The sequence below is a fragment of the Lonchura striata genome, chromosome 2 (genome assembly GCF_050655825.1).
Source record: "Lonchura striata isolate lonStrDom1 chromosome 2, ASM5065582v1, whole genome shotgun sequence".
NCBI classification, from domain to species: Eukaryota; Metazoa; Chordata; class Aves; order Passeriformes; family Estrildidae; genus Lonchura; species Lonchura striata.
In genome coordinates, this window is record NC_140704.1 from 8,714,983 (window position 1) to 8,836,878 (window position 121,896).

General features: G+C 38.0%; 1 protein-coding gene across 5 annotated transcripts; it reads right to left on the bottom strand.

Moving 5' to 3' along the window:
• Nucleotides 1-51,741: 51,741 nt before the first annotated feature.
• Nucleotides 51,742-121,243, bottom strand: LMBR1 (limb development membrane protein 1). 5 transcript variants are annotated; one of them, XM_021526554.3, is made up of 17 exons: nt 120,937-121,243; nt 105,871-105,943; nt 103,646-103,685; nt 101,686-101,825; nt 96,656-96,759; nt 79,106-79,232; nt 78,837-78,905; nt 76,396-76,460; nt 73,881-73,953; nt 68,423-68,503; nt 67,554-67,630; nt 67,241-67,318; nt 66,704-66,777; nt 66,391-66,481; nt 64,874-64,940; nt 60,489-60,650; nt 51,742-58,512 (listed from the first exon to the last, which is right to left on the bottom strand). In XM_021526554.3, exons 1-17 carry the CDS (start codon nt 120,997-120,999, stop codon nt 58,430-58,432), a joined length of 1,467 nt encoding a protein of 488 aa, XP_021382229.1. In that variant the 5' UTR covers nt 121,000-121,243; the 3' UTR covers nt 51,742-58,429. The 5 variants fall into 5 exon arrangements, with proteins under 5 accessions (XP_021382229.1, XP_021382230.1, XP_085419712.1 ...); XM_021526555.3 differs by lacking the exon at nt 101,686-101,825 and having other exon boundaries at nt 120,937-121,004; XM_085563586.1 differs by lacking the exons at nt 79,106-79,232; nt 101,686-101,825 and having other exon boundaries at nt 120,937-121,199.
• Between the last annotated feature and the right edge of the window lie 653 nt (nt 121,244-121,896).

Sequence of the window (121,896 nt, forward strand, 5' to 3'; positions counted from 1 at the left end):
TGCTTGATATTACACATTCAAAAGACCTGTAAAAATCATTTTGATTTCCTCTTTTTAAAAGAACAAAATTAAGGTACTGGTTGTACCTTTCATTCAGTAGTCCTGGGAGAACAGTGAAGACAGCAATGGCATTCTTCAAGTTAATATCTGCTTTCAAGTGAAAGGTGATGAAATAGCCTTAAAAATTGTTAAGCTCACTTCTCACTTCATTTTACTCAGACATCAAACTTTGCTTGAAAATTTTGAAAGTTAAATAGAATACCTATTAGGAACACAAAGGTCTCTGCTATCCATCAATCTGATAGATTTGCAGGTCAGATGAGTGAATTACTTAATGGCTAATTAATAGTCCATAAACTACAGGTCTTGACCTTGGGGTCACCATGACAGAACTCCACACTATACCATATTATTAATTAAAACCATCAAATTATGTATTTAGTAATCAATTATTTAACATTATTAAGATCTCTAAAATGTATTGACATGATTTTTTATTTATTTACATGTCATTGGGCAGCAATACATTCTGACAGGCACACCACAAGCATTCCTAGTAAGCTTTGAACAGAGTTACTAGAACAGGATGTATAATTTTCCTTTATAGGTGCCTATTGTTTGTCTCCTTTTGGTTTTGTTTGGGGCAATACTTTATAAGTGAGAATCTCCTCCAGAACTTTGCAAAAAAATTTAATTTAGAAATCTTTATTAAGTCATAAGCATGTCATAGGAAAAAAGTTAATATCCTGCCTGCTTCTTTCATAAATTTCTGACTCTTAAAATCCTCATATTAAAACCAGTGACACTATGTACATCACTTTGCCTTTGCAGTGTCCTGGACCATATATTTAAGCTTATACCCAGGTGATCAACTATGCACATCCAGATATATACACACAAACCTAACCATTGCTATGTTCCAGTTACAATCATTCCTAAAGCACAGATGATTCCTGTTTTCCTGTGGCACACAGATAATGACACAGGAGAGAAAATAAACAAACTAACCACTATCCCAAGAAGTGCAAAATGACAATCAAGTTTCAGCAAGGTCAGATTTTCAAAACTGTCACCTTGTAGGACAGAGGACAGTCACTTCACTAGTACCAGCTGGAAACAGAAAGAAAGGATGAGCTGAGGTGCTCCATGAACACATAAAAAACCTAGGATGAGGAGGAATTGTATCCAAAGCCCTGGAAACTCAAGAGACTGCTTAGTGATTAGTGCTCATCCTGCACCTTAGTGATTAGTGCTCATCCTGTCTCATAAGATAAACTCTTTGATTTCATTGCTGCTGCTCACTAGAAGCACATTCATGTGTCCAGATGCACTTGATTTGAATTGCCCTCAGAGGTACCTGTTCCTCTTCCCTAACATGGAAACTGAATTTCTTAACTTCTGGTGTGCTAAATCACACCTAAATCAGATGCCTTAAATAAACAGCACGGGTTACGTCCCTCCATGGACAATAAATTATCCAGACAAATGTATCACTGTAAATTATTTCAATATGATAGATACATCTAATTGAGGGTGTATAGTTCCTAATTAATTAACTGGCATATTCATCTGCAATTAGCAAATAAGCTCTCTCAAATCTTGGCATGGGTACTGTAAATTGTATAAGGCATGGATGCATAATTACAATTGAGCATGTTATTTTTCATGATAGTTTCTTCAGGAAAATATATTCACTCTAACCTATATTCACCAATTGCTCTAACTCACCCAATACATTTTTTCAAAACAAGTATAGTGTTTAGAAGGCAATGGAAGGATTATTAAGGTTATATTAAAGACATACTTTGCTGGGACATCACTTTTATTAATAAGGTTAGCTGTTAGGTTTTAACTAGCTTTGGTCCAGAGTGGTACAAATCATTTTGTACCACCTACAACTGAAGATATAGTGCTCACGTCAGGACAAAAGGTGCTCCAAAAAGTGTTAAGCCAAGGGAAGTTTGCTTGGGAAATGGGACCATCTTCTTCCATGATGAGTGAAATATTTTGCAGTGCATACTCGTGTGACATAGAAGCTCATGTCCATATCAGTAGACACTGACAGAGTTTGCCTTGGGTCTCCTAACAGCTGACTTGCAAAAAAAAAAAAAAAATAAAAATAAATAAAATAAAAACTGCTAAAAACTGCTTGGCTTTTCTATTAATGGGCACAGAGCTGGCTAAACTGCCTCTGAAGCAGAATTCTGAAGTCAAGCCTGCTATTTTTTGAAATATGCATTCTCAGAAGAACTTTCCTATGCAGCCACCGTTTAAGCAAGGAACCATGTAAAGTTTTAGTGCCCAAACACAATGTCATCAATTCCACTCTGAGCTTCAATTATTGCTGTTTATCTCCATGACTGTGGGAGCCCACAACACACCACTTTGTCAAAATCACACTCGAGTACCATGCAACCAGTGGCACTAAAAAGACACCCAGTGCCATTAACATGCCATGCTGGATGTATGACCTGCAGAGCAAGCACTGCATCCAGAGCAAGAACCATTGCCTATGGAAACCACATTCCTTCCTGGCATCTCCAGGGCACAGGACTCACAGCATTTATAGTGAATATCTTAATGTATTATTATTATATTAAACATCTCAGGAACTTTCACTTACCTTTCAGAATTAAAGATTAATCAATTCCACGACTGTGGACATCTAAACAAAATGTATTGATCGCATTCATTTTTAAAAGCAAGACACTCTGTTGTATTTCAATATGTCATATTTTAAGGCGACCTTATTGATCACATTTTGAGAACTCTTGATATTCCATTGGAATTTAAGATACAGAGTAAGCGTAAGATTTTCATTATGATGATGTGCCCACGGAAACCACACTCTTTTGTATTGACATGCTTTTGTTTGCTTTGGGATCCACCCACTTCTCTTACTGTAAGCAGAGTCTCAACCTGAGAACCATTATCCATTTTAGTGTTTCTGCTGTTTTCCCTGGGACCACTCCTACATGCAAGGAGACAATCCTAAAAACTGGCAGTAGACTTGTATGAATTTCACATCTCACACAGTCTTATATTACAAGCCTGCAGAAACCAGGTGCATTTCTGGGAGACATTTTACCAAATTCAGTTACAACCTTTCACCTTTATAGCAGTTAAGTTTCTCAGAGCAAGACCAGAACCTTTATCTTCCTCTTTGCTACTTAATGTTGATCTAGCTGGTTAATAGAGGATAAATTCCATGGAGTGCCAACAGCTTATATATTCCAGATATGACAGTGAGGGTCTCATAGCACAGAAAGGTTAAGCAAGAAGGTGCACTGATCACATCTACATGATCAAACCAGCAGCCTGGAGGCATCAAGCAATGAATCAACAATCATTGGTTCAATTTTCAGAATGCACAGCTCTAAATGCTCAGCCTTGGAATGTTTATAAAGTAGCAAACAGAAAGCGAGTGTGTTCACAAGCACCAGACATATTCCTACATGGCTCCATTTTTTTGGGTGTGTATTTCTGGGTGCATGCACTGAAGTGGAGCCATAGTCCTACTGGTGTCCACAGAAGCCCAAATAATACATACACACAGAGAAAACATGCTGGAAATGTGCTACTCATATTCCCACATGAAACATGTTCACTGAAACAGGAATTCACTGGACAAGAAGTAATTAATAATTTCTGGATGCCACTCAGAACTGCTTCACAAAAGGATCCCAAAGAAGATGGCACATACCTTAAAACTGCCTATCTGTGCATGCAGTCCATGTGTTATTCTTCAGCATTGCCACTGGAGCCTCTTCCATAAGTAATAAATATGTTATGTAAATAAAAACACAAATAAATTCTAGTGCTCCAGGCAAAAAAGAGCTCATATTATAATATCGTAAATTCTGAAGACTGTAATTGCTACAGCCAATAGCTTTTCAAAACAGAACTGTGCTGATAAATATGTGTGATAAGGCTGAGTAAGGCTTACTTAGTTTCAGAGTGGAGTAAATCAGTTGATTTAAGTCAATGTAATTATAGAAGGCAAGCAATAAGTGAAGTCCTCAAAAAGTCATCAGCTTTCTCCCAACACTTCTTTTAATTCTGAGAAAGAAAAATGTAAATGAAACCTGTACAAGAGACAAAAAAACAATTTACTCTGTGAGTTAGAATCAAAGACTCATGGAATATACTGAGTTGGAAGAGACCCCTCAGGATCATTGAGTCCAACTCCTGGGTGTGTGCAGGACACCCCAAGAATCTCAAAACATACTAAACACCAACCTTTCTTTAAGCATCTTTACTCTATCTAATTTTAATACATCAATACTTTCCTTTTGCAAGAAATCACAGTCAGTGATTTCATATTTATAAAATACAGAGAAGAATAGAAATTATGGGCTTTACACTAGATCACTTCCTGAAATGTGGTGGTTTGAAAGACTAATTTAACATATCCACTACAAACACACACATTTTGTAAAACAAAACAAAAAACAGCCCTGTCTGCCTAGCTATAAGAGTTCCTCAAAATGCATTCTGGTCCAAAATAGAGTTGAAGCAAAATCAGGTGTTTTTTTCCAAAATCCAAAATCCCAGAGTGCTGACATTATGGTTCAATTTGTTTCTGTTTTAATGAAAGATGCAAATTGATTGAATCAATTTTTAAAAACAAAATTTAAAGTTCAGACTAACATCCATTTTTCTCAAACAATTTTGCTTGTTCTAAACACCAGTATTTCTTTTCCTGTATCTGTGTTCCACCAGTAGCAGCTGTTTGGTGCAATAAATGACCTTTATAAATCTTTAGGAGAGGTAGAACTGATAAAAAACAGTGACATTTCTCAGGTTGCATCCTGAAGCTTTTAATTTGATTTTCCTCTCAGACAATTTCCTCCACTATAATTACCTCTCTCAGTCTCTTAGGTGACCTCTTCTGCCATACCCTGAAAATTGTCTCCCTACATTCTACAGATCCTGTATTTTCTAAATTCTGATCCTAAAATGTCTATATTTTTATGATATCAATAATTCTCAAGATCACTTCATAGTGTACCTGGCAGGTGAACTCACTCTGGTGAAGTCCATTTAGCTCACAGAAAATATGACCCAACATGAATAATATAATATTTATTTTCCTTATTACTTATTTGATAACATCAGCCTTTTTATTGATGAAATCCCCACTATTTTCCCTTGAAGAGCCCTCATACCCAGACCCTGAAGTTTCTCCACTTTCTGCATCTCTATTTGTGTCCTCTGTTGTCATCCTCATTGCTATGACTCAATTTCCTATTTTCCATAGCACATTCTCACCCTCCCTTCCAGCTCAGCTGCACTTCAGACTCAGCTCTATACAGCCTCTCTTTTTCAGTGTATCTCCTCCAAGCTCCCACATCCATGTTTCTTCTTCCTTTCAAAGCTTTCTTTCAAAGTCACATTTCTACTTTCATCTCCTCCTACACTCCTTAGCTCTGGCAAATCCATCCCCTTCACCACCTTTCATGTATATTCCTTACCTTGCGCCACCCAATTTGTTTGGAACAAACTCAATTATTTATCAAATTCTCTCGCTCTCCTTCTTCATCTGTGGAATAAAAACTTCACCTTTACTAGACATATAAACCACTCAGATTGGCATGAGTGCCATTCATGGACATCACATCTTATATCATGCAATTGATGTTTGGGAAAGTATCCATGGCCGATGTGGCCTTAAAGAAGGTAAATCACAAAGTCCTGTTTCAAGAAATCTTGATTTTCATAATAAAGCCATATCTAAGAAGTAATCAATTACCTCTGAGCATATGAATGGAGTCCCTCATAATCCCTGCAACATTTGCTTACACAGATAATTCTTATCAGATAACCCTTATCAGAGCTAAGCATTGTACCAAGTCATATTTTTAAAAATGGACATCTAATTCTCCGCAGAAATTTACTACTGGGGATCCAAAAAAATGTTTTTGATATGCCAAACTCATTGAACACACAATACTTGCTAGATTTCTTTAGCTTTCTGCAAGCATCCTGCCATGTGGTAATACCAAAGGTTGTCCTAAGGGTTTGACACTGGTTCAGAACTCAGGGCTTTGATTGCCATCCAGATTAAAAGCATTTTGTAAGTATGCCAAATTAATAAAAAAGCCTCCTTGATACATTTCACCTACCCTTGCATTACCTGTCCATACCCATCTACACCAGAAGAACAATGTAATTTCAATGCTGAAATTCCAGAGAAAGTTCAAAAGATCTTTCACTCCACTTAAGAAGACTTATCTCTAGTACATGAACTCCATTAAATCAGTGTAAGAAACAACTCCTCTGCTGTAACCTAAGCCTGTCTATGCAGGTAGTGTTTTGTTTTCTACAAATCCTAATTGTAATCTTTGATTGTAGGTTCAATCTCTCTGCAAAATATGGGTCCAAATTGGCTTTTCCTACTGTTATGCTTTAACATTTCATGATTACTTAGCTCAGACTAAACTGTGGATTTTGCACAAGAGAACTTATACATTTTTAATTAAATCAAGAATGTATTCTAGAAGGTAAGTACTTGAATTACAATCTTTGTCTCTTAAGACACATCCCAGTATTTATTCTAAGAAAAGAAAACAAGTATATGAAAATGTAAATACATCAAAATATATTAAAGTGCTCTAACTACAAAAGGAAACAAAGGAGACTGCAAGTTAAGGAATAATAGGGTAACACCACTCAATCCTAAAACATATCTGCAGAGGAAATAAGTCTAAAGCCAATGTGGTTTATTGGTTTATTTTAAAGGGGGGAAGGAGGAGGGGAATGAAACAGATGTCAAAGGGACAGAAAATTCCACACCATAAAATCAGTCAAGATAAAAAGGTTAGCTGAATCTGGATGTGCCATGAAAAATCTAAAATATCTTTAGTTTGTGAGTGGATTAAATATCTAGATCACTAATGTAGACTGACATTAGCAAAACTGTAAACCCCATAATTCTACAATGGTCTCATCCATGAAACTCCACAGAATTAATTGAAACAACAGTAAGGCATTGCCAGAATTACAGCAAATCTCCTCCAAAACCAAAAGTTCTGATCTTATAGATCATCATCTGTATCTCAAACACATTCTTGAAATATCATAGGTAGACATCATCATGCCATCCAGTCAAATTCTTTCTCCTTTTCCAGGTGTAGTTTACAAATGGAATTACCTGAGTTGTGGCCCCATAATTTCCACAGAAAATCTTATCTAGAATCAAGCAGCTTCCTTCTATTCAGCAAAAATCCTCTGTAAAATATATAGCCAAAGATAATGCTAGCAACCTTGAGTGTTGGTAGTCTGGTATAACCCTTAGTCCATATAATGGAGAAACAGTGGCATGTTATCAGGATACTGCTCACAATTGTAGATACAAATCTACTTCAACTTCCAGCTTATTCCAAACACTCATTACCATACAAAATTGCAAATGTTATGTAGCTCCATGTGCACAGCAGATAATCTAATAATATTGTTAATGTGTTGATATTAATAATATTGGCGTATGGTCAGAAACACCTGGTGGAAAAAAATCTCATGCTTTCCTTCTGATGGCAGCAGATAAAAGTCTACATTGGAACAGGGAGTATGACAACTTGAATGGAATGCTGATCTCCTTTTGTAGAGTGCCAAACTTATCTACCATCACCTCCAGAATTTCACTAAATATCAGCCAGTCCCACTTCTAAGAGCACCTCTACCTCTTCTTGGAGAATTTGCTCTGGTTATGTTGCAGTCAACAGAAATCTATTAATTCTACTGTCATAAGCATAGCTTTTTCTAAGTCTCAGTAAATCAATATAATATTCAACTAATTTTGTTCATTCAGTAGGCTGTAGAGCCACTCTATATTTTATTGACTTTTAGAAAAATGCACTGGTACCAAAGATCTGAAATAGGCTTATATCTTAAATAATTACTGTTACAAATGACATATAATGACATCTCAAGAAGATGACACTTAGATTGAAGATGTCACTGTTTACTCGTCAATTTAAAATGTGGGAGAACACTGGTTATTGAAGAAAAAGTTGCAGAAGACAAGGGGACAATACAGACTCCAGACAGTGATAAACATGTTTGTGTTGTATAGAATCATCTGTTGGCTGCTCCTAAATTGTCCTCTACATCATGGTTTAGTAGGCAGCAGCAACAATTTCTTTCATAACTCACAAACTACACTTCATATAGTTTTAATACCTTCATTTGAAACGAGTTCATAAAAAATCCCTTAAACACATATCAAAGCTAATGATGGAGGAGCACAATAAATCAGCATTATGTGCTCAACTTTCACCAGCCCTACAAACCAGAGATTAGCACAGCTGAGCTTAACTTTGCCAAATTCTCCTCTGTTGACTGTCAGGGCTTGACTCAGCTGCCCAGACACAAGGATCTAATGCCACTGAAGATCCTTCAGGGATGCTGCAGCATCAGATGTGACACAGCAGAGGCACCTGAAGGACAGCCAGGACATCCTAAGGTATCCCAAAAGGCACCAGATATCTATGGCTGGGCAAATGAATGCCCCCGTGTGATTTTAGCAGTATGATGACTAGAAGAAAGCTCTTGGGACACAGTGTGAGCTGGCACAATCTACATTACACTCTTTTGTAGACTGAGCACAACCCATTCTTATTTCCTCACTGTTTCTAATGGGAGGTGGCTCCAGAACTTCACCTGCTCTGATACAAATATTGTTCATGCTGCCAGCCTTACTCACAGAAAGTTAAGCCCATTTTTAATGCAAACATCTTCCAGTTTTACCTGTGTTTTTCCTCCCTTGCTGAGTGTACAAAGACACTTACACCACAGTGTTTGTTAGGCTAAACAACCCTAGGCTTTAACAGTGCTTTTTGGGATGACATTTATAGTCTATATCATTACTGGAAACACTGGGTCTGAGACTTTCTATTTGCCTTTTCTGCAGTCACTTGGGTGAATCACAGCCATCCTATTGTTAGCTACCAGACTCCAGACTTCCTACCCTCTTTGTCATTTTGTGTGGATGAGCTTCCAGATTACAGCAATTTCTTTTTGTTAACTCCTTTCATATAATGATGTTTTAATCATTTTTTTCCTCTTATCTTATATCTTTCATATATCTTATATCTTATATCTCATATCTCATATCTCATATCTTATATCATCTTATATCTGGTATCTTCTATACCCAACTAAGATACTTATATCACAACCCAGTATATCCTTTCTTTTATTAGACATGAGCTTTCACCTTCACTCTTAATCACTTTAAGTTCTCCATTCTTTAGCATAACTGAGGAAATTCATTATTAGTTCAGAATTTACATCCTGGGCCAAAAAGGAAACAGCATTTCTTGCCGCTAAGAGGATATGAGAAAGAGAAAAGCAGGGAAAAGCATATGAAAAAGCTGATTATCTTCAGACAGACAACCTAATCCTTGTATGTAGAGAAAGATACTGGGTACTGCATGTTGATTGAGCAGAAAAGAATGTCCAAAGCAATGATAAGACTCAAAATTTACTGTGGCCTTGTGTGTACTACTGCTGAGATGGTGTGTACAAGGCAGTTCCAGACTCTTCTCAGTGGTATCCAAGAAAACAAGGAATACAAGCAAGAAATTACATTTATACATAAGAAAAAGCTTTTACCTTATAGGGATGACTGAACACTGTAATAGGTTGCCCAGAGAGGGTGTCGAGTCTCCATCCTTGGATGTATTCAAAATTCAACTTGACATGGTCCTGACCCTGCTTGGAGCAGGAGGGGCTGGACTAGATCAATTCCAGAGGTTCCTTCCAACCTCAATTTTTCTCTGATCCTCTATTATTGGGAAAGTAAATTGAAAGCTACACAGGACTAAATTTTTGGCCAAATTTTGCTACACAATAGAAATCTCATGGCCAGAGTTTCTTTAACTAGTGAAATCCTTACTTCTCAAAAGTCTGCATCTTTCACTTCCCCACTCTGCAAAACCTGTCTTTGGAAGGATCAAACCCATCTTGTTCTCTAAGTGCCCGTTTATTCATATGGCACAAACTCTGAAATGCGGATCTCAGAGACTGTGGCATGTAAGTGCAGCACGGACACATACACCTCACTCCTGAGCTGGGATTAGCCCTCACTGTCAGCTTGGAGGTGACCCTTCCTCAGGGAATCCTCAGTTTCCAGAGCTGCCTACTCCTGCCCTGCAGAACCCATCCAGTATCATCACTCTGAGCAGTGTTTGATCAAAGTCACTTTTCCTGCACAGGAAGCATTTAATTTCTTTCCTTTCCACATGGCCCAGTGCAAAACCCACTGGAGAAGAGTCCAGATAAATCAAATGGCCACTTAAGTCTCACTCATTGCAATCAAGAGTCACACCTATAGGAAAGCACAAATTTGGCATTCACCCCGCCTAGTTTCACATGAGATTTCAGTCCAAGATGGGTCTGTAGGCTCCATCTGTGGCTAATGGGGCAGAGCAGGACTTCACAGGAGGATCCAGTTCTCTATTACAGGAGGCACAAGTCACCACCTGAAGAAGCTTCACCTTCCCCCTTCACTCCATCACATCGAAACAAGAATTTCAGGCAGCCAGTCAGGTGTGCTGGACCCCATGGCATTCCCTCCACACCACCCTTGTCCACTTCCACATTCACATAGCCACTACTCCATCTCCTCAGTCAATGCAAGTCCATGGAATTCGCTTCCACTATGTCTCCCGACTTAGTAAATCAAACCCATTGTAAGGCACAAAAGCAGAGGCTTTTTTAAATCCAAATAAATTACGTTCAATGTTTCAGGATTGCCTCCCAATCTGCTGGTGTATATAATGCATTTAAATGAAACGTATGCATATGAATGGTGATTGCTCCTTATTGAAACACACATCTCTAAACACCCTGTAATCTTGTTTCTTACCAGTGTCTCCCAGAAATTATTCCAGCATAAAAGGCTTTCTTCTACATCCTCACACCAGCTTTAAAGCCATAAAACACAAACTGTTATTCAAGCTTTTATACTGTCATTGTATTTATTATTTATTCCCTTTCCTTACACACACATTTATAAGTGTTTTGCAAATATATAAACGAAATTCTCGTTACTGGAATTTGGACAAAGACTAGGAAAACAAGCAATATATGAAAGACAGAAAAGAAAGTCTCTAATATTCTTGTCAAAAATTGGTAAATATTTAGAGACCTCATCTGATGCTTATTGCCTAGAATAGGAGACTTTTTCTTTCTGCAGTAATTTTTTTGCAGCCTGAATTACTTTCCCATCAGTCAGTCCCCCAGAACCATCTGATCTCTAAAATGAGCAAAGTAAATGAGTTCTCTTTTCTCTGCCTGTGTGTTATATGTTCAGAATCCGTGTCCTGAATGACTCAAAGAGGCATTTAAATCTGGACACATTGTCCCAAAAAATATATAAAAAGGCTTCCCAAGAAGATTTCTAGCATACCTGGGGATATATTTTTACTCATTCTCAACTACTGTCAATTTGCATTTCTTGCAATTTGCCTACTAAGAAGTAAATTTCACAATGAAAATGACTTTAAAAACCTAAACTTCATTTCCCAGATGACCGAGGTACTTCAGATTCAAATCACACTGAAAACCTCCTACCTGCCTAAATCCCTTCTGAAAACTGATTGCTTCATAGCTCTTTCCCAAAGAAACCTACACTCTCCCTGTTAATTTACAGATCTGACTATTTATTTTCTTTCAAGTAACAAGATGACATTTTTACCAGAAAGCAGAGATTTCATCACTAGGAAAATAAAATCATTTTCTAGAATGACAACATTTAAAATACACCAGTTGCAGTATGATTCGTGCATGAACGGGTGATGAAAGAAATGCATTTTTCCCTGCCAAAACTAACAGCTGTATTATTAAAAATATTGATAGGATGCTGCAAAAATCCAGTCAGATTACTATTGTGAAAAAGTACCTCATCTGCTGCTTCTTTTTAATACAGTAGCAAATATACTGCCTGGTTTGGCTTCATGCCAAGATTAATTTTAAATTGGACCTCATGAAATATTTATGAGGTCCAATTTAATGGGATTGCTTTCTCTGGCATTAAGCCTGTGTGGATAGCATCTTAAACACTGATGTTTTTAACAGAACCTCAAGACACCCAAACAAAAAAATCCTTGGGTATTAATAGGCTTATTAATAAATTGTTTAAGGCTGTGACAGTCTATGTTAGAAGTATTTTGACAGGCCCTTTGTAGTGAATCCTTACCTGCTTTTCTCTGAGCCTTCACTTTGCACCCTGTCAAACAAATGCTGCTTAGCATTTAGCTAAATGGTAAATCATCATTAGTTAGAAACAAGCTGAAGTAAGCCTGGGTAAAGAGCTAATCACCCTTAGGTAGGCTTCCTGGGGAACTGACAATGCTCAGAAAGCTACAGACACCACTCAGCTCCTCTGTGGCTTTCTTGACTCACTGAGACACCATTTACCTTTGGTTTCTAATTACATTTAATAGTTCAATAAAAACACTATATTGAGACACACATACTTACAAAAACCCTCAGTGTTTCGTACAAAGAAAACATGCTGAATAATTGATAAATCATTTTCCTTTCCTTTTTCAATTAAGAGCATGGGCCCAATCTCTAGAGCAAATTATTTCAACTGCATTTGAACCCATTTCTAAAGAGCTGCTTCACTGCTTCTCCTCAATGTTCACAGCAGACCTTCAGCAATCCAAGACCACGAATGGAGTGTAGTGGTAAAGCCAATACAGACCACAGCCAAATTTGTCCTCAGCCTGCTACTACTGGACAGCACCAGGGACGTGTGACCCCTGTTAAATGTGAAAACAATCCTGCTGAAACCAAATGAGCCCCTAAGTCTATGGATCAGCTCTGCAAGCTGCAACATGGGTCCTTGAGTACAGAACCAAGTGGGTAACAGAGCACAGAACCTCTCTCTTTCCTACAGAGAGCTTTGGGAGCCCTGACCAAACAGGAGCTTGTCTGGAGTGGAGGGGGGTTGTGTTCTGCACCACAAAACACAAAATCTATTCCTGTGTTTCCCAGGTCGACCCCTTTAGAAGGGCCACAGACAGCTCACATATCTTGGGAAAAAACAACTAACATGAGAGTCAGAAAAAAAGATTGTCCATCTGACCTGCTTGGTTTAACAAACCTTTCCAAAAAAAAAAAATAAAGGCTGCCCTCCAGGAAGGTAGAAAGTATCAGGTAAGAAGGAGTGAGTAGCATACAACTGGAAAATTAAAGACTGGGGGGAGAAATCACGTCAAAGTTTGTGTTTAGATAACTAGAGGTCAGTAGCTAAAATATATTCCTTTCCATAGGGTGCCCTCTGATTCTAGAACAATAATTTACAGTCACAGAGTGGGACAAGATATTGTAATACATGCCTCAGTTCCTTTGTACTGGAGCTAGATTTATCCCCATTTAAATCCCATATCCATACCACCAATACTGCTCTCAAGGAGCAGAAATTTGGCTTCACAGTTTGCCTTCCCAGGACCCAACATGCTCAAGAGTGAGAGCCCTTTAACAGAAATAAAGCTGTGCTACCAGGAGTTTGGAACTAAATATAAAAAGATAATGATCTAAATAATGAAACTACAAGGGAGTTTTAGGAAGGCAGATTGCAATTAGCCAACTGGAATTTAGCCAGGACACCACAGCTAACACCTCTGTGACCTTCAATCAACACTGTTTTAATATGCATGAAGTTGAGTTTATTTATCATTAATAAACTGAATGAAAATCCAATTGGAGCAAATACTCGGTTGATTTTCATCATTACAGAGCTGCTGGGATGATGAAATTCTTGGGGGGAATATTGGTGAATAGTCAGTTTTAAATGCATTCTGTCCCCTCTCCAATACTTCTGATGCTTGACAGCTGTTGGATGTGCACAGAAAATATTTTCACACTCATATCTGGGGTGTATAAGCAAAATACTTCTGCCTTCCTGGCAGAAACCCAACCTCCCAAATTCCCACTGAAGTCAGTGGGATGGATGAAGAATCTGTAGAAGGATACCTTGAATTCTCTTGCACAGAGACAACCTTAGAACTTGGTTTATTTTCTGCACCTTCCCACTTTATTAAGGCATAAAAGTGCCAGGTCAGAACAGCACAAAACCTTCTCATTTTGTTGTTCCTACACAGATCACCACCCCCAGCATTAAGGAAAAGCTAATCACAGAAAAGCCACGATTCACAGGCAGACCTTTCAAATGAAGGAATCCCACCTCACACAAAGCAGCTCTATGGAATAAAAACTTTGAACCAACTACCCCTGTTTAGAAGTGTTGATAGCAAGATTAATTATACTTCTGTTGAGAGGCAGAAGCTGCCACAATGATGTGTCACCAGCACTTACCGAGCAAGGATGTATTCATCACAAGTGACAAGACTGCAAAGAAGTGAAATTCTTCTTTAATATGTGTCTGTATGCTAATGCAGTTTGAAAACAAAGTTCTCAAAAGCTGGATGAGAAGAAAAAAGAGAAGAAAAAAAGAAAAGGAAGAAGAAAAAATGCTTTAGTCAAAGTAAATGACAGGAAGAAGTAAAGCAATTTAATTTTTTTACTCATTTTACAGACCTTTTGAGGTTTAATCTGCACAGCCATTAGGGATTTAAAGAGGACTGATGTTTAACTTGTTTGCCCATTTAACTTAAGACAAATCCATCTGACAACAACAAAGCACTTTCTTTGTCTTCACCACCACTTAATTTAAAGGGGACATGTTTACTAACAGCTTAATCTGTTTAATACAAATAGTCTTTTACATTCTTTAATCTTGTCCAAAAAAATAAGAAAAAAACAAAAACAAACCTTCAGAAACTATTTGGTCCCTTCCAAAGCCCAAAGCTGAACATTGTGGAACATGATGGCAATAAAATATCTTAGCTGTACATACACACTGAACAATTTAAATCTTCTTTATAAAAGCAGGAAAAATACATTATTTTAAAAGTGTCTGTTAAACACTATATGCTTTTTTTGTGAAAGATGCTGTTGATCTGCAGGAATTGTATGGCAAATGCACATATTTATTTCACAGCACTGCATGCACAAAACTTTAGTTAGCATTCATGAGGATTAATGTCAAAGAGCATAATCACCACAACATCTCTCAATGTCACACTATTTCTAAAAACTACTCAGGAGAGTTCAATGGCCTTTTTTTCAATGCACATATAGGCTTGAACTGCATATGGAATGCCTCTTTTTCTAGCATATTCTCTTCCATCACCACTGGTGTCACTTGGTTGTTTAATGCTAATAAAGATGGAAAATATCTTATTCTGTAGAAGTGTTAACCACCTGCTGGTCAGGTTTATTCTTTTCTGATTGAATTTTCTCATCTTTGCTGTTGATGTTAATCACAATCCTGTGGAAAAAGAAAAAAAAAGAGTAATGAGAATCTACAGATTCCAATAGTCTCAATTCTGGAACTGTCTGCTGTACCACCTCAAATAAACAATTCAGCCCCAAGCCAGCATAACATGTGGGCATATATTTAAGAAAAATCACTTATCATAGAGATGCACTTTATTGTCTCATTGCATTGAAACTTTGCCTTTCTTCTGCATTTCAATTTCTCCATCTGCAAAATGCACTAAGAGCAATTCCAGCAAAAAGGTATTGCAAATACAAAGTAATATTCTTGTCACTTTGCCTGAGAATTTTGTTCAGGTAGTGTCAAACTATCCTGTACAGTGCCAAAGATTAAATTTTGTACTTTGCATTTAAAATTATTAGTCCACAGGGTTCAGAGCCTTGCAGAAGCTCTTTGCATTTCAAAAATTCTGGCAGCATCCATCTTTCCTCTTCTATAAATATGAAAGAGAAAATATATATTTGTAAAATGCATTCAGTGCTTAGCATTTTTTTAAAAGGGCAGTATCAAAATTGTGTACTGTTTTACTTTTCAGTGTTGCTTCAGGAATTAGTTATTAAAATAAAGCCTTTTATCTTTAGATTCAAAAAGGAATGTCTATTCTTCTATCAAAATACTCATAGTGACTACAGTCATGAGTAAATGCAGCCATACAAAAGCTAAGTGATCATTAGTCCTGGTTAAACAAGGAGCTCATGCAAGAAATGGGAACAAGCCAATCGTAGGCATTTATATAGGCCTTTTCACACAAAGGTTTAAAACATTTTAAAAAGAAAACAACAACAACAACAAAAAAAGCAGCACTTGACTCCTGAATCTGTCTTCTGCTGTGTCTACTACACATCAATCTTCTCCAGAAAATGTTGGGTTTAAAATTTGCTTTGTTACACATATTTTCACTCTGCTTCTGTATCAGGTATGCTGAGTAAACTGCAATTTTATTCTATTTTATAATTTTATGCATGCATTTGAAATCAGACAAATAATTGAGTTTCACTGCAGAAGCTTCTATAAAACCCAATTACACCCCAACCTACAAAAAGAATCTTTGATAGCAAAAATAAAAACCATATGACGATATTTGTATTTTCACATTAATGGCAAAATAAAGAGCTGCTAGAAGGCAGTCTTTATCAGCCTAACAATTGTGCTATATTTTAAAAATACCATGGCCACAAAATAAGTTAGATTTTCAGAGGTTTATCTGAAAATTTCCCCTTAAATTATTATTTAAGATTTTATGTTTTTTTGGAAGAAGGCTGTCTTTTTATTTCATGTTTTTATAGCACTGTATCTTACCTGTCAAAATCTTAGAAATAATGAAAAAAAAGTCCTGACAATATTTTAATTAATATTGTGCTCATTGATTGATGGGCACCTCTAGCTTGGTCTCAGAAGTCTTACAATTTTAATCAGAGACACAGCAGCTTTAAAAAACAAACCAAAACCTGCTGCCTCAAGGTATTTGTGAGAGCAGAACTGAGGGATCCACTTGGCTATAGGTGTAAAATGTGCATCCCAGCTTTGCTGACCTCTTTTGAAACCCTCACTGGGCTGTTTTTGAAAACATGAAGATACTAACTGAGAGGTTGTCTTTCTCTTTAGCTGCAGAAGTATACACAGGGGGTAATTAAATTGCAATTAACTTCTAACCACCTTGTCTCTCAACAAAGTGATTCTCTCCTGTGGGAAAGGAGAAAGTAAATGGGATTTGGAGGTGTGGTGTGCTTCCCTCCCTGCCTTCCCAGAGCTGAAGAATGCCTGCTCCAGCTGGAAAAATATAAACAGCTCTGGTGGATCACAAGAGTTTGGGCATCTTGCTGGGTTACTTGATGCCAGATATCTGATAATGCAGACACTCACTAATCCCCCACGTACATGGCATTATTGGAGTAAGACAGAGTATGAATGGTGTGCTGGTGAAGACAGGGACTTTAATTAACTTTACTTTGTGAGGATTTACAGTTTTAGACTCTGCAAGTGGTGCCTTTCTGCCTTTCTTCACACTTTCACACATATAAACAGTAAGAAAAACCTTGGATGTCCTTCTTTTTCAGAGGAAGGCCAAAAAAATTCCTTGGATGCAAACTCAGTTAAGGAAAAAAAAACATAATAAAATAAAGAAAAAATGAGATTAAACACAGAGAATCCTACAGTATACAACTATCCCAAAGGCACAGGAGCAACCAGGCATTTTCAAACATGACCTCTCCCAAAGCCAGAGAAGTGCTGCATGTCACACTGAGAAATGGGGCATGTTTTATTGAGTTTTAATTAAGAATAATTACTTCAGCTGTGCAGGCAAAAGAACATACCAGAAGCATGTGCAGGTGAAATAAAACACCTTTTTGCTACAAATTTTTAGTGCAAGAATCTTCTATGCCTGCATTCTCACTGTAATGTCTCACCATTACCCAAAATCAGGTTTCTGCATGGCAAGAATAAGGATGGAATAATGGATAATAAGGAATAAGGAATAATGTCACCATAAGGAAAATCCCTCTTCTAGCCAGGGTACCCAAATCTGTGATGCATTTTGCTTTGTGATCCTTCAGTTTCATTTGAAATTATACAACCTGCAAGACAACCAGTAAATCCATTGTGGGAATGAAAAATTCTGCTTCTTTGAGAACACCCTGTCTTCTTCAGCTGTTACAGCACTTGGAAATTTTACGGACGTAATTTTCATTGCCTTTAGACTTCATATTATTTCTTTATTTAGCATTAAGAGTGAATATAGACAATTTATGGAGCAAAGACTCTCAATTTCTCTCTAATCTGTCCATATAAGAAAAATTAACCAACCCAACCCTGTGACATGTGAAAAGGATTAGGCATTTGGTGGGATTGTCTGGGATGGAATTTGAAAATTTCCACTTTCAGTGCATACCTCCTTGTGTCTAAATCCATTGCACATTCAAAATATCCTTACAAAATGTGTCTCACATATTCTTCTTATTTTTAAGGAGCTTTTCATTATTTTCAAAACCTTGTCAGTGTAGTCAGAAATTATCAGTATCAAGAGTTAGTGTAAAGATTATTCATTTATTCATGCCCTTTGCATCAAGAACCAGGTATCCCCTATGAGGCAAATGCTGTATGCTTAATTTACAGCAGCTGGTTTGAGCACCACAGTAGAACCAGGCAATTTGAGAACAAAGTTTCTTCACTAAAAAACAATGGAAAATCAAAAATGCAGCTTGTTATTAAAGCAAATGAAAGACAAATTACTTAAGACTATTTCTTGTACACTTATGTTTTTGCTAAAGGGGTCTGTCAGGACATAGGAGAGTGTTTGCAAGTGCATTGAACAATGATAAAAATGGATGACAAAATAAACTTTGAATGCATCAGGGCTCACAGTCAGAGATTCACCATGAGCCTGGTGTGCAAGCCCAAAACAGTCACAAGGAAACTGAGGCCTTTCAGCTCCTGATTCTGTCTCTAAGGGAATGGCTGGTTGAAGATGTGTGCAGGAGAATATTTTAGTTAATTGTGCTCGCTGTAACTATCTATTGATACCAGAGAGAATTCCACTTTCCCATGCCTATTGAAGAATGTGATGCCAAGGCATCCAGAATAAGGTATGGAATCCTTTTACAATTTTATAAGTAATTAAACATTGATTTATGGTAAGTTTTGTTCAATTGCAGTAAGAGCTGAGAAGGTATTGCAGAAAAGGTAAATTATTCATGTGAGTTCCTGGTTTTATTATAAAAATGCAGAAGAGGATCTGTAGAATCTAGACTGCAGAATCTTATTTCATTATCTCATGATCTTTTATTCATGTGATGAGCTAATCTTATTTTGATGCAACTCTCTAAATCTGGCACAGGAAAAAAATCCATTCAACTGTTTTGGTTGCCATTTGAACCCTTCCTACTCTGTTTCATAGCTCAATTTCTCCAGCCAGCCTTCACCTCTCATGATGCACCAGCTTGGCTCCATCTTACCTCACCCAGGACAATTCATGGCTCAAGGAAGATTAACTGGAGAGTTTTTCTCATGGAGCAAACTGGGAGGAAGAAATGCAAATATCACTAAAGCCTGCATAAGCATCTATTTGCTTTTAAAAATCCTGGTTCCTTGTAGCCGAGGAGAGAATTTTAATAGGTTATATTAGAGACAAAATATGAGTGTTTGATAAAATGCTAAAGTGGTATGCAAACACCTATAATCCAAAAGGCATTTCTTTTATCAAATGTGTACAGGACAACAATTGTCAGCAGATAACATTAGTATCTAATTAGTAGCTAATATTTAATTAATGTCGGATTAAGTCAGGTCGTGTCACTCAAAGTTTAGGGTCAAATAATGTTATAAACTATCAGAGGTGATGAAGAGAGAGACACAGATCAAAAGACAAAAATAGTAAGATGTGAGGTACAAGAAGAATGCTGAAAAGAGGCACTGATATTAGGAATATGAAAATACACCACTGGCCTGATTCTCATTTGTATTATGGAGTCTTTATGCCTCTCTATTTGCTTAATGTGGCTTTGAATGAAAGAAAATTAAAAATCCATAACCCCACTGGACTTACTAGCACAACTTCATCTGCTTATTGCTGACAAGAATTTAAATCTTATTCTTCAATAAAATTATGTTTTCAACACTAGAACTGGTTAAATACAGAAAAAGGAAATAAAAAGGTAGTATTCATATTCCAAAATCTATTAAAAATAACTAGATTTCTAATTTTTTATTCTTCATTCATGCGTATTTACCTAAACTCATTTTCAGTTGCATGAATAGAGAATATTTCAAAGAATCATTCTTGATGTGAACACCCTTGGATGTGCATCAACAATTCAATGTAGTCTATTCAGAGAGCAAAACCATCATCAGGTAACCAATCCCATAGTACCAATATACACTATAAATACAACTTGTTGGACAAGTTCAGGTCAGGTTTTAGTTTGAGCTGTTTCAAACTGGAGTGATTTCAAATTTCTCGCAGAGAATTGCACTGGTTCTGTCATAGGTGTGTTTCAAAACAGCTTTTAGAAACCTAAACCCAAGTGAAAGAACAACCCTGTCACTTAATTGGAACTATCAGGTGCAGACAAACCAGACTCATATCTTGCAGCAATAAATCTGAATACCAGATGTGTTAATATCTAAGTCAGGGAGCAGAAATTCCTTACACACACTACCCTAACCAAACCTCTCTCAGAAAGGAGGGAAATGGAAAACTGCTTTCATCCCAGCTTCCTCATACGAATCTCACTGTCAACAGACTATCAACTGCTAATGAAAGGTTCCTTCAGACTGCCTTGTACTTCACTCTGAATCAAAGTATCATGACTGCTTTCACCTGCTCCTGCCAGGATAATCATCTGAAAGTTGATCAAACATATCTGAGCCCGTACAAGAGCAATAAGGATGGAGACGGAGGCTGTCAGGTAGGAAGGTGTCTTCACGGGCTGTTTGCTCAGCACTTGTCACCTCTGGATCACAGAACCTCTGGGTGCACCTTTCTTTTTTATTATGACAACATTGCAGTCCAGCAGCTTTCTTTTCTGAAAGCTTGATGAAAATACGTGATGATTTTTTGAAATATGAGAAGAAGCTGCCTATCTTTGGAAAGATGTTTTCTTTGATGCTGGTGTAAAAATGCATGGAATGCATCTAAATTCAATTAAGGAATATTTGTAGTATCACTTAACCTCTTGCAAATGCTTCCTGGCCAATTGTAAAGAGAGTTGACATTTTCTTTGAACAGAAGAAAAAAGGATCAGGGAGATACATATTAAAACTTACTTCTTGTGGGAATATGGTCTGGGAAGTTTCTTCCCAGAACAGAAAAGTTTTAGGGCTGCCAATAAAATGTAATATTATGTAACATCATGTCATTGCTTAAAGGTTGGATATAGAAAATATTCATTACCAAAAAAAAAATAGACATAATATTGGGATTTTGTGGTTTTGGTGGTTTTGTTTTGTTTGGTTTGGTTTTTTGTTTGTTTGGGTTTTTTTTGTATTTCATTAAGGAATTTAACTACTGTACATGAAACACTGTGCCCTAGTTCTTCCACTGCACAGATTTTTACCACTTCCTAATGACAACATAAAAAAGTATTTTCTCGCCCATGAAGTCTTAGATTTAGATAGTCAAGGAAAATTGATATGATATTCAGAAGTGGTTTCCAGATCATTCAATTCATTTAAGAGTTTCATTACAGCACATAAACAGAGAAATAGTGGTAAAGATCTGATAAAGAGCAGACTGTGTTAGTAGGACATACCTGTAACATCCCCAAGTCTGAAGGAATACTGAGCTTTTCTTCTAAAGTGGCCATTCCAATCTAAAATCACAAGATGCTGTCAAGTATCTTACTTGATATGCTGTTACTATCTTACTATCCAAGGATTTTACATGCCTCAAGTTATTAACAAAAAACCCAGCTCCTCTACTCCTGACTATTCATACCAACATCTCTAGGAAACACTCTGGTGATCATTCTTCAGCTCCTAAGGTCTCATGGTCCAGATTCTTACAGCCCAAACTCCATCTGAAGTTGAACTGCAACTCTTTGGGCTTTCAAGGAATCTCAAGCAGCAGAAAGCATTAAATAAGTGGAGATTAGATTGTGTCAATCAAGGTTCTCCATGTCCAGATCCATACTATGTCTCTCCAGGGCTTTTTTAACATAAAGCCTTGGAGGAAGAGGGAAGGGATAGTGCAGTGCAGCACACAGCATTTTCCTCCCCAACTCCTTCAGCCGAGACTGACACCCCAGGTAAGTAATTCCCAGCAGGTCTACAAACATAAATAAAAACTAACAGAAACTTAATTGGTTTGGGGTTTTAGATAAAGTAAGAACAAGGAAAAGTGACCATAAAACCACTCCATACTTCTGAATATCAAATCTCAGCTGTGTTCTTTCACTTACGTGGATGATACCACCATGACATCAACAAGATCTTTAAAGAATGATAGTGGGCAAATAAAAATGGAAAATAAGAAAATTCTTTGACTGCTCCAAAAACACTTCTAAGCAGTAGGATAAGGCTGAAGGTGACAGATGAGGGATTAAGCAGCCACCTGATAACATCAGCATTATGAAATTCTGTTCACAAAGAGATGTCAGCAGTCCTTGATCACCATTCAAGAATAGTGATGGAATTGCTAACGTACCATGGAAAATCTTCTCCACCACACTTCTGCACACTAGAGAAACGTGGTCAGTAACCAAAATGAATGAAGTTTATGCTGGCAAACAAATGGAGTTTGCTGCTCAAAATAATGTGTATTGCCACAATATCTACACACAGTCGCTGCCATGCACAAAGCCATCCACAACCTGGCCTGAATGAAGTTTGCTTGGATGCTCTTCGTGACAAATACCCAAGTATTTGCCAGACTTCCTGGAAGAGATTTACAGCCCATACTCCCAGGACAATATCATTAGTACTGGCCATTATCTACTTTTTGCACAAAGCTGTTGACCAAAGGCTATTGTACCATGAGATAAATTACTTCCTGGAATTCCCTGGATAAAGGCACTGAGAGATAATGCAGTATAGAATGAGCTCAGGTGGTCTTTAGACCAGGACTAAGCTTCCATAAGCAGGAGAAACTGGAATTTCCTAGATTGTTTACTAAATGGGTTATATTTTAGTAGCTCCGAATCAGTCTGCCTTTAGCATCAAAGAAACAGCAGATCAGTGAAATTTGGAATTTTAAGTCCTGGTTCTTATGTAAGGCTTTATTGCAAATAAGGAACTTGCATATGTCTCCTGGTTCCTCCTGACTGAACATGGCAAGGTAACTAATGAACACACTAAACCACATGAAAAAACACAAGCTTTTCCAATTTGTTTTCTTCAAAATATTTTTCCAATATGTTTTGTTTCATTTGCTAAGTGTTTCTTCATAAAGATTTATCAGAAGGGGAACGCTCACTTTTGCACTGTTGCAATTCACCTTGTAGGTGCTCTGCCCTCTGAATACCCAAAGCTTTTCATTTTCTTGTGCTAAGTGACTCAGACTGGGAAGATTTGCCCTCCTTCAGGTTTTGGATCATCATCAACAAAATATTCTAGGTCACTTTGGTGATTAAGCCTGAATCTAAATGCATTGATACCAGATAAATAAATACTTCACAGGTATACTTTAGATATTGTACCCTGCCCTGGAAAAAGGATATTACATTGCATTTACTAGGTAATGAAGGACCAAAGACTCCTCTGCTTTCTCTTTTCTTCTTTCATTCTTCAGGTTCCTTCTCCCATGTAAGTCTTTCCTTCTGTAATGCCTCCTTTTTCATCCCTCTTGGAAAGAATGCTCAAATGCTTTCAATACAAGAAAACCATATAAAATAATGAAAATCCTTGAAAATAGGAGATCTTCTTTAGGTGGTCTGAAGAAGAGAAAAAATCAGTGGGATGCAATCAGAAATAATTGAGACTCAGAATGGGAAAAAAGTGTGGATTTGATAAGCATCTATACTAAACATACTTGCATGTAATTTGCCTGAGATTTAAAGTCTTTTGGTAGCTTAATCTAAAAGTTAAACATCCCAGGAACTGGGAAGAGCTGTTGATTGAACAGGGAGGATATCAAAGAAAGAAGGTCCTTGCATATGGAGAAGTGTAGGCAAAATGAAGTGATTGGCAGGTCACCACAAGAACCAATTCAAGGACAGTTTCACTCAAACTGGATGTAACATAAAATAAGAGTAACATAAAAACTGGATGTAACATAAAACACAGCATGGCAGAAGAGCTTAGCAGGAATTAAATAAAGAAAAGATGGAGCCATATTAAGTTTGGCACCAATAATTTTATAAGTGATCTGAACAAACTAGGAAAGCATTTAATTTCCTTATTGTAACCAGCATAAAAGCAGTTTAAAGATACTTTTGCAACAGTAAAAACTAATAAAACAAAACACATTATGTGCTGGAAAACTTGTCAAGAAAGCTCCTGATGAAGAAGTACAGTTTCATCTGTTTAGTCTCTCCTGGCTGCTTAGGTCTCAGTGGTCAGCAGCACTGTCTTTAAGAGAGTCAGAGCAGTAGAAAAAACACATACACATCTTAATATTTACATGCAAAGAAAAATCTCCAGCTACGGTTAACCTTCTCAGTGGGCATAAGAAAAACTTTTCCTGAATCTGTTTTGTTCTAGTACAGACCACTACTTAAAATACACTTTCAGTGATAGAATCAACAAATCAACAGCAAGTCAAACATTTTCCTCTAGCACAAGGTTTAGGAGTATTATATCACCTTTCTTAAATAGCCACCTAAAAACAAGAATTTTTCATTTTTTTTTACTGAAGAGATATGCCAGTGTAAAAATATCCTTAACAATAAAATCCTTATTCCTTAGCAGTTAGAGAGCAAGACCACCTTCTAGAGATCAGTAAGGAAGAATGACATTAATTTGATCTACAAGAAAATTCTACCACTAAGAGCTAACTGTGCTAAGAGCACAACTGTGAATATGAGCAATAAGCAAAATTTCCAGGTAAACACATTTAGGAGTGAAGCACATTGGTTAGTTACAGTGTCAAACAAGAACAAAATAAAAATAGGCAGTCTTCAGTTTAGAATTCAACATTTGTTTCTATTATTACAACCATTTTCAGGGAACTCATCATCTTCCACCTGTTCTAGCAATAGCCTCAAACAATACAGGCATTGCATTTGGATTTCAAAGCACTATTAAAAAAAAAAAAAAAACAAACATAAAAATGCTTTTGATGATGCCAGAGGAAACAGTGTTTATCTGTGCAAGGACTACAGTTAATCAAAATAGGTGTTTCTAAGGTGGTTAAGAGGCCCTGCAAAAGCAATGAACAGAACTTTCTCACCAGCAGAAGACTGTGGTTTATGGCAGAGGAGATACTATCTACAGTGAGCAGTGCTCTTAAACAAGGCTGTCTCAGACTTCGCACTAAAATATCATCTTTACAGGAGTTCACATCTTCCCCAAACTATAATGATTTGGGCTGAGAGACTTGAAAATTGCTAAGGTTGAAATTTTTGGGAAATGTTGACCTAGAAGTATTCTGCTTTTTCTCAGGGCTGGGAGGATACATACATTTCTTTCCCTATTCCCTCCCGCTCCCACCTTTTACATTTTAAGTAAAAAATACCTTTTACAGCTGCTTGGTGGAGATGCTACTGCTCCCTCCATGAGTCAGATCAGGATTTGGAAACACGGCACAGCAGTTGCCATAGCATCAATATTCTGTTGTTCTTGTGAAAATGTCCACAAATTCAGCCAAGTGATGAATTTCTGCACATCTGCCCACACAGACTGAGTGGAAAATTTGACTGTAGAGAAAATAAGAAGCACAGCTGGACCCACTGAAACCTGGTGGGGCAGAGGGTGTGTGTACCTCGTCCTCCTGAATCACAGGACCATCCCTTGCAGGGCTTGGTGAGCTTTTCTGTCTGTGTGCACCCACCAGGCCCACTAGCAATGAAAGCTGCCCATTTTGTCCTTCTTGTGCCTCTTATCCCTCTGTCTGCTACACCCCTCTCCTTGGTCATGGTTAGAAAGGAATACTGCAAATTATCCCAGTAGAATGAGAATCAGGCAGGAAAGTTTAAGCATGATTGGATAAAGTTCAATTACAAAGTTCAGAGTGGAAACTGGGGCACATAATGCAGAACAACAAATGGCAGCAGATTGTCCAGAACACCCAAGGATTTTGTCTTTGCCAGTGTCTCAAGCAATTAACGTGTGCAGATTTACAATCACCTTCCCAACAAATTTGAAGCCTCCCTTCCTTCCACAGGATGGCATTATGAAAAATAAGGCTGGAAAAAACCCAGCACTATGGAATCCCTCCATAACTTTGCTCCAGCACCTCAGTAGTTTTAGACCTTTAGATGTTCATCTGCATTAAGCCATTTCATTCCATGTCCCAGCAGGCTGGGAACCCACCAAAGAAATGAGAATGCCATCTTTAGCACCCTCTCTCACTTACAGCAGGAGTTGAAAAATGGGCAGTGCATGAGGAAAATTAAAAATTAGGTCATAAAATTAAAGAGTATAATCCTCAAGTATTGCAGCCATGTCAGTTTTGGCCACAACTTCTACAATGATGAAAAGATCACCCCAAACTTTGCACTGTTGAGCTCTGACTGTCTGGCCCTAACTTTCTGAAAATCCAGATTGCCTGAAATCACAGGTCTGATTTAGGAAAGATCTGAGAATGCAGAACTGCAGAAGTTGGCCAGACCTGCTTTCCCTACAAGAAGCGTATTCTGAAAGTTAAGAGGTTTAAGTCATCTTGAATTCATAAAATTGATCACTTCTACCTTGCATTTAATATTTTTTTTCTGTCCTTGTGCATTAAATAGCAAAAAAATGTTTGAACAGTGGTTAACCAAAGGATTAATAAGCTACCCTTTTATGGCAGCACTATATAGAAAGATACTTGAGGAAGTTGATAATCATGCATTCAATTCTGGACAGAATGGTGTGCAGCAAATAACTCAGTGGCATACACTGAGCAATTCAGATAAAAAGAAACATTTCATAAAGCTCCTATTCAGACATATTGTATATGTTAAAGACACAGATATAGAAAAAAGTAGCTATGCAATCATGTAATTTAATATCTCTGTCAGGATGATGGTGAAGGATTGAAAAAATAACCAGAATGAAGATTGTCTAAGTATTTTCTGTTTTTTCTATACTTGACTTTACAACCTTAACATTCTTGTAATAAAGTGTATGATATACTGACTTACCAAAAAACATTTTCCCACTTCTGGGCACTTCCATAACAGAGAACTGTAAGCATTGGTTTTTTATATTGAAGTCCTACTAACATTTATAAAAATCAGGAACTTTAAAAAGTCACAGAAATACGAACTATATTCAAAAATATTAGTTTATTATACATTTCTAGTAATTTGAATATTGAACCTGCCTTTCAAAAACACATGCAAATGCTATCATTTATCAAGCAAAGGTGTAAGACCATGTTCAGTGACCCATTTAGGAGGGTATGGGGGTAGAGGCCAGGAATCTGAAAATATCCACTTTAAAATGCCTCCCTTTTTTAACTTGGATCAATTAGGGAAATGGTTTGCCCTTAAACTATGGCTCTCCCACACACCATTTAAATACACACTTGACTCCCATTGAAATGGTCAGTTCAACTTAAATTAGATTGAACTGTGCATAAACAAAAGGCTACTGGAGAGCACAAAACTCCCATAGCACCCTCTGCTGATAAAGAGGGAATGGGATTAACATTCATAGAGAGCAATTCCACAGAACAGGCAAAGTAACAGAGGGAAGTGAAAATGGGTTTTCATTGCAGTTCAGAATTTAAGCTGCTGCTTTATAAAGGGACCCTTTCAAGACATTACACTCAAAGGTCCAATCCTGCAGTCCTTACTCTGGCAAAATTCCAGCTGAAGTCAATGGGAATATTGCCTGTGTAAGGACTATTCAAAATTAGTCAAACTGTCTGAATATCATTCAATCAGCTCTAGTCACTGCATTGAGAATAAAGGCCGTAATTTTAGCAGTTTTTGTCACTTTAAATTCTTCAACAAATACTTGCATTATTCTCTGTAAATCATCTTGCCAAGCAGTATTTGTCAAATAATTGGACAATTTTTTTCCATCAACCATTGAATAAATTATGAATAACAAGCACTGATTTAACCATGTGACTCCCATCAGTCAATTCTTAAGTTTCCTGTGAAGGGCTTAACTGGAGGTTTTATTGGTGGCTTAAACATTAGAGAAAATCTCATTCAACAAGAACTACTCAGCAACCTTTCCATCAGTACTGAACAACACTAAACCTGAATGGCAATTTACCTTTTTAATTATATGGACTACCATAAAAGTTAGCATATTTTTGACAGAATGTCTGATTTTACTCATTCTTCCAAATCCAAAGTATAATTTCAGAAAAAAATATACAAAGCTCTACTTAGGACAGATGATGTATGTAAAGAGATTTAATAATATTTGTCAAGTTAACAGATATACTTGGAATAAATATTTATTTCTCTCATGCACATAAGCGTCACACAGACACAATAGCTACATCACATTAGGAACAGCATTTGTGTCTCCTATTCAACAAATATTATGCTGGTTCTTTCACCTCTGAGATGAATTCTAATTAAAAATATGAGTGTTATTAGGAAATTTTTCTCTCTGTTAATAAAAAATTAAACTAGAAAATACACACATATTTAAACAGGCATTTAAAATAAAAAAAAAAAGGGAGAAAAATTAATTTTAAATGAGAAATACTGGGGCATCAACATGCACAAATAGCCCAGTGACCAGTATCTAAAATATTGATTCCTGGTTTAGAAGAAGAAACAGTCCCTTTAAAGATCTATTATTGTGCAATACAGCGTTAGGAAAAAACCTTGGGTTTATCTGAACTTGGATGGAACTGAAGTTACTATGACATGGAACAAATAATTTTGGATATTAATGATGTCACCTGGAATTTTTCTTCAGTAACACCTACCCAGATTATAGAAGGTGTTCCTGTCCCAGGCAGTGGCTTGCCCTACAGAAGCAGCAGGGATTCCCTCTCTCTCTCCCCATGTGGATGTAACCATTTGCACGGGTTTTTTTGCCTCATTAACTCTCATTAACTTTGTGTTTCCCTCTCATTAATTCACCTTTTATTTCAGGTAGTATCAGGAAGTGCAATTAGCTGCATCAAGCGCATCTTTACTGCACAAATTATTTAGCTGGTAACTGTGTTTATAATTAAGTGGTTTAACATCACTTTATTACATATTTTCAGTTGCTCACAACCTTGCCAAACTTGAGTTGTTTTCCATGCCAGGTTTCTGTCTCGGGAAGAAACTTTGCTGGAAAATTTCTGTGAAAACTTTCTATGTGAGTGGAAAAAATATTTTGTGTACTTTGACACTTAGTCCTTTCTCAGAGATTGCTGGTGTGGCAATTGCAGAAAAAGAGATAAAACTGGGGCATGTCCTTCTACATGTGCTCAAGGGAGTCTTGTTGGAGTTGGCAGATTTAAAGCCTCTGTTTTTGGCTAATATGTTCCATCTTCCCAGAGCTCTGAGAATGGAATCACTTCAACCATATTTTACCCCAAAAAGTTGACCAGGCTCTATTCCTGTCCTGGTAGTCTACACAGAGTGTTTTTTGCGTAGGAAAACACAGGCACCTAGGTCAGAAAAGCTTTTACACAGCCTGAGATCTGTGGATCCACAGCTTGGTGGTACAACCTGGGCACTTCATGCACATCACCAAGCCTGCCTTGAGCTCAGTGTGGGCCACCCACCAAGCACCAACTTGGCTTTCCAGAAAGATTTTCTAGCTCCTTCTCTATCTGTGTGACACAGAGTTGGAGACAGAAGGCAAGTCCCACACCTTGAAGGTAATTTGAACAGATGCAGAGGAGCAGAAATGCCCTGACAGCTATATGGATTTGTGAACTGCCTACTGCACTCTCAGTGCTCCCCTTTTTGGCTCTGTGGTGCCCATGTGGAATAGTTAAAAATCCCTCCCTTGATGCCAGAACTGGAACTGGGAAAAGGTAGGAGAAAGGACTAGACTGGAGCAGACAGAAACCTGCATCCTACAGCAAAAATTAGAAAGCAACTTTGCATTGACTGTAAAAACTGATCCTAACCAGCACTCAAAAAAACCCACACCTCTAAATGCACACCCTTTGCACAGCCTTGCTTTCACAATTATGTCAGTCTTTTGCTCTAGGTTTCTGCTATAATCACCCTGGTTTTCATATTAAAAATATATTGGGGTAGGTTCTCTGCTGCTGTAAATTGGCAACGTGCCCTGATTCTCGTGGAACTGTGCCAATTTTCATCAGCTGCAAATCTGGACCATTCTTGCTAATTTACTCGTAAAGAAGCTCCCCACATGCCTCTAATCATTTCCATTTTCCCCCTTGACCCTTCCTGTGTTTGAGGTTGGGTTTTTATCCTAGAACCATGGTGAGAAAATGCTTTATTTTGTTTCATCAGCAAATTGGGATGTCATTAGTCACCACTTCTAGCCTCTCCTCCAAAATCAGATTCACAATAGGGTGCAGCACAGAAAGGTCTGTGACACCTCCACAGTTTGGGATGGTGCAGGAATGGACACACTGAGAGCAGCTCAGGGAGTTAGACTTGCTGTGTCAGAAAAAGAGGTGGCACATGGTCTGTCCCTGTGCAGTTTGAACACATCTACAATGATCCTTGGATATCCCACTGATGTATTTCTCTAAGGAAATTTTTTGTTTTCTATCATCAACCTCGTTTTCCCCTCCTCTGCTTTATTTTTCTCACTTTAACAATTAAGTTTTTATTTTCATGCTGAACTGTGCTACTAGCTTCTCTAGAAAAACTTTGTCTAGTATTTTTTGTGGAACTCATGTCTTTTTGATAAAACTATATATGTACTTGTTAATCTTTGAAATATACTATAAGGCTGGAGCAGCAAGATATACTGTTGTAACAATCAGGGTTATTTTTCCTTAGAATTATACTCCATCCAGGCCCTTTGCAAATTTGGGTCTTTTATCTTTAATGACTTTATCAATTAAGTTTCCTGACACCAAAAAAGTTCACCATTGTAATTCCTGGAAGCATTCTCAGAACCACTTATCCCAACAGGGTTTTGTATAAAGCTGGCTACCTCCAGTTTTCCTCTATTGTATCACATTTTCCTAATTAATTACCTAAGTTTTAATAGGAATTCAGTTAGCAATTCTTTAGCTCCTTCAGATTCCTTGGACAAATGCCACAAGTTCTGACTTTCACTGTCATTTAATTCCATGGGTTGTTGCAAACCCTGTATATACATCACTGCTTTTGGCAACACTTGCTCTTTGTAAATAGCAAATTCTAAGGCAAGTGGTTCCTTATGATCTGCTCTGCTGAAGTTCTAAGCCACCAAAACATTTTGATTCTGCATAAGCTCTTTGTTTTTGCAGTTTGTTCCCTCTATGCCTTGGTGACTCCTCATGTATTTTCAGCACGTTATCACTATAAACATTCTTCAAATTTCCTCTAAAGTATTTGAAGTTTACTACACTTGTATTACAAGCAAATGGCTCTGAAATAATAATAAACCCCCATTTTTTAACAATACACACCAATCTTGTTATCTTTACTCATATTCGCCTTAAAACCCTGTCAGAGACGAAAACAGTCTTTGCTTTGTGCTCTTTACTGTCACTCATAACCTATTCAAGGTAGGATTTAGCCCATATATTTTCTCCTGGTCCTATGAACTCTTCAATTTTCTTGTCTAAGAAAACGCCATGGGATTTATAGAACAACCTCCCACTTCCACATCCCAATCTCTTTCCTACACAGTATAGAAAAATGAATTATTGTACCTCATTGATTTTTTTAACTTAGCACCATATTTCACAAGTGATAAATTATGCCTACATTATCCTGATGCCAGACATTAAGCCCTACTCAGAGTTTCCTTTAAACTCCTTATATTAGTATTTGCAAGTTGCATTATTTTACTGAAATGTTCCTCTTTAGATGTGATTTTCCCCCTTGCTGCACCACAGATGCAGTTGTTTATCCTGTCTTCTGTTCTTGGGTGTGTTTTGCAAAGACAAGGTCTGAGCAGCCTTTTAGAAATGGAACATTTTAATCTGCAAATGCAATAAGAAAAAAAGCAAAATCACAGGAAAATATCCTTTCGTGTAAAGATTGTTTTTGCTGCATACACTTTTGCTCTATGAGGAAATATGTAACACTAAGCAAGAATAAGAAATATCTTTTGTTTTGTATAAGCTGATGAAACAAAGAACAGAATACTGTATTTTTCAAGTATCTTAATTTTTTTAAGTTGAAAACTCATCTAACGCACAGGGTACAAAAAACCAGGAAAATATTCTAGGCCTAAGCAAATGTCTCAAGAGTGGTCTGACAAACCCAATCTATTCAGATTAACAACAGAAATTGAGGGATGACTTGATGACATCGTTAATGTATCTTTTCAAGGAGAAAATAATACCAGTTAATAAAGAGCTCTTCAGCCTAGATGAGAGAGGCATAAAAAGAGCAAATGGTGAGAAGCTGATGCCAGACAAATTCAAATGAGATATAATAAAGAGTAACAGCCAGGATGATTAATCACTTGAACAAACAACCTTCTCCACATTATGAAATTTTTAGACAAAAACTGGATGGCTTTCTGAAATAAATGATTTAAACAAATGGTTTAAGTTCTAACAACTGCATAAAATTCCTTGCACAATCTTAGAAGGCCAAAATAGGTGATCAAACAGTGCCTCAAACTTGAAAGTTTTAATATGTGGCAGCTTCCAGAACCACATAGCCATTCTTAACTACTGCTGCTTTCTTACAATTTTCTTTTTTTATTTTTTTTAATTGCTTCGTTTGTGAAACAGTTTTCTAGCCCTTAGTCTTATTACACAAAAGGTTAATTTCCCTTCAGACATATCAGGTAAAAAGCAGGTGAAAGTTATATTTAAGAAACCACTCCTGTTTCAAATAGCATTTAACATAAAGAGAGAGAGGGGGAAGAGGGAGGAAAAGACACAAACACCAGCTCTGGAAGTATTAAAAGCATGCTCTGAAAACCTCTGTGATGACAGTTTGAAGAAAGCAGCTTTTATGTGCTACTGAGCCCATCTCCACAATGTCTTTTAAATGCAACTGTTTACCTAGAAAATATCAGCAAGGGCCAGAATCTGGACTAGATGAGGCACCTTTTGATTGCAGACACTGAACTGAATCCTTAACTAATAAATTGTTCCACACCTTTGTCTGAAACAAGAAAAGAAAAGGTCTTCATTTTCTCACAAGAATGCACAAGCCCCCTCAAAAGCAGTATGGTTTTCTACATCTAAGTCTCAGTATTTGTTGACTTAAAGAGTTTGTATGAATGACAATGCACATCACGGGTTTGTTACTTCTGTCATCTGTGCTACTGAGTGTACCTTGGCTCAGATCAAAGTTGAAAGCTTCTTAAAAGATACACAAACCACAATGTGACAAATAGCATGCTTTGTTTGACACAGCAAACAAGAAATTACTTTCATCAATCCAGGGAAAGAATCCTGTGTTTTCAGTGCTAATTCTGAAGGGTGCAGTGATGGAACCAGAGCTTTACTTCATCCCCAAGGAATGAGGACCTCTCCAAAAACAAACAGAAAGGAAGAAACAATCTCAGTGCATTAAATGCTGACAATGGTATGAATTTGAGGCTTGCACTCTACGGGATGCATTTGCAGAAAATTCACCCTTTACACAATTAAACAGATATCCCACAAAGTGAAAAATGTCTCCACTAAGCAAATATTAATCTGACTGGAAATTACAGATTAGAACATTCTCAGCACTTCATAAACAGATCTAAAACTAAACATTCCTATGTCTACCACATTACACAGCCTCCTACCACACATGTTTAATGCAGAGGCATCAGAAATATTGCAAACAAGGTGTTTTGGTTTTTTAATAGCAACATTACCTAAGCAACTGCCAATGCATTCTTATAAAACATTTTCAAAAATATAAAGCACATTAGATCTATAAATCCTTACTAAATGTGCACTATTGGAGTAAAAAATATTTTTCACTAAGACATATGCTCAATAAAAATCAATTGTCATACGTGAAATCATGTTTTGTATGGAATCTAATTTGATCCAATAATGTATATATACAAATTTACCCTTAAATTATGCTTTTTCTCCCTGAGGAGGAAGTAATATTTACTTAACAGAACATATTTTTAATTCAGCTACAAACAAGTGACAACCTTTTCACTGGCTTGTAAGGGGTTTAAATGAGACCTAATAACATCTCTACTACCCTTACAAACTAAAATTGCTCAGCTTTCCTACTGAGTTGGAAGCACATGCCTGAAAGTTAACAGAAATTCACAGAAAATGCAAACAGTAAGAAAATAACACAACAATGACAAATACATAGTATGCCCATGTACAAACAAATATTTAATATATGTGAACAAAGAGCAATTGAGGTAAAACATTTTCAAACGCCTGAGAAGAAAGGGCAGGCAGTGTATTTTTGTAATTAAGGATGTCTGACTCAGTTCTCTTAAAACAACTTTTAACAGGGCAACTACAAAGGCCTGTGACATGGTGTTCCTTGCTGAGTCAAAGGCAGGGCTCACATGTGCAGATTTGCCAAAACCTGCCCTCCTCAGCCAGCAGAAGTATTTCAAGCTGGAATTCCTCTTTAATGCATTCACATTGTTTATGACAGCAGGGCACTTGGTTCTCAGAAGAAATACTGGCTTGTAGGCTTCCAGTAGCATAAATGTCCTGATTTCCAGTGGGAGGAAAAAATCTGTGTGTTTACAGGGGCAAAGGTTTATCCATCCTACTCAATGTCTACACCCTGGAGCCTGGTTGGGAGGCAGGGCCACAGCCCAGCAACCCTGGGACCATTCCTGGGACCATCCAACCTAACAAAACCCTTTAAGGGATAAGCTCAGGGCAGGCAGAGCCCTCACCATGCTCACTGCTCTCCACACAAGCTTTATTTATTATGTCAATACCCACTTTTATAACCCATCCTTGTACAAACCACCATTCAGCTTGAACCAACCTGCACAATAGTACTGCTTTCCTTCCACTTATATTTTTATCATGCTTTTTAAACACTACTAAGTGTAAAAACACATTACAGGCAGCAAGTTTCATGATGTAAAGGCACGATATCAGTGAAGCCCATTACATCTGCTGTACTAAAAAGTTTCCTTCAAACCTTTGCCCCAGCATTGCTGTTTCTGTACCAGATTTATTCAGCCCACACAATTTAATAGCTCTTCCTGAAAAGTTACTCTCCTGCCATTGATAACAGCAGGCCACCTGCCTCTGCTAATTAGCAGTACTATGCCCAGTTGCAGCTCTACAAGAAGAAAATAGATTGGCTCTTTGGCTGATGCATTTTGTTCTAGAAGTCCAGAAGCTGGTGAATCTGTGTCTTACTCCTCCAAAAAGATTTTAAAATGTACTGCAATGTATAGGTCCTCAACTGAGTGCAGTTAAACCTGTGGATAAAAATCCTCATTTTTCCTAAGTCTTCTTAAAACTGATTCTGTGAAAGTCAGTCATTCGAGACGGATCTGAGATTTTAGCACTATTTAAACATACAACTAACATTTAAAAATTATACACATGGATAAAACCAGGTATCATTAGTCACTTATTAGTCACCTTCAAAACAGGCAGTGTGTTCATTATGTTAATGTACTTGGAGTGTTTAAAGCAACCTTTTGCATTTGAAGTACAGGCTCTTGGTAAAAGGTGGCACTTAATAAGAAATGGCAATTACTAAGGCATCTTACTCTCCAGAAGACTGCAGCATGGATTTTAATTTCTTCCTGGCCATGTATCAGCTAAGGCTAACATAGGCATTTTAGTTTAGAAGCAGTAGGAAGTACAGTAAAAGTGAAAACCAAAATGAGAGAGGACACTAATCTTCTCTGAGTTTCAATTAAGGCCCAGCACCTCTGGATTAAAGGCTTATTTTAATGAAAAGCCTTAATTAAGCATACATGTGTATAGGATCACCTTAATGAGGTATGACAGAAATGAGAGAGATTGCAAGCATTATTTGAAAAGAAGCTTATTAGCAACTTTAGGAAAGTCAGTCATGGATTCTAAAAATAATGGCATGCAACACTGAAAAGACACAAAAATGTTGAATCATGTTCAAGCATAAAACTGAAATAGGCACGAGAGGTAATTTTCAGAATCCTTATATTCATAATGATACATGTTAGTGATTTTTCTACACATCAGTAGATAGGGTTTCAAAAATATTCTGGCATTTATCCTTTTAGACAGCACAAAATTGAGTTTTCTACTTTATTTTCTAATTAAAATTTATTACTGAAAATCTTTAAAAGTTTATCTTGTAAAATATCCCTTCATCATATTTGGTGTCAGGATAACAGGCAAGTTCACTTTAAAAACCACTATTTTATCTTTTTATTCCTGCCTTCGGAAACAATCAGTGATTTAATGTCATTTTAAAGATAGCCACTTCAGCTGCTTTTTACATCTTCCCCTACCGTAGAGAGAGGTATTCTCATTTGCAGATTTGACTTTAAAGTAATTACTTGTAATTACAGAGAAGTGCATCCAGTGGATTAATCACTCCATTTATATGCTGCTCAAAGGATTACTCTCAGGACAGCCTAACTGCTTTTGCTCAGAAAATGTCACTTCCACAGGAAAACAAATCTCTCAAGTCAGCAGCAGCTGAGAAGGACCCTGACAAGTATTTAAACCCAAAAAATCAAAGAAATTGCACACCTGGATCTGAGGCACCATCTGTGCCTGTCCTCCTTGTGGAAAATAAAGGGCCACCAAGTGAGAATAACCAGGAAAATGGCCAGAGGAAGCCTACACTCCTACTAGAAGGACTTCTGCACAATTCTGCATCTGAAAGAAACACATCAGTGCAAATCAAAGACACAGGCAGTGCTCCTGGCTCAGGAACCCACATTTTAAAACGTGGGAAGGACCTGAAGGAGCTGATGCTGTACTAAACACATCCTTACCATGTCCCTGAGCCATTTCCTTGCTTGTCTTGCACAAAAGTAGGACACTAAGGGGCAAAGATCTTTGTTTGATCCATATGGATACCGTTCTGTCCTCTTTACAAAGATTTCTTTTTTTTTTTTTAGTGGTGACTCCATTATAGAGTTGCCAAAGACACAAGTCACCCAAAAAGGCAGTGAGGAAGAAGCTGGTGAAGGCTCTGGAGCACAAATCCTGTGAGGAGCAGCTGAGGATGGAGAGCCTGGAGAAGAGGAGGCTCAGGGGGGACCTTACTGCCCTCTACAAGTACCTGAAAGGAGGTGGTAGCCAGGTGAGGGTCAGTCCCCTCTTCCAGGTAACAAGCAGTATGGATGAGATAAAATGGCCTCAAGTGGGGTCAAGGGAGGTTTAGATTGGAAATTAGGAGGGATGTCTTTACTGAAAGGGTTGTCTAGCACTGAACAGGCTGCCCAGGGAAGTGGTGGAATCACCATCCCTGGAAGTGTTTTAAAAAATGTGTAGATGTGGCAGTTAGAGCCACAGTTTAGTGGTGGATTGGCAGTGCTGGGTTAATGGCTGGACTTTTCAAGTCATTTCAAACCCAAATGATTCTATAATTCTATGATAATCACAGGGCCTGCCTCCCATCTTACTACCTGCCAGGTTAAAAATGCACATTAAAAATTGAAAAACACAGCAAAAAAAAAACTCTTCAAATCCAAATGCACATGGAGGGACACAACTAATGCTCTCTAACCTCCACATTACCACACAGACATAGAGCAAAAGGGGAAAACAATGTCTAGAGACAGCGGGATACAGAAAGTGGTAGGGAAAACCAGAAAGGAATTATTCCCTATGGACAGTGACTGGCATCAAGCCAGGAGAGGCTCTGTTCCATGCTCTGAGAAGAAAGGAGCAACACTTCCCACTGCCCCCCTTCCCTCGGAGCCTGTGTGGGATTGTGGGGCTGGGGCTGTGCAGGGGAAAAGGGACAAGAGGTTAAAAAGCATCCTCATGGCTGGAAAAGACCTGTATGACCAATGAGTCCAACCATCAACCCATTAACCACTGCTGGGTCCACCACAAAACCATGTCCCCAAGTGCCACATCTACAGCTCCTCTGCAGCACAGACACAGCCCCTCTGGTCATCCCATCTTGAGCTGTGAGTGGAGAAGCTCGGGGTTGCCTCAGCTGGGAAAGGAATAACCACACACTGAAACATCCAGATCTGGGGTTCCAGTCTAGGAGGGACATGGAGCTGGAGGAGTGAGTCCAGAGGATGACAGAGATGATCAGAAGGTTGGAGCACCTCTGGAGACAGGCTAAGAGCTGGAACTGTTCAGCCTAGAGAAGGTAGACCTTAGAGCAGCTTCAAGGACCTTAAGGGACAGCAGGAGAGGGAGAAGAGTGATAGGACAAGGAGGAATCGTTTTAAACTGAAAAAGGGTAGATTTAGTTTAGATATTAGGGAGAAATTCTTCACTGAGAGGTTGGTGAGACCCTGGCACAGGTTGCTCAGAAAAGCTGTGGATGCCCCATCCCTGGAAGGGTTCAAGGACAGGTTGGAATGGGCTCTGAGCAACCTGGGATAGTGGAAAGTGTCCCCAGCCAAGGCAGGAGAGGTTGAACAAGGTGGTCTCTAAGGCCCCTTCCAAACTCAACCTTGCTGTGAGTGTGAGTCAGAGCAGCCCTGGGAGCAGTGGCTGCTGCTGCTCACAGCTAAGGGGTCTCACTTCATCCACTTCATCCCCTGCTGCTCCACTCTGGTTCCCAGTCACGTCCCCCTGCTGTACCAGTGGGGATGCTGGGATCCAGCAGAGCAGCTCCAGCATCACCCCTGCTCTGTGCATCACGGGCTTGCAGAACAGCTCTGTGGGGTTTATTGCTGCAGACTCATCTTTTCATCAGTTCAGCCTGAAATTTGTGCCTCCTGCTATTTGTTCTGAATCCATTCCCTGTACACTGCAGGCAGCCCACTGAGGGTGAAATGAGGCTGACAGGAGAGAAACAGACTCGGTGATTTATGGATCCAAAGTTAACTTCTGCGCCTGGAACAGATGTTAAGCTCTTTCCCATGGGATCCTGAGGAGAAAACAACAGAAACTGTAGGTTTCTTATCTGCTATTGATGAGGCTGCTACTCCTGAGAAATATTATTGAAGTCTTTTAAAATATCTTATTGTAATGGAGCACTGTTCTTGTCAAATCAGCTAAAGATTATCAATGGAACATCATTACTCTACAGGGTCCTAATTCACATCTCCTAAAATAAAGCACAAGCATGGGGAGGAATGGAGGAACAGGTAGATAAGCCCATTCCCTGTATAAAAATAATACATTCTTGTTTATATTCAGTGCTCTGGAAGGCAAAATTAGCCTTTGGGATTGTTTTTAATTATATGAAATTAAAATGTGTTTGGGCATGCCAAACTTTTATCGTTCATAATGAGTTTATTGAATATAATAATTATGAGCTCAGTAATTAAAACCTTAAAATTACTGTTATTTTATTTAATATAAATGATAAATCAAAGATTTCATTTTACTTTTTATAAGTTAAAACTAGGATGTGTCAGAAACATCAATCTTGAAATTTCATATTACAGTAATTGCATGTTAGGCTTCAACTACTGGAGTTGTATGTGTATAAAAGCATTTAACAATTCAAAAATATTGCCTAAGTGCAGAGTTTCATTTAATTTACTATAAGGTGTACGGTTTTAAATAATTTATAACAATAATTATTCAAGATTGGTTGGGGATTTTTTGCTTTTTAGGGCTGCTCCTCCAAACAAGAGACAAGAGCAGTTTCTGCAGTGGCTCTACAGGATCACATCATACACAGTCATCAGCTGCAGGATCTTTTAACATATTCTTCTGGGTCAAGGATGAGGAATACCAAGAACTTTTACAAATCCCATGAATAAAAGAAACAGTCAGAGTAATAGTAGATACTGGACTAAGAAAAAAGAGCACAAAAGCAAGGAAGATGCAGAAAACAAAGATCTTCTTGACCCCAGTGCTCCACAGCTGACTTAGGTAAACCATTCTGATTTGTAATTTTTGTTTTTATTTAAAATAAACTAAGATGGGAGCTAAGCTTTCTGTTCAGAAGATGATTTAATGCAAACAGGATGGTATCTTGTTTAAAATTTATCAAAATTCAGCAGTTTAAGTCATTAGGTAAAAAATGGGATTGCCATCAGTGGCTTAAATATGTCTTTTCATATCTGAAATCCATTTAAAACATTACTCTTGTGACAATGAATATAAAAAGGTTAAACTAGTGCATCTTGATGAAGACATATTCTTTATTAGAAGCAAGAAGTAATTTTAATATTTATTGAATGTCATAACTTTCTTTACATTTTATTTTTAAGAACACATCAGTGTTTTTCTTACTATATTTAGTTGAGGAAAGGTTCTATCATTAAGCTTTTTTTTAAAGTCTATTTGAAATGGTCTGGTTTATTCCTTATTATCTAAAAAGACATTTAATAATGCTGCATGAAATGTATTCTTTGTTAATATATACCCAGCTTTGCTCAAAGTTAAAAAGGTTTGTTTTTACAATGGTCCTGGGGCTAAACCAGGAAAGAATTAACACCTGTAGCTAAATACCTTTTTCAAATTTAGAAGCAAACATGCAGCAAGATAAAAGTCACAGATGTGAGGGCTTGGAATGATGCCTGGTGAGAAAACTCACTTTTAAATAGTGTTATAATAATACAGTTGTGGAGCAGCGACAGGAAAAATTGCTTAGAAAAACAAAGCCAGGGAGCATCTTAACAGACTAGGAGATCAAATGTGCTTCTTGCCTCTCTGTATTTCCCTTTTTTAAAGATTTCAACACTATTTTTGCCATGAACATCTTGTGTCCATCTTTTCTGTTGCTTTGGTTAGGCACTACTTAAAGAACCTGGCTCCAGAATTTTCAGTTTTGAGTGTAACAAATGTTCATCATCATTAATAACAGTTTTATTTACTCTTTTCCATGCAAATGCCCCTTGGCCTCCCTGAAGATCAGGCTGGCTTTGTCACAGGGACTGTGACAGGAGTCCCAGCTCCAGGGGGAACCCACTAAACCAGGGATGCTCCATCCAAGCACATCTGCCTTTGGAACCAGCTGAAGATTCAGAGGGAAACTCCAGACAGTGCCCAGCAAGGGAGTGTAACCAGTGACAGGACAAAGGTGATTAGATGAGGTGATTAGCACTACATTTACATAGTTATAGTTCTAAAGATGGCAGGGTTTTTTCATTCTGAAGAGAGGATAGCAGGGGGAAAAAACAGAAAAGAGGTACTGGGGCTAAAATGAACATCAATAATGAGCGATTATGGAAGCTAAAGGCTGAGGTGAAAAAATGCAGCCCAGGTGTGAGCATGTTTTCTGCTGTTATTAGAAAGACTAAGTATTTTCTCTTTAAATCACAGCACTGACTGAATTTTCCCACACAAATATTTGTGAAAGGGATTCAAAAGACTGTGCTGAAATACGTTTTGAAATTTCAATTGTTCCTGGGTTTTACTTTGTAGTATTTTCACCAATATTCTCATATTATTTCAAAATGCATCTGTCAAATTTTCTCTTCCTTAAAAAGGATTGTGTGGTTTAAACATTAAAACTGCAAAACAACTTTGAAAATGTAATTTAATGAGACATTTTCTTCTTGATTTTATGGGTAATCAAACAAAGTTTCACAGGTCTGTGCCATTCATTTTTTTCAATAGGAGTTTGATTCCTAAAATCCAGCAGTAACAGTTTAAAGGTTAATGTATGTAAACACTTAGATAAGGTTTATTTTAGGATAAATAATTTGGTTGTAAATGGATGTGTCAGTAAATGGGTTGGGATTTTAAAACTGATGCATAAGGATGAAAATTCTTGGATGTCCTGAGCTGTGATAAATGTAGGTTTCCATTGCTTGTATTTTTTCAAAGTGCTGCTTTGCAAATATCTCCACAGAGCCTTTTGCTTTGACCACACATCCCTCCTTGTGTGTCCTGCCTCCAGTTTTCCCTTAGAAACTCTGCTGTATAAAAGTTTTCCTTCAAAACACCTGTACAGCCTGTCTCTCACAAGTGTCCCATCTGGTTTGTATTATTTAGAAATTCAGCTTTGCTGCCAATCTCTTCTTGTTTGGCAGTCTGAATAATCCATTTGTGAAGGCTTTAAATAAGAATTTTCTCTTACCTCGGGGGTATACAGAAGGCTTTCCATAAAGCCATCTCATTTTCTTCCTTAAAACAGTCTCTGACCACAGTGCTTGGAAAGAAATCAAGATCAGGCATTTTTTATGTTGTGATAGTGTTTTTCATGCTGTCACTGCTTTGCTTTCTTGTTCACTCCCCCTGTACCCAGATTTTCTCATCACAGAGGCCATCACTCAACAGACTGGGCTACCAAAATGGGACAACAAAAGTGACAAGGTGGGGTCTAGGTGAACCAAACCACATGCAGGGAAATCACTCCCCACATTGTTCCAAAAGCATAAACTGACCCAGCTGAAACCTCAAAGCTGTCGCTCTAAAACATGGATTCAAACTGATTTATGTTTGAAGGATGTCATGACCTCACAAGGAAGTGGGTTAGGCAGATAGTTCAACTAAAGGGAAGACAGGATCCTGATAGATCCTTTAGTACCTCTCAAAAGTTCTTTTAAAAGATCAAAGGCAGTTTGTGCAAATTTTAGATGATTAACGATACACATCTGTAGATGGATGAGCTCAGAAGGAGAATTTTAGCCTCAAAAATTAACAAATCCTGCCCTAGAATAATGAGATACTTGAGCAAGGGGATCACCAAAACCCCATGACTTGCTAGGAGTCCTTTTTTCTTCATGAGAAATGGGTTTGGATGCACAAGCTGCCTGATGGGGGTTTTGAAAGCTTACACAGAACAAATATGTGCTGCATAGTACTGTCATATTTATAAAAATATTCTGGTATGAATGAAAAAGTTTACCCTTTCCTTCCCATCTAGAACTGAGCTCTCACCTAGGTGTCATCAGCTTGCATTGTAATTATTGTAATTATTGTAATCATCGTATGTCACTCTTCCTTTCTTGTTTTATCAAGCACCATTAAGGCCTCACCATGGACTCAATTTCCTGGCTTGTTACACAGACCTTGGACATTTCTCCATGGATTCTGTTCAGTCAACACAAGCAACTTCTTCTGGTCTTCCAAGATGACAAATATCTGTGTTCTGCTAGCACGTGGTTTTTACTGCTGAGGTACTGACACTGGACTTTATCTGGCACTTGTGGGGGCAGGCAAGAACACTAAATATTTTCACTGATTCCTTCTTTAAGAAAGCAGAGATTTCACATGTACATGCAGCAAGGCACCTCATTCAGTGCTGGAGACAGACAAGCTCAGCTGTAACAGTGACAGTATCACCAGCCTCCTGTGACCATCTCTTTGTCTGTTCATGCTCTTTATTCCTTTTCTTATGAATGGCCTTGTTAAACTTCAGAATTTTGCAGCAGCAGCCACAGTTCTTTATTATACTACTTGATTATTTTTTAGGAGTGTATAAATGCAATGCTGAGGAAAACTTCACAATTATGAGATTTTATTTATACTGATTATTTGAAATTATGTTGTTGTCACACTCCTTAGTTGATCCCATTTTAAAGGCTCTGCAAATTATCAAAATAAATTCAAATTACTCAGCAAATAAAAATGTACATTTAAAAAATCTGTTATAAATCCTGTATGTAAAAGAGGTTCTGATAATTACTGAATAGCTAATCTATTAATGGTTTAGGTTGGAAGGGACCTTAAAAATCATGCAGGTCCAACTCCCTGAAATGGACAAGGACATCTTCCACTACCCCACGTTGCCCACAAACACATCCAGTCTGTGCTTGAACACTTCCAGGGGTGGGGCAGCCACAGCATCTCTGGGCAACCTGTGCCAGGGCCTCAGCACCCTCCCAGGGAAGGATTTCTTCCCAATATCTAACCCAAACCCTCTTAGAGGTTGAAGCCATTCCCCCTTTGTCCTATCTATCCATGCCCTTGTCAAAAGCCCCCCTCCAGCTCTCTTGCAGCCCCTTTAGCTACTTAATAGTAAGAAATACTTTGCCTGATGGTGCTTTGTCTGATAACAGATTTATATGAAGTATCTGTATAAACTATTTCTAAGCAAATGCATTATTAATGAATTTCATATGAAGAAAATCCATTGTCTGTAAAGGCCAATGGGGTTTATTCAGTGATTTGTTGTTATTGTTGCTCAGAAATCAGGAGTAGTTGAGCACCCTTCCTTGTCATTTCCTGCTGAAGAATGGGTAAAAAGAAAGAGATCCACACAGCAGGGAAAATCCATACACTGTTGTCCAATATTCAGGAAGGAATTTGTAATTCAACACAGAGGACAAATACAACTGAACAATTGCGTGGACTCACCATTGTATTTACTTATTTCCTGAGGTACTACTGAAAGTCATCAGCTGGAGGAAGAAATGAAGGAAAGATTCTACTTTTAGACACCATTTAGCATTTAATAAGTGGACCAACTCAGTGGCCAACTCTGATACTATTTTGAACATGACATGGTAGAGGAAGATTGGTAATATTTATGCACTTCTGACATTATGACAGTAGAGAAGCCTTTTTACCTGTTCTTGCAAAGCAGGTATAGGCTATTTTCTGCTTCAAATAAACTCCTGTTAGATATTATTCTGGCCTTCATTCATCAGGTAAACATTTGCTGTTTGTACAAATCAAGATATTGTCTTCTCAAAAGCTTTGTTAATATCAGATGAGTACAACAGTTATTCCTATTTGGAGAACAAAGTAGGTGTACACCCAGTGCCAGACAGTCACTTCCTCAGGTTATTTGATGCAGTGCCTGCATTTTTTTTACCTTGATGGCCTGCTCAGTGCCCATGTGTAGCATGGGCATAAATACATCCTGCTTTATTGCATTCTTTAATCTATCATCTTGAAACCATTAAGCAAAAGAGACAAGTGACTGATGGAACGGAGAGCTGCTTCAGAGAGGTGACAATGGTAATTAGAAGAATTATTTCAATTGCTTTAAAAGTTTCTTTCCATGGTGCATTTTAGGGTAGTTTTTCTACCTGTTCCCCTTTTAAATTTTTTTAGAAGACACTTCACAGCCAGGTCTGTGTTATGAATCCAAGTCTTTGAATAACTTCAGATACAGGGCTGTTGCTTCTTTTAACATCAACATTAGCTGGAGGTGAACAACTGTCCACAGACAGGTGGGAGAGGTCTGGAAAGATCTGCAGAAAGCCTGAAACTTCACAAGAGGGAGCAAAAAACAGCACTCATTAAAAAGGTTACTTTATATTTGGCACAAAAAGGCAAATGCCTCTGGAATGCTTTCTGTCCTGGGGGTTTCCTTAGCTTTCCTCCCTCTGTCCCTGCAAGCTTGCCCTCCAGCTGGCTGCTGGCCATTAATCCTCTTGTGTTGGCCAGCTCAAGGGCGCTCGCTGCTAGTTCTGGGCTTCACTCCTTCCCCACTTTCCCCTTCCTCTAAGAGCCAACTGCTATTTTTGTCCAACTCTGTATCCTTTGTAAGGATGGAGAGCATCAGCATTTGGTGGGAATCTAGGTCAGATAAAGGTGAAGTTTTCTTGTAGCCTGTCAAGTTACTCTTTTGTTGTATGCCAGAAACGCTGCATTTGATGTGCACCACCTCTTGAAATGTAATGTCTCTGTTGGGAGAGGGGGGAAAAATTAATCAGATTTCATTTTAAATGTTTGGTTTATAATTTTTCCCTTCAGCCAGTAGCAGTTGCCATTTCTTGCTTTCTGCCACCCCATGTGTTGTGAAACAAAATTCACAATTTAATAAAATAATTTTATTTTCACTCAAAAGATCATAGTAATCACAGAAGGAAACTGATGACCTTTCAGAATTTTTCTTGTCAGCATTTTTTATCCTTTTCAGCTGTTAAAATGCTTTAAAGTCAGGTTTGGTTCTGGGGTTGTTTTCTTTCCTTTGAAAAAACAGGTGCTGCATTCATGCTCCCATGTAGTCCATTAAGGGAGTACATTTTTATATAACTATTCAAGAACATACATGAGTCTTTTAATTAAACCACCTAAGTGAATATCTTAATGAATTAAATGTAATCATCTTGAAAAGTAATTTTGATTCCAGATTTTTATGGTAAGAAATATAATTTGAAGCTATTTTATGATAAAGCACTTTATTCTTTTTTACAACCTTTTTTAAAAGCATGTGGGAAAACATAGTTTGCAACTGAGCTATACAGGAGTATACTAACCTGGAATAATTTAATCCATGAAATTTCATGTGAATTTGTGGAGACTTACAGAATTCTCTTAACACTTTAATTTTAAAAATATGCATGTTATAGAGTGTTCATGGATTGATTAATTAACTGGTTTTACATTCCGTAATCTAGCCTGTTTTATCTGTACCAATGAAATTAAATGTATTGTCAGCAATTGTATTTATAATTATTTTTTCAGTCATGCCTAAAAAACCTTTGAAAAATTTACAGGTAGAAAATTGTCCTATGTGTAAAAAAGAGCAGTATCAGACCAGAGTAAGACATGATGGGGCATGCTTAGTAAAATTGAATTAATTAGGTAAGCCTTACTTCTGCTACAGGTGTGTCACCAGACAATATTTATTTGTTAATAATATTCCAAATTCATTACACTTTTAGTAAGAAAATAGACAGAATTCATGCACTAGAAAAGTTAAAGTTCAAAAAGAATGTATTAAATCACTGTTTCATATAAATAACTAAATTATAAAAATTTGCATTTCCCCTTTTTGAGCAGAATTGTCTTAGAGGATTTAAGCTTCCTGGAGGGGATATATTGTTAGAAAAGAGCCTAAAGACTTAAGGGAAGCAGTGCCTCCTAAGGATAGAAAATTAAGAAAGCAACTATTTGATAAAACATTTTGCTGTATTTGCTTCCTTGGTCTTTCTCCTTAGGGCGATTCAGCTTCCTTAAACCAGAACTCCTGATGATCAGCTCCCTCCCTTTTCACTTATTCCTTCTCATTCACACTAAACAGGCAGCACTGGAGCCACTCAGTTGTTTTGTCAGTCAGTTCATTCCATCCTCTTTAGAACCAATGCAAAATCCTTCCCTGTAGTAGAGAAAAAGAATTTGAAGGTGACTGAAGAATGCTGATATTACACTCAAAAGTGCTCAAGCCCTTAAGTTTGGAATAAATTAACCTGTCAGTGGATTGTGCCTGTTCTCAAGGAACATCACTGGAACAGACAACACTTGGATTTTCCTGCTGTTTGTAAATCTGGAGAAGCAGATATAAGCTTCTTTCCCAAGAAACTTGCCAGGTTCCCATGGGCCACCATGCAAAGCCATGGTACAAGGTCTCAGCAAAGCAGGTTGGAGAAGGCTCCTAAAGCTGCAGCTGAATGTTGTTGGTCAAAATTTCTCTCACTGAACTTCAGATGGTTACAGCAGCAACCCTCCAAGCTACCTGCCCCGGGCCAGCTTTAGGGACCTTGCCTTTGGTACCTGGCTGTCCACATTTCAAAAGCCACAGGAAGATCTTCACCCAACAGTGTCCACAAAGATGCCTCAGCAGTAGGAACTCGTTCTGACATGTAACACTTCAGTATTTTACAGGGAACAAAATGGGCACTGCTTTTCCACCTTCTATTAAGAATAAATTTATAAAGTCTCCTCATAATGATTAGTCAGGTTAGAATAAATTCAGTGCAAACCGTGATTAAAGGACCTGCACTTGTTTTTCTTAGTGGATTTCAAGTGGGAACTGTAGATGAGTTTTCCTGCTGTTCACCCTTACACTTTAAAGTGTTGGTTAATTAAAACATTAAAGAAAGTTTTCACAAGGAGCTATCCATTTCCAGACACTAAAAAGCTCTTCTAAAATAGAATTTGTTTCTCAAAATTGAACTGTGCTTTTAAAATGTCACTCCCTAAACATTAGCATAATCAAATGGCATCACAATAGCCAAAAAACCCCACAATTATTTTTTTAATAACCCTGCTGCCTCTGGAAGGATCAGAAAGGTTAAATGTCAAGTTTCATATGCTTAAATAAATATCACAAAATAAAAAACAAGGTCTGAAATATTAGGACTAGGAAGGACACATAGTGCTTGTTTCAGGGTGCTACAGTAGCCCTTATTACACCTGGCATTAAAATTTTTAATAATCTAGATCAAAGGAGATAAGAAAGGTCACTGAAACCAAAGTAGGCTACTTTTTAGCACTCCTATACACAGAGAGCAGGGTGTTGCTTCAGCATGTTAGGTAGTGAATTTCTTTGATCCTACCTATAAATGTCACTCTGTATGTCATTTAATTGTGGTATAGCCTTTTATTGGTGCAATTAAATCTTTTCTAATGCATTACATTATCTCCAGCTCTGCTAAAAATCTTGCCATTGTTTAGGAATCGAGGTAAGTCACTGTGAAATGATGCAGTTGACTTTAGTTTCTTCCTTCCCCCCTCCACATGATTTCTCCCAACGATTTTAATTTAAATCTCACCAAACAGTATAATGGTCCTGGAATTTGTTTGGTCGTTTGACTTCCTTTATCACACAGAGATGGTAAACATTCTGTTGCTAACCTGAAGTGGCTCCAAGCAGCAAAACTAGGAGGATATTAAACCAGTAAAAGCTTATCAACAGATTCATTGATATGCTGTAAATTCCAGCCTTTTCATTTTACTTTTGAGGGTTGCCATAAGTCAACACATTAGTAAGCAATTTGCTGACATTGGATCACTTAAAAAGGCTTCCCCATGGACAAAGTTCACCTCGGTGCTTTGTTTCATGGTTTCATTTTATCATAGTCCTGTGCTGCTGTACAGATGACTGATGCAGCTTTGCATAGTGATGGGGGATTGCACAGTCACTTTATGCCACTCTGTCCAAGATTTAGGAAGTCTGAGACATAAAATGTACAGGGTATGGTGTTTTCAGAAATAAATTCACTTGCTGTTTCAGTTATTCCAGGATTGAAAAAAAAATTATTCAGTATTACACATTAAAATTTCATTTTTACATGCTAGAATGTGACAATAACAAATTATTCAAAATGCTGATTTCCTTTCTGTTCACATTGATAGGTCACTTTGATTTACCAGTTAGCAAAAATTCTGGGTTAAATGTCAGTTACATTTGGATTTTTTTCCCAACCTTAGACTTTATTTACTGATTGATGGATATGAGTTGTGTCAGATCATACTACAGAAAATCCAGGAGCAGCTCAAAGAAGATAGTATCTTAGCAGCAGAGAAACTTCACAGATCCCTGTCTCATGCAGGAAAAGTTTTCCTCTTTTGTTTTTTACAGTTCCAGCTCAAAGATGCACACTTGCTTACAACACCAGGTCAGGTCTGGTCAAGTCTGATACCACTATAAATAAAGACCAAGCATAACTCAGGGCCAGAGGTGTTTTCAAACAGACCAACCTTTACTTGATGGTGAACAGAATCTCCAAATTGTGTAAGAGTTGGGTGTAAGCTCACTTTGTTCTTCCTGAAGCCAGATTTTAATACAAAATCAGCAAAAGCAGTTAAAATTGCAATGCAGAGATTCAGTTCTAGAACCCAGCTGACAACAGTCAGGTACAACTGACCAGGATTGTTATTGATTAAAAACATAATCACATTAAAATATTAAAGATATAAGCAGCATTTCACGAGTCCTTCAGAGAGCACATGGTGTCACCAGTTGGGATTGTTTGGAGACCACAAAGTGTAAATATTGGAGGAGGCCTGTGATGGGACTGTTGTTTGTTTGTTTTTTGTTTTACACATACCACTGAAGGTCAGTGTGAATGTCTGTGTGGGAGAGACAGGGATGTTTCTTTCCTGACACTGAGAGAGGGGAAGCACCAGGTTCCCCACCTGCTCTTTGCTACACAGAATTCTCTCACAGAGTACAGGCTGCTGCTTTTCCCATCACTTTGGGATTTAAATACATCCACAATACAAAGGCTCTCAGGGAACTTTTATGTTACATTGTTAAATCAGCATTTACCAACAAGGAAACGAATCCAATTTCTACTGACAAACGGGTACATCCTTTCACTATCCTGTTGTGTTAGGGATCATTTGGGAACACAGTAAGTCGTAATAGTTCTCAGCAGTGAATCAGAACACAGAATAAGAAGAATATGAGATATATTAGCAGAAAATTTAGAAATTCAAAGTTTATATGAATTCTTAGTGAGTTTTCCACATTCTTTCTGAGGGATTTTAGTGAGATTTGGGGTCTTGATTTCTTTGGGTCTAAAAAAGTTAATTTTAAATACTCTGATATAGTTATGAAGGGTCACTTTCATAGCTGGAAGGGAGCAGATTTGCTGGTAGAGAAAAGCCACCAAAAGAAAAAAAAAACTGAAATAAAACAATAAGAAAGTGTTCAGGTGCCATGAGGCTGTCTGACCTCGAGCCCAACCATTCTCCCACTTCACCTCCCACTTCCCAACCTACACTCCCTGGAAAAAATGCATCCTTTTCCTATCAGGTTTTCTCTCACAGGAAATGCATGGAGAGAAAGGCTCACATTGCCAGGTCATGATACAGATGTCAAAATGTCCTTTAAAACTGCTGCACACATTTATGACCAGACACACACACAAGTCTAAGACTTGTGTGAGTCCCTGCAGAGCTTTCAGATACAGGGGAACATTAGGAAGAAGTGGCCACAGTGAGCTGGAATTGCACTCAAGATGATTAAATTCAAGAAAAGCAATCCTTTTAGGTATTTCTGTTGTTGAGCCCCTGTGAGAGCATCTTCAGCTATTAAGATGAGTTTGCCCAGACCTATATGCAAGATGCAGAAACATACTCAAGGCAGTAAAAAGGCATAAAAATCTATGCTGAGGACAACACCTGAGATTCCTCCCACTCAGTCAAAAAATCCAAATCAACCAAGCCCAAAAAATACAAAGAAAGAAGTACTGAAGATGTGATGCATTACCAGATCTCAAGCTTGGAGGATTCTGTATCCACTTGAACTCTGCATTTCCAAAAATATATAAGCATCACCACAGACAGCACAAAGGATGATAAGAGGTATCCATAAAACTGCTGAGTGAATTGGGAGTTGCTTCTCATATAGAAAATAAAGGGAAATGTAACCTTTCAGGTGGAAAATAAAGGTAAATGTAACCAACCTTTCAGGTGTGGAAAAAGCTGCTGCAAGCAGAAAGACTTGTTTTACAATGGATGTTTGAGAACAAAATTAAACCTTGAAGCGTGGCAAGGGGCCCTTCACATTTGACAGTTATGAAATCTTGGACAATTGGAATATACTGCCTAGAGACAGCACAGCAATCCCATCACAGATAGCCCCTGCCAGGCTGCTTAAATACCAGCAATATCACAGCTATGTTTGATCCTGTGCAGCTGGATGCATCAAACATCTCCAGGTCCCTTCTACCACGTGATCCTTGAACTTTGAAAACAGCCTAAACTCTCCTGTGAAATGGAATTTAAACTCTGAAGCTGTGTAAGTTACAGACAGTTTAGGAAGCATACTGGTCAGGGGTTTAACATGGAAAAATTGCCCTTCAGTCAAACTATTAAGTGATTGCAAATTACTTACAAATTACATAATGAGCATACTTTGCTATAAACAATCCCCACTGGCCTAAAGCAGAGGGTTCCAGTTAATTGCACACCTGTCTTAAAACACAGGGCTCTGATGCCTCAGTGTAGAAGAATCTCCATCACATTCCCTACCTCAGCTATTTTAGAAATGCAACCATTTGAGAATCTCAAAAGCAGGTTAAACTGGGAGAAGGAAGAGAAGAGAGGAACACAACTATTCATACCAATTACAGATAGGACAATTTAGAATGACACAGATTCTTATTTTTTCATTGCTAATAACAAAAAAAAAAAGGCACAAAACTCTGTTATAAATCACACTTTACCTTTATTGAAAACACAGTAAAAAAAAATTTTCCTACAAAACATTCAGTGTAACATTTCAAACAAAGGAAAAAAACATGACCACTACTTTCCACAAAACAAAACAAAATCAGCCAAGCTAAGGCAGCAGATATTTTCTTTTTTTTTTAAACACAATAAAATACCCACAACAGAGACCATTATAAATCATAATTCTGGATGACCTAAAATGAACCAGAAAGGGTTTGATGGGAAGAAGGTATCTACACCCAAAAACTGTTGGGATTAAAGTAACACTCAAAGCACAATTTTTCAGCTGTGTTATAACTTGGTCAGATACATCCACGTGAAAGAAAAGTCAGCTGCTCAAGACTATGGAGTTTACAAAACCTAAAGCACAAGTCAGACCAAGAGGGGACCACCAGTTCCATTCAGCACCTCCCAGCCTCACACAGTTTGGAGATTGTGCGTAATTTATAATTTTTTTTTTTTTGTAAACTGTGATATTAACCAGTAACACTGCAGTGAAAAACCTGAATATGCACAGTGAAGGTACCTGCTGCCATCATCACTGCCCAGCCAGCAGCACCAACAGCCATGGAAAGGCCAGCTCAGATTGGGTTTTTATGGTCATGCCACCTAGGCACACAAGAAGCCAATTCCATGCGACAGGGATCAGGGTGCCAGCAGCACCCTGAGAACACCCTCAGTCTCCTCACTGGGAATTTTAAAGACAAAATTTAGTGGAGACAAGAGCAACATGTGATTTCTATTTAGGTAGTGTGGGGTTGGGTCCCAAATCCCACAGGAAAGAAAATACATCCTTTTTTGTGTACACATGTTCTATACACACATACCAAGATTTCAAATCCCATTACCTAAATGTCTTCTTTTCCTATCCACTTCTCTTTAAGGGAACAAAAATCACATCAAATAAGGCAAAAATACTTCAAAACATACCTTTAAGAAAGTAAAAGTGACTGAATTTTGTTATATAAAGCCAAGGAGGAGAAAGTACTCACAGAGATTGTGTGACTCCTACGAATTTTGGTCCAAACTGGAAAAAACTCATCATTTAGGGGGAAACAGGAAATCACACATCAGCTAATTCTCTTCTTAAGCATTTAAACACACCCACTGAATCTACTGCACAGGTATCACTATCATGCCACTTCTCTGAATGTTCATTTCACAAGGAGAGAAGGCCCAAAATATGCTCATACATGTGAAATACAAAAATCTGGAGAACAGGTGAAGAGCCTCACCTCAGCACCTCACACCCCCTGAACCTGCTGAGAGCTGATAGTGTGTCCACCTCTCTCTGAGGGAGGTCTCTCTGTACATCCCACAGCAGATGTGCTGCACAGCAGGTCCACAGCAGGAGCCACCCTGCAGTCCCAGCACCCCAGTGGCCAAACCAGCTCGTTCCCCTCACTGAGAAGTGGGGCTGTGCCCTCATACCACTGGAAGCTAAAAGCACAAATATATGCAATGACTAAACCCTCTCACTCATGATTCAAACTGACCTGAACTCTTGGTAATTTGTTAGAGGACCCTCTAGTGACAAGATTGCTTAAATGGAATCTAGTGGTAAAAAACAAATTAATAAATGTGAACATTTTTGTAGTGGAAGTACAGTTCTAACTAGGGAATACCTCTCTACAGGCTATGTGGGAAAAGAAATACATTAAAATCAAAGCAGGTGCCCCAGTACTCCAATAGCTGGTATCTATGGAAGCAGGGAATAGAGGAGGAATGCAAAATAAAGCCCTGTTCAGGAAAAGAGCTTCATCCAGTGATGCCGACTATAAAACTTAATGTAATGGGGGTAGGGAGAAAAGCAACAGCAGCACTTGGGGTTAGTGATCAACAAACATCTAGAAGCAGCATTCCAAAATGCTCAAGTAGGTACACATCAACATTCAGATACCTAAAAGCCTTTAAGAATTAGCATTTCCTAATTTCTATTTGATATAAGGCCTTCATAAATAGTTTCTAAATAGCTTGGAATTCAGTATGTCAAGACTATCAGCATTTACAGGGTATTTCTCACACTACCTCTGTGACTGCTTGGAGTCACCTTCTGTATTTGTTAAAACCTATAATACTATGTACATTAAAAACATTCATGAGCACTAAATGAAGCTGAAAAGTTACTGATAAATATGGTAGTTAACACAAAACTAGCAAGCATCCTAAGGTTTCTGTTGTCAAGACAGAGATACCTTCAGAAGTTCACAGGCTTCTCTAAAAGTCTAAGATACTGTTTCACTGTGAATCCCAAAAAATATTTTAAGAAGTGATGATTCTTTTTCAGTGTCAGTGAATTACTGGCTTATTTAGAGAACATACAATTGACATCTGTATACTAATAATACACACTTCTCTTTGAAAGAAGAGTTCTAGGTGCTTTAATTGTGAAATATTTCAAAAGCCTTCCATTAAAGTTGCTGTCTGGTATGTTTTTTTACAGTATATAAATCAAATCTATGTGGATTCTTCTCCTATTTCATGTTTTGTCTGTCTCAAGGGGGCATAGTAGAAAAGGGGGTAGAAGCTGTATCACTGTGTGGCTGGTGGCTGTGGCTTTCGTTTGCTCTCGCTGAATGGTATAAATTCAAAGGTTACATTTTTGTAAAGTTCAAATCTGACAATCTGACTGAAATAACGTGCCAGCTTATTAATAGCAAATTCAGTGTTCATGGGTTGGGGAGGGAAGTCAGTGTAAGCAACATTGTCTCAACTCAGCACTAAAATGACAACAAAAATCCTAATACTAGGAGGTAGGGAATCTTATTTCATTAAAGCAATTAAAACTTCACAGTTCACATCAACACTTCTTTAAACTAAACTAAACACATTTCTTTTCAAATAGGTTATTTATGTGGCCTTAATGTCCTGTCTCTGTTTAGATTATTTCACCCTGATTTTAAAAATTGCTATTTTCAAGATCAGAGAATATGTTAAACAGGACTTAGGTGTTTTCCTGCATTTGTTATTTCAAAATTTGAGATGCCAGTCCACTAAGGGTAAGGCTCAGTTGCTGTACATACACCACCACCCCACTTCTGGGAGAGGAAGAAGAGATGGGAAATCGCCTAGAGCATGCTACAAGAACTCAAGGACATCCACATGCAGAAAGAGGCCAACTGTTTTCTGTTTCTACTTTATTCCTTCCTAATTTAGCCTGCAAATTCTTTAAGAAAAGGGCAATCTTGTCTTCACTGCACAGCACTGAACACATGTGAGCACCTCAAGTAGCATCTGCTGCTGCACAACCTCAGGGGTGAGTGGCAGAGACATGGTGGGATGGACAGGGGCTGCAGCCCCTTGGCACCCATCACTCCTGGTGACACAGGGGACAATGTGCCACTCCTGGTGACATGTGTCCCCAGGATCTGCTCTCATGTCCCTCTGCCAAGCACCTGCTGCAGGAGCTCCTTCCTGCCTGCATAGGCAGCCCAGCCCTCCCTCCATTGGTGCTCCAGGTGGTACTTGGGAACCGGACAAGGAAAACAACTTGTCAAATTTTTAATTTCTATGACACTAAAACAGCCAACAGGGTCAAATGTATCAGAGGAACAGGGCCAAAGATAAACAGCACATACAGACAGTAAACAAAGCTCCCTATGAATGCAAAACTGTTACTTGTACAGTAACCAATACTACTGTTTTTTAGCTTAAAGTGATAAGCATGTGTGGTTTATGCTTAGAAACCCCACAAATATTAAAGTTCTGCAATTGCATTTAATATTGTGCTACCAACACAGAAAGAAATGCCAAAAAACAGCTAACTTAAAACACTCAGTTTACATCTATTTTTTGGTCTTGTGTGGTATCTAGTTGAAGATGGAAGCATTGATGTGCTTTTTGCCTCATAAGAAGTGAGGCAGATGTTAATGTTACTAAGATCAGCTGTATATACCTTGAAGGTATAAACCACCTGACTCTACATGAGTCAAAATACTAGGAATGTATTGTCAATATCCATTAATGAATTACCAGTTGCTTGTACTTAAGTGACCATATGATTCTGTGAAAAGTATACAGTGACCTGTATCTTGCATGCAGTGACAAAGCTTTGTATAAGCACGTTATTTTCAAGGTCAAAGGCATATTTTAATGCAGACAGTGTCACAATGTCAGCAGATGATTTTAAAACAAAACACTGTCAGTAGTTGCACAGGGTAGTTCTGAATTTCTCCTCCATCTTGGAAACCACACAGCACCTCAACCATCCTAAAGAGTCCAGTGTAAAGTCTTCTCTAACATAGCCTTAACCCACACATCTGCCTGTAGAATCCAGCAGAAGGGGTGGGGATAGTCAAGGGCCTAACATTTGTTTGGAGAAGGAATTTTAAAGTCTTGCCTGAAATTTGGGTGCTTCTTGGCAGGAACTGCCCCTGCTCAGTTGAAGTAACTGCCCAGCTCACTTGCAGAAGCCACACACACCTTATAATCCACCTTTTCCTGTGTTCTGGGGTCACTGATGCCATGACAAACATCTCTCCAAAGGCACGAAGAGCAAGACCTGATGGTTCATACTCCTAGGTTTATTCCTAATATTATTTTCCTCAGAGTGTATTAACTGTCTTAGCACTGTAGAAGAAGTACCTCTATAAAGCTAACTGGCCTCACACAACACAGTTCACCAGCCCCATTAAGACATGAGGACAATTTTGGTCATACAACAGCTTGCATGAAAAAGTAGAACATAATTCACCACGTTTTAACTATGATGCTAGTAAATAAAGTTACAAGCTCTGAGAACACCTGACTGATGCCCCTAATAATTTATCTCTCAACACTGTAAATATAAACTCATTTTAGAACAACTTTTAATTATAGCTTTCTGTTGGTTGCAGAACTTTGACTCAGATAAAGATTTCTCACTAAAGTGTCAGCACTAAACAAGAGAAAAGATGCTTGTAAATCTTAGTGAAATCAAGTAATTTTACTTTTTCTTCCAAGACTTGATACAACACATCAATAGTCATTTGAAAAACTTTGAATTTATACTAATTACACGCACCAAAAAAAAGTAATTCTCTAACATCATATTTACTACAGAAATATTTACACTATGCCCCAGTTCAAGTCAAAAAAGGCAGCTGCAAAAAAGATAAATCCTCATATGTACTGGAGCTTGATTTTTGAAGCACTTTAGGGGAAAAAAACAAGCAGACATTCACACAGCAATGAAGTCTATGGCCCAGAGCAGTCATCTCACAAGAACAGCCAAAGAGTTTCTGACACAAGGTTTACCTTATTTAGGAACCACACTGGAAACCAAGTTGTCACCAATTAATATAAGAACTCAAACTACAGACAGGCAGACTTGTTGTACAGAAATGGGATATGAACAAGAAAATTTTCTGGCTCCCCATATGAAGGGGCACTCACTGAAGGTGTCCCCATTCCAGTCTGTTGTGGCTGTGCAGGACAAAAGTGCAACCAGATTTTGAATACTTACTTGGTATTTTCATTACTATAAACTGCTTAAAGGATTCCTAAGGCTGCAAGGAAATGCTACAAGAAAGGACATTATCACCCACTGATGCCATCTTGAATCTAAGGCCTCTGAGCAGTTAAACTGTAACACTTCAGAAATTCAAACTACCAAGACTGAACACACGTGTTTTACTTACCAAACCACCTACTGTCATCTCTATAACCTTAGCATTTAATTTACGATATCTACACATATATGCCTATATACATGTTCATGTGTACATTAAAAATCAGGCTAGTGACAGATAACTGGGTTATGCCACCGAACAGAAATCCTGGTAACTGAAGTATAAATTCAGAGTAATTTACTTCAAATTAAAGATGGTAGAAAACTGCAACTGCAGCCTCCTAGGCCTGTGCTCCTTGCATTAATTCCAGGAACTGCTTACACACAGTAGTTCATCAAGAATTTCATAGGGGGTACTGGGTAGGGGAAGGGACCTCCAGGGCACAACAGCTCACAGAAGTGTGAGAACTGTGACAGTGGGTCTACACAGCTTTTTACAAAGCATACTAGGCTCAGATTTAACACTGAAGTTAATCTTCATCTTGGACTTCCGTAAGACATCATTTGACCACCAGTAAAGCAAGCTGGCATTTGGAGCTAGGGACAGAGGGCTGAAAACACTGGCCTTCTGAGAAAGCACTGTGACACAGACTACTGCATCCAGCACTGGGATCTCTCCTGTCCTTTTTAACTCACTCTCAGTAGAGCTGTTTATCTCCTGTCACGGGTACGTACTCCAGCTACTTTACATTTTCATATTGGCCTTCAAGTGTATGTTTTCTTCTTTTTTTCTTTTCTTAAATCAAGTCCCAAAGCTATTCTTTATAGCTGTGTTTGTATAACACAGGAGGTACTGTGCATTCAAATGGTAGCAAGTCTAAAAATAAAGATGTGAGACTTTCAACAAATAAAAAGGAATGTTTTTTTCTCTTCAGCTTCCAGTCTTCAAGGCACCTCCTGCATTAACTTCCTGGGAAATAAACAAGCAGACCAAAAGTTCACTGGAAAGAGAAGAATCTGACACATCTAACTTCCTCAGAAGCACACAGCATCAAAACAAGACAAGGCTCGACCCAAACTAACAACTAAAAGCAATATAAAAATGCTGATGAGATGACAGGAATGCCATGAGGTTGATGTTTTCAGTTCTGCTGATTGCAGGTGATTGTAATCACAGTGTTTTCTGATGGCCATTTGCAGAAGGCTTTGTCTCCGAGTCTCTTGGATTGTTTGATAGATGAAGTTTATCTAATCCTGCAAAACATTACAGAATAAGGAAAAACTTAGACTCCCCTTGTTTCATACACACAGGTATTCAAAGAATACAGAGAACCCAAATCCTACTTTGTGACTGCAGACTTCACATTTGCTGAAGACCAGAACTGTTGTTCTACCCCCTGTAAGAATTGCTTCTGGGAAATTCCCCCAGTATTGTTTAAGTGAGAAAAATCCATTAAAGAAGACAGAGAACCCTAACTTTCCACTGCTTAAATCACAGACTCAGGTGAGTCTGTGCCTACAAAGACCTAAATAATGGCCTAAAAATATTAATTTAGTTTCTTTTAAACTATAACATCTTTTCATAAATCACCCACTTCTGATCTTAATGTCATTGGTTATGACCAGATCACTTCTCTAAACTACTTATATGTCTAATTACATTTTTAGGACTACACTATTACTGATTTATCTGTTTCCAGCCATTTGTTCTTATTGTGCAATTCTCTATGGTGAGTGCTAATTCAAGTCTCACTTCCTGCCCCAGGCAAGCAGTTAAATTACTCTTTTTGGGGGGTGGGGGAGGGAGATGAGGAAAGATGGCAAATTTAGCCATATTTTATTCAAAAGAGGCATGATGTCAGTCCTTCCTTGCTTGCTATAGTTTCTCTCTGAAGTCTCCTATCAAGTCTCTAAAGTTAAAGATCAAACCTGGAAAGAGTTTCTTATTCATTTTGTGTAGACTACACTGAAGTGCCATGATGTACAAAGTTAAATTTCTTGCACTGTTGGAATTGGAATTCCAAAATTGACAGCACTACTAAAAAAAACAAAATTTCCTTAATACTGCCTTTTTTGTAGTCCTAATAAGTGAATTTTTTGGTCACAGGCAAATTTTGGTTCTTATTCTTGGAATTCTGTGGGACAGTTTTTAACAGATACTGTTTGTGATGTGCAGCACTGAAAACAAACCCAGTTTGTGCCAGGAACCTGCACATTTCAGGGTTTGTGACTCCCTGCTTGTGTCAAATCCAGTGACCATTACCCTAATATGCCTGCATTTTTATGTTTCTTAATTTGCCTTCAACATCCGTAATTTTTTATTAAACACCTTATTTCTAATTATTTTACAACTATTTTAAGCTATTCTGCCAGCACCCTGGGAAGTGCTTGGATTTTGTTTCAGCATCACAACTTCAAAAGCAATGAAAACTAACATGAGTAACTTCTTGATGATGCAAACTCAGTTACAAAGAAACACTGAAGCTTCACCATTAATTCTCTCAATTTAAGGAAATACTACTCTAGGGATCTAAAGAGAGGAGCTTTGTTAGTTGGTAAAGATAAATGCAGCAACAACAATTAAAAAATAAACATTTTATCCTCAGTATTAAATGTGTTTTAATCCTTTCTGCTATGGTCAAGATATATAAATGCAAGATTTGATCAGGTTTTTTTTATTATATCAGGTACAGGCTTTACTCAGCCAGTTATTAAGGTTCTGAACATTGTGTTCAATGATTTTGAGAACAGATGTTCAAAAAAAAGTATGACAACAAAGTTGAGATCCCTGCTAACTCCCTATAAATATAGGGAACCTATAGTCCCTATATATATGACTATAGTCCTATAGACCTATAGTCTCCATTTAAATATAGGGAACTAATAACTTGCTTTAAAGGAGAAGGAAGACAATCCATACACAAGCTGAAGTTTTAATGTGGAATAATTGCTCATAGCAATGAGAATGTTTCTGTGCTCTCCAAAGGCTGAAAATCCAACTGGAGACCATTAAGTACCACAGGCATGTCACTGAAATCAACTTTGTACCTTAGCTCTAGACTCTTCAAAAAAACAACATGTTATTCATCTGCACACCTTAACTTAGATAAATTTCCACCAAAAAAAAAGTATTCTGTGAGCTGTGACAGAACTTTACCAGTAGCACATCAAGGTGTCAGTGGTGGAGACAGGGAGTGCTCAAGCACACAGAGAATTTTCAGGGCTGTTACCTAATGCCTTCAGGAGCTCTTCCCGCACAGCAGAAGTGAACTTTCTGACCAGACACAACGTTGTCATGATGGCAAAGAGCAAGTTGTAAGATAACACAATATAGAAGTTTCCCAGCCAGTTGAACCTTCCAAAGTCTCCAAGGAGATCAAATCTGGTGATTCCTGTTAAATTGAATGCAAGATTTAGATCAAAATACTCATAACATTTTTTTAGGAAATGCAAAAATTTCCTTCTATTACATTTATGTTTGGATGCAAAATTCTTATACACCACACACCAGAAGACACATGGTTAAACACACAAGACAATGTCTGTTGGTCACTATAAAAGTGTAAGACACCTTTATCAAAATGTTTTTTAAATTTCATAGTAAAATGCTTGAATAATGGGAGTTGAAATGAATTGTCTATTCTAGGTAAGAACTCTTCTTATAACATTAGTAAATGTAACTAGGAAAAAGTCTGCTTTAGTATGAAAATTGGTTGAAACCTCAGTTTCTATAAAATCCTTAATCATTTCAGAAAAGAAGGAAATGTACCTTGAGCTTTTTTTAAAAAAAATACAGGTAGCAAACAACTTTTCTATGAGAGCTGCAACATTTTATGGTAAACACTAAGCCTTTAAAGTGTTCTTCCAGAGCACTGCTTTTGAAACCAAAGTTTAAAGACATCTTTCCAACTGCAGTTTTTCTCCTGGATACACCCACCACTACAGCCATGGAGCATTTGTACAGAAGGAAAGAGGCTGAAAGATGGTGCTGACAGGTTTTTTTCACAGTGCACCTCCAACCCTGACACTTGGGCTTTGTGCTGATCAAAGGTCTGTAAATCAGTAATTAAGTGAACAACATTTTTCTGAAACATGGAAACATCTACAAGGTGTAGGGCCTGTGGCAGAAGGCAGAAGAGGAAGAGCCACAGGTTGTTCCTTGGTCAGGTGTCATGGAATACTGCACTGAACACACAGCGGAACATTGATATGACAGCCACATGATCAGTGTCTAGGGTTCAAAAGCTGTTGTATTCCCAAAAAACCTTTGGCATAGGTGATGTCAGAGGGAAGTGTGCCCTTACAACAGTGCAAAAGCAGGAAGCTGACCCTTTCTCAGAACTAAAAAGGCAGCAGCAAATGAGTCAATCACAAAGCAGCTCTGGCTCTGAAACTCCTGAAAGCTCCTGATTTTCTATCATCTTATTTTGGAAGTGTTTTGGTGCTTTTAAAAACCGACTTCAAAAGTGATAATAAATGAAGAGACACAGTTCAGGATCAGCTGTACTTCTTCCAAGGGTAAACCTGACACTTAAGAATCTCACTGTATCTGCATACCCGAGACTTGCATGCCAGTTATCACAATGTTAAAAAATATACACATTACTTATACTCAGCATCACTCATTTAAATTAAAACATGAAAATTGAATTTGATATCTAAGGAAAAAATACTGAAATGAAAAGAAGAAGTTTCAAAGGATGAAACAAAACAAGCACTGATCAAAACAGCAAAAGAGGCAGGGAGAAATATTATAAAAAGCCCAGAAGATCTTAGCACAGAAAGAAAAAAAAAACTGAATTAACTGGTAAAGAGATGAAGGACAACAAACACAGAGCTGCTTTCCCACTTGAAGGCAAACAGTGTCCTTATAATTCCCAAAGCAGCAGTGTTTTAGCCAGATTATGAAGCCACTTGAAAATTAAGAAAGTTAGGTTTGAATATACAGGCTCCTAAAACTTTAAAGGAAAAGGAACAAAACAGGCAGAGCACTGGAATTCTCTGGAAAAGGAATAACATTCCTTGACACGTAGAGGTCCAGAAGAACAATGAGCCATGGAGCAGTGTTACAAAGGCAAAGAGAAATGAACTCTGACACTTCTGTTAGAGTAGGTGGGAAAATTATTGTCCATAAATTACAGTCAATTTCTTCTTACAAATAGAAAAAGTCATTCACTGCTCATCAGAAAAGTGACACAGAAACAGTCTGTAAACTCATGGGAGAAAAAGGTTAAAAAGGTTTTGATGTCCTTCTTACAGAAGCAGTATCTACTGAGCCCACAAAGAAAAAAACCAAGACTTTTAATAAGTCTTCAGTAACTGAACAAAAACTTGCATATCTAGTGGCACAAATATATACACAAAAGCTGATGGAATTTTACCAAATAAACTATTAAACAAAAAACAAATAGTAGGTTTTAGTACACACAAATAAATTTTAAATCCCCATTTACTTGCACATAATATATGTATATAAGTGTAGAATTCTAGGAAAACTTCCATATACTAGAAAGTTCAATTTTCTCTGGAATTCTTTGCTTTTGTATTCTTGACTTTAAGTGCCTTGTTCCTAATTTGTTTCTCTGCAATTAGCAATATGGTGCTGGTGGGAAATATTTCTGAAGGGCTACTAAAAGGCTGAAAAGTTCTGGGAAAATAGGAGTTAACTTATTTAAGTAAAGTAACTTATTTTAGTTTAAAACTTTCCTGGAGTTCTAGAAGAATGACAGATTAGACATATCCACCACCTATATATCTAATTAGAATGCTATGAAACATGTAAGAAACTATTTCCATTTTTAAATGTTGAAAAAGGTCAGTGCATGTATTAGATAACTTTTGCTTTTTCACCTTTCCCATAAGGATAAAGTCTAGTTTTTTTCTGTATAGTCTAGAATCTCACTTTTTTTAATAAAGTGAAAAGACTATGAATCTGCTTAACATATTTGTTTCTTTTCATCTATTCAGTGCCACAGGGCAGTGGCATGTAGTGCAACACACATTGATATTTCTGCAAAAGCACCACATGACTCACTGTACTCTAATACACTCTATTAATCCTGTTTGGACAGCTGTGACTGTGCATTTGTTAGCTGTGTGTTAATTGTTCCATCTTTTTTCTTCTTTTATTTATCTCTATGGCAAACTATTCAGGAATTTCACTTGTTAGTCTGGTTTTTAAGTGAGTTTTACCATTAATCTGTTTCCTATGAGACAACAATGGACTCAGCGTGTACACTTTCTGCCACTGAATCTGGTTATTATCAACTGGTAATCTCATGGATCATTAACAATTAATTTTATTTTCTTTTAAACAAGTCTTGAATGCAGGAACTTAGTGGACACAAACTTATGTCACAATTCTATTCTAAAACTGTGATTTTTCTATGCAACATGTGACTCCACATGCTAGAACCATTTCATTTCTTAGACTTTTATCATACTGGTTATATTTTAAAACTGCACTGCTTTAAGTACTTGAATTACTCTTTTGTATTTTTGTGGAGTTTTACTATATATTTTTTTGAAGTTCTAGAATGCTTATTTTAAGATTCAACACTCCAAAATGCACTACAGAGGGTTTTTTATTTGCTATAGAAATTATTTATGATTTATTTATTAAACCATCCCTTCTGTAGATACACATAGCATGAGAATATACACTACAACAATGGAAAACCATGAACTACTCTTGATTCCAGAGTATTCTCCCTGAAAGGAAAACCAGCTAGAGAATTACTGAGCACACACTGCTGGTCTGTGGGCCTGAGCTCAAACTTCTAAGCTTGTACTTAAGACTTGTACAGCCTGAGGTGAAGATTTTTGTTTTGTTCTATTTAATGTTCCCAATGAAATTCACATTAGTTACAAGGATTCTGCACTACCTAAAACATGTAATAGCCTTGCAATTTAACTTCAAGAATTCAAGCTGAAGATTACCTAATTAAAGTGAAGATACAACATGTCTTTCCAACTGGTTAAAACAGCTTAACTACTTCAAATGCTACTGCCAATCCTCAGCAATAAAATCAGGAGTTCTTCAGTTCTGCTATGGTAGACTCAAATTGTTAAATTTGAAAACTGAAGTTAACAAAAAATACAAGCATATTATTGTAGGGTAAATGAAAGTAGTCTGGTAAAAAACTTGATAAATGAAGAGTCATTGTTTTTAAAAAGCCATTTGCATTCAGTGCTACCTCAAATTTCAAACACCAAATCCCAAATTTATTTCTTTACAGGAACTAAGCTCTAATTTCAGAGTGAACATGAAACTATTTCAGACTGCTCTGGACAATCAGTTTTCCTATCTTTTCATCTCACAATCTCCTGTTTGAAGTCTCAAATCTGACCTTCTTAAAATAATATATTCTTCGAAAAATACTTAGCATCTTTTTATTTTCAGAAAGTATGTTCTGCAGTTCATGTACATAGATGTATGTTCAACAGTCCATGTTTGTGTAGAAATGAAGGCCACAGATACATGCTCTTTCATCTGAAAGTGATGGCAAATTCCATACTATGGAAATTACAGCTACAGGCTCTTCTTTTTTCTTGTATTTTTTTTTTTTATTTAATTAAACATTCTTTATTATGATGTTACTTCCATTTCACTTACCCAGTGTCCTTGACATCACTGGCAAAGCAGAGCTCAGCACCAAGATTGAGACACAGTTTCCAATTATCTGTTTGAAAATGACAAACAGCATTTAAATGACAAATGAGATTGCTGAAGGGAACACAAAGAAAAACAGCGGTCAAGATGAAAAAGAATAGTTCTTAAAAGGCACATTCTTCAAATTGAACCTAAAGCAATTTACAGTAACATATTGTTAGTCTTGCTGACTTCTCTAGTTATTCCTCTCCACATAGTGTTACACAAGACAAAGATGATCCAAGAAATAAATCAAATATGTGTTCACATGCTTTTATAATCAAAGTGTTAATGTATGCTCAGATTCAAAATTATTCAAAACAACCATGTTGCAGAGCATCAACTGTTTACTTACTTCCTGTGAATGTTTTATAAAAGAACAATTCCATGGGCTTAGAATGGATGACTGATACATCAGCTTAAGCCTTGGATGTAACTGCTTGCAGGATTAGCACTATTTAAAAAATTACAACAAAGAGCTTCCTTTCAATTCAATGCCTGTTGTCTACTTTAAATAATATGAAAAAATTCACAGCTGTTAGATTTTAGTCTTGTTCTTGTAAAGCCTTTAAAAAGAGTAATTGAAACTTTCTTTGACAAGGGATCATTTTCTTCAGGTCTAGTTCTATCAGAAGCCAAAAGGGAAAAAAAAAAGTAAACTTGAAAGTAGATAGACATTTGCATATTCACTATTTATTTCCACACTATTCCTGGTGCTCTGTAAACAATCAATAGGAAATATTATGAACATTCCAACTCTCTACTACTTATTATTTTAATCATTCTGTGTGCATACGCACTTTCTCACTTCCAACAATTTATAACGAAAGTATCTTAATCCATTACTTAAAAAAGAAAAATGAAACATATTGAAAAAAATAATTAAATTCAACATCTGTTCCTTGGTTACTGATCATTGCTCCATGTCAGCTGTGAGAATACTTTGCCAAAAACCTAGGCATGACCCTCCCAATTAGGTAACATCATTGGTTATTCTAAAGCCACTGCTAAATTGTAGAAAGTCAAATTAGCTTCAGATTGCAAAATATTGCTGAATAGCTGTCCTCAGTCTTAGTTTCATTATTCAAATTTGAATTACTTTGTCTGTATTACTTCTAGCTACCACTTTGTTCAGATCCCAAACAAGCTCCCTGAAGTACAGTTAACACAATCAAAGTTACTCATTAGCAATAAGTTCTCTTTGAAGGAAGTTCTTTCACTTGCTTTTCTATAGCCAGTTAACAAGCTCTGCCATTCCTGGCTTTTTACAAGTGAATGGATGCTATCCAAACTAAACAGAGCACATCCTTTTTCCCACTCATTCAGCATTTTGACAATCTTCCAGTTTGTGTTTACCCAGCTTACAAACAAATACTGATCACTGCAAATGAGCCATTCAGGGCAATTACTAAGAGAGTCAGTTTGTCTTGGGTGGCAAGAAAGACAGGAGGGGACCATCCCCATTCCAGATTGTACCTTACCTTTGTCATAGTTGTGTCATCCTTCCTGGGAGTGAAATTCTCAAAAAAACGAAGACTGTAGAAGCCGACGACAGAAGATACCATAAGATAGCTGTGAGAATCAAGGAAAAAAGGAACCTCCAAGGAATGCAAGTTTCACTCAAGTTCTCAGTAGTCTCCTAAAAGTCTTAAGAACTAAAGAAACAAAAACAAGTGTTTGAGAAGGACTGACCCATCTTTCTTCTTTCCAGGCTAGTGTCTTAGTGTATTAGCAGTGTCCCAGAAAACTAGACAGAATACTTGTTAACAGACAGAATTCTTTCAGAAAGGATACAAAATCAAAATTATTTCAAGTGCTGCTCCCACAAAGCCAAAGGTGGATAAGGAGGCATTTCCTATTCCAGGTCCCTACAAGGAAAAAAGATACTTTGCATAATTAAATAAGATACATGCAACAGTTCATAAAGTTAACTTCTACCAAGAGCAAAACATGTCACATTTTATATGCAATATAGCCTTTTCTCAACTCAGTGTGTCAGGGGCATTCTGATGTCTCACCCTCTGCAATGGCACCAGCAGCTTTCAAACTCAGTGAAATGCATTGCAAAGACAGAACTGCAAACTCCAGATTATTGATCTGCTTTAGTGTGTCACTGTATCTACATAAAGCTTCTGCACTATTTTAGTAAGAACTCGCTACAGCATGACATGTAATAAATGTTTGTGTGGGCAGGAATGAAACCTAGAAGCAAAGTCAAGTTTAAGGCTCATCAGTTTCCACACTATTAAAGCAAAAGCTCTCACTTGCACTTCTGCAAGGCCTCCAAAGCTTTACTAAAATTACAAAAATTGTAAGAGAAGATTACTTTACCCCTGATCCCTTTGGCATTGCAGTCTCGTCAACCAACAGGTAAAGAATGTTGAAAGCGACTAAAAGAACTGAAAAGGACTACAAAAAAGTAGAAACAGTCTTGTTATTGAAAAGTATACCACATTTTTAAAATCTACACATTTATCCTCACCAGACTCCATAATGTCAAGTTTCTGTTAAACAGACAAGAATAGAATATCAAGATTGTTGCTTAAACAATCTTCACTCAAAAAATTTAAAACTATTCCCTCAAATAACCAAAGAACTCTTAATACTTTCTGCTGGGGGAAAAAAAAAAAAGGAAAATTCTTACTGTCTCAGTCAGGAGCAATATCATGACAGCTGGATAAACTAAATTCCTTTCCCAAGCAGAAGCTTTTTTCCTCCGTTCTGTTCAGAAGAGAAAAAACATAAGCCTAATACTATAGATCACCTTAGAATAAAACAAGGGAGAATCATTCAGCTATCCATAAGCTCACTATAAATATAAGTAATAACAGTATCTTGATGTGGAACAAATGCCAATTAGTTCATAAGAACTAATATGAAGATATGAACTAATAAGAAGATATGAAACCTCTATAGAGAAAGGCTGGGGAGACAGAGACAAGCAGATTTTTCCAAGAGGCATGTTTCCTCTTAACATTTTTCTTCCCCTAGTACACAGCAGTTCCACAAAGTTTAAAATCTGCTGAATTTACAAATACACTGTTTACATGTGTATTTTAGCATGACCTAAACAGACAAAACAGAATTTCAGATATTTAAACAGTATTTTCCTCTTGTAAGGCAGGAAAGACAGAACTAACTTCACTGGACATCATTCACATGTGCAAGAAAAGAAAACACTGTTTGAATTTTACAGAAATAATTCAAACAGAAAAAGGAAAGTAATGTCCTAGATTAGCCCAAATATTCATAAGCATATTAAACATGAAAAGCTCCATGCAAAGAAGTGTTACAATTTCTCTAAAATAATGTTAAAAATAAGATCCAAATCAGACTCTTTACTTAATTTTTTTTGTCAGAGGGGTGCAATGATTTAATGTAATGTATTTGCAAATGCACAAATTTAGTTCAGAACAAACTGGAATTAATCAACCAACTGCTCCAAACTAAACACAGCACCTTAAGGTCATTTAGTAAACTACAATATACATGTAACACTAGAAAATTCATTACCTAGATTTGTTTTCTTGCTTCTCACTTTTTCAAGCTCACGTTCCAACTCTACTGTCTGATATTCCACTGAGGAAGATAAACCTTTTAAAACAAAAGACATGATTTTGTTTTGGATGAGACTGCAAGGCACACAGTGACAATTTGGATTTAGGAAGCATCACTTTAAGTACTTGTGACTTTAAACTGCAGGTGTTTCTTTGAGACTCTTCAAATACTTTTCAAAAACAGCAGTTTACCCAAAGGAGTTCAGCACAGAGGTTTCAGCACCATCTCCTGTGATTCCAGCCTCTTTGCTGATGCTGAAGTTGCACACAAGTCCAATGACCAGCCATAGTGTGACAGGATGTCTCAAATGCCTCATTCTTAAATCCCTATATGATTCTTATACCAAGATGTAAACAACCCCCAGATGCCCTTCGGGAGCATTATTACTTAGCAAAACTGGACCTTTTCCTTTTGAAGTGGCCAGAGCTCTAGATTCAGCTTCTGCCCCTCCCTCCCTTTCCTCAGCAAGCTCAGTTTCCACATTGCTGACCTGCTTGCTGTTGGATCTTCTGCTCATACCTGTTTGCCTGCTCCATCCCACAATCAGATATTCCCACAACCACCTGTGAGACCAACTTCTTCCACTTCCCAGTTTACAACATACATGTGACACTGCTGTGCAACTCCTCACATTTTCTCCTGTACATCAGCTTAGCCCTGACAACCATAATATTAATTCCTTTCTTACTACTAATTTTCTGCCTAAATGACGCTAATCAACTTTTTACCCTATCCTTATGCAGGCTTGAGGAAACCCAACCCATTTTTCTCTCCATCCTTTTTCTCTTCCATTCTCTTCCAACCACTCCTCCTTCCCAGTGCAAGCACTCTGGGGTTTCCCTCCTTGATGTCAGGTCCTCTACAAACTCTGCAGAGTGTTCAGGCAGTGACACAGCTCTGCAATGCTGTCCAGACATCTGTTGTTTCAGTTCCCATACATTATTTCTGCTTTAGCTTTTACTCTCTGCAATTGCGACCTGGAAATATTCAGCCTGGGATGAGTTAGAAGTAACAGGGATGAAAGTTAAACTTACTTTCTCACCTGAAAATAAGTTAAGGGCTCATATTACCCCTGTTTATTCCAGGCCAATTTCACTCTGCAATAACACACCATGGCAGTGACAGTTCTAAGTCTTAAACCCAAAGTCCTCTCGTTTTGCTGATTTACATTCACACCTTTCACCTGCTGGCCATTCCCTACCCTCAGCCCCACCTTTGGCCATGGGCTAACCTGTCAGAGCACCATGCTCCATGGACTTTTTTAAACAGTCTCTAATATGAGATTAATATTCTTGTCCAGGCTTTTATCTCATATCTTGATCACTTGCCTACAAAATCTAAACAGCACTCAGGCTGCTGGCACAGCAACACTACTTTGTCTCATTCTTTCCTTTTTTTCTGTTGTCTCCTCATCTATCCAGCAACCTCAATACAAGAAAAAAGGTGATTCTTTTTATTGCAGACTATTAAATACTGATTTGTTCAATGCAGTCAAATCATCAATGAAACATCCAACTGTTTAAAATTTTAAATGTTTAATCAAATTAAATGAACATTTCTTTCACACACATTTTTGCATATAACATGTAATTTCTGTGCTTTGTCTAAACATTTATCTTGGACATCCGTGACATAATGAGTGTGGGATAATATTTACAGGCCTTCAAATACATAAATATCTCTAATCCCAGGACTCTCCAGTAAGACCTACAGACACTGTTCCATTACAATATCTTACCACTTGAAGTGCCTGAAATACAACTGTCAGTTTTATTTCTCTGTATTTTTTTAAAAATTAATCATAATACACAAGTTTCCAGAAAAAGTTTTTTAAAAACCCAAGCTAATTATAAATAAAAGCTTTTTTGATGATGCATTTCCTCCCAGTAAAGACTAAAACATCTGTTTTATGGAATGACTAATTACTGTTAGGTGGGAAAAAGGATAGCAATAGAGCTTAATGGGAAAAACAAGAAGGAAAACTCAAGTCAGTATCTGGTATCTTCTTCTTCTTTTCTGTAACTGATTTAGGAGTCTCTGAGGAAAAGCTCAGTTCAATATATATGTTTTTTTCTCCCCTCAACATAAAAATCCAGAGCTCAAAACACTGATTTCATGGGAGTCTATCCAACAAATCAGCATCATCACAGAAGGTCCCTAAGACACAGGTCAGCAGAAATTCTGAATCATATCTAAGTGCTGTTGTAGTTCCTCCTTAAAAATAGTTGCAAACAACAGGTTGCTATACAAAAGGATACTTTATGAGAGAGGCAAGGTTTCAGATCAGTCAAAAGAGTATTTGGAAAGGATGCAGCTAAATTCTTAAAAGCTCTCTTACATTAGCTTTATTTCAAACACGCACAAAGTTCAATGTCAGCGCTGTCTAGCCAATAAATCAAATTGGTAGACGAGACTTGTTTGGACTAGCAATGAAAAGTTAGAAGGGATTCTCCAAGAAAGCCACAAAGCAGCTCATTTAAGGTCAATTTAACGGTATTATTCTGTTTTTCTTCCAGCCCCGACATAAGATTTCAGTACCTCAAAGGAAATTGTAAGAGTATCTATTTGCATTCCCCCAAGGTGATTGGCAGTTCACCACCAATTAGTTCAAAATTACACTGTTACTAGTGTGCAATAAAAACAACACCTTTCATCTTTCTTACATAGGTAAGGATACCTTCAGAGCCAATAACTTTGATCAAGTAAGTATTTTTGATCCTACCCCACCCGTCTCTTTGGATTCAGGAAAACTAATAGCTGAAGGCAACTTTTTTCTTTTAATATAAAAAAGTCCCAGCTTTATTTTTCAACTGTAGGAGTGATGTGGGTACTGAAATATAATACACTGGAAACAAACATTTTCCCAAAGCCCAGTATCTCTTCAACAGATAAAAATACTAGGGTAGATAACACAATCAAACTTTCCCCTCCCTCCTCCTCTGATTTTCAGTTAGACACTGCAGACACCTGAGGAGGAAGAAAATTAGTTCCCACAAAGAAGATCTACAGTTTCACAGATGGATTTATTTTAAAATATTAAAAGCTTTACAATCATCAGGTATCACTTAAGCCTCTGCTCTGGTCTTCTTCATTTTAATCAAAATTCAACTCTTTATTATACATATAAATAAAGTATATATTTCAGAGCACTTTACTGGAAACCTGCCCAGCAGGGTTACTTAAGCACTATGGATTTCCACCACCAACATGGTGGGAGAGTTGCAACAGCCATGGCAGAGAAAGCGTGTAGGTGAATATATCCACAGTGATATAGCAATAAAGTGACAATCTGCGTGCTAAAACACAGATTATGGCCTCTAACATCACAGCACAATACTTACTGATGTAATTAGCAACACCCCATTTATATATACTTTTTTAAATGCAACATGGTAAACACAACCCTTCATAGTTCTGGCAATAACAATGTCAATGCTTATGGCATAATTTATATGCATTAGAAAGACTTCTGGAAGAGAAGATGAAGGTTTCCATGCTTGCCATAGTGAAAACTGTGCTTAAATTTACTAAAATAACTACTAGAAAAATCCTGCAAAGTATCTTCTTGCACATATAACATCTTGCCCCAACTACATGCTATAGGCAAGTTTAGATTTTATTTACTTTTCAGCTCATGTCTATTACTTTTCCCTGTACACCAACCGAGGGGTTTTCAAGCATTCCTTTTGGGGGTGTCAATGCCATTCCCTCAGCACTGGAAACAGAGGGAGTCCAGTTCCTCTCCTGTCTCAGGACACTTAAGCCCCATGTCTTTCACTGCTCAAGAGCAGGCTGGTGAGTGCTCCATGGAATATGGGTGGGCTGCAGTACCACCTTTCACTGAATACCAAGCTATGTGATGAAAGCAAATCCATTCTCTTGGACGGTGTTAGGGGAGCTCCCAGAAAATGTCCTAAATCCATACCCAGTTAGTAGGCACCTACAAACAGCCTAGTTCCACTCCACAAGTGATATTAAACTGCAATACAAGCAACTGTTGAGAGACTTCTGCAAGAAAAAGGGCAGCCAAGCATCAACTAAATCATCACATTCCCCAGCTGAACACTTCCAATAGATTCTTGAATAACTACTGGGTCATTGCTCTGTGTTGTACACAAGCAGAATCACCATGACAACATAAAATATTCAGCAACAAATATTTTACAGTTCCCAGCTAACATCAAACACACAGAATGATTATCATTACCCCACCACAGCTTCAAAGACACTCACTGCCTGCACCTTTTTGTATGCCTGTGTGTAAATGCACATACATGTGTCACTATAAACATCTGAAAAGGTGAATGTTACTTTTAAACTGAAGCAATGGCTGATTTCACCACAAAGTCACTACTCCTCCACAATTTTTAAGCACTGGAATAAAGATGACCACCAAGATCTCTGCTATCAAAGGTACTTCCCCTGACCAAGCAACTTCAAAAAGGAGACTCAATGAGACCTCAGAGAAGGAAAGCTTAAGATATATGACAGAAGACTGAAAAGCAGGAGAGAAAAAAGAGAAAATTTTAAAAATTAAGGCTAAAGTAAATCATCATACACTGTTGTGCTGTCTTACATGAAAATTCCTTGGTTTTCAAAACTGCAGTAATTGCATAAATTATGGATGGATGGGTTATCCATGCAGTTATAAAAGCAAGTCAGAAGATTTGTACAACATGATTTCCAGGTTTACAGAACCAATACATTTTCCATAACTGGTGCCTGCCTGTTGCAACACTCATTTCTATTCTAAGCCAAAGCTTCATACTGGACTTCATGTTTTTTAAAACACTTCATAACAGAAACACCTTCTCAAGAAATCCAAGATTTTAAGACTAAATACAGCAAGTCAAAAACCATTCTTGTAATTATTTTTCATTCCTTATTAATAGAATGTTTTTATTTATTAAATTCACCAAATGACTCCTAGAATATAAAGGAGTGCTCTGATTTTTAATGGATTACTACCTAAGATTTTAAATAACAATCAACTGAAACAAAAAATCCTCCAAATTAAGAACAAAACTTCATATTGCAGGAAGTCAAGCCTCTTGCTAATTTAAGTTCATTGTCCTTCAAACAAGGCTGAAATAGAGTAATTTACCAAGCTATTTTGCAGCAAGGGTGGTGGGTCTGGACAACTACTCAATTGCTCTCTCAGGCTCAGAACATTCCCAAATTAGAGAGTTGATGAACAATTCAAAAATAAAACCAAAGCAAACCACACATACACAAGAGCCAATCTTGGAAAATCTGGTGAGGAAATGTACACTTGTAACATTTGTTACAGGCTAAGATGTTGAAATTTTCTGGTTTGGGAGAAGAGGCTACCAACAGTGAGACTCCTGACCAGAACCACTCTACTCTAAATATTGTATCTGAAGCAGTACAATTACAGGTATAGCATACATACCATTAAGCTTCCTCTGAATTGCTTCTTCCTCTAAAGTGATGATATACATCTGCTCATCTAGGTCTTCCAGGATCTGTATTTAGAACCAGAAACATGAACTGAGTATCAGACACTTGTCTTCCTGACTGAACTTACATAATTAGATTGACTTTGCTCCTCCAACCTGTACTTTAAATATACAGTCCAGAACTTTACAATAGTGACACAAATAAGAACTTCACAGATTATTCCATCCTGTTACACAATGGTATCTTTACTGTAAGCAAAGTTACTTTAAAGTTTTTATTTCAAGTTAAGGCTTTTATGTTCAGTTTCAATCTAAAAAGACAGAACAGTATGTCTGACCCACATTCAAATTTTATCAACCTTCACACCAAATTTAAACAAAAATAACTAAAGATTTTTAAAAATTGTATTAAAAAGCAACTTTCCACATGAGCCAGTTATTTCATGAGAATATAAATTGCTATTGGAAGCTAAAACCAAATAAATGAAGTTGATCTACCTCAGCTACCAGGTGCTTTGAGACTAAATATAAAAATAGTAGCAATTTTCTTTGTATTTTCATGGTTGAACTGAATAATGAAAACAAGATCTAAGTGCACCCAAATATTAGTAAATACAAACCAAGACATGTGACACCAAAGTCACTAGAGCACTTGTACATGGTATAAACTTCACCATCTCCTCACAGTATTCAGAACATGAACCAAAGAGTATCTGTGTGTAAAAAGCTCTTAAAGATGACAACTACCCACATTTCACCCATCTGTGTGTACCCCAGGTATCCTTTTTGTTATCCAGACTTTGTTTGCTCTTGTGTTCTTTGCTACTGAACTCGGAATATGCCCACAATTTTCAGGCACTGGTAAAACACAGCAGGAAATACTGGTAATAAATAATATTAGTAGCATTGACATAAATTGAAAAATCAGAGGAAGTCTGTATTATCATAAGAAAATCTCTGTAAAGTAACATGTGGCGTTCTAACTTTTTTTTTTGGTCAGGGTTGGGATTAAATGTGTGACACCATATTTGTTTGGATTCAGATGTTAGTTCTTATCTATATAACAATCTCACAAACTTGGAGTTCTACAGTACTTCGCTTTAACAAACTAAAAATGGAGTTGTATCTCTCTCTGTAAGGTTTTTATGGCTAAATTGTCTAATTAAGAAATGAGACTTAAATTATTTTTACTTTCAATAACTACTCGTGGCCCGCAATAGGGATTTTTTTTATCTAATTACACAGTACTACTTATACTTACGAAGAAGGACTAGCTTCTGTCTTAAAACTTTAATTTTGTTTTATATATATTATTATATTTTAAAAGTTTAAACTCTAAGTTTTTTAGTATGTGATATTACACACTTTTATTCAAACTACACACTCAATATTAGTTTTATCATTCAATTTTGGAAGCTTTCTCTATGGTCTGAGGTCAAATGTAATGTTCTCTTGCAGTTCAGTGCCTGTCAGCACAGAAAGTCTAAAATTCTCAGTAACCAGAGTTCCAACAGAAACAGGCTTTTGTGCCTGAAATGTGAAATAAGTACATAAATATTGGTTATAGAAACTCTGATGAACTGAAGAGTTCTGTAGACATGTAAGCATTTTAGAAGAAAGTACCCAAATACCATTCCACCTTCTCACAGACAGCCCAGAAGGACAGCGCCGGGCAGCCCAGGGGGACAGCAGCGGGCAGCCCAGGGGGACAGCAGCAGGCAGCCCAGGGGGACAGCAGCGGGCAGCCCAGGAGGACAGCGCCGGGCAGCCCAGGGGGACAGTGCCAGGCAGCCCAGGGGGACAGCAGCGGGCAGCCCAGGAGGACAGCGCCGGGCAGCCCAGGGGGACAGCGCCGGGCAGCCCAGGGGGACAGTGCCAGGCAGCCCAGGAGGACAGCGCCGGGCAGCCCAGGGGGACAGCGCCGGGCAGCCCAGGGGGACAGCGCCGGGCAGCCCAGGAGGACAGCGCCCGGCAGCCCAGGGGGACAGCGCCCGGCAGCCCAGGGGGACAGCGCCCGGCAGCCCAGGGGGACAACAGCAGGCAGCCCAGGGGAACGGTGCCAGGCAGCCCAGGGGGATGGTGCCAGGCAGCCCAGGAGGACAGTGCCAGGCAGCCCAGGGGGACAGTGCCGGGCAGCCCAGGGGGACAGCAGCGGGCAGCCCAGGGGGACAGCAGCGGGCAGCCCAGGGGGACAGTGCCGGGCAGCCCAGGGGGACAGCGCCGGGCAGCCCAGGACAGTGCCGGGCAGCCCAGGGGGACAACAGCGGGCAGCCCAGGGGGACAACAGCGGGCAGCCCAGGGGGACAGTGCCGGGCAGCCCAGGGGGACAGTGCCAGGCAGCCCAGGAGGACAGCGCCGGGCAGCCCAGGGGGACAGCGCCGGGCAGCCCAGGGGGACGGTGCCAGGCAGCCCAGGGGGACAGCGCCGGGCAGCCCAGGGGGACGGTGCCAGGCAGCCCAGGGGGATGGTGCCAGGCAGCCCAGGAGGACGGTGCCAGGCAGCACTTACTGTTGGCTTCACCAGCAGCTGACCCATTACTGTAAACATCCGTGAGAGCCCCACTGGTGTGCACACTGCAGAGGAAGGAAGAGCATGCAAAACAGTCATTAGCAAGTCAAAGACTAGGTGTTATTTGGATGCTAAGTGTGCTATTCCACATATAACCAGTTTTTGGTTTTGAAATGAACTGCAAGAGTTTAAAGCTCCAACATGAACATTTAAGCACATTGCAATCACACGAATTTTGAACAAGACAAGCATCTCTCCCCTCCCAAGACCTTAACTGTGATTTTTTTTTTTTTTATCAACAAGGACCACCATATGATCAGAGATCTTGAACTTCCTCAACTAATTAATTATTTATTCAAAGCATATGGCACCAGAGGCTCTGTCTTCACTAGTAAACTCAGCAGTGCCAGGATGCATTCCTGGGCTTTAAGACTGGATTGCCTACACCAGTAAATTGTTAGAACTATTCCTGGCATGATTTGCCCTGGACCAGTTAACACTTTCCCAAATAATTCTCAGTGTAGTTCTGGAGTTGAGGCAGTCCAGGGACCATTTTCATGAGCCTAAGCTGCACAGACACCTGCCAACTGCAATATCCTGTATGGAGTGACACTGGTTGGCCACAGCACTGGAGAACATCTTGGGTACATTTCATCTTTTAGCACAGGTGTAGCTGCAAGGCCAAGAGATCCTGAAGCTGCTTTGGTCTCAAAGTTATCCTTCGACTTCCATTGACAGTAGGCTCAGCTACCAGACTTTAGGTTACTTTCTATGAAATAACAACAGGCCCTTTCTGATCCTAGCCTGTGATGGTTTTCAGGGATGATGCATGCACACTTCTTTGGAGAAATACTCAACCATGATAATAGAAAATTACTAGTAGAAAACAACAGTTTAGGGAAAACTGCCTTCAAATACTGAAATGTGTCAGAGATGAAAGAATTTATAACAATATGGATGATATGGACATCTATAGTTTCCATCATAATGAAACATTGTTACCAAAAAAAAACCAAGACAAGATTTTATTGTGAGGATTGCATTTCTTTTTATTATCTAGTGCTTCACTGTAGCTACTGCACATTAGAATAAAAATACAAGAGTATTCAAAAATCTAACTTAAGTTAGTCTGCCTTTACTGCAGAAGAATCCTGCAGGAAAAGGAGAAAAGACAAACAAAGGGATGCTCCAAATCACCACTGCAATAGGCTTTACTCAAACACTGCTTTAGCAATTAAACCAGCTGAAGCTCTAAAGCTCTATCCCAGCAGCCCCACTGCTGTATACTGCCCTTTCAGCTACATAGATCCAACAGCTTGGAGGGCCTTCAGCTCAGTGATTTGTTCAAGTTACACATTTCCAAAACCTGGCATTTAGTCACAATAATTTCAGTGAACAGGTTTGCAACAGCCTCAGAACAGAGGCTGAGTTTTAAGCTCTGCTGAAGCAAACTGCAGGGCAGATTTTAAGTTTTGCAAACCAACTTCCCATTAAAATGTTAGGCCCCTCTGTGAATGCCACTCTGGAACAGCCTGCACAAGATGTTGAGAAGCCCATTGTTTAATCCTCCCACCTTCCTCCAAAATGGATTTAAGAACCTGCACATACAGAGAACCTAAGGAGACTCCCCAAGGTCTCTTTCACAGATCTGTTTAAAGGATATCACTAATTATCATTTCCTACCCTTTCTCCACAGTGACAGCCCCATGTAAGCTTTGAACCTGTCAAGCTTGGAGAATAGATGAAACCATAGTGATCTAGAAAGGGAGACCTTCTGTCACCCTCAGAAAGTTTCTAGAAATTACTCAAGGAGGGGGCTGAGACTATTAAGTGGGATTTTGAGCCTTCCATCATGTTTCTTATTTCCCTAAACAAGGATGACTGAACTCTGGCTAGAAGCACTCATTGTTGGGTTTTTACTGCATTTGTTTCAGATGCAATTGTGTAACTGACCTGCAGACTGACCAGAGACCAGCTGTGTGATTATGAAAGCTGGCTGCACTGTCTTCCAACTCCTGCCTATAGAGCAACATTTTCAATTACGAAAGGAAGAACGGTAGTTTACTGAATATAGGACAAAATGTTCCGAAATAATTTTCTCACCATACTACCAGCCTCCTGCAGATATTTCATTTAAGAATTGTGCTTTTCTTTGCAGAATGGAGTCCCTATTTTTCAACTGCCTGCTTTAACAAGTTATTAGTCAAAATTGGGTGAGTTGTGAAGCTTCTCAAAAATTGAAAATCTAAGGTACAATTTATTTAAACTTCAGAAGCCAAATCTAACAAATTCACATCTAAATTTAATCAGAAAAAGAAAATCTCACTCAACTTTCACAATCAAAAAGTTTCCTTTAACCATAAAAAAAATTGAATACGATACAAAAAATAAACCCCACCATAATATAATTCATCTTTTGGAATAATGAGGAAAATACTTACACAGCAGTAACAAGCATCCCATCAGTGATATACAGGAATATAAATACGGGAGGTAGAATTCCCAGAGGTCTGTAAAGAAAACATTGAGTACAGCTTTAGCTAATTACCAAGAGGCTACGTATATAACATAATTTAACATCAAAATGGTGCTGACTAAATTCACAACCTGTGGAATACTCACATAGCATGTACTAGAAATATATTTAACTGGAAACCTGCATTTCTGTATTTACAATGGAACCGGGTGAAGGTTCTTTTTTATTCCATACCATATAAAGACTCCATACTGGCAGCATCATTGTCTATGAGTGCTGAAGCCACCCATACAATTCCAAGGATAAGCAATGCAAGAAGAATGAGCATTACAAGGGTTTCCAAAATCCGTGCTCTGATGCCCTATGGGCAGAAGAGGGGAGAGAAAGGGGAAAAAACACAGCCAAGAAGTTTGAATCAGGTATTTTCAAACGTTTTTAAAATTACAAGTAAATAGCAGATTCTTCTTCCTAAATACATACTCGCATTTTATCATGTAGACAAAAGCATAACATGTAATGCACATTTAAAAGGTAGTGCATAAAAAAAGGAAGTACTTATGGCTTTATAGTGCCCAGATTGCATTTTTCCCCTTAATCCATAGAAAAACGCTTTAAATTGCATATGCCTTACAGTTCTCATTAATCTCATTACTCCATAAAGTACTCTTTATACCATATGATTTTGTTCAAGCATTTTTAAAAGATGGATTACTTTTCTAATACTTTCAGCAAAGAAAGTGGATTAGCAAATTTTTATCTATGATTCCAATCAAGGGAATGGAAAGCCAATTATGGCAAATAGCCAAATGGCCCGGCAAGCATTAAACCCTGCGCAGGTACAATGCAGCAATTCCCTGCAAATCGCTGGGCAGCCGCAGTCTGCGGAGCCCTCCAGCGCTCGGCTGCCGAACTGCGGCTCCCGGCCCCGCACGGCCACGGAGCGCCGGGCTGCTCCAGAGGAACAGCCCCGACAGCTGATTCACAAATATATATATATACATATATATACATATATATATATACACACACGCGCATATACACCAAGTAACCCACAAAAAAAAATCAGATTTACTTTTTACTGATATCAATCATTTAACTCATTTGGAGTAATAAGAGTGATTGGGATGCTTTCTTCCAAGCATATCAGGTCATTAAGGAACCATTAGATTGATATTTAAATAATAATTTTACTTTTTTTTTTTATTTGTTTGCCAGTATACCTCTCCACAAGCAAATCCAACTTGTCTTTCAGAAAGGTTCACCCCAGATTGGGGATATTTAATGGCAAAGACTACTTGATAGTTAAAAGCAGAAAATTTGTTTTACTTTATTATTTTCTCTATTTTTATCACATCTTCCCTTGCTGCTTAACTAGGGGTTTACTTAAGGGTAATCTTTATATGACATTTACCCTGAAAATTATGCTCTCTACATAATCATGGCATCCAACCATGAAAGAGGACCCCAGGCATCCTAACCATGAGCACTCATCTCTTGTAGCACACCAGTTCCTCCACTCCAGCAGTCCTCTGCAGAACTGGAAGATTACCACTGACAACTCACTCCATTCTGCTCAGGGCAGAAATTTTTTTATACTGCACAGCACATACAGATTACAATTCACACATTTAAATACAGTGAAATCTTAATACTTTAAAGAACTTTGGTGAAGTGATAAATAGAAATTTTCTGTCACAGACACTAATGAATACTTGGTAATGGTCCAGGATAAAAAAGAAATTAAGACACTTAAAGCACATAGGTAAATACTTAATCTCAATTAGGCACCCATAATACTGTGCCCTATGAAAACATTAATGTTCCAGGCACATTAGTTTATACTTACATACATTAGAGTACCTGCCAAATAGCTGCTATTTGAAAGGAATGAAAGGTACAGAATTTTCCGCTCTGTGCACATGACAAAAACCTCTGGAGAATCTGGAATGATTGAGGTTGGCAAAGACCTCCAGAGGTCAACTGGTCCACCCCCTGCTCAAGCAGAGACACCTAAAGCTGGTTGCCCAGGAAACTTTTGAGTACCACCAAACCTGGAGACTCGAAAACCTCTATAGACAACCTCTGGCTTCATTTTCAGTAAGACAAGCTGCCCACTGGAGTACTTCTACTTTAAGGCAGTCAAATTTTCATTTGACATCTACTTTTCATTGGCCAAAAATGCTGGGATCCTGATTAAGTTGGAGGAGTTAAAAAGAAAAGTCACAAAATACACAAAATGTAATTAAGCTCAAAATTATGAAATTAAGTGGACAATGGAAATGCATATTAAGGTGGTGGTCTTTCACACACTCACTGCTGTACACTATGAACACTGCTACAACTTTAGGTTACATTTCTGTGCATGAGGGGGAAAGGGTAGGAAAGAAATAAGGGAAGTAAGAAGACCTGGAAAAATATATTCCTTTTAAAAAATCTTGTCTAACAGAAAGACTACTATTAGAAAGACTATTTGCCACTCTAAAATTAGAAAATTTGAATCTGTAACCAGGATACATTTTCATCAACTGAAATAGATAAACTAATATAAAGCATGGCTGGTGGTTCTTCAAATATCTTTTTTTTCTCTGATATCTCCCTGAAGATATCAGAGGGGAAAAAAAAAAAAAAAAGCAAAAAGCAGCATGACATGAACAGAGAGAAGGGCATAGAAAGCACCCTCACTTTTGTATACACTAGGGTTATTCCTACTCTCCAGAGACATGCAGAGAAGAGGGAAGGCTGTGTACACCAAGAGGGAGAAAGAGATGAACTGGACCATGAAGAGTAAAATTATAAAACTAATTCATGCTTAAAAGAAAGGCAAAAGTGTCAAAAAGAATTTGATCTTTGGTCTTCAATTCATACCTAAACTTCTCTGCATGTCAGTAAAGGAAAGGGACACGTTCCTGAAATAGACTCAGGATCAGTGTTTAGGAAGCATGAACAGCTGCCACTTTGAAGGAACGCAGTACTTCTCTTTCTCAACAGCAATTTTGATTTTAGTAGCTCTCCTCTTTAAAGTCTTTTTCCATGAAGGTATCTAGAATAAAGCACCAACTGTCATTGCACTACAAGCCCATAACAACATCTCTGGTAACTGCTGAGCAGGAAAACAAAGCACACCTAACACCTTACAAATTCTTCCAGCTGAGTTTCAGATGATCCATAAAGCAAAAGCCACTTCTGAAAGTCAATGCCCTGCATGGTTCCCTACTGTCCCTAAGCAGAAGCCTGACACCTTACAGACTGACTGACACATTAAAGGAGTCTCTTATGAAAAATGAAAAAAATATCATAAACAAAAAATTTTGGAAGCTAATTACTATAATCCAATAGAAATTGTAATTTAACTGTTTATCAAGAGAATTGGAGAAAACAATTGACAGATTATACCCTCAAACCCCTCAATTTTTTTTTTTTTACACTTCAAAGTTTCACAGTTTATGAGTCCACAGCTCACTTACACTTTCACTCACAGCGTATTTTCAAAATCCACCTAGTTCTTTAACATGACCACTTAACCAAGCAAAGTATTTTATTAAAGGAAAGATATTTAACACATCAATCCCAGCAGACTGCAACTTGCCAGGAGCTCAGTAATATCTGTCATCTTCTCTCTGCACTAATGGGGGGAGTGGGAAAAAAAAGAGCATTTGAAGCTCTCAAGGCCTGCCTACAAATAAAAGCTGTCCTACAAACATATTCTAAGGATCTTGTGGTTTGTACAGCCTTAGCAATATCTGACTCTCAGACTTCTAATTCTTTAAAATTCAATTGTCAACATAATCAGAAATTTTTATAGCTTAATCCTGAGCTACTTATGCTGCCTGGAGCACCAGGCCTAAGGGTTCATGTTTCCAGAAAAGCCTAATTTTAGCAGGAAAGGTTTTAATTATTTTTTAAGTGTTCAGACAAATTTTTAAGTGCTACTCTGTATCATCAAAATCTTACTGTGTTTCTTTTCTATTATGATTAACACAGATAAATCATCCCAAATGACAAATAGCCAAAAGATATTAAAAAACAGCACATGGCCAAAAAAGGTAATTCTTCATCTGAAAAACCCAATGAAGTACAAATGGCAACAACAGTCCTGAAGGAATAACAGATGTCATACAAGCAACTCAGCATAATTACCAAGGAAACCACCTCTCCCCTGCAGTACATTTGTGTTGAGGGATGACTATTATGCCACTTACAACAAATTAAGACTTTTCCTGCTATAATGTGTCAACACATAACACCTAGAGACTGTTTTTACTTAGAAGATAACATGTGTGGTGATAGGTCCTTACAGCTTTTCAATAAGGAATAGGAAAATTTATTGATAATGGAGACAAAAGTGCTTGGGTTATTTTTTCCCCATTTAAAATTCTGTTACTACTTTGAATTATACAAATACAACAACACAACATTCTTTGCCATTAATCTGGCACCAGTAACAAGTGAAGGCCTTGCTCTGCACACTGGCTGTCCACCAGGTTTCAGGCCTCTCACATAACCAGCAGCTGGCACAGGGATCTCTCCTGACTCACAAGGACAGTGCATAGGCAAGAAACCTCCTGCCTGCTCCTCTCTCCATTAAAAGCCTCATGGAAACTGGAAGTTTAAAAGGAAATCTCTGACAACTGCCATTCTAACAATGATAAGGTAAGACATGCACCACATTCCAGGAAAGATACTGTGGAAGATAATGTGGCATAACCCGGGCCAGAAAGTCACAAGTTGTTACTTTTTGGGAAAGAACCAATAAATAAATGAAAGCAATCAAGCTATTTCTTGCCAATTTTTTGCTCTGCCAGTTGTGAGGAGAAACACATTGTGAAGAAAATATTATTCTTCAGAAATTTAAGCATAGTTTTTAATGCTGTCTAATGCTATATGGATTTTAACAGATACCTAGTAATATTTACCAAGAGTTCTTTCGTTTAAATGACGAAGAATGATTAGAAAACCTTTCAGTATGTTATTATCTCTTTTTGCAAGAGGCAAAATTCCTGATAAAGTGAAAGAACTACAGCCCCATCCTTACTTTAAGAAAAAGCATTTCTTTGTTGGAATATTACCTGACTAGATATTTTGATTAACATATTATTAGCTCCTATAAAATTGACATTTTTGGATCTACATTGCTAATGCAGGGCATGGAATGGTTTTTACTACTTTGACATTTTAATCTGGTTCCAAATTGTGCAGAAATAAAAATAATAAAGCATCCTATCATCAATGAAATAAAAATTACATGTTACACACAAAACCTGAAAATGCTAACTAAGTTTCTATGGTGCTGAATATGTGAACACAGTTCTGCCTGGACATCTTGACCTCTTGCAAAGTAGGTAAACACCACTTTTTCCACCATGCCCTGACCCATGGGGAAAGCCTGGGAAACATTTCTGCAATCATGGCACATTTAAAGTACACATGACACCCATTGTTCTCACATGACAGAAAGGAGTCTTAGTAACCTCAAGATTTGTTCAGTGAGGGGCTGATGGCAACAAGCACACATGATAACATCTTCAGGAGAAGTGGAGGCACTAAAAAAGGGAGAATTACACTGGGTATGAGGTTGGGGATGTTATATATTAACCCCAATTACATTTTTAGCATATGACACCCCTGAGATGAGTGTCAAGCATTTCATCCCTTTCTATGGTTTGACACCAGACTTGGAGCAATCCTTGCTGTGACCTATTCAAGACAGTACACAAACAAGTTTTTAATAAGTAAAGGAGAACAATTTTGCATCAGGCAACATTAAACACATACTACATTTAGCACACTGATATTTAGTCAAGGGGTCATTACCTCATGAGACTACACAAATTACTAAGTCAAAAACAGATGCTGTAGTTTTAGGAAAACTCAGTTCACTTTAAAAATGTAGCTGCTAATGACTCATAACCTTCATGGAAACAAGCTAAGAAAATTTTAATCAAAAATTAATATATTCAGGCATCAGATTCAAGGGAGTAGGGGAAAAAAACCCCAAAATTTCCTTGCCAATACAAGAATCAAATACTTCAGACTATAACTAGCACTGACTGTGTCTTCTCCCACACCACCTCTTCCATCACAGAATCTTCACAGCCTATAAGGATTTTAAAATTAAAATGAGCATTTTTCATCACTAGTTTAAAGCCTGTATTTATTTTCCACGCAATACAAACATGAAAAATTCAGTCATAAAAAATTTCCAGCAACTTTCAGCTGATTTTTCTGTTAGTATCTTTTCTTAAAATAGTTTCACAGTTGTTACCATGCTGTCAATGAAGCAAGAGTAGGCAGCCAAAATACTGAAAAATATCAAGCTTAACAGCCACACAGGATAAGTAATAAAATCCAGAAAATTCTTAAAATCCAGAAAAATTGAAGTTTTGTTTGGAAAAAAAAGCCAAAATTATTTCTTTGGGTACTGGTTAAAGACATGTAACAATAAGCACTAGAGTTACACCTGCCAAGCTGGAAGTGAAGGACCAAAAATCCCTCAAGTAGAGCCCAAGATAAAGATGTCTTTACTTAATAGCCTGGGGAGGAGGCCACTATTCAGGATCCAGTACAATCACTGCATGACTCTTCTGCCAAAGAAATCTTATGCTCATTTCTTCAGTGTCCCAGAGGAGCATCCAAACCACAGTGTTATAGCACAGTTTGGGGTCCATACCCATTAAACATTACTATTGACACTGCTGCACACAAATAATTTAGTGAAATAACCTAGAACGAAGATGGACTCCTTGCAGACTTTAGTCCTTGGGACCAGAATAAAAAACAGTTCTTTCTCACTTTTCTCCCTAAGATCTATTTAATTATCCAATGCACGATGGATTCTAGTGAGAATGATAAGGTGGGATTCATTTATTGACTAGCAGTTAAGGTGCTGTTTCAAACACACGGATTGAAATAACCCAAGCAAGGAGCTGGCTCTTCCACATTAAGCATCACTCTTGTAAATTTAATAGAGAAATAGTACATACGAAGTATCATTGCTTACAAATTTTGTATCAGAATACATACCAATTTCTTAAAATGAGGAAAAGCTAGACAGAATCGCAGCCAAAATGCAAGCAGACACTAACTGGAATAAAATAATCACAGCCTACAGCTGTCAGATGCACATGATTACTCTGCTGCAGCACACCCTAAAAGGGGGATGCAGATATGTGGACATCCAACCCAAACCTTCTGGGGAGAAGGGAAATGAGAAAGGAAAGGATAATCACAGTAAAATGGTCACTGTTCCAGTGTCACCCCTTTCCCCCACAAGTTTGCTCTGTTGTTCCATTCATTAGCCCAGTTCTCACTAATTAGCTCTCAGATGATCCACTCCCTCCTTCCACCTACCAAGTTTCCCAGACTTTCCAAAGCCACCTGCAACAACAACATAGGAGCTGTGGGATTTCTGACACTATGAGTCTCCCTCTAATCATCTACTTTTGGATCAGAAAAAATCTTTCCTGCTAGACTGGCCTGATAGGAAGATAAATAGATGTTTTCCAACTTCTTTGTAGCTTGGCAGAGCATTAAGATAAGTAACGTTAAGTATAAAGAAAGACTTGGAATTTGTGATTGTGTTTCTGGCAGAAAGAAACCCTGAAGACAGTTACCAAAAGTAAATGACATATACAAGCACAAAGGTCACTCTTAAAGTTCTAAAATAAGTAAAGAAAACAAACGTAAAACCCCTGAAGTCATGTCTATTACTAATGTTCTGATAGGGTGAATAAGCTCAAAAAGAAAGCACACTTCTAGGAACTGGTCAAAGCACCAGAATGCTGGAAGCTCCTATTAATAAGCTGGGAAACTCCTGAAAAAGGTATATAAAAAAAGGACAGGGATGGGAGAAAGTCTTTGGTTCTCCCTCCTCTCCCTCCTTTGTAAATAAAATTGTTGTCTGCCTCACAAATTTTCACTACAGACATGTATGCTCCTTCCTTGTCAGTTCAGAATAAGCTATTCCAAATATAGAGCAAATCATAATGTCAAGTAATTTTAGTAATACTAAATAAGTAATACAGACTATAGGTGTAAATATCACATGGTTATCAGTATCAAAAACCCACTGCTTTCAGAAAAGAAATGAAAAGTAGTGTCTGTCTAGTAAAGTTTTATTTAATAAATGAAAACCCATTAGAAAAATGTTTATTACCTTTCTATGATTAAGACAATTATATTAAACATTTTGACTATTAATACAAAAGTCCCTGGAAATTTTCTTCTGTGAATTACAATTGCAATTATAGTAAATCTGTAAAGTATTTTTAAATTTTACTATAAAGAAACTAAAGTCCATAAATAGACTTAAAATAGAGACAAAGTTTTGCTTGTTCTGAACAGTCACTACTTGATGTCAATGGAGACTCAAATGAAGACACTAATGTGGAAACATTTAAATATTCAAATCTTAATAAGATAGTCCTCATGCATAAACCAGCTACTTTCATAAAACAAATCACACCCTCCAACTAAAACTAACAGCCAATCAATTTAATCTTTCTGACCATTTACTGAAATAAATCCAAACACACTGAGATGGGAAGATGCTCACATTGCCTCTTGAAGGCTCTAACTCAGATATGCCAAATTCTTAGAGGCATCTGCCTGTTTCCAGACTAAGAAAGGGGTCTGAATCACAGCCATTTCAGGGATCTTGCATGTGTGAATACTTCCTTCCCAAAGGACAGCAAATTTTTCCATTAAATACTTCAGTTTTTAAATTAAATTGTTACATGAATTCTATTATAAACTGACAAGAGAAATAAATAAAAGAAAAATAAATACATGTCTGTGTTTTTAGATATATAGCTGTCATTTACCACAAACAGAGGGGCCATAGAGGGCATTAAGAATGCTCTATCCAAACAAAATTTAAAAGCTACTTATTTCTGCCTAAAAATAAGTGTCTTAGGAAGAAAATATATTTTAAAAAACAGTGTTTCAGTTTATATCAGTGATAAACTAAGAGATTCAAGTTTAGCATTGGTAGCTGTACCATCTGTACACTTTATATGCAGCAGAAGTATTTAACATGTTTAAACATGTTTTAATATTTTTGCTCATGCAGAACTCTGTAAGCTAGCCTAAAACCAAATAAAAACTGTTTAAAAAAAACCTCAATTTATCCATTGAGAGAGCAGCAAAGGAAAATATTCTACTCTTATTCCATTTGCAGGCTTCCAGCTACATGTTAAGGCTCTTAGCAGAAACTATGGAAATTCTACAAAGCATAAGCATGTTACATACAGCACAAACGTGCAAGTTCAGGGCAATGTAGGCGTGGGGACAGCACAAAAGTTCAGCAATGCAGCCCATTCCTGGCTGGGGTGAGGTGGAATAACTAATGCTCCAGTGCTAGCTTCCAAATCTGAGTAGTTTTACAGATGCCTCTACCTACTCATAATGTGTCACCTAATGCATTTTCTCACAGCATGCTAGAGAAATCAGTCAGAAAACCAGATTTCAAAATAACACCATTTTCTTTTTGCAGTATTTTTACCCCAGTATTACTAACAATATTCTGTTCATCTTGTTGTTAGTAATACTGGGATAAAAATACATCATCAGTTCAACTATGAATTTCCATAGCTCAAACACGTTAAAACACTGCCAAAAACCTGACACATTTTGATTTTCTATCTACATTACAGAATTGGTCACAAAAAGTAATTATAATCTCAACTCCATTCACAGTTGCAGAAAGGCTGAACCCTTGCCCAGATAACGAAGTGGCAGTGAGGCAGCCAGTGCAGAAAAGCTGTACCAAATAAACTTCACCATCAGCTTATCTCCTGGTAGCCTCCTTTTTTGTACCTTACACTGAGGCCTCTTTAAACAAAGTACCATCTAATTTATGGAAGCAACCAACTGACATTTAACTACTTCAATGAAACGGAGCACAGATCACATCTCATCACATCTTGATCCAATGTGTGCAACAACCAAACATTCCCTTATTTCCCCTTCAGCTTTCACCAGATACAGAACTGTTACTTATATTCAACAAACCACTGATCACCTATGCTAATATAAAACCAGCAGATTTTTGGATATAATGTCCCCAGATGACTTAAGCAGGAAGCCTTATGAAAACCTGACAAAATATTTTATGTATCTACGAAACCAAATTCACATTAAGCCATTATTCCCCATCTAGCAAGTTTCTCTATCCTGGCCACTGATTCTTGAATTTCTTTTTACTTCAGTCACAGTGAAACATGGTATGGCCTTAAGCTGACAAATACATGGATGTTATTTACCTGTCCTGTACAGCCTTTGATCCTAAATGTCTAAATTCAGACATTTAGGGGGGGGGGAAAAAATTATGTGTTTTCAAGTCAAGATTCTGAAAACCAAAAAAATAACACAACCAAGATTCCCAACCTCTTTTGACTTACCTGCAGTAATTTTCATGCTCTTACAGTCATTGTGAAAGGACAGCAGACATCACTGCAAACAGACGTGACTTCTACAAAGGTATTTTCATTTCACACTAATCTACTGCAGAGTTACAGATGCCAGTCACAAATTCACAAAAGCAGGCCAAACACTCACCAAACTCTAATTTGCTAATACATATACCTGTAAGGTAAGAATATTTTTTTTTCCCTCTGCAGAAGTGCAAGCAAAGAACTTGGTAGTGTAAAGCTGTAATTTGAACATGTTTTCAGAATTTAGTGCAACACTTGTCAATGTTACAAGCCAACAAGTTATACTGAACCTTCTCATCTTCCCTTCCCAGTTGTTCTATAAACTCTTCTCATAGTTAATATTAGATGGGGCTATCCTCTACATTGTAAATTACAAACATATTCTACATTTAGCCATGCACAAGCTGTTTCTGAGACTTTAGTGAAAGCAGCAACCACACAAATGTTCAGGATAGGCACCATCCTTAATGAAAGATTTACATTTAAATACAGTCCTTAACTCTGCACCTTGCATCCTACAGATTATGTTACGGGTTTGTACAACTGTCAGCTAAGTATACTTTTATTTTAATTAGAAGAAGAAAAAAACAATCAAGCTGCTTGCCAAATCAAATTCGAGAATCATCAGGATCTGCTTCTAAACAACAACACTCTAATAAACTTTAGGTGGTGTCATTTTAAAGGACTCCAGTTTAAAAACTGGACTTCATATCTGAATTTAACATGTTAGTTTGTGTCAGAAATACAAACCCAAACAGCTGCCTTTGATGTGACTGATTAAACAACTTTTATCTCTGGTATTACTAATGGAATGAGTAAATGGGTTGTAATATAATCTACAATAATTCAGTTGCATACTAGTAAACATTTCATAGAGATCAGAGCACTAAAGTCTCAGTTCATACTAAATGACTTTATAGACAAATAAATATGAGCTTAAATGCCAAATAAACATCCATTGTCAACAGGGTACCTCAAGACTATTTGGTGAGCCATACACATAGTGGCCTGTGGGTATTGCAGACAGGGGTAGAAGTAAGCATAAAGCACAGTCAAATGCTGTTTGCAACGTTCAAGAATGTTGAATTCTCCAAATCCATTCTACAGAAAAATCAAGGCAAATTTTAAAAACTAATCTTAGATAATTTCATACTGGAAAATACTTCCAAGCCACTTATTTTCCAGTGTTTTGCAATATAGGAACAATTTCTTTCCATAGAAATCTGTTTGAGATAAGTGAAAAAGTTTCTAAACGTAAATACTTCAAAGCTAATTTTGAAAATACTTCCTACATTGTCATCACACACTGTAAAATATATTTTACAATAGTCTACACCTATAGTTGTACCAAAGTTCTACTGGTACAAACAGCAAAGCTGGGAGTACAGATTTTCTGTAAGGAAAAATATAGATATTAGAATTTTCATACCCACCAAAAATAAAAAAAGCAGCATGTTCACTTTTCACTGTATTTATTACTGTGCTTAGTGCTGTGCCTGAAATTTGCACGTACAATGCACTCCAACACAATACATCAGAAACTTAAGCTTAGTTCAGTCCCATTTCGTAGTGCAATGACTAGGAAAAGTCATTGCTATTAATAAAGTGGATCAAATAAAATACTGAGGAGATGGAAGACATACACACTATTATTGTTCAGCAAGCTAGCAACAGTACAGCAAAAAAAAAAAGCAGTTTCAAAATTGTTAATAACAGTACTTTTGCAAAGCTTCAACTTTCACCCTCTCTCCAGAAAAGTAATTTTAGTTATAAAATGTATTTTTGAAAGAGAGGAAGGGAAGAAATCTGCCTTTAAAAGCATAAACTCCTGCATTTCACTATTTTGTGAGGAACCTGCACTCCCATGTTATACTTGCAGGGGTTAAGCTGCAACTGCTAACACAGGCAGGGCTTTGAAGCCACAACAGCCAAAAATCTTTCTACAGTAGCAAGCACAACACAATAAATGTTCTGACCACTGGTCCAGTTCACCTGCCTTCAGCATATGAACAAACTCCTACATTTTTAAGTGGTGTTTTTATTAAAATAAACTGAGAATTTTGGAAGAGCCATCAAGGAAAGGCAAGCAGATGGAGAGGCTAGCTGACACATAACAATAGCTGGTGAAATATTACTCTTATTTTCTGTAATAAACACCAAGATCAAAACATTACGCAAGTTAAATTTCCTTGAAAGGTTCCCAGCAGGAGTTTTCCTTTTTGTTTGTGCAGTACACGATTTCCTCTCACCCACAAAAAACATACCAAGAATGTGCATGTGCCACTAACACTAAGCAGCACTTCCTTAATCACTCATTTCCAACAATTTATGGATGATCAGTGGCAAAAACGAGCAAAAATAATGAAAGCATGCAATGAAAGCTCATTGAGACAAACCGGCTTGGACTTCCTACTCATTTCTGTGTCTCTTTAAGATGGGGGTCTGATACAAATTAGCCACTGGGAAAAAAGTCATCTGGTCATAAAATACAGTACAGGGTCACTTTTATGTAAGTTTGCCAAAAGGGACATAAACCAGGACAATTTCAAACTGTGACACAGGATAGAAGTATATTAAAAAAATCTTTGTTCCTCCTCCATTGTGCTGTCATGTTGCTCAGCTTTATAGACATTCTGAGCACCAGCTCTGGCCTCTTCGCTTCCACCTGGTCTACCTAATTAATTAAGCAAGGAAGTTACCTCAAATTTTTGTACTATTTGTTTTTATTATCATGCACTTCTTTTGATGTTCCAGGAGTTAACCTCTTAATCCACAGACTCTGTGTGTTGTGTTCTGAACATTTTGGGATGTCTGGATAATTTGGATAATTGGTCAGGATGTTGCTGTCGCTCATGTTAAACTTTATGCTATGACTACAAGTTCAAAGATCAGTATTAAGGTAATATACTTCATAAAGCCTTTTAAAAACTACACTTGTGATTATGCAATACCTAGTTTTTCCAGTTTCTCACAGTAGTAAATTGCACTATTTGTATTTTCTTAAAAGGAAATTACTCCAAAACATCCTTCTCTTTGTCAGCTTCAAATAAATACAAATTTCCATTGAAGTTACATCAAGGGAAAGGTCATATTTTAAAGGTCAAGAAAAGATATGGCAATTATCACCTCAAAAATGTTTGCCTCCTTCACACAGCAACACACATGTAATTTTCTATGCAGTCAGTTACCACACATGGGAACATGAGCACTGTGACCTACTCAACTGTAAATAGCACAATTTTTCTTTTTTTTTTGGAGGGAATAATAAACAAGAGTTTAATTCTGGCATTAAGAAACACTTTTGACAACTTTGTTCCATAACTACAATGTGAGCACATCAGTGACAAAGAACTAAAATATCATCTAAACAGAAACATAATTTTATGCATAGTCTCTACAAAAGTATACAAAAACAGAGAAAGATGCAAAACAGTTTTTAATACTGATGCAAGAGATTAAATTGTTATCAGGTACTCTAACAGCTCACTTAACAGCACTGGCTAAGTTGCCAATTATGATTCAAAAGTCTTGAAAAACCCAACCCACATGTGCACACAAAAATGTGTGTGCACACATACATGGCAGATACATATAGACATACATATATGTGTATATATATATATATATGTATATTATACACCTCCAGTACTGGCTGGATTATTATTATTGTCCTGACATCAAAATTGTTCAAGTGCCATTCAATGGAAACCAACAAGAGCAAAGAGCAGCATTTAAGCTCTTTAGCAGGGCACGATCAGCCCCCTCAAGCCCAAAATGCCCTTTCTGAATTGACACAGTGGATTTCATGAAAAACTAGCAGAGAATCAGTCTGAGCTCCAGTGCAGCACTGCATCCATCCATGGCCAGGGACTCATTTCCCTGTTTCTCTCTTCTGCACAGTATGCAAGCCCTTGGTTGTTTCAAACTGCAGTCCTGGGGAAGACAAGTGAGCCTCTAAAAGGAGCCATGTGCCATTTAGAAAATATACCAGCAGCCAGGGAAAATGGCCATAGGAAATTGGAAGTTGCTTCATCGAGTTCATTCTGATTCAGAACAGTTAAGGGAACAATGCTACCACTCAGGAACATGGAATGAAAAGTTATACAAAGCTCACAACAGTAATTTATTAATTATCTCTAATATCAGAGCTTGCAAAAAATATCATATTACAGTCAATACATACAATCAATTTTATAGCACAGTCTGTGATAAAACAGACAGATGGCAAAAATCTTCAGGAGTCAGACCCACACATGACAATGACTAAAATTATTGTTGCTATTTAATCATGAACAAAGACAGCCCTTAAAAAATGAAAAAAATTCAATTTCAGAAATGAACCTCTTTTAATTACACATTTTCAAAACTTTTATGGAAGTCCAACAAGTAATTGATATATTAAGACCTTCAAATAGACATCTTCAGTGCACACACCTATATCCCAAGTGACCTATTTAACCATTATGATGAAGGCAATTCAATGTCAAAATGACCTGCATAAAAGCTTCCACTGGAATAGCCTTTTTATCCAAATTTTTATCTGAGCTGGGTATCTAGAACCAACTGCTTTCCCAACTCCCAACTGAAAGATTAAAGATCCATACCAAACCTCTTTACTGAATGTCTTCACATTTACAGTAGATCATTCTTCTCTTAAATGCTATCACTTTTGCCAAATCTATGAAATGGTTTTTTTTTTTTAAATTGACATCACTAAAATCTGATTTTTCCAGTGAACAGTAATAGCATTTGAACAATGTTCTATCTCTCTGGTCCATTACTTTGATGTGATGAATGACAAAATACGACATTTTTTTTTAATGTACACAAAATAATTTGTTCAAATACCAAAATTCTATAAAGTAATCAAGGTCTCAAAATCTTCTTGAAAAAGAGGTAACAAACATGACAAAAATCTACTGAAAGTAAATCTTGATGGGAAATACTCTTCATTTGCTAGAACTAAAAACCTCACATGTAATCATGAGTTTGATTAATCATGAATTTTCCCAGGTTCTAATCACCCAATTATGTGATGTAATTCTTTAAAACATATCTAGCAATTATTACAAGTAGAATCCTTTATCTACATCAGCATCTGAAAAGAACAGCACATTTAATTTTAACTATTACCTTAGTCCAGAAGTGCCATCTGCTACTTACTCTTCAAGAAAAGCAATCAAATACAAGGTATGTTCATATTACAACATCCAACAATTCCTGAATCTTGACCAGCAGCTTTAAGGCTCACTCCAAACAAGCAAAACAATGCCATCCATTTTGGATAATTTTAAACAGAGCAGTGAGATAGAGCAGACAATACATAAATGCCCGGAGTATTTGTACCAGGAATCATACTTGGCTTCTGGGATGTTCCAAAGACATCCAGAACTCATAGGGAAAAAAAAAAAATAAAATTAAAATAAAAAAAATAAAAATAAAAAAAATCCTAAATGGAATTTCCTCCCCTCCAATAGGTGGGTTTTGGTACTAAAATCTAATCTCATCTGTCCCCACAAAGAAGCAAACTTCAAAGCACCAAAAATCTTTTTCCTGGCACCTGCAGAAGATCATGGTTCTATCTTACCCATCTCATCTCACAAATGCTTTCATGCATAAATGTGCAATGGTGATCTGATTGATCTTGAATGGGACTTTTTGATAGCCACTGCCATAAGAAAGTTACACATCTGTTGGAGCCAAAAGAACTCTACCAGCAGAAGGACCTTACCCAGTATACTAATGGAGAGAATCCTTGTTTTCTTTGGATTGCAGGAAACACAAACCCCATTAAATCAGTTAACATATTATTAAGAAGAAAAGATAAATATTAGCTGTAGCTAGATACTTAAGTGTCAAAAGGAAAATGGAGTGGCCTCCACATGAAAACTGGAAGGACAAAGGGAATTTCTAAAAGCTCTCAGCCCTGTAGATACCTGAAGTGAATGAAGAAGAATGGAAAGTGTTTTCCAGCCAAGATGGACAAGATAAACACAGTAGCCCATCACCAAACTCCCTGGAAGCTGAATGCATCACTCTGGTCACCCAAACTCGTGACTGAAGTGACCTGGCTACTTCTGCAGTTTGAGCAATGCACAGCAATGCTGCAGCAGCATCGAGTCAGCCCAGGTGACACCAGACAACATTTCCACACCACCTGGGCCAGGCCCTGCAGGTGTTTTCTAACACAGCTGCATGGCTGTAATCCACCAGTACCTTCTGTTGTAGAATAAAGTCTCTGTTTCTCCACATTACTCTCTCTGAATTAAAATTTTCCTTCACACAGTAGTTCCTAAGTTGTTTTTCGTTTGTTTTGCTGTCCTCTCTTGCTTCTTAAGTGAGCCCAAAAATCCCAACTTGAATGCAGCACTTCAGTTGAGTTTTCCCCAATCCCACCAAGAACCAAATGGCAACTTCATTGCCTTCATGCCAGTTCCTGTCAATACAAGCAGCAGTGATGTTTTCCTTCCAAACACAATTATCCCCTTGTGGCTTTATGTTACATGCCATGCTTCAGTGACTCATAGTCTTTTGCATCCATCTTTAATTCGTTTTAATTCTCCAGATTTCAAGATCCCTTTCAAAGACCCTTTGCTTTCTGACAATTGTCATCCAAAGGGAGCAGAATTCCCTCAAGTGTAGTATCATTAAAAACAAAAGTGTAATCATTTGGATGATAAAGATTAATGGAAAAGTGCTACAATTGGTCCCCAGACAGTCATTCCAGTTTAATCTATTTTATATTTATGATTTGAAATTAATTTTGATGTGTCTCCCATTATAGTAATTTTTCACTGTATTTCTTTAGTTCACATATAACAATCATTATCATCTTATTGTTCAAAAATTGCTTTGTCAAGTTCCCTGCTTCACTGAAATACTCAGCCCTCTCAACCTGAATATATTCAACTAAGTTTTTGGGATGTCTGTAATCTTTAAAATTCACAAATCAAGCTTGTATTCTCAGAGTCATCTCTTATTTAACCACTCTTCCCATTAGCAAGAAATCTGCCCTTCTTTTCTTTATTGTTTTATTTCTAGTGTATTTCTTGAACCTTTTCTCCTTTTAACATCCCAACAGAATCACCTTCCAAAAAATAAAATCTTGATTGAATAATTTTATTTTTTTAAAAATGTAATTTTCTTTATTTTAGTATACATGGCTTTTAAGGGGTCCTTTTCTCCCCCTGTATACCTGGCCTGTGCCAGAATGTGCAGCTGTATATAACCTTCACATAAGCACACATATGCCAGCATTAAATCCTCCCCAATCTGTAACTTCAGTTTCATCAGAAACAAGGCTGAAAATGAAGTGTACACTGCAATTACTCTTCATTTAATAGTGTTTTCCTACCTTTTTTAAGCCAGCAAATCCTTCTGATTCCAGGAAGAAAAATGCAAAGGGCATCAACACAAATAAACACAGATTTGAAAAAAGAGAGGCAAGATTCCACAAACCTGCAACAAACAAGAAGTTCACATTATAAGTCTCACAGTTAAATATATTACATTTTCCTCCCTTGCATATAACAATATGTATATGTTGCATATGTACAAGTGCCAGAGGGCTATGGATATAGCTATTTACAGGTCACTGTTGAAAAATACCCATTTCTCTGCATAATGATCTTCAAACAAAACCTGGATACAACTTACCTCTCAATAGCAAATGTCTGAAATCTTGGGAGACAGACTGCAAGCTCAGGTGTACCACCTCCACAGTCTCATTGAAGGTTCATTAGAGAACCACTGCAGAAGTTCTCAGGACAAAAGTATTTTACTACTCTCGGTGAATCTCACAAAATCCAGTTCTGTATACTCCCTTTCTCCCATATTTTTCCAAGCAAACCATGGATTTCAACATGAGCAGTACACAACTTCCATCACACCTCCACATCAGAAGAAGACATCATGGTAACAGCAGCCTTCCACAATGGGATGGCTGGCTCAGTAGGCAAAAGAAGAGCAGCAGATCTTTTCCTCTCAACTTTGTAAGACTTACAACATCATCTCCCATGAACCCTCTCATAGCTTAATTAATGAGGGATGGGCAAGGTAAGCGGACTCTGAGGTGGACTGAACAGTGGCTGAGCTTCTGGGCTCCCAGGGCTGTGTGAGCAGTGGTATGGACACCCTAGGGGCTGATGGTGGGACACCTTCATTAGGGACCTGGGTGGTGAGAAAGGGCACATCCCCAGAAAATCTGCTCAAGAGACAAAATGGGGAGCAGCAGTGTCCTGCAATTCTGGTGAACCTCAACAGGCAAATGGACAGAGAGCAGAGAAGAGAGGACTGAGGGAGATTTTATCCATGCATATAAATATCTGATGAGGGAGGAACAAAGGAAAGCAGGGTCAGATCTTCACAGTGGTATCCCACTGAACTGAGAAGAGGCAATCAGCATAAACTGAAAAACTGGAAAATCTACTTACTCATAAAAGGAAGGAAAAACAAACAAAAATCCCAAACATTTTCTATTGCCACAGTACTCAAGCAGTGCAATAGGCTACCCACGGGTTTTGTAATCTCCATCCTTCAATATACTCAAACTTAAAAGTGGAGTGCCTTGAGCAGCCTTCTCTGACTGACCCTGCCTGGAACAGGTTATTTCCAGAGGTCTTTCCAACCTCAACCATTCTGTGATCCATGTGAAAAATCAACAACTGACTACAACAAGGACATCTGTAAGACACATGTGACATCTGCAGGAAGAGAAAGGGTTTAGAAAACAAGCTGAAGTGATAGCTAATCTCTATTAAAGTATCTGCACTATTAAGATTTTCAGAGATGAACACTTTCTGAACAGCCAGTTTCTGGTGCCTAAACATGAATCCATCATCAATCATCCTATCACAAGTTGTGCAGGATGCAGTGTTTCTTCTTTATAAAAGAAGAAGCTTATCTGCAATTTAATAGCTAACAGGTCTAACCACTCTCACATGTTCTGCTTCCTAAAAAAAAAAAAAAAAAAAGCCTGTACAGAAAAACAGATTTCATTCCCCACCTTCCCCAAACCACACACATTTCCACAATTCTGCAGGACTATGTTCTATAACCTGAATAGCATTCATAAAAGAATATTGCCCCATGACAAAAAAATTTGAACTAACAGTCTTATTTATTTCCTTCTTCCCATGTACAGGCTTGTTCCTTTTTCTCTTTGAAACGGGCCATTTTGTAAATAATATGGAAGGAAAATTATATTTACTGGATGTCCAAGGTATTCATCATCAAGAGAAACTTCTGAATTAGATCCAAATGTAAAAAAGTTAGCAGTGATTTTTGCCTACCCCCTCTCAAAAAATGCTTCTATCATATACTTTATTTTTCCTTAAATGACAGCATTCAAATTTGAAGGAGAAATAAAAGCTAGAGGGGAGAAGGGGGACAGGAGCCAAGTGAACTTCAGCAATTGATAGCAGCAGGACACCAGCAACCAAACTCAGCCAAACAGGCTACAGAAAACAAACCAAGAAAATTCCAAAAGATGCGTGAAATATAACACTCATTTGCTAAAGAAAACAGAGTGCCTAAAGGTAGCTAAACTCCAGTTAACAAAGAGAGGGATTTTTCCTTTTGAATTTGCTTTGCCAGGAAGCTCCTGTTACCATTCGAGAAACATTCAGGCATAGCAACATCAGCAGGAATGTCATTAACAGCCCTTACAAGGGGGCATTAACTCCAGCAGTCTGCACTTTTTTTTCTTTCCCCCCTAAAAAAGACACCAGAGGAAGAGTAAAAGCACATCTTGATGGGGGTAGGAGCCTTATTTCAGCAGTTTTCTCTAACTGAAGACAGAGTGCATTCAGTTACCTCATGGACAGCTGAATACCTGCTTGTCCTAATTTCAGCAGCTCTATTACATGAGTATCTTACAACAAAAAACAGTGCTTAGGAGCTCCAGAGAACACTGAGCATTTTAAGGGAGGGGAGACTGGTGCACATGCAGGGTGATTTTTAAGAAGTTAAAATCCAGAAATTTACGTATTAGTAGCTTGCAGGAAACATGTTTACAGAATATGAAATTACAGAACTACAATAGGCACATAAAGTTAGGAAAGACAAGGGCAGTGCTGTTCTGCTGCTGACAGACACATGCACTTTCCTCAAAGTAAGGATCGTCTCTATTTCTTAATTTGTTAGCTCAGAAATCAAAATAGACACATAAAAATAATTATTTTCTACTATACTGACTGCATCATAAAATTGCATAAGACACTTGCATCAACATATAGAAAATCTTTAAGCATTCAATTAGAATTTTTTTCATTTGCATTTGTAGTGACCTGTCTCCCATAAAACAAGTTAGTAAAACATAAGAATTAAAAATTTCTCAGTCTTTGGCAAACAGATTAGACCCTAAGCAATTTTCCATTTTTCTTATTCATGGCAGTTTCATTACATTTTACCCCCACCTGGTGGTTGTAGCCAAAATCAGCACAAGGGAACACCGCTGTCAGAACTAGTTCTGGATTAGTTCAGCACATATTAATTAGCTAAGTGTGTTTATACTGGATCCAGGTTTGACCTTTCTGCCTAGCTTCAAAACTTTCAGGCATGTATTTTCTGATGCTTTACTTGCCAGATGTAATGCAACAATCTACAGAATAAAACCCCTCAGTGTCAGGTACATCAGACGACGGCCGTAAACCATAAATCTAGAAAAAAACCAAGTGTTTTAAAGCAACACAAGTGCTGCGATGTGACCACATTCTCAAAGCAGTACCCGAGCCGTACTGAAGGCTGCGAACGGGGTTGTTGTGAGCGCTGGGAGCTCCCAAAGCCGCGCGGGCTCGCCGCGGGATTCCCCGGGCGCGGCGATCCCGGCGACGGCCACGCGGGGGCGGCCGAGCCCAGGGAACGGCGCGGGCCGAGCTCGGCGGCCGGGCACAGCCCGAACGCCAAAGCGTCCATCGCCCTCCCGTCACCGCTGCTGCCGGGCTCGCGGAATAGAAATTAGAGAAATTGTGTATATATATATATAAATTGTATCCATAAAGTGGTATTTTCAAACATCATCGCGCTAAAAGATGGACATCGGCAAATTCAAAGGCTTTTCTACTCAACAGCAACTATTCCAGCAGTAAGACCCAATTATTTGGGTCTTACTAACCCAAATTTTCTGGAGCAACGAGTGACAGTAAAAATTTCTGAAATGGTTATTATGTAATTTTTCAGTGTCTGATGTATTTTATTGCCCTTTTTCCAAAGATTATTCAGACACAGAAGGATTATCTTTCAATATTTTTTTTCTCATGTTTGGGAAAAAAGAATGTAAATGTCTGAGCAGCTGAATCTATGTAAAAACATTTCTTTAGCTTGGGCTTTTTCCTCCCATGTAGGAGACATACCAAATTAGCAATTCCCCATGACATGTCACAAAATACATCATAAAATAACTCAACTAGAAAGAGCCTGTAAAGTCACCTAGCCTGACCTGCTCTAAAGAGCCAAACTGCAGGTGCCATCAGGCTGTCCCAGGCTTTGGTCACCTGAGTTTTGGAAAACTTTCAAGATCTCCCAGTGCCTTTTTCATTGTTCAACCATCCCTGCCGTGAAGAATTATTCCATTATGTCCCACAAACACCACTTCTCACCTCTCACTTCACAAAAAAAACAAACAAAACAAAAACTCAAAAAATCCTTGCAAGTCAGGGATCTGGAAATTCATTAATTTCCTATGTGTAAATATTATCAGACATTTAGCAAAAAGTATGCACTTTTCAGAGAAAAATCCTCCAAAGCCAAATTGCTCTCTCTTCACAAGACTAAAGACAACACCACAGTTAACCTGTAAATTATTTATACTAGATTAAATAGTTTTATAGTAAACATACTTTCTGCAGACAAACCTAGAAAAGAATGTCCTGTTTTCACCAGTTATTTTATTGCACATCTTTGTCACAATACTTATATTCCACAATATTCCTTGTTTGCACATAAATCATCAACAGCTGAATTTAACTATTTGGTCTAAGCTGCCCACAGTCAACAAGTTTCTTCAAACATGTTTTTGAGAATAAATTTATAGGTATCATCATAAAGAGAAAGGTGTATGAATCTTGCATTAACATAAAGAAGTGTGAACAGCATGTTTCAAGTTAGCTTCTAGTAGCTCTTATTTACATTAATAGTCAAAGCAGTGAATTTAGTTTAATCCCATCAAGCCTGCAATTCTTTAAAAACAGAACAGTTAAAACAGACTTCTGTGATACATCACAGCAGCAAAACCAACTAGTCAACAGCACATTAACGCTTAGCAAATTGTTATGAACAATATTAACAAATATTAAATGAAAATGAGTTATCAGTTTGAAAATAAGAACATATCTGTGCACATATAATGAAGACATTCATTTTAATTACATTATGCTGAGTACTAACCATGAATTAGTGAGCCATTTAACCACTGAATATAGTAGTTTTGTGGAAAAGAAAGCAGGATCTCATTGCTGATTATTGAGAAAGGTAGAAGCAGGACTGCACCAGCTGAAACTGCTAGAGTGAAGGTGCTCAAGAACAGCCTGAAATTTAAAGAAATGCACCACTGTTACCACCAACATGCTCTGAACAGCAGGGGAAAAATAAATTAAACTACCTGGTAATCAGTGTCTAAAGGCAATACATTCTTACACTGTAGGTAAGCAGGAGAAACTGGGATTTTGAAAACATTTGACTTTGAAAAAGCAAATTTAAAATAGTTTACAGAACCAAATATAAATAATTTGTTTTTACCAACTACCATGATTAATCTCTGGGCACATGCAGGCATTCAATTCCAGTGTAATGCAAAGGTTAAACTACTGGAGTTCATTAAATATCTTTTCACAAGTCTCCTCTGTCAGTTTTAATTTCCCACACAGACATGTACACAATAAATAAATATTCCACTTCTACATTCTTAGTACATTTTTTTAAAGCAGAGCAACGTTCTAACACCTAAAGAGTGAGTGCAATTATACATAAATATTTGAACAGCAAAGTAAAAAAATTATTTTCTTTTTTTTTTCACAAAGGAGTTATTCAAGTTCTCATCTCATAGCTGTAAAGTCAATATACAGAAATTGTCAGAAATGTTTCAAATATTTAAGCTTATTCTTTGTAGATCGCAAATACAACTTACACCAAATGCCATCTTGTGGCATTAAAAAGAACTGTGTCCTTAAAAAAAATAAGATCAATAAAATTTCTTACAGAATTAATGTAATACTATAATAAAACTATAAATAATTCTCAATGCAAAATTGCATGACAAAATAAATAGAACATCCCTACAACAGCAGCATCTATAAGCTGCTTGCAGAAATCTTTTCCTCAATAGTCTACAAATCCATTTTTCATTCATACAATACTTAGAAAAGAAAGCATGAGTAAGTAATTTTACCTTTAAAAATATTCTTATATTGTTGTCTTTGGCTTCTGAGATTTTTTTCTTTTATTTAAGGATGTTTAAGTATTCTAAGCCAGAACTGGGAAACCTAATAAACTACAGCAAAGTGCTGCAGCCCTTTGGCTTTTTTTTCTCATCCCTCCACACCTCAAGTCCTGACAATTATGCCATGAGAAATCTATTTACATACGTTTGAGAGTTATTGCTTTTAGGAAAATAACATGCACATTTGAAGAAGCTTAGTCTGAAAGGAAAAAAACATTTTCTATTTACAACAACACTTTCTTCCAAGGGGATGACAGCACCACCAGGGAAGAGCCAAGAACAATAACACAGAAGGAGCCAATTCACATGGCCCAGCCAATGATGTAATTGAGAGGGCAGCAACAGCCACAGCAGTTCTGCACATCCTGAGGAACACTCAAATAAGAGATATTAATATCTAACTACACAGCAAGAGGATAAGGAGAGAGCTGCTGGCAGACCAGTAGGTCTCTCAAGTGCTTGTCTTCCACTTGTCACCTTCCTGCAGCTTTTTTACACTGGTCAAAGATATTTTCTTCAGAGAGAGAACTTTCTTCACAGGATCCACTGCCCCCCTTCCATCAACTGCTATGGCAGCTTACAACACCTCCCATCCAAACACCCAGAGACCCAAATGCAGGTCTTGCACTCAAGTTCCACCTCTTGCATCAGGTCCTCATTCAATGTTCTGGCCAACTTCATACCTACCAGCACAACTACAGGTGAAAAAAGGCCTAGACCAAACTGTCACAACACTTTTCATAACTCAAGGTGCCACTACATCAAATCTTTTTCCCTGAACCTCCAGCAATCTATTTAAGACATATTTAAATATTTTAAATAAATTATTATTTATTTGGAAGCACAGAAGATTCCTATCATAACAATACATTCAGGAAAAGAAGCTCTGCCAAGAAGAGCTATACATACGATATTCTGTTAACGATGGCATCTTCATCCTCTTGTTCATCTGAAAATTAAATTACATCCAGTTATATTCAATACTCACTTGTCTTCAGGGTAAGGTGAATATAGGTAGGAATAATTTTAATTTACAATTAAAATTCAGATGTACTGATACAATTCATGAGCATCAATATTTTAAGAAGGCTCATTCCAAAAATGAATACTCTCACCCTGTTTTTTGGCTAGTCAAACTCTTTTCAATCAGTGTAACAAACTTATTTCACTTTACTTAAATATGCAGATCAAAACCTCTTGGAGACCTCTTACAGAGGGTTCTGTGGCAAACATGCTTTCAGACTACTACAGCCACAGCTACTGCTAGAAACTGCCCCTTTGGGCATCCCTGGAACCACAGACAGCAGACAAGCTACAGGAAAGGCTGAGAGTCCATACCAACTACTGCTAGAAATCATCTGCAATCTTTTAAAAACAAGAAAGCTTACTCAGAACAACAGTGATGACTACTCAGTTGCTTCCCTTTACTTACCCCTCTTCCCAGCTCCAAGGGATTTGGGAGAGGGGAGGAAGTAGAGGTGGTTATAGTCTTGTTATTTGTTTTGCATTTAAGATACCATGACTTCCTTCTGATACTTAAAATTTTAGACCATTTTTATTCACTTGCTTCTCACTTAATATTTCACTAAAACAATAATTTTCAAACAATATCAACACTTAACTCAGATGAATCACTAACATATCCTTCATTTACTCCTGACACACTTCTTTATGTATATCAGTACACAAATGTAGGCATTTCTAAATTTGAAATAAATGTAGGCCTTTTGAAATAAAAATTTCTGAATTTGAAATAATTTTACACTCAGCGCTCTAAAGTTTCTCCTATTTTCCATTGGAGATAGGACACTTGACTTTATTTATTCTTAAATTTTAAAATACATTTAAGTTCTTGAGAGGCATGCACACAGTTGAAATAAACACATAGCAAATAACCTCATGCTGTTTTGAAATTCTTCTGTGAAAGAACCTGGAGTTGTTGGATTTTTGATGGATATCTCATGGTGTTTTGAAAGACTAAGTAAAGGTCTCTTATGAATCATTTTGGCTAAAAAGCTTCTTGGAAAAGCAGCAAACAATTTGTCCTGAAAGAGTTGCAGCTGTGGTAACTCTTAAAACATTTCTCATCAGAAGATTATAGCAGGCTACAAAGTCTGCCTAAATGCATGCTCACAAAGATTTCATAAAGTCTGGACAGCTGCAGAGCAGTTCCTCTTCCCAGCTTAGGATAACTGCCAACAAATGCTAATAAAAGTGTCTTTGCATCCAACAGTGTTTGCCAAACCAGTTTCTCTTTCCTGTTCTTCTCCATCCTCAAATGGTAGCAGCTTTGTAATGTCCAAAATACAGATCAGGATCAGAAGATGGTATCTACCTTACTTCCTGTGTTTACAGAAATGTACCTTTTTTTTCAAGCACTTAAATTCCACGAAAAGTTTACTTTTTAAAACACTAATCCATCCATGACAGCAATTCTATCAATTCCAATAAAGTTCAAAGCACCAAGATCACAATACACAAGAATATTTCTAAAGCCTATAATCAAGAACCAAGGTCCCAGATAAGCTGTCAAAAGTCAAAGATTCTGTGATTTTATACTGATTTTTATGTTGTCTTTAGAAAAATATTGAAGGAAATTACAGGGCTTCCTACAGACAAGTTTTAGAATGGAAACTAGACAGTGTTTCCAAAGGGCAAAAAAACAGAGTATTAGCTCAAGGTATTTTCTAAACTTCAGTGGTGAATTCATAAACAGGTTAAGATAATTGAAATAACAACTGTACCTGATCAGAGCAGGACTCTTTTAAGAAATAATACTACTTCCCTTCTGTAGCACTGGCAACCTTCCACTTTACTAGCAAAAGCTCAGAATCTGATTTTGCTGCTAAAACACAGCTGAAGATACTTATCTTGGAAAAGCTGATGTGAAAGGAGAACAACAGGATCTCAGAACAAGGAAGGCAGAAGCATCTACTTTGACATTAACCTCTTTCTTCCATCTCAAAACAATTAACATTTATGCTGCCATACACAGGTCAATCCAGGCTGCCATAGACCAGGAGCCTAACAAACAGCTCTGGTTTCTCCACTTTTCTTGTGGTGATGGAGAGGAAAAGAATCATCTATTTCTTTGAAAAACAAATTTTTTGACATATTAAAAATTCTATGCTTACCTGCTTTCCTTTTGTATCTTGTGATTATAAAGTAGGAAACAATGTAGAGAACAGCAAACAGGAGAAAACAGATCTGGAAAACAAAACTGTAATTATTAGGTCATGAAGAAATGCCTGGATTATAATAAGCAGTAAATCTAGTCTAAACAATTTAAAATTGAATTCAGATCACATGAGCATATTTTATGTAAATTTCACTACTGTTATGCTTTAAATCTTATTAACAGAAAGTTAAACCCATTAAAAAGAGCTTGATTAGAGTAACAGGTAATGCATCAATGATATGGTCAGCAAGTTTTACTCTAAAATTAAGAGAAAATACTTATTCACAGTGTAATTTTTTTGTTTGAGGAAGGAGTAAGTAGAGTGAAGTGGGGTAGGCTGTTTTTTGAAATTTGAATCCACTTGATTTGTAAAAGTTATCAGGCTTTGTATCCCCTTCAAACATACCCAAGGGTAATTGTATTTTATATAAGGGGCTCTTGAGGGTTTCTTTTGGGCTATGCTGTCAGCACATGTGGAAAGAAACAAACATGTTTACTATTATATTGCATCCTGTCTTGAATCAGACAAATTCCAGGCGACAACACACACGGAAAGACTCATGCCTACAGTGGATGTCCAAGCATGAGCTCATCAAACACAATGTTTCCTTCACAGTCAGAAGCCAAGGGCACAACTTGCCTTCTCATAAGTTTGGTGGTTTATTTAAGTCAGATGCACTTTGAGCCCACAGTACTTTGGACCAAGTTGTTAATAAGATTTATCATTACAGTTACAATACAGTAAGACCAAAACACCTAAAAATGCTGGAAATACTTTAGGAAAGGAATCGAACTGCAGTAAAGTTTTAACCCTCCAAGCCTTTGTGGGATTAAAAAAAAAAAAAAAAAAAAAAAAAGCCCACACATTTTATTTGCACCTGAATGAGGCACCAGTGGCTCAGCACTGCTTCCTTAACCCTGGATGCCTGTACCTATTAAAAACATGACTCAGTCAGAAATACAACAAGAAGCAATCATGCCATTCTGTTTTGGCAATTTACTTCACTGGACAATAGCTGACCTGTTTCTTTAAGCTATCATTTGTATTGTTGCCTTTAAGACTCAGTCTTAAAAAAAAAAAAAATCAAGAGCTGAAAGGCTACCCTAAGAGAAAGGGAAATGTGAATGTGAAGGTAGTGATCATAACCCTGATAAATCTGCATCTAAATAACAATACTGCGTCCAAAACAGCAAATCACAGTGGAGAATAATGTATTATTCATGACAGATAGACTTTGTAAGAAATACCAATAAATATAAACTGAAAAGGTTATTTTTCTGGTGTAGTCAGACATTCCAGATTTGAAAAAAACAAGTATAATCAAGAGCCTAAGTATGGTATTTGGGTGACTTCCAGGTGCCTCCCAGAAGTACAGCAGTGCTGTCTGAAAGTGGCAACCCAGCTCATTTTCTGTGCAGGAAACACAGGGCAGCAACACCCAAAATACAGGCACTGAAATTGAGATTTCATAACCAGATCTCTGAATTCCAATCTTTAATCTGAATAGAGCTTACCACTCCAACTTTCCTAAGGATGCCTCAAAGAAGAAGAGGTTTTGATAAAGAATTCTGTCCTTTAAATAAGTAATTTTAAAGAATATTAAGATTTAATTTTTTTTAAATTGGTATATTTTTGAAACAGGAAGAACAAAACAAACTGAGAATGGCCTTGGTTTTTCAGAGTACTCTGACACAGCTTGTCCTGTCAGTATTGGAAAACACATTACCAGTGCTGAAAGAGAATCCTTCTCTAAGCTTCCAGTTCCTCTGAAAACTAGACCAAGGCTACAGCTAGAGACATCTAATTTTAGGCACCCACTTTTGAAAACCAGGTATCACATATACAGGGTAAGTGAATTCTTTAAAAATCTGTCAGATGCAAATAACACGGTGTAACCTGTGTAAAATAAAAATATAGTTAAGCTCATTTTTTAGTTTTATTGAAAACAAGAATAAAAATTGCTGCAGTCTTGTTTACACCTTCAAATAGAACAGCTGACCTTTATTCTCTCTGTGATAGCAAGGTTACAATGAAAATGTGGGTCTGTACTTACAAGGTACCACTGAGATAACTGAGGTATTTTGAGGGCAGAGCAGACGAAAGCTGCCCAGTAACACAAACTGTCAAATGCTGGATTTCTGGTTTTAGATAACAGCTACTCTGCAACCCAGCAATAAGGGGTAACTACATCCTGGTGCAACTCTCCCTTCTGTCAGATTTGAGAACTTTGTAAATGTTTGATAAAGCTGTTTATTACTGAAAATTCAGGAAATTTTGAAATTATTGGCAAGAAAATAAATTTTATTAAGTGAAAGCTTTATGATCTTAAAAAACAACTCAGATTAAAAGTCCTTCATTACTGACCAAAACAAGTTAAACAGCAAACTCAGAAACATTACTGCAGTCTCAGTTTACACTCAGTGAAACCTCTGATCCTGAACTGTTTCTAACCATGCGTTCTGAATAGCCTTCTAAAGGAAACAGCTCAAATCAGCATCCCAACTATTTTTAGAGTAGAACTAAGTTAAGCTGGGGAAAAGGAATGTGGTGCCTATGATAGCTGAAGAATAGGCTCCACTGTCCTGTCAGCAATGCAACCCTGGGCTCCTATTCCTCATACTGCTGCTTGTTTCAGGATATTTTTATATTAGGAAAAAAAAAAGAAAACATCCATCCTTGTTTGTATTTGCTGCAATTTCAGTTCATGTTTCTCAATTATGAGTGGCTGGGCTTGTATGCAGCACTCCAGGTAGGATTTTACAGCTGTAGGTAACAGCACTAAGTCCTTCTTGCTGCACTGAAAATGCTTCTCCACACTCACCTTGATACCTCGGGTTTTGGCTTTTTATTTTTTCTCTTTTCCAATTTTGTGCTGCTTTGGTGTGTGGGTCTGGGTTTCATATTAGGGGATAGTAAGGTGTGGGTCTGGGTTTCATATTTAGGGATAGTAAACTCTCTTCACAGAGAAGGTAGACACAACAATTCCTTCTCTAGCCAAGGGACCCAAGGACAGCCAATCTGGATCTCAGGCCCAAGAGTACAAACAATGTGGACTGAAGAGAGAAAAACAAGAAGGATGGGACTTCATGGCCTGGGGCTGTAAATGAACAATTAGCTCCAATATGTTAACAGACTAAAACTTATAAAAATGTGAGATCTTGTGACCAAGCCCTCTTTTGCTTCAATCTTGGAGCCATCTGGGCAGAGCCACAGCTGTGGCTCTGGTACTGCGAGGGTGTGGCCTTTGAAGGCTCTTCAGTAAATATTCTCTTTATTCCCCTTAACTCTGTCTAGCCTCTGTTCCAGCTGCTTAAGGCATCAACCTGAGAACCACGCTGGTAACTCAGCATTAACCTCTGGATCCATCAGCACTGTCCTCTCCAATTGCTTACAGCAGAGCAGCTCTTAATTTTCAGTAGAAACTTGGTTTTAGGGTTCAAGTTTGTCACCATGTATTTTCTTTTTTTTTTTTAACCACACCTTAATGTCACACTACAGACAATCACCTAGCAATTCCATTTCTAATCACTTACTAAAAAGCACAGGTACTCATACTGAAATAAAGCACTACTCACAAAAGAACACCATACACAAAACTACATTGCTACCTCCAGTAAAAACAAAAATTTAGAATTTTTTGTTAATTCCATATTTCCATCAGAAACTAGTGTGTGTGTCAGTATTGGAGGCAGTGCTGGAATACAATGTTAAATCCAAATTATATTGCAAGTTGTTTCCAACCAAAAAGCAGTGATTAATGTCATCACCCATCTCTACAATAACAGCTGACAAAAGGATGCTGCAAATACAGCAAACCAAGGACAAGCTGTATTCCTCAGACCCCAAATTTCTCTGCAAGGAGTTTTTCACTGGAGCTCAAATCAAGTTTTTCCAGGTTTCACTTGGGGAGACAGTCAAGACACTGTGCAGATAATGTACCAAACTGTGAAGAATAAGGATTTCTGACATCCCCCACTTTACAAGAAATATAATACCTTTCAATCTTAGAGTTTATTTCCTAAAATTCATTCTAAATTTGAGGAAAAAAGTAGTTGTGGACCTGTTGCCATAATTAGACTGGGAAGCTACTTTAAACACAACTAGGGTACATTCTGACCTTACAGGGGAAATAACACTGTCCATGTTTGACCAGGTAGGTCAAAATATAAAGGAAATTGCAAGGAGCCCAAGACTTGTCTATGGTTATAGCCAAAAAGCTCTATTTTGGCAATTCTTAATAATTTGTAATGTCTTTGTGTGTATGTCCTCTCCACATCACTCAGTAATTGAAAACAAGACACGTGGATTCTGTGCCACATCCTGGGGCTCCTTTTTAACAGATGGCATGTTAAGAAATCTTCAAAATTCAAGCATGTAATTTATTTACATCTCTTCCCACATACTAAATACAACTTCTGGTAGGACAAGCAAAAAGAAACCTGTCTTCCCCTGAAGCCCTTAATCTTTATTCAGGAAAGGAAGTGCCTTCTGCTCCTGCTTTGATTACACACCAGACACGCCAGGAGAGGCTGCTTCTGGAGACATACTGCACTACATTCTTATGTCTCTTGTAACCAACTCCTTCACAGTATCATACCCTTGCATCTCTCATCCAAAGTCATCCAAGTATGATCCACATCATACTTTTGGATCTGTACTACACGTCTCCCAGCTCCTGTGAGAATGGAGCTGGAGATCACCTACATACTATGTGCCTCTAAGGGGCCAGCACTGAAGGTTACACAAGCAGAACAGTCTGAAACAGGTCAAATCACATTGTAGTTATCCCCCTGACAATTACTGAAGACCAGCTGACACTCATTTGTCCATGTGGGTGATCTTTAAAACTCTGGCAATGAAATTCATGCCTCAGATTGGGAAAGAATCATCTTCTGTTGCAAGTGCAAAAGCTACACCTTCACGATAAGAAAGATTATTCTCAAAACGTCTAAGATTCTCTTTTCTCCCCCTCTTACAAACAAGATTCAACCATCTTTTACAACTACAATCTATGTGTGTGCACTTTAAAAGCTGCATTTCTATGGACAGGATTCTATTTATATAGCATGGAATTATGCCCAACTGTTGTGAGGGAGCTGTATTTTACACAAGAAAAAAAGCATATAGGTGCCTTGTCAGTAATTGTTCATTACCTCTCAGTCAGTGTGCCCTGGTAGCACACTGACTATATTAAAATATTTATATTTTAATACTGACACAGCCACTTCATTTTAAAGTTATTTCCTTTCTTCCCTTATATTTTGGAGCGACTTTTTGGAGCTTTTTGATCTTTCATTTCTTATGTGGTATAATAAAATGTTGTTTGCTGCTTGTCTTAAAGAGCATCCTTGGCTGTATTACCTGAAGCAAAGCCAATAATCATGGAAGCAATTCTCTCTCTCCTAGCAGCATTCACCCTGTCACATGTAGCTGCTGTGTCTAGTTTTGATCCAGCAGTACAGGAGTCAGCAATTACAGAAAGGATGATCACCAATGGTCAGGAGGCTGGAACACTGGGCTGGTGCAGACAGGCTGAAGGACCTCAGCATGTTCAGCCTGAGGACAACAAGGCTTCAGGAGGACCTGACAGCAGCTTGCATACCTATGAGGAGGTCATTAAAAAGACAGAGCTGAGCTCTTGATGGTGGTGACAGTGGGAGGATGAGACTGGATTAAGAAATGCCCTCCATGAGGAGAGCCAAGCAGTGGAACCAGTTGCCCAGCAAGGCTACACAATGTCCATTCCTGGAGCTTTTTAAGCCCCAAGTAGTCTGATACCACAGGTGACCCTCCAAAAGCAGGAGCCTGGAGTCCACTCAGCCTCACTTTCTACTTTCCTGACTAAAAAACCACCATTACAAACTTAGTCACTTCATAATTTATACCCTTCTCCAGGTCATTTATGAATGTGTTTATTAAGTCTAGGTTCCTGTAGGACTGTGTCAGGGATGTCCTCCCACTGTGAAGGAGCCTGACATCTTGCAAAACAACTTTCAGCAGCAAGGAACCACCACAGAAATCCTTCACAGGGAGAAGTACAACACCTCAGCAATGCTCTTTAACCTAACACGATTCCGAGCACAAAACAAATTCAACACGGGTTCATTTCCACTTGAAAAGCATCAAAGCAAGTAAGTGATTGTTTCCTCCAACTTGATTGCATACAGCATGTAGAACAGGGAATATCTGGAGGAGCAAAAGACAAGCAGCAAACAACATTTTACTATACCACATAAGAAATGAAAGATCAAAAAGTAATTCCAAAATGTAAGGAAAGAAAGGAAATAACTTTAAAATGAAGTGGCTGTGTCAGTATTAAAATAAAGTTACTGCTGTTACATCCAAAAGCATCTCAATGCAAACGACACACAAAACAAGGCTAAAGAGGTAACAAGAACATCTCCACTTCTAGCTGTTACTTTACAGAACGTGTCCTTTTCCCTAAACAGAAAAAAACAGCACAGAGAAAAGAGAAGGCAGAGACCACTCTGGGTAATATTATCATGTAGAATATGTCTATTTACATGTTTAAGTGTTGAAAATGGAACAGTATTTTGCCTGTGATTACTATCTACAGAAAATAATAGCGTTGCCCTTCTGGGTTTTAATTTCTGTAATAGAGAACAACAAACACACCATTATACACCCATCTCTTACTGCTCTAATGCTGCTGAAGTATTTTAATGTGCATTACAAGGCAACTAAAAAGCTTCCTCCTACTGTCCCACTTGGCAACTGCTTTTATTTACTCATAGAAAAGATGGCAGGAATGAACAGCAAGAAAATGCAGGTGGAGACAAGCAGCTCTGCTTGATCTATTTCTAATAACTCAATTATCCCACTGATACCTAAAAAGCAAACAAGGCATTCCACCTGTTATGCATGTGTCAAGAGTAAGTGACAAACCAACAAAGCACACTAAAGAAAACTGAAAATTTTATCTATGGTCTCAGTTTGACCTTAGCATTCATTGAATCATCTGCTCTGGAAATCTCGTTTTTCTCAAATGTGACATTAACTCTGCTGTGGTTAGATTAAGTTCACTCTAAACCAGCCAGCCTTATCTACTTGGCATGACACACTAAATTTAATCTTATGAGAAAATATCAAATATGTTCAATGACTGTCTATGACTATAGATTGATTTTGCTCATTAACACTGCCCTCCATACCTATGATTCCCCTCCATGTATGGTCTCTTCTCAGGACTCCTCCCTGGCTTAAATTTGCAAGAGGTTGACCCACTTTTTTTGATTCCCAAGTCATGAAGAAATTATACATGGTTCAGAGACAGGTGCTTAGACTTACTCATCTAGAATAAACACCCAGGATCCAAGAGAAAGTAAGAAATATTCAAAAATACATTTTATAGATATAGATAAATATATTATAAATATAAACATATTATAAATATATTTCTGTGTACTAGAAATTCTGCTGAAGATAAAAACCAGCTTCTACAGCCCTTCTGTCACAAATGTTTTTCAGCACAGGTGCAAGATTTTAAAACACTCTCTAGAATTAACACAATAGCACTAACCTAGATCATTCTGATATTCTGTCCCTGAATGAGGGACACTGGAAAGTTAGGCTGTAATAATTGGTTCTATTAAAACTCCAGAGTCATACCATTAAAAATTAATTTCTGAAGAAATAACCTCAAAAGCCTCATTAATACAGACTTGGTAAACAATTTATTTAAGACAGCTTCTTTGATAATACTAATTTTGAAGGCAAGATGCAGAAGTTCTTAGAAGACAGAGCTGAGCTAATAAACTTTCTCATCCTAACACACAAAAATACTCTTCCTTGTCTTCTCACACATGTATCCTGGAGCATTTTTAAGTGGCACCCCCACTCCCAAAACACAAACATACTTAAACTGCAGTAGCTGTATGTTTTCATAATTCTCACCAATTATGCAGACTCTCTACTGGATACAAGTTACCACAGTCTGAAACTCAGCAAATATTTTAGACATGTTCCTATTGTCAATTCAACTAAAACTCATCAGCATCAATTTTTCCCATAAATACATTAAAAACAGAAATTACAGTTAGATAATGGAAAAAATTGGATAATCAAGGCCTAAGCAGGCACTTAAAATCAACAGTAGAACTGAAGCACATATTTTGATGACAATTGTGAAGCCTATCCTGGAAACTACACAAGAATGTAAAAGGGGGAAAACTGTCACAGACATACACTGCTTCTATCCTCTATACATTATCCCAGCCATGTGCAAACTTCAATGCCATCAATACACATACTACTTGCATGAGCACACATGATTTGGAAACAGAGAACATAGTTCTGTATTTTCCAGTTAATTGAAGTTTTCAAAAATTACTCAATTTCAAAAATTATTCAACTGTTCAAATATCAGAACATTACAAAGCACAGGGCTCTCTCTTGAAATCACATTGATGGTAGTTAGAAACAACTTTTAACATATCCAGCTAATCAAAAAACTAGAAACCTCTGTGTGGGGAGCAACACTATTATACATGAATATTCAACATCCAGCTGATAAAACAGCAACATGAGTTTAGAAACCACCTTTCTGAGAGTCAGCTGGGTCCCAAAGATCACAGGTCAAAGCCGCTGAAAGCGTGAAGCAATCTCATCTGTCACACCTCATCAGGGGTTAGAGCAGCAGCTTGTTCCAGGTCACCTCTAACTGGTTCTGTGCTCACCCTCCAGAGTGACACAAGGCTGTTTGTCATTGGAGGCATAAAAACAAACTCCAGTCACGACTTTGAAAGGCTCTCCTCTTCCTGTGTTAGAATAAATTCTTGAGCATGGTTGTTCCTAAATAGGCAGGGCCCCGAGTCATTTGACAGCACACATGAAAGAGTCAGTGATTTTCAAGGTAAGAGGGAGAACATGGGAGTAGAGAGTGATGCAGAAATTAAGACTTTCTCAACAAAAGTTATCACTGCCCTCATAAATGAGGATAAATACCAAATTAAATAGGAAAGGCTGAAAGACAGGAAAGGAGAAAGCACTTCAATTTAGAGGAAAGAAAAAAAAAAACACTTGAATAATCTCCAAATACAACCAATAAACTTAAACTGAATGGGATGTTTTCTTTAGTGTTCCTCAACCCACAATTCCATCTATGTCTATGATAAATTCAGAACTCAATACTGTAATGTCACTGGCAACATGCTTCAGATTCTCTCTCCACTATGACTTTACCACCATCCCCTCTGCTACTCTGGTCACATAGTCATTAATCTCAACTCTCTTTAACCTCTGTGAAAACATCTATTTCCAGGTGTTTTGTAAGAAACTCAAGAACACTCAGCAACCTCCTCACAGCAAAGACTAAGCTGTTATTACAACCCTCCCATCTTACCCAGTCCCTCCACTCCATGCCCAGACACTCAAACAAAACCCAAGATGGATATGCTTGGTTTAAGTCACATTATGAAAAGCTGGTTTTGTTTGCTGCCAGTTCTTCCTCTTTTCATTGGATTTTCTCAAGTCTAATTGCACCTTAATACAAAAGTTTCTTAAACAGAAGCCTGTAACCTCCATGAAGTGTGCTGCCTTTTTGGTCAACTGCTCCTCCAAAGAAACACACCAGCAACTCAAAAGGAATTGTTTTGAACTGTAACTACTTGCAAATTTTTACACTTCATCCTTTCATGATTATTATACATAAACAGAAATAGTGGAACTCTCCAAAAGCAGTTTCTGTTTTGGGAATAAGTATCTCTCTGCACTTGTCCATGCCAAGTATTTTGAGATGCCTATTGATTCCAGATGGATCCACAGTGCTGATCCTCAGGACCAACAGCCAGATGATGATTCATCACTTCTTAAAGTTCAGTACAGCACCCATGTTTACAAATAAAAGTATACTTTTAAGATGACAGAATTATGCCAACATTTTATATATTTAATTATGTTAAATGTGCACCAATCTTTCAGCTTTATGTCTCACATCACAGTTACAAATACTTCTTTATTCTGTCACAAATCTTCCCCAAACTACTTAAGAGAAAGAAAAAAAAAGCAATACTGAGAAATCTAGGCAAAGTTATTTTCTGAAACACAAGAAGCCACTTAAGATATTAAGAAGTCATCAAGTTTTCACTGTACAGGTAAAAACATTGAAAGGCATAATTTTTTTAATAAAAAATAAACTTGCATAAGCATTCAAACAAAAATATTTCCGTATTTGTAGTAAGTTTATTCTTACAAATCACCCACACTTTAATCAGAATATCATCACTGCTGGCAGAAAGAAGGGTCTGAGAAAATTTCAGGTTTTTAAGGATGCACAACTGGTGAGACAGGAGTCCTCTACCAACAGACATCAAGTGCTCAAACCAGCTCCCTCATTTCACATCCTTACAGAGGACAAATGCCAGCAGTAGCCACACTGAATTAAGAGAAGAAATAAAGAAACTAAGTTTTTCAGATTATTTAGCATCTGAATCCTGCACCCCTGAAAACATTTAGTCCTTCAAATGGAAGTATATCACATTTAACATAAAACTCCGTATTACACCAATTTCAATATCTGCCTGAACTCACATGGAACACTTGAAAGTGATAGCAGCACTTTTGTATTTGAACTTATTCTTCCAGGACTGATTTTTTTCATTACATACTTAATATAATAAACTTCTTCCAAATATACTATGTTTACTCTTAAGCTTCCTAAATAATAGTTCTATGATGCTAATAACAGAACCTAGTAGTTTTGTTGTGTTCTTCCACAGTTTTTCTCACATTACAAATGCAAGCACAGTGTATTTAATTTGCCAAGGAACCCTCATAATCAGGTGTACATGTATATTTTTACATACTCAAAATCCTATATTTTTAAAGTGGAAAAATAACAAAAAGTTTAGCTTGTGTTTTTAAAAATACAAGCTAATATTGCAGAATAGAAGACTCAAACTGGAAAAAAAGGAAGTTAATATTCTAAAAAGTAAACCCAGGGGACCACAGAGAGGCTCAACTGCTGCACTTGCTCCATTTACATTTCAAATAAACAGTTCACAACAATACCAGCAGAACATGGAACACTTTATAAACAGGCATAATAACAGGACCCAAGGGAAAAGAAGTTCCCGAAGTTCAAATATTTTCCATGGATGTGCAAGATCTCAGCAAATTATAAATTAATCTAAAGGACCAAGAGGGGTAAACTAACAGAATATTCTCCTGCCTTCACAACTCTTTCATTCAAATACTGACCAAGAGCAGGACACAAACCCTTTTCTGTACTTTGCAGTCAGCTAAAGTTGCTTTTCAGAAAAATACCTCCTTTAGCCAAAACTGAGGATGACTCTGCTTTGAAGTCAAGGGTCTCACTGACTCCAAGAAAGCTCCTGGCTGTCCACATCTCTTACACTGGGTCACCAGTTCACAGTGTCCACATTCATTTAATTGCATCTAAATGTTAAAGTTCAGACTCAAATCAAGTCTAAGTCTTCATGTTTTTAACAAGTGTTCAAAACATCAGGTCCTCTGTAGAGTAGATTCATGTTTAAAGAGCCATTCCAAATTTAGAGCCATGCCTCACTAGGGAGTTAACCACCTTCTAGTAGCACAGATCATCCTCATGAAGCAACAAAATCCAAGGCAGATGATTTTGCTGCAAAAAGGCTCCCTCCTGAAAAACAAGTGCCATATAGACACTCCAAAGGAGGTCAAGAGCAAACAGGCCTGAGTTAAATTAAGCATTAAACCACTGAGTCACCTCAAAAGGAGGTGAAGGATGTATTTTTTAAAAATAATCTTTTACTACCCTTGTTCAGTCTATAAACACGTGTCAGAAATATTTGGTTTTTGAAGGTGGAATTAGCAGAAGTTGGCACCTGCAGAAAGAGACAGGCACCACCAGGAGGATAACAAGCTCTGAATTTTTTTTATGTTACACAACTCTATGGAAAACTTTGTAGCTTGCCAGTTCAGAGAATACATGAAACAGAAATAAAGCATTACACTGAAGCTAAACTCAGTGTGCCCTTAGGACTCCATCAGAAAGCACAATACAGAAATTCTTTAAGTATTCAAAGAAAATTTTTAAGAGAAAAGTGAAAAGGATTTTCTTTTCAACTACATCAGCTTACTTTGATTTCTCCTATCAATGTATCATTTTAGCTTCCAGTAAAGACTCTGCCACAGAAGTAACTCTTCAAAGATACTTCTAACAGACAACATACATTTCTCTTGCTCCTAATAGGCATAGAGAGTCTCCTCTGCTGTAATATTCCACAAAAAAAAAAAAAAAAAAAACAAACTGGAATGGAATGGTTTGGGTCAGAAGGGACCTTAAATAAGGTGTTTGCAACCCCCAGCCATGGGCAGGGACACCTCCCACTAGTGCAGGTGCCTCAAAGCCCCATTCAAACCGGCCTGGAACACTGTCAGGGAATGGGGCACACACAGGTTCTCTGGGCAACCTGTGCCAGGGTCTCACTGCCCTCACATTAGAGAATTTCTTCCTAATATCTAATCTAAACCTACCCTATCCCAATTTAAAGCCATTACATCTTGTAATGTCAAATGCTTCTTTTAAACTGCTCTGCTGCCCCCAGCCCACCTGCAGCTGGAATCAAGGTTTAATGTATGTGTCAGAGTGCAAAATGTTCCCTGCTCCAGCTGAGGGGCTGGTGATTACACCCACTACCCACACAACAACTGTCTATTTGCATATTTTAAGAATTTATATTCACCATATAACTTCATGAGCAGCAAGGGCAGGACTGGTAAGGAGAGGATGTTAAAATAATTGCACGTGTAAGCAACATAACTCTGTGTGCTCCAGCATGCTCAGACTAACCACAAATGCACTCATATCTGCAATATTCTCCTGCAGCCGTGTGGGAGCCACAGGAGGCTGCACACTCACATGGGGGTGGCATCACTTTATGCACTCATAAAACCTTTTGGTGTTCCAACATAAATTAAAGACAAGATCACAACTGTACCAACATATGATTTAGAAGGCAACATTGTTATTATTATTCCTATTGATTAAATAATAACAAAGCTGGCCTGTGATCAGTATTAAGATCAAAGTGAAGTTTCAAGAGCAAGAATATTCTGAGGCCACTGTCCAAACAAAACAACACTGCACCTCTAAAATATAGGTTACTTATGTCCTGTGATTTCTCACATGACTACACCAGCAGGAAGATTAAACAATTGCTCTGGAGGGGCTGAAAAAGTCCCTCTAACTTTGGAGGAGTACATGCAGTACAGATGAACTAGTTCTTGAAGAATTTGATAGACTTCAGTATTTGTAATGGTACCCAGAGAGGCTGCACACAGCTATTCCTTCAGATTGACAAATCTGTTTCCTACTGAATGAAACCACAATATGTAGCATCCAATTTATCAGAACAAGACTCTGGTGAAAGTAAGGAGGAGATAATTAGCACACAATGGAATACAAATGGAAAAACAGACATGAGGGAAAAGAAAAAAGATTTGAACATACCTTCATGTTTTCATACCACAAAGGTGATTAAAATATAAAACTTAGAGCCTTCTTTACAAAGAAGTATTTTACTTTTAGTGCCCCTCCACTAGTCATGACTTCCAGGACATACACTACATCCATGCCCAAAGAAGAGAAATTCCAAAAACCCCATAAAGTAGCTGTTCTCCTCATAGACTTGTTTGAGCTCTTCAGAAAAAAAGGTCCCAGAAATAGAATATTTCACAAGAAAAGTCTTAACATTAATTCATATACTACAGAAAAGTAATTAATACATTCCAAGCAAGTCTGCTATCAAATGACCTAGCCATAGTGCTACATAAAGCAGTTAACCATGGTATTTTAGAGTCTCTCAACAAGGCTGAAAAACACTTAAAGCTAAATTGTGAAATCTTATTTTAATTCAAGAAATCAGTTTTTTTCCCCAGACAACAGGGATGGCAAGGAAAGCATGATTCCCTTGCTGAGCCAGGACAGCACGTTCACAGGACACCACACTGCATGTCTTTCTTCCCTGTGCAGCCTGTATTTCCTTCCTGGAATTGAAGTAGGAGAGACATGAGCCCCATCAAAACACCTCTATCAGATTTGAATAGTCCTGAGAACAATTACAAGGCTGTCAGAGAGGAAACTGCAACTGCTCTGTCTGCACACAGAGTGTAGTGCTGTACATGCCTGCAGAGATCTGGGGGAGATGGGACAGCACAGGCACTGCCATGTGCTCCACTGGGAGAGCTCGGGGCATGAAGGGTCAGGGAAAACACCAAAAACTTACACACACCACTGCAAACAGCCCAGCAAGGCAGGAGAATCCCAGTATGACAAGCAAGACCCTGGAACACCTGAGAGGAGCAAGGCTGCACCTGAGGACTGAGGTGTTCACAGAATCCCAGAATGGGTCACAGCTGGAAGGGCCCACAGGAGGTCCAACCTCCCTGATCAAACAGGGTCATTCCAAAGTACACAGCACTGGACTGGGTTCCTCCAGGAAGGGAGACTCCACAGCTCCTCTGGGCAGGCTATTCCAGTGCATGGTCACCTGCACAGCAAAGAAGTAATTCTCACGTTCAGGTGGAGCTTCCTGTGTATCAGTTTCTGCCTACTGACTCATCTCCTGGTGGTTGGCACGACCGAGAAGAGCCTGGTCCATCCTCTTGGCACCTCACCTTCAGATACTGGCACACACAAATGATGTCCGCTCGCAGTCATCCCTTACCGAAGCTGAGCACTGCTCACGGGGGTGTCTCGGTACCTGTCCGAGGGCACTCCTTGGAGCGCACTGGTGCCCTGCGTGCATACAGCATCTCCATCTTCCGCTGCAGGCACAAGGAGCGGAAAAGCCTCCAGCGGGTCAGCGCTGGGATCCTCCAGCTCTCGTGGCACCTCAGAGAAGGCGCCCTCACCTCTCTGCCCACAGGCCGGCCCCCGAGTCCCTCCGGCGAGGGGCAGGCAAGGAGGGAGGGAGCGGGACACGCCGCCCGTGCCCGGGGACAGGGCTGGGGCAGAGAGCGGTGACAGCTCCGGGAGGCTCGGCGGGGCACGGCGGCACCTACCGTGTACTCCCGCACTTGGCTGTGGAAGTTCTGCTCCCGGATCGTCACCTCGTCCGCTTCCATCCTTCATAGTACCGCGGCCCCCGCCAGCAATGGCGGCCGCCGCCGCCGCGCCTGCTCCTGCCCCGCCGGCGACGAGCGGGCCACCATGGCCGGAGGCAGCCCGGCTGCTGCCCCGGGCCCCGGCAGCGGCTGAGGAGCGCTGGCTCCGCCGCTCTGTCCCCGTCCGGCGGCGGCGGAGGAGGAGGAAGGGCGGGAAGCGCCGCCTCAGCTCCTCCTGCTGCGTCACCGCGCAGCGACCCCGGCAGGGGCGGCAGGGGCGGGGCCAGGCCGGCGGGCGCGGCCGGGGGAGCGCGGGCGGGCTCGCCACGCCCGTGGCCGGGGCCACAGGGAGGAGGGGCGGGCGCTGATGGGGCGCGGCCCGGCGGGCAGGGCCACAGAGGGCGGGGAGGGGCTGGCTTTGCCGGCGGGCCGGGGTCCAGAATGACGGAATTGTTCAGCAGGAGAGGCCCCCGGGGTCGAGGAGTCCGGCCTGTCACCCAGCACCGCCGCGTCAGCTAGACCCTGGCACTGAGTACCGCGTCCTCTTGTCTTAATCACTCCCGGGAGCGCTGACTCCCCCAGCTCCCTGGGCAGCCCATTCCAGTGTCTAATCGCTCTTTTCCTTGAAGAGTTTCCCCCTAATGCCTAACCTGGACTTCCCGTGGCGCACCTTAAGTCGGTGTCCTCTGATCCTGTCGGACACAGGCCAGCTGTTTGTGCCCTGTGGGGATGGCAGGCACAGAGAGCCGCTGTGTGTCCTGGGGGACAGGGAGAGGGAGACAATCTTTTTTTCGGAGTTTGCAAGTAGATCACTTAAGTACACACGGAAGACTATTAATCTAGGACACACTATAAATTATAGATTGTGGTTTAGCAAAATCAAACTTTTATTTCAATCCAAGTATGTATCATTAGTCT

What these genes read in the sequence shown, in the direction of transcription:
- LMBR1 (XM_021526554.3), bottom strand. Translation starts at nt 120,999, where the DNA reads ATGGAAGCGGACGAGGTGACGATCCGGGAGCAGAACTTCCACAGCCAA. An exon ending in AGCTGCTGGTGAAGCCAACA is followed by an intron (nt 73,954 to 76,395) that starts GTAAGTGCTGCC and finishes TTCTAAATACAG; the next exon opens with ATCCTGGAAGACCTAGATGA. An exon ending in ATGACACAACTATGACAAAG is followed by an intron (nt 64,941 to 66,390) that starts GTAAGGTACAAT and finishes ATTTTCAAACAG; the next exon opens with ATAATTGGAAACTGTGTCTC.